The sequence below is a fragment of the Camelus dromedarius genome, chromosome 9 (genome assembly GCF_036321535.1).
Source record: "Camelus dromedarius isolate mCamDro1 chromosome 9, mCamDro1.pat, whole genome shotgun sequence".
Taxonomy (NCBI): domain Eukaryota; kingdom Metazoa; phylum Chordata; class Mammalia; order Artiodactyla; family Camelidae; genus Camelus; species Camelus dromedarius.
Genome location: NC_087444.1, coordinates 33,413,972 through 33,558,150, shown reverse-complemented (window position 1 = coordinate 33,558,150; position 144,179 = coordinate 33,413,972). Strand labels below are relative to the sequence as shown.

The 144,179-nt window shown below is 33.8% G+C and overlaps 1 protein-coding gene and 2 long non-coding RNA genes across 3 annotated transcripts in view; all 3 read left to right on the top strand.

Moving 5' to 3' along the window:
• The first annotated feature begins 55,681 nt into the window (after window positions 1–55,681).
• Window positions 55,682–57,861, top strand: LOC135322026 (uncharacterized). Its single transcript, XR_010382272.1, has 3 exons — window positions 55,682–55,716; window positions 56,131–56,198; window positions 57,314–57,861. It is a non-coding gene; the product is annotated as an uncharacterized LOC135322026 (long non-coding RNA).
• Window positions 57,862–84,143: 26,282 nt separating this feature from the next.
• LOC116154841 (uncharacterized) lies at window positions 84,144–141,234 on the top strand. Its single transcript, XR_004138881.2, has 4 exons — window positions 84,144–84,334; window positions 86,393–86,502; window positions 131,769–131,899; window positions 141,006–141,234. It is a non-coding gene; the product is annotated as an uncharacterized LOC116154841 (long non-coding RNA).
• Window positions 141,235–142,979: 1,745 nt separating this feature from the next.
• The window catches only part of PMFBP1 (polyamine modulated factor 1 binding protein 1), a 172,282-nt gene continuing 171,082 nt past the window's right edge, over window positions 142,980–144,179 (top strand). The window contains exon 1 of the mRNA XM_031458165.2: window positions 142,980–143,028. The gene's annotated coding sequence lies outside the window, so the exon portion shown is untranslated. The remainder of the gene's footprint in view (window positions 143,029–144,179) is intronic.

Here is a 144,179-nt window from a genome sequence, read left to right as displayed (position 1 = left end):
ACTGATAATAATCATTCATTTAATCAGTCACTTGACACATTTATTACACACTGCTCTCTGCTAGACACTGTGCTAGGAGCTATGTGAAGAATAAAGAGATTTATAAGTGAATTCCTGGACAAGCAACCTTGTATTAACTTGAAAACTTTCCTTCTTCTGAACATCCAGAAATGGTAGCTAAAATGCAACAAATATCCTTTTGAGTGTTAATAGCTGTGCGTGTCAGAAAAAATCCTCAAGATCTAAAAATGGAGAGAGTTTAAAAATTAGAGTGGCAAGGATGAGTAGTAACATGGGTTGCCCTGGAAATGGGATTGGGGGAATGTCCTAGCCCAAGGATATAACTTTAATAGCCAGTCAAGACTAGGAACCCTAGGAGTTTTATCAAAGACAAGAATTTATTTTTTTCAAAAAAATCTACTCTCTTGAATAGGCTGATCACAAGGTAGATTTTTTTCCTTAACCTGGGCTGCATGTCTAAGTGGGTAAAAAAACTTCCCTGAGAATTTCCAACCAATAGACATACCACTTTTTACGTTCAGTGTTTAAATTTACACTCCTTACATCCCATGTGTTGACAAATCAGCATAAAAGTAGTAACTGAACATGAATACTCCCAAAGTGCCTTACAAGAAACTGAGATAAAAGCTATTCTAGAAGGAAACACCCTCAACCCAGGCTACACTGTATTTCCTCAGAAAATGCACTACTCAGCATGGGCTCATTTTCACTTTCCAAAAGTTATAAAATATGCCAGGATACAGCCAATATGAATGAGTCAGTAGACCCAGTGTACACTAGGATTATCCTCTATTAATTTCAGATTATTGAATAGAGAATATAAATAGAAAATTATAAAATATTTTCAACAAAATACCAAGACATAAAAATAGAACATCTGAAAAAAAAAAATTGGTCAGTGAAGAGAGAATTGACAACCAGAGGATAGATCTGAGAAAATTACCATGAAGTCAGTACAGAATTATAGAGATAGAAACTATGAAGTGGAGTTTCATAGACATGGCATGTAAAATGAGAAGTTCCAACATATGTATAATAGGAGTTCCAGATAGAGACCATGAAAGAAGGAAGGAGAGATAATATTTGATGAAGTATATTTTCCCGACAGTTTTGTTAGCACTTAAGTTTCTGAAATAAAGACTTTTTAACTTTTAATATCTGGAATAGTTTCTCTTTTTCTGACTGACCTATGAGTGATACATAATCTCACCTAAGACATTATTTAAGAATGAGAGCGTGATAAATAAAATTTCAAAACAAACAAGTGGAAGAATTTATTTATTTATAGACATTCTGAAAAAATTACTGAAGAATACTTCAGCAGTAGGATCCTCAAAGGAAGAATGACATTCTGAATTGAAAAAAGTCAATCTCAAAAGATCATATAAGGTGTGATTCTATTCATACAACATCTTGAAAATTACAGAATTGTAGTGAAGGAGAGCATATTCATGATTACCAGGAGTTAAAGATGATGGTGGGGGAGGAGCAGAGAGGATTGGGTGACTATAAAGGAGTAGCAAGAGAGACCTTTGTGATGCTGGAACATTCTGTATCTTGATTGTGGTAGTAGTTACATGAATCTACATTATGTGATAAAATGATATAGAACTATACATCAACGTACCAACTTAAATCTGTTCTTGCTATTTGCCACAGTTATGTAAAATGTAACCTTTGGAGGATACTGGATATAGAGTACATGGGCCTTTCCTGTATTAAATCTGAAATTTCTTTTGAATATATAATTATCAAAATAAAGATTTTTTTAAAAGGAAAAATAAAAGTGGAAACTGGAACACTGAACAATAACACCATGTAAGAAGGAGGAAGCTTTTCCCTTAAGAGTTAAATTCCTTTTATTATTTGAGAGAAAGATACATTGATTGATTTTAGGTTTTAAGTCAGTTTTCTGTAGTAAAAGCTTATATCTATTAAAAATTTAAAACTATAATATGTGATTTACAAACCAGTAGAAAGAAAGGGAAAGGGGCAAAGTAAAGAAACTCTTAGGAGATGAATTTTACTTCTGGCAGTGTGGTTAACTACTACACCAACTTCCCACTACAAACAATTTAAAATGCTAAATGGAAATTTTTTTAAAAACTTAATTCTATCCATGAGCTGGTAAGAAAGTAAGGGAAATTTAAGCCTAAATCAAAATGAAAAAGAACCTAAGTCAAGTAAGCAAAACACTGTGGCCAGCTTTCACCTGGAAGACATTTGCTAAATTGGGTTGAATCTTTTGTTTTATGAGTGCCCAAGGTATAAGGAACAACAGGAATTGAAATCCAGGAACTGGCCAAATAAATATCTTAAAGCTGGGACCCCAAAGGGAAAAAGAAGGGAACAAAATGATTAGAATTAAAAGTTAAGTTTCCTCTGATCTTCAGAAATAAGGATTGGATATTTAGATCTTTAATTAAGTTTGGGCTGTGAAAAAGCAGGTATGTATGCAGAAATGTAATATGGAATTATTTAAAGATAATGGCAAGCTATATATATATATTTTTTTTTAATTTTAAAGGACTATACATTTCACGTAGGCTTTAAAGGAAAACTATAAAGACAAGTAAGACAAGTTACAAGTTTCAACTCACTAGAAAGATACATTTATAAATGCATGTAAAAGAGGATCTAAAAATAAATAAAGCAACAATTGACAGAACTGTAGGAGAAACAGAAAATTCACCAGCTTACTTTGAAGTGAACACATATCTCTCAATTTTTGCAAGATTTATCTTATATTATTAAATTGATTACTACGATTAACCACACATTAAAATCAAGAGCTAGATATATTTTACATGTTTTATATTCTTTTTATTCCCTCAACATTTACTATAATTTTTAATTAAAAAAATTTGTCAACAAAAGGCAGAAAAAGATAAGGAAGTTCTAAGAAAGAGCAAAATAAAAATATTAAGCCCAAAATAAGATGATAGAAATATATTCAAATATTAATTTCCAGAAATGTAAAATATACTAATCTTATCAGATTAGAAAATGACGTTGTCAAGTTTTTTAAAATTTACCTGCATTTTACTTACGAGAACTTGCTTGACACATGAGGACACAGATGTTAGAAGTAAAAAAAAAAAAAAAAAAGTATGAAGCAAACACTAATTAAAAAGGAAGCCAATATATTGATATCAGAGCCAATGTTTTATTAGAGAAAAGCAAACTACTACAAATTATAAAATGAAAAACTCCAAAGAAAGTATATAAGAAAAATTTGTATGCACCTATTAACTATATACAGCAAAAACTGGCAGAATGATAAGAGTAAAATGACAAATCTGCAGTTATAATGGGAGATTTAATACCCTTCTCCAGATAATTGCTCAAGCATACAGATTATTAGTAAGGCTAGAAAAGATTTGAACAAAACAATTAACAGTGTGATCTAATGGATAGATTAGCCCAATGATTCCAATCAATGATTCCAATAGTTAATGAATATATTTTTCAAATAAATGTGTGATATTTATAACAACTTAACTCTACATATGCACAAAGCAAGTCTTAACAAAAGGTTTAAAAACTCAGTATCACACTAACTGTACTCTCTCACCAACAGAATTAGAAACCAAAAACAAAGATCATCCCAAACATTCCTTAGTCTTGGAAATTTAAAAACACAGTTCTAAACTCATGAGTCAGAAATAAAAATTGCAGAAGAATTTTGAAAATATTTAGAATAGCACAATAAAAAAAAAAAAATATATATATATATATATATATATATATATATATATATATATGTATATACTATTTCAAAGCTTGTGAGATAAAGCTAAGGACATACTTAGAGGAAAAGTTATAATTAAATATTCAACTTGAGAAAGAGAGTAAACCAAGAGAAAAAAAAAAGGAAGTAAATAAAGAGAAGTTGAGGAATTAGAAAATAAAGATAGAATTAAATGTGTTTTCTTTGAAGAGAACAATAGAGAAACGTGAAATGAAACTGATCAAGAAAAGAAGAAAGCCACAAATAATTAGGAGTGTAAAGGGAGTCATATCTAAAGGTACATTCATATTTAAAAAAATAAGGGAATAGAAAAAAAGGGTAAGAAGGGTTGTTGGTCAAGATGGCTGAGTGGTAGGACAACTAGCTCACTACAGTGAAACCACAACTGAACGCTAAACAACCATCGAAAAAAAGACTGGAACCTAGCAAAAGGTCTTCAGCAACTGGAAACATAAAGAGGGAACCACAGCAGGATGGTAGGAGGGGCATGATCGTGATTTAATTGGGCCCCTTACCCCCTAGGTAGGCAACCCACAAGCTGAAGAATATTTAAGTTGCAGAGGCCCTCCCACAAGAGTGAGAGTTCTAAGCCCCATGTCAAGTTCCCCAGCCCGGGTTCTTGTATTGGGAGGAGGAGGAGACCCACAGGACATCTGGTTTTGAAGGCCAGTGGGGCTTGGCTCCAGGAGCCCCATGGGACTGGGTGAAATGGAGACTTCATTCCTTAGGGAGCATACACGAAACTTGCATGCACCAGGTCCAAGGGCAGAGGTAGTGATTTCATAGGAACCTGACTAGCAGGGCTAGTCCAGCCTGCTAGTTTTGGAGGGTCTCCTGGGGACGTAGGGCACAGCTGTGGCCCACTCTGGGGTCATAAAAGCTGGTGGTGGACATTCTGGAACTGTTCATCTGGAACTGAGCTTTCCTGGAGGCTGACATCTTGATTGGATCATTAGCACCAGAACCCAGCCCCACCCAACAACCTGTAGGGAAGCCTCAGGCCAAACAGCATACAGAGTGGAAACACAGCCCCTAATCAGCAGACTTCCTAAGCCACAAAGGCCTCTAGACATGGCCCTCCCACCAGAGGTCCAGGACCAAGCTTCACCCAGCAGTGGGCAGGCACCAGCTCCTCCTACCAGGAACCTGCATAAGCCTCTAGTCCAGCCTCATCTACCAGGGGCAGATACTAGAAATAAGAAAACAACAATCCTAAAGCCTGTGGAAGGAATCCACAAACACAGGCCAGACTCTACACTGGGACTGGCTGGACTCTGACCCTTGGGTGACAAGAAAGGAGTGCCCTGCTGGGATGCAAAGGACATCTCTCACAGAGGGCCACCTCTCTAAGGTTGAGAAATGTAACTAACTTACCTAAAAAAAAAATAGAAAGATAGACAATATGAGGTGGCAAAGGAATATCTCCCAGGCACAAGATAAAATCCCAGAAGAAGAAATAAGTGATGAGGAGATAGGCAATTTGTCTGAGTAAGAGTTTAAAGTAATGATGGCCAAGATGTTCAGAGAACTCAAGAGGAGTACAGATGCACAGAGCGAAGTTTTTAGCAAAGAGTTGGAAAATATAAAGAATACCCAAACAGAGTTGAAGAATATAATCACTGAAATGAGTAACACACTAGAAGGAACCAAGAGTAGACTAAATGAGGCAGAAGACGAATCAGTGAGCTAGAAGACAGATTAGTGGAAATCACTACTGCAGAACAGAAAAAAGAAAAAAAGAATGAAAAGAAATGAGGATAATTTAAGAGAACTCTGGGACAGCATGAAGTGCACTAAGATTCGTGTTACAGGGGTCCCAGAAAGAGAAGAGAGAGAGAAAGAACCTGAGAAAATTTTTGGAGAGATAATCACCAAAAACTTCCCTAACTTGAAACAGTCACCCAAGTCCAGGAAGCACAGAGAGTACCACACAGGATCAACCCAAAGAGGAACACACCAAGGCACATAATCATCAAATTGACAAAAATTAAGGATAAAGAGAAATATTAAAATTAGCAAGAGAAAAGCAATAAGTAACATACAAGGGAACTCCCATAAGGTTATCACCTCACTTTCTGGCAGAAACTCTACAGGCCAGAAGGGAGTGACATGACATATTTAAAGTGATGAAAGAGGAGAACTTACAACCCAGAATATTCTATCCAGCAAGGCTCTCATTCAAATTTGAGGGAGAAATCAAAAGCTTCACAGATAAACAAAAGCTAAAAGATGTCAGCACCACCAAACCAGCTTTACAAGAAATGTTAAAGGACCTTCTGTAGTCATCAAACCATAAGAAAAGAGAACAAAAAGAAGGGGTGGGAGAGAGAAGAAGAACCACAAAAGATTGCTTTGGCTGTTTGGGGTCTTTTGTGGTTCCTTATAAATTTTGGAATTTATTATTCTAGTTCTGTGAGGAATGTCATGAGTATTTTGACAGGGGTTGTATTGGATCTGTGGATTGCTTTGGGTAGTGTGGCCATTTTTATAGTGTTGATTCTTCCAATCCACGATTCCACAAGAAATCTTTCCATTTCTTTATGTCATTTCAGTTTTCAGAGTATAGGTAACCTCCTTGGTTAAGTTTATGTCTAGGTATTTAGTTGTTTTTGATGTAATATTAAATTTTGGTTTTTGAAGTGAAAAAAAAGTGAATGAAGGTCCACAAATGGCAAAATATGCCATTTTCTTATGGGTGAGTTGTATTCCAGTACATATATATATGCTGCATTGTTTTTATCCATTCATCTATTGATGTGCACTTAGGATGCTTCCATATCTTGGCAATTGTAAATAATGTTGCTGTTAATAGCAGAGTGTATGTATCTTTTTAAATTAATTCTTAATTTGTGGTTGGCTTTACTCCTTTGATAACTATGTAAGTTTAAAAAGCTAAAGCTCTAAATGTTCTTAGAAACAATGAACAGTACATATATGTAAATTTTAAGATAATGTGCAGTAAAAAAAAAAAAAAACAAGGAAATGAGCTATCAAGCCATGAAAGACACAGAAGAAACTTAAAAGACATTAAATGAAAGAAGCCAATCTGAAAAGATTACATACTGTATGATTCTAACCAAATGGCACTCTGGAAAAGGTAAAGCTACAGAAACAATAAAAAGATCATGGTTTCCAGGCATTTGGGGAGAGGAAGGAAGGGAGAAATGAATAGATGGAGCACAAGGGATTTTTAAGGCAATGAAATTATTCTCTATGATACTGTAGTGGTGGGTACATGTCATTATGCAATTGTCAAAACCCATAGAATGTACAACATCAAGAGTGAACCCTAATGTAATCTATGGACTTTGGTTGATAATAATGTGTCCACGTTTGTTCATCGATTGTACCAAATATGCCACACAGATGAAGGATGCTGAGGATAGGAGAGTATATATGTGTAGGTGGGGAGGGCTATGTGCAAACTCTCTATATTTTCTGCTCAGTTCTCCTGTCAACCTGAAACTGCTCTAAATATTAAAGTCTATTAATATAAAAAAAAGTTAAAAAAGAAAAAAAAGACTAAAAAGAGTAAGAAGGACTTTTCTCCCTTAGATATTTCTGAAAAATCAATCTCAGGAGAACATGCAATAAAGACTGTATTGGAGATACCTTTTCAAGAAAAAGGTCTATGCAAAGAGGGACAGAGGAAATAAGAGGATGAAATCTGAGGAGTGACTGTTAAAATAGTCTTAAAAATTTAGGAAAATAACAGCTTCTGCCATTAAAAGTCCTGGACAAAACACAAAGTACAATTCTGCATTATTACATATTATAATTGTGATTATAAATCATGTTTAATACATGCTATGTGAGTGTATATGCAGTATTCAATAATAATTCTATAACTTAAAAAAAAAATAAGGAAATACAACTGTGGGTCAAGAATTACCTAGCTCTGTTCCTCTGGAAATCTGTTCTTTCTGTTCCCTTAGAGTTACAAATAATAATCACAGATGACTTTTGGGATGTGAGCTATATTTACACCAAGCACCATTGCTTTTGTTAAAAATGACACTTGATGAGTAAATCACATTGGCCTGGGACGGCCATATGTAAGCTATTAACACCTGACAGGAAATCATAGCTTTAAACTTAGCTCTGAGTGTAGTGACCTTTAGCTGTAAAATTATTAAAGGAAAGATCAAGACTCCTTTATCTACCCAGTGTGACTTTGTTCCCTCAGATTTGAGATTAGTTCCTTTTTTGACTTGGTGGCCTGTTGTGATGACTAGTCCTGCTTAAGAAAAATACCTGACATTGCCCTGTCAGTATCCAGGTCTTTATTCTGCTAAAAGAATTTATGCAAAAATGGCCTATAATAGTTATATGACTATAATTGTAAATTAAGCTTGGGAAACATCCTTAGTGGCCACAAATTACTTTATGCCAATAAATTTGAAAACATAGCTGAAATGGACAATTTCCCAGTTAGTAAAGTTAAACTTTTAAAAAGTGACTCAAGAGCAATTAGAGAACACAAATAGAACTGTGATTCTATAAGAAATTATAGCTGTAACTTTTTAAGAAATTGAGCTTTTTTGATTTCTGGAAGATATGATAAACAGTGACAATACAATGCAGAGACTGGGAAATCATTTTAATAATATGTAATAAGAGCAAAATATTCATACAGTGTGGTGGTGCAAATCCACTTCTAGGTAGTACTCTAAACGATACTCTCATAAACACACAAACATGTACAGGAGCGTTTGTTACATCATTGTAAGAGTGAATAGTTGGAAACAAACTGTTCATCAAAAAGAGAATAAATTAATCTCCTATGATCAATTAATGTAAAAGAGTATTATATAGCCAGTTAATGAATGAACTAGAGCTGATTGCATCAACATGACCAAATATGGTAAGCAATGCAGAGCACAGTAAGCCAAAATGTAATGTATACATTGGGATGTCATTAATATAAAGTTTTAAAATGTAGAGAAAGTGCTATAAGTAATAAAAGTATAAAAATATGCATAGGCATTTAGGATGATGGTTACCTCTACTAGGAGAAGGGATGGGAAGGAGAAAACTGCACAGAGCTCTTCAGTTTTATCTTTAATTTCCTCAGCTCGGTGCTGGTTAAATTTATCTTAACTTTTTGGGGAAGCATTAAGTATTTTATTAAAGATATATAAGATGCAATGCCAGTTTTAACGTACTTACACTACAAGAAGGGCTACAAGATTATAACAAATATTAAAAGGCATTGCATAATCACAAGAATAGTAAAAAGAGCAGGTATTATAAGATTTTAGGTAAAAAGCAATGCCTTCTCTGTTAGGGTGATAAGGGAAAGTTTCATGGAGAGGGAGGCATTTGATCTGGGTAAAATTCTGATAGACCTGTTTTTAGGGTTCTAGTTTGTCCTTTTCCCTTTATTATATATTTAGTGAAATCCCTGTGGCATTTCTGCAGCAAGACAATTGACAAAGCGTGGGGTGTGTTTTAAAATAGGGCAAGTACATTAATTCGAGAGGGTTAATGGATTTGTGAAGTAAGTAGTGGACAATAAGGACATACAGGTAGTTAAGGGCAAGATTGTGATAGGTCTTGAATGTCTGATATAGAAATTTAGACCTTATTCTTTAGGTCATTGTTTTTCAAATTTTTGTTTGTAATCACGATTCACAGGGTACATTTACATTGTGACTCAAAAATACTTGACTGGGAAAAAAATTTAACACAAGATTATGTACCCTTTGAAAATGTAGTTCTTAGGAAATGGAAAGCCATTGAATGCCTTCAAATAGTAATGTGAAATGCAAAAAATAAAAAAACAAACACATGTCTGACCGTAGTCTGCAGTCTGTTTTAAAGTGAAAAGATATTCAGTATAGACAGATCAGATAAGAGGCTGTTGCATTAGGCTAGACATAACAGCCTTGTTCAGTTGAAAAACAGTAGAGAGAATTATAAAGAAAGAATTAGTAGAACTTGTGACTTTTGGAGTCCTGAAAGAGCTGTTACTACCAAGTGTTAGAACCTTTAACAAATATGGAAGAATATGACATATGATCTTTGTCCTGAGGTGTTCACATTCTCATGACACATTGTAAACGTACAGATTGTGACCCACATTTGACATTGGTGGTCTGACTTTATGGTAAAGAAAATGCAAATAATTCAAGAAAAGTACTGAAACCATTAGGTCATTTACTATAGTACTTGGAGTTCTAATATGAAACTAATGCTGGAAACAAGTAATTTGGGAATTAGTGACATTATGGATACTGAAAACTAGCAAGGTTAAATAGACCAGTTAGACACTTGGTTATTGATTAAGTAAGGGCAAATAAAGCAGTAAGTATAAACTGGATGGGAACTGGGTTATGGTGTTTAAAAAAGCCTGGACTTCAGAGTGAAATACAGAAATAAAAGATGGTGAAGCATTCTTCTAATTCAATATGAAAATAAAAGCTTAGAACAGAATTTCTGAAAGAAGAGAATGATTCAGGTGTTATTACAGAGCTGTGTCTGAAGCAGTTTGCAGAGGCGACATTTTATAACAGCATGCTGATGATTTTGTTTCTTAATACTACAGAAAGAGGAGAATAAAAAGGAAAAAGGGATATTACCTTAACAACAAAGCTGTCTCACTTATAAGAAATATAATAAAACACTTTGTCAAAAGGGAAACTACAATTTTAAATTGACTTAATGTTTATTTTGGGATACACTGGCATCTTTAAGATAATGCTTCTAGGATGGTTTTGGGGTTTTTTTCCTTGTACTTATTACTTTCTACACCCCCCACCCCCACCCCCAGCAAGCAGATCACTTTTTTAAATTAAATTTTTAATTTTGAGATTATTGTGGATTTACATGCAGTTGCAGAAATAATATAATGAGATCCCATCTACCCTTTATTCAGTTTCTCCCAACGGTTTTATCTTACAAAACTATAGTACCATATCACAACCAGGATGTTGACATTGATATAGCCAAGATGCAGAACATTTCCATCACCACAAGGATTTTTCATGCTGCCTTTTATAGCTACACCTACTTCCCTCCTGTCTCAAGCCCTCATTAACCCCTGGCAACAACTAATCTGTTCTCCACTTCTATAATTTTGTCGTATCAAGAATGTTGTATAAGTGGAATATACAGTATATAATCTTTTAGGATTGGCTTTTTCTTCATTCAGCATAATTCTTTGGAGATTCATCCAGGTTTTTTGTGTGTTTTAGTAGTCCTTTCTGTTTTATTGCTGAGTGTATTCATTGGTGTGGATGTTCCACAGTTAAACTCTCTACCCTTTGAAGAACATCAGGGTTGTTTTGTTTTGAGCTATTTCTGAATAAAGCTGCTTGTATTAATTTCCTGTGGCTACCATAACAAATTACCACAAACTTGGGCTTAAAACAATAAAAATTTATTCTTTCACATTTCTCTGAGGCCCAGAGTCTGAAATCTGTAAGGACTCTACTCCCTCTGAGGGTCCTGGGGGAGAATCCATTCTTTGCCTCTTAACAGTTTGGCTGGCTTCCTGAGCTTGTAGCTATATCACTTCAGTTCCTGCCTCTGTCTTCACATCGCCTCCCTCTCTCCTCTCTGTCAAATATCCCTTTTGTATTTCTTATAAGGACACTTGGGTTTGGATTTTGGGTCCTCCTGGATAATCTAGAATGATCTCTTCATATCAAGATCCTTTATTATATCTGCAAAAACCCTTTTTTCCAAATAAGTTAATGTTCATATTTTCCAGGAATTAGGACTGAACATAACATTTTGGGAGCCATCATTCAACCCACACAGTACTCTAGACATTCAGGTACCCGTTTTTGTTTGAAAGTCAGTCTTTGTTTATTTCTCTGTGATAAATGCCCTGGAATGCAATTGCTGGGTTGTGTGGTAATTGCATATTCAGGGATTTTGGTTTTGGGGTTTTGGTTTGTTTTTTTTTTTAATAGAAAATATCAGACTATTTTCCAGAGTTGCTCTATCATTTTACATTACTACCAACAATGTATGATCAATTCATTTTCTCTGCATCCTGACCAGCACTATGTTAAATAAGATCAATGAGAGCAGACATCTTTCTCTTGTTCCCAGTCTTAGAAGGAAAACATTCTATGACCATCAAGTATAATACTATCTCTAGCTTTTTTTTTCAATAGATGCTCTTTATCAAGTTGAGAAGATCCCCATCTATTGTTGTCATTCTAAACATTTGGTCATGTGTGGATGTTAAATTATGTCAAGTGCTTTTTTTTTTTTTTTTTTTGCATCAGTTGATATGATCATGTGATTTAGTCTTTGAATTTTGAATATTTATTTAACCAGCCTTCTACCCCTGTAATAAACTCCATTTAGTCATAGTATATAACTTTTTGTATATTGCTTAATTGTATTTGCTTATCTTTTGTTAAGCATGTTTAGAACTATATTAATAAGGGATATTGGTCTTTAGTTCCCTCCCTCTTCCTTCCTTCTTTCTTTCCTCCCTTCCTTCCTTCCTTTCTTCCCTTCCTCCCTTCCTCCTTTCCTTCCTGCTCCTTCCCTCCCTCTCTCCCTCTATTGTCTTTGTCTGGTTTTGGTATCAGGGTATGCTAGTTTCATAAAATAAGACAGAAAATGTTCATTCTTCTGTTTTCCAGAATAGATTGTGTGGAGTTGGTGTTAATTCCTCCTTAAACTTTTGGTAGAATTCTCCAGGGAAACTTTCTGGGCCTGGGGAATTCTTCTTTGGTAGTTTTTAAATTATAAATTCAATTTATTTAATACTTATAGGGCTATTCAAGTTATCTATTTCATATTGAGTGAGTTGAGTAGTTTAAGTGTTTTGGGGAATTAGTTCATTTCATCTCAGTTGTCAAATTTATATGTGTAGAGTTATCTTTAGTGTTCCTTCATTATCCTTTTGATATTTGAAGGGGCTGAAGTGGTATTCTTTGTTTCATTCCTGATAGTGATAATTACTAGAAGTTTGTCACTTTTATTGGTGTTTTCAAAAAACAGTTTGTTTCATTGATTTTTCTCTATAGTTTATCTGTTATAAATTTCATTGGTTTCCTATCTATTCTTTATTGTTTCCTTCCTTCAGCTTGTTTTGGCTTTATTGTGAGCTTCTCTTTGTAGGTGCCTGAGGTTGAGCTTAGATTACTGATTTGAGGCTTTTCTTTCCTTCTGGTGTATATAGTTAGTAGTATAAATTTATTGCATTCCATTTTCTGCACCAAAAACTATATCTATATATGTATAATTTTTAAACTTCCATTTACAACAATAAAAAACATAAAATATATATACAGGAGTAAATCTACAGAAGGAGGTACAAAATCTTTACAGTCAGTGATAAGCCTTATTAAAACTATGAATAAAAGGTTAGAAAACTATTTCATTAATAGGAAGGCTAAATATCATATGATAGTTTCTCCCAAACTAGCCCTAATCTTTGCATTGTGAGTCAAATACTATGCAGCCTTAAGGAATGATAAATGTTTATCATAGATGCTATTTCATACTCATCAGATTGATAAAGAAATAAGGTTAAAATATTTATAATCACAGGTATAGAGAAATAACCTCAAAAACTACAGGTGGTAGCAATAAATAGGCACAGTCACTTTGAGGAGCAGTCTGGCAATATCTAGAAAACTTGAAGATGCTTTTATGTACCTTTGTGAAACTGATATATGTCCTCAAAGTTCAAATTAATGTTCACTATATTAATTATGTTAATAATAATGAAAAATTGGGAAAACCTAATTGTCCATCAATAAGAGAATGGGTAAATAAATTTGGAAATATTCAGTGGCACACATATAGCACTTAAAATATATGAACTAGAGCTACATGTATCATTAGGACTCAAACTCCACTACAATGTTGAGCATAAAAATATTGCAGAATATGCACAGCATGGTACAAACCTCTAAAACATGAAAAGTATCCTTGAGAATGATGGACGTCAGATTCAGGGTGCAGTTTACATCTAGGGAGGCAAGAAGAGAGGGAATTGAGGTGAGGAAGTGCTCCCCATAAGACTTACACTGTAACTGGTATGTTCTATTTTTCAAAAAAAAAAAAAAGCTAACCACATATGGAAACGTTTAATTTAACAAGACTAGATGTTGGCTATACAGATATTTAATGCTGTTGTTCTTTTCACTTCTTTGTATGCTTGAAATATTCGAGAGTTTTTTTTAAAAAAAGTAAATAATATTTTGCTAATGGACCCAGGAACCATATACAACTTATATGCAGAATAGAAATCCCAAAAGAAAGAAGAGGACTAAAATTTATCACAGGCTGCTGTGAAAGAGAGTGATAAAGTCAGTATATGTAAAGTTAATCAGTTTGTGTCTGTGTAGCTAGCTAATAAATGTTGAATTTAAACCTCTGAACTTGAGGTGTGGGTACCTGTGGAGACCACAGACTGAGCTTCACATGACAACTATTATCTTTTTGTTCTTCATCTGTCTTTATCTATGATCCAATCTCTCTCCTCTCTCTTCCCTAGATGTGATGCTAATCTAATGTTTTTTCCTTTCTTCTGTTAATGAGAAGCAGGAAACATTTCTTTATTTCAGTTGATCTCTTTTCTAAGTTAAAGGGCAGCCAACACATGAGAGACTTGCAAACCAAGTCTCTATGCCTATAAAAATCCTCAAAGAGGCTTTTTTGGTTTTTTGAGGGTTTTTTTTTTTTCACCCAAAAAGTAGGAGGTAACATTTTGAGGATCCTCCTGTAGAAGCCAGTTCTCTTTTCCCTTTTATCTCCAGCCTTCCTCACATAGAAGGCTCTCTTTGTTGAAGTTTACTATCAGAAAAGGTATGTGTGTCAAGTGTTCGTGATCTATTGAAAGAGCTTCAAATTTGATAATATGTAAGTCTTAAACATACACACGAAAAATTTTTTGTTGATTCCTATAGGAGAGGATCAGACCCATTTAATGCAATATATTACATAGAATGTGTTTCTGTGAGGATTCTATCTGATTCATCTTATAGTGGAAAGACTTTGTTAATATATGTCATGGTTTTCTAAGCCAGTACAATAAGGTAATAGGACAAAATTTCAATCAGCAATCGTTTTTAGTTAAGCCCTATAGACTCTTATTATCACCAATAGACAAATCTATGTTATTTATGTTAGGTGGTGATAATTGTTATAGAGAAAACTAAATCAAGGTAAAGGAGACAGAGAATGCCCAGGGCTGGGAGATTGCTCTTTTATAATGGGTGATCAGGAATAATACAGACATAAGTTAGAGAGGGAGTCTTACGACTCTGAGGAAAGTATATTTCAGCTAGAGGGAGCAACAGTAAAAAAGCAAGAAAAGTGTACTTGCCCCATTGCAGGAACAACAAGAAGACCAATGGAAGCTGGAATGAAGGAGATGAAGAATAGTAGGAAATGAGGTCAGAGGAGTGGGGGTGAGGGCTAGTCAGACCAAGGAGGGCCTAGTAAGTCAAGGTAAGGACTTCGGCTTTGACTTTGAATGAGACAGGAAGCCGCTGAAGGATTCTGATCAAAGAAGGGACCTTCGTTTTTATGTTTTAAATGGATCACTTTGGCTGAGGAGAAAAGAAGATGCCTATAAGTAATTCTTCCTTTGTAATTTGGGGGAATTTAAAAGTAATAATAATAGTTAATATTTATGTCCTAATAAATATTAACTACACTATATTTTTAAAATATTCATGTATTTAATCCTTATCACAGCACTATGAAATAGGTTATAATTATTTCCCATTTTCCTAAAGAAGAAAGTTAAACACAAAGAGGTTCAGTAAATCATGAAAGGGCACACAGCCACTAAATGACATAGCTTGGATTCCAACCCAGGCATTCTGACTTCATTGCTTCCACTCTTAATTAACAAAATTGCTATCTTATACTTCAGGATGGTATTATGAGGAATGTGTGGGTGTGTATATCTTAAAAATGTTAAAAATCAACCAAGTACATAAAACCAATGAAGTAATGGAAAGAGTAAGATTGTAATAGAGATAAATTCTTTAGTTTTAGGAATAGAGGATAGCACTTGTGGTAGATCATTGACTTGAAGGGAAAAACGGCTTGAAAGAAATATATATAGTGTATTAAAAGAATTAGTTAAAAGAAGGAAGAACATTTCTGTAAGTATTTAGTTGAGAAGGTTAACTTAAAGGATAGGAAAGGATTAAAATCTAAGTAGCAATATTTAGACCAGATGAGAATTGCTTGCTCCTGGATAAAATTAAATTTGGATAAGATCAGCAAGTATTATTTTAAAAAAAACAACAAAACCATAAAACTAAAGAACTAAAAGTTTTTCTTATCTTTATATAGAATACTGATCCTCTGACATGCCACAGTATGTCCTGAAAGTACTTATTCTGTTATCCTTTACCTATTTGCTAGATTGAGCTGGGTTTCAAGATCAGTTTCATTTGAAAGAAATATGTTTCTAGTGGTGGTGTCAGATACTTTTTATCCTGTGCGGTATTTAAACTGAGTCATCCAGTTTGAGACTATTGTGTCACATTTTCCACCTTTCATTCTCCTCAAGAGGCAGGAGTCAGAAGAAACACAAGTGATGAACATTAGTGGCAGAATGTGTGGTTAGAAGAATCAATAAACCACAGGATGCTTCAGATTTTGAAACAAACAAACAAAAAAAGAGATGAGGCCACTATATGGAGTCCACAGAAAGAATGATTGTCTAAAGCTGGTACTCAGAGTGCAAGAACCCAGCCCATAATGAAAGCTTCCATATCCTATTATAATTCCTTTTACATAGACATTCTGAGAGAACCCATAACCTTGACTGTGTTTGAATGTTTTACAGAATTATTGTTTTACAAAATAACACTGCAGTTTAGTAAAGAAATTAACACATACTGTGTAGTGTTAAATTGTAATTGCTATAATGTTAAACAGTTTTGCATGCAGATTAAAGAAAGCCTCCATGTTCAGATTCTAAAACTTTAAACCAGTTCACTCTAGTCTCTCCTGTTCCTTGTGATGACATAAAGCATCACAACCTCAAAAAAGCTGTTTAGGATTTGTATTTTGAATTTTTATTAAAATTCTTTCTTGCCCCTAGCCTTATTTTTTAAGTTCATTGTCCCTTCTTTCATATTAAACTGTATAACTCAGGCTGGTAAACTTTTATTGCCAGCTCTTTAATTGATCCTTTAGTTGAAAAGATATAGGTTATACTCTGTGAATTCTAGATTAGCCAAACAAAATAGAAAACTAGGAAAACCCTAACAATGCTACCAGTTTTAACATGTCCCTTGTCCTAATTTCTTCAAGTCTAGCTTCTATCCACTTAATCGAGTGGTGTTAGCTTAGATAGAGGCTTCATAATAGAAGTTAGCTTTTAGAAATAAATTTTAAAAGCAGAGGACTTTCTCATTATTTAGGAATGAAACAAAATATGACTGATAGTAAACAGCAAGAATCGGGATGAACTAGTTTTAAAAGACAGTTTTCAGGACTGAACAGAAGAGGGATGTCGATGGGGGCAAATTAAAGGAGGTCTTTCAATATGAAAACAGCAAGTATACTGTTCCTTGTATGTATTTAAAATGAGCAGGCCTTCAGCTTGCCTATGCAAAACTGACATTTACAGAGCACCTACTATGACACCCAACAGTACTTTACTTGTCTTAGCTTACTTAATCCTCATAACAACTGTATGAAGTCATTACCATTTTCTTCTAGTTTATAGAGGAGTAACTGAGGGACCGAGATGTAAGTAACCTGACCAAAGTTATATGCCTTGTGAGGGTGGTGCCAGGTTTCAAACTCAGTCTAGCGCCAGAGCCTGTGCCCTTTACCACTATACTAAATCAGTTTGAGATAACAACCCTGTACTTCGACATTATACAACAAATTTAAAAGTAGTTTTTGCACAAGTCTTAATTTGTTTTGTATCAGAGATGAGGATAGTTTAAAGGTAGAGATGTACCAAGATATAGGACGTACCAAGCAAGTAATAGAAGCTTTCTGAGTTGGGACTCATGGTATAGTGTCATATATGGTTGAGAAAGAGAAGGGAGTTTCATTTCACACATTAAAATTTTTTCCTAATCTTTATACCTATTTTGTAATGATAAAAACTATAGAAGCTGTTTTCTATTAAAAGGTTTCTTTTTTTTTTTTTTTTTTTTGGAGAATACCACATAGAATGGAAAGATGTGCACAGATGAAATTAGTAAGAAATAGTAACTATGGAGTCTTCTACTATAAAGAAAATGTGAGAATGAACACACTGAAGATTATCTAATCTTCAATGAAATTTAAATGTTAGTAAATGATTGTATGTTTTGGTGTGACTATGAGTATTTTTGTACCTTCTTTGTGCTTTTCTTTATTTCCAATTTTTCTTTCATTAATTTGTTTTCCCCACTATAATAGAAGTCATTTTTTAAAAGCTTCATGAATTTGGGTGAAGAAATTTAAGTAAAGATGATTCCATAATTAATTTGTAATTTTTTAAAAAGACTGATTTTGCTTACAGCATTTTAAATCTTTGAGGGCAGAGAATATAAGTTCTACTTCTTATAATTTCCCACAATACCTTTTCTTGCAAATAGCATCAACCTCGTATGTAATCATTGGCAAAAAAATCCTTACTGTGGATGCTTGAATTCACCAGAGGGAATAGTAAAATAAAATTTAGAAAATTTAGATGAATTTTCAAAAACTTGTATAGTAGAAGCAAATATTAAGGAATAGTGAGTCATGAAACTTAGGAAACTTACAACAGAGTAATTAAAACTCAAAAGTATCAGAGCTGCCTATGCCATAATCAAGTACAGCAGCTTGTACTTTTCTAAAAATAGCTCTTGTGATTTCACCGGAGACTTTTTAAAAGTATAAAAAGGTGATATTAAAATCAAACAAAATTGCCACAAGAAAAGAAAATTACAAAGTGATCTTTCACATGAACATAGATGTAAAAAGTCTAAACAAATGCCAGCAAATTGAATCCATAAATATAGAGATTATTATAAATTATGACCAAGTGGAGTTTATTCCAGGAATGCATGGGTGGTTTAACATTTCAAAATCAATCAATGTAATTCACCATATTAACAGAAAAAAAAAAAGGGAATCACATGATCATCTATGTAGGTTTTTAAAAAAAATTTGATAAACTTTAATGACCATTCATAATAAAACCTAGGAATAGAAAGGAACTTCCTTAACCTGATTAAGAGGATCTATAAAAATCCACAGCAGAATTCAAAACAAGGCAAAGATGCCCATTATCATCATTTCTATACAGCGTTTGTACTGGAGATCCTAGCTAGTACAATAAGGCAAGAAAATGAAATCAAATTCATAAACATTGGAAAGCAAGAAATAAAACTGTCATTATTCACAAATGATGTACTAATACATGTGAAAAATCCAAATGAATTTACAATCTCCACTTCTTTGGGATAGGCCATATTTCTTAAACAGAACACAGAGTGCTAACAAAGAAAAAAAGAATTCCTTGAAATACATCAAAAGTAAGAACTTCTCTTCATCAAAAGACATCCTTAAAATAATTTTTAAAAACATACAACTTAGAAGATATTTATAAAAGATGACCTGACAAAAGACTTGTAAACATAATATAAAAATAACTCCTACAAATTAATAAGGAAAAGTCAGATAGCCCAACAGAAAAATAGCCAAAGACGTAAATAGATGTTTCACAAAAGAGAAGACCTAAATGGAAATAAACATATGATAAAGTGCTCTTAACCTTATTAGACATAAGGGAAATTCATATTAAAAGAAAAGAAAAGCTAAAATACCAAAAATTGGCAAGAAAAAGAGCAATTGGAATTCTCATGCACTACTGGTAGGAGTGTAAATTGGTAAAAAGCACTACAGAAAATTATTTAGCAACAACTAACAAAGCTGAACATATATGTGCCCTGTACCCAGCAGTTCTACTCCTAGGTATGGGTATGTTCACAAAATACATGTTCTAGAATGTTTATAGTATATATTTATAATGGCTCAATACCAGAAATAGCCCAAATGTCCTTCAAAAGTAAAATGGGTAAATACATTGTGGTATAGTCACACAACGGAACACTTGACAGCAAAGGTTGGCAAACTTTTTGTGAAGAACCCAATAGTAAATATTCTAGATTATATACCGTAAGAGTTTCTATCCCAACTATTCAACTCTATCGTTGTCTCATGAAAGCAGTCACAAATAACACTTAAAAAGAAACTATGATTATTTTTTAAAAACTGTTCATTGACACTGAAATTTGAATTTCATATAATTTTCATGTCATTAGTATTATCTTTCTTTTTTTTTTTCTTAACCACTTAAAAATGTAAAAATCTTCTTTAGCTCACTTATCATACCAAAACAGGCAACAGGCCAACTTTGGCTCACTGGTCATAGTTTGCTGACCCCAGCTCTGCAGCAATAAGAATGAAGCAATACATTATATACATCAATGCGAATTAATCACATCAATTTTGAGTGAAAAATCTAGACACAAAATAGTACTTACTGGATGATCCCATTTAAATAAAGTTCAAAAATAAGCACAGTTAATCTATGACACTAGAAATCGAGGTAGAGACTGCCCTTGGTGTAGTTGGTAGTGACTGCACGAGAGGGCTTCCAGGACACTAGTAAAACATTCTACTTCTTGGTCTGGATGCTAGATACAAAAGTATGTGTGGTGAAGAAAATTTACAGTTTAGTCTTTTGATTCGTGCACTTTTCAATATGAATGTTACTTGAATTAAAACTTTATTAAGAAGCTATTAGTTATGTGGAATTGGAAAAGGGAAAAAGGTTTATACAACAGTAGTTCTCTATCAGGAAAAAAAATTAAAGGCACAATAGTCAATGGTAGATGTTTTTTTAAGGGTCATTGAAAAGGTATAAAAATTGTATTACTGACAGCCAAAATTCCAAAACAAAAGACGGCCTGTGAAAATGAAATGAAATATTAGAAAATAGCTGAAGTTTTTGACTCCTCTTCAAACAGCCTGTTTTAAAGGTTGTTTGTCTGTTTCTTAAGTAAAATGATATAGATAGACTTTATTGCTGAGGAAATCTCCAAAAGGAAAAAAATTAGAGAATCATTCGACATTTCATTAAACCCCTAGCCTTTTCGAACATCTCTGAATATGGACTGATTAGTTCCCTTCAGATGTCTTTGGATCCTGCTAGCACTGTGTAGTTAAAACTAGGTCATACTAAGCCCCAACTGTGCAGCCTTGAGGAAATATAGCCCTTTCATTTTATGCTATAGACCTGAAATTTAATTTTCATTTTTATATTCAAAAAATAAAAAATATTTTATCCAAAAAGACATTATATATTTATGTTTGTAGTGATTTAAATTCCCATGGATTGATTCCATTGCTGCAGTGTTATCTGAGAGATTTAAGAACTTGTTTGGGGGGTTTGCTGCAGCAGTCAAGAGGCAGCTTTAGCTACTGGATTCCATGAAATTCTAGAATAATTTTTTAAAACTAAGAATGTATAGAGGCTTAAGCAAGCTGTTACATACTTAGAAACCCATAAAAGAATCTTTACTTATTGTCTGTTTGCCACTGAGGTTTGGAATAGATAAATGCAGGGTTTTTTTGTTTTTTGTTTTTTTGTTTAAACTAGAATACCATACTTGCTGAGCTCTCTTTTTATAGCTCCTTGGAGTATTTGCATAATGTTTACTTATTTTCCATTGCTTTTGCAATTCACCTTCCATGCAGGGTTACTGAGAATTTGGGTTTTGGGGTTTTTTTTTTTACCAAATTCCTTTTGTTTAAAACCTGCTTTATGTATATATATTTTGTTCTCTTGAATTGTCATCTTTCTTTATAGACCAGCACATACAAACCATTCCAGCCTGATTTCTAGAATTTTTTATAGTTAGAAAAACCTTGCTGCCTATGGCTGTGATACCTGGTATTATTTATGGGTTTTCATAAAAATGAGGGGGTGAAAAGAAAAAATACAGTACTCTCTGGCCTTTCTCTACCTTCTCCTCCTTCTCTATACCCCCTCTCCACAGAGGAGTTTAATTTTAAATGATAAATGTGGAAATTAGAGACCATCGAGAAAATCCAATTTGGTGAGGAGTTTTAAAAATCCCATAATAAACGCAGAGTGAAATGTATGATTTAATGCAGGGCGCCAATGGCTGCTATTATGGGCTATTAGCAAATCGGGGCTGAGAGTGAATCTTTATCACTTGGTGAGTGCGGGTTGGTCCTGCCTTTCCCTCTGCTATTGATTTGTAGCCGCTTGTCATAATGACACCGGGAAGCAATGAATGGAAGATGTGCTTTTGATAGGATTCAGGGGGGTCTTAGAGGAGGGAGAGAAAATTCAGCAAGTTTTCTATTTCTTCTGCCTGATTAGATTTTTTCTTCTTTTAAGAGCTTTCACATTCCAATAAAAATGCTAAATCAGCTCTGTACCAGAATTGTTAGTGTGTAAATAGCTAGTCACATTTAAAGGAGGAAAAGATATAGAAATACCAACCGTACTATGCAATGTTAGATGAATTTGGCTTTATAGAAATGGAGTTGTGTGCATGTGTGTGAACACATGAATAGTGTGAAGGAGTGTCAAGGCATAATGCTACAAGTACACTTACTAAATAAGGGTACATCTATATTTTTGTAAGGATGTGATGGTTTGCATTCAAAATATGGTAGAAAGTGGTCTGGCTTTATATGAATGTCCATGTTATGAAAAAGATACATTCTGTGTATGTGTGTGTGTGTTGTGTCTTTAAAGGACACATAGAAAGAGGTATACTTATACTGATGATTAAGAAAATTAAACCTAAATCTAACTGGTCATTGTAAAGCTTTATTCAAAATTTTCAGCATAGGAAAAACACATTGTTTAAGAACAAAGGCACTCATAGGGTGATCCATGGGGGGAAAAAGATTTTTCTATAGAAAATCTACATGAAATTTTTTTGTAATAAATATTCTTTAGAATAAATAAAATAGGGTAAAATTTTCTTTAGCCGTGGTTATGTGGAAATTGTTGGTTATAGCCTCAGTATATTTCATTCTACACTTTCATGAGGAAACAATTGTTTTCCTTCCAGATTGTTTTATTCCAAGATAATGCAAGTCCCTGTCTTTACAATGCAGGAGTGCATGAGTGCAGGCAGTGTGATATTAAAGCAATGGATGTGGCAAATGCAAGCATGGAGGGAGGAGTGCATTCAGTGAACATGTTAGATCATTCTGTTAGTTATATCATGTAATAATACCCATCTTCTCAACTGTTTTATTTCTCAGACAGGTCTAGATGAGACTTTTAGTACAAAGAACATAAGTATTACTCCTATAGTAAGTAGAAACCACTGTTAGATACTCGTTAAATGTTATGCTTATAAGGTATCCCTTTATCTTTACTAGTTGAGGAAGAAAAAACATCAAAATATACTGTTGCACTTAAACAGGAACCAGGTATGGAAAATAAATACCATCTGGATCATAAAAGAAGATAGGCATCACCAGGTTTTCTAGTCTGTTGAAGTATATCATGAAAAAATTAAATAGGCCTAGTTCTAGAATTTAGTGTCAGGGAACCAAAAAGTAGCTTTGAAAAAAATCAGAACTATTAATATAAATGTATTTATCACATCTGTGAAGTGAAAAGGACTGTGTTCTACTCTACATATTAATTTCACTAAATCTGCGTGTGTGTGTGTGTGTGTGTGTGATTTAAAACCAGTAGTAAATGATATAGCCCAAGAACAGGCAGGCAATTTATGTGAGTTAGAATTTTGTCCTATATAGGGACTACTTCCTGTTAGCCATACCACCTACCTGAAAGAACATTATGAGAACTTGCATCTTTTCAAAATTTGAGAACAATCCCCTTTAACAGAAAAGGTTTCACAGGCTTTGTAAACAGTTGCCAGAGTTCATACACTCCCATTCCTCATTTAAGGACTATGTCTAAACTGTGATAAATTAGAATGTTGCCATTTATTATGTATCATTTATTAAAAACTAATTAGGGACAGAGAGAGGCATTTCTCCATTTTCAATCGGGGTTTTATTTTATTGTATGTAGTAAGTGATTATTGTTTGGTCTATATATGCCTGTTTCATAGTACAATGAATTACCTGCATTAAAGTAGTAATACCATATGATCACGTAGCTTTTGTTCTTATATAAAAGCATAATTAATCATTCCAAGAACACAATGAGGTTTCCATATTTTATATATGCTAAGTGATTTCTACTGTTATCCAACCAAAAGTAATAGAGTTGAAAATAGAAGCGTGAATTTTTTTTTTTTACTCTAAGGTTCTATAAAATATGTGTAAGATATCTCCTTCTGTAAATTGGGATAAATATATATTTTTATAACTTGGAATTTTTCCTGAAATATCTTACTGTTATTTGCTAGGAAATCTATGGAAAATTATAATAAAATTCATTTGTTGGTTTAGTATGTCAGTGGTAATTTCCTTTCCTCTTTCAAAGTGAAAGGGTGAACATTTCCCTACTATTGAACATTTTGTCTGTTTGGAGCTTAACATAAGTATATAAACTATCAATAGTTTTTCTGATTGAGTTTAATTTAACTTGAGTAAATATATAAAATGAGATTATAGTTTGTTTACAAAGCACTTTCACATATACTAACTGCTAATATCATTGTTATGGTTGCTTTTATTATAGTTGAACAACAGAGATGAGTAGTAGAAGAAAAACAGCCAAGTATTTACACATATAAATATCATGAGAGAAGGGAGAAAACTCAAGACAAGAATTAACTCATTGTTTTGTGTAAATAGAAGACTTCAAATAAGGCAAATAAGGTAGAAGGGGGATTAGAAATTCCTGGACTTAAAAAATATTAACTAATATAAGATAATAAAAAAACAGTGCATTGAAGAAATGATTAAGATAAATGGAAATGAAGATGTTGAGCAGAATTTCATCTAACATTTAATACGTCTATTATCTTCTTAAGTTTTTCGGGGTACCAAAAGAGCAAGATCTTTTCCAAAAGTGTTCACAGTGCAGTAAAATTTCTACTAGAAATCTGTAGATTATCAGACTAATTCTCCCATTATCAACCCTCCTGTGTGGTTTCTGGCAAGAGTTACTGCTTCGTTTGATGGAGAAGCTACAACCCAGTGGTGATCACTGACTTTGTCAAGGTCAATGGTGAATCAGGGAGAGAAACAGATCCCAGAGTTTTTACTCCAAGTGTTGTGGCCCTTTTATACCCATTTCTCTGTCTACTGTTGTCATTGATTTGCTAGAGCTCTTGTTCTAATTGGACACTGTTCAAGGATTTAGATATGGCTATGTTTCAAGAATATTTCATCTCTAAACATTGTCCTATTCTGGATACATTATGATATGTTACCTTTTATTTGTACCACTTATATTTTTGGATTGGCATTATTTAACATTTTTTATTGAGGTATGGTTGACTTTCAATTTTATATAAATTTCAGGTGTACGACATAGTGATTCAAAATTTTTAAAGATTATATGTTTAACATATTTTGTTTAATCACTTTGCATGCATTGTGCACATTTAAACTTATTTAATGTGCACAGTGCAAAATAACATACCCCCCAAAAACACTAAACAAAATTAAAAATGAAACAAAATTAATAGATCTGTGAATTCTGATTTTTCCTTCTGAGTTCTTTGTTTCCTCATTTACCAGAACAGTTTCAGAGATCTTATATTTACCCGTGAACTGGGCCAGGTGTCTGATTGATCCTCACTTTAATTATTAAACAGAATGACAGTAATACATAGACAAGCATACATATGCAGACATGCCACACACACACACACACACACACACACACACACACACACATACACACAGTAGCTTAACCTGCTTATTAGCCCTTTTTAAGTATTCAGCTTTTCCTCATCTTCCTCATGCTTTGGCCTTAATTCATTGTGCATAGGTGGGGAAACATTACACCCAAGGTAAAGTGGTAGTTGATGGAGTTATTATTAGTCTCATGGTTCAGATTCCTTGGTGTGTATTAGATGATGAAAATAATGATTTCATTCACTCCTTTATGTTTCTTTGTGCTAGTGTCAAAACTGTTTAAAGGAATATATTGCCATTATTTTATACTGCCTTTTTGGATTATCACGTTTTCTTTTTCCTGGAATTTAAAGATACTCACCTTATAGTCAGGTAATTTGCTTTTATGTGTTCTCCCTTTTGGATTTTGATGAAGCATGAACAAAATTTTTTACTACAAGTCACCAGAAGTAAAAAGTTCAACATAAATAAAATTTTTTTTTTAATGTAGGCTACCACTAACCTAAGTAGATAAGTTTCCAGAGATTGAAAGGTCAAGAGAAGCAATTATTGTCACTATTAACTTTTTTTCTGAGAAAACAAACTCCTCTCTTTATAGGTACTTGAAGCACACTGAAATTTTTGCATATTATTTTTTAAAGCTAATCCTTCAACAAAAAGCATGTTACCTTAAAAATAGATGTACCTAATTTCATAGAAGTTTTTTTAAAACCTCTCACACTTTAATAGATTGCTTACTTAGCAGGCATGACAAGCCATAAAACTGTTCTAAAGCATCACTTCTCTTTCTTTCTTGGCCAAAGTTCCAAAGAAAACCTTAGGTCCAGTATCAGCAGAACAATTGGTGAAAAAAAAATATGAGCACATTGCATTTACAAGACAGCACTAGAGGGCGCTCATCAGCAGGTTGCACGAAAAAAGGTATTACTGGTTTCAGAGCCTGACTTGGTCATGGAGGTTTGAGGAGCTGGTGTAGGGGGTAAGGGAAGATGTCATTTAAACTTTTATAAGTGCTACTCTTCCCAGAAGACTAGAAAATTGCAATTAATGCCAGTAATAAAATATGTACTATGTTTCTTAAAAAACATTCTTAAAATTTTCCATGAAGCATTCATTTCTTAGAAATTGATCATCTTAATTCATCCAAATGTCTCATCTTTTTTAAAGGGAACACTTATTATTTTTTTAAATTAAGTGTTGTAGGGTGTTCCCCCATCTTTCTGTTCATGTCAATATTCTTTCCTATAGTAGATAAATAGGAAAAAAATTTTGGTACTTCATTTCTGGAATAGGAAATGCATTTATTTCTCCTCTTAATTTAAAAAAAGCTGAAATTAACCTAAAGTACAGTCTTTATCTTCTCTGATAAACCTTTTTCCTTTCTTTTCCTCCACTATAGATGAAAACATTTTCCTTTTTTTCCTTTGGAGTTTGCCTTGAAGCAACTTCTTTGCATACTATTCTAATCATTATTCTTATTATTTTATCCTAGTCCATGAAAGGGATGTGACCTCTGAATCAGACATTTTTTCTCTTAAAGTCCTTTGCTCTTCCCTTCTCTCTTTTCTTTATCTTACATTTTCATTTTCCCTTTCTTAATACACCATGCTATAAGGCTGCAGGAAGAGAGCAGTCTATCTAAAGATTATTAACTCAGTTTCTCTAACAAGAATTCTGAATCTTTGTAGGTGATTGATTGGCATTTAAATATCTATCTATAGATAGTAGAGATATAGTTGACAGATCACCAGTGTCCAATGGTTATAGCTGGGAGGCAGCAAAGCATAGCAGTTAAGAGATTGGGCTTTAGAGTTAGCTTACTTGAGTTCCTACTGGCTATGTGAGTGTGAGAAAATTATTTAACATCTGTAAGCCTTAGTTTCCCTATCTGTAAACATAGGAATAATAATAATAACTCAAAGTTGAGTTTGAGGACTGGCATGTGTGTGTATGTATATATATACACACATATATATGCATTCATTGATCACACAATAAGCACTAAGAAATTATTTGCAATTAGTTATTATTTGGATTGGCTGTGATCTCTAGTTATTAATATTGCCCTACTTGTTTAATTTTTATGCAATGTTTGTTATATAGTCTTAAAAATTATTTACTTGATTTTTATTAACTTTGAAGCAATAATAACAAAACAGTGTGAAACAGAGATAGCATTGCCTTGACTCTTAAAAGGCTTTGGGAGTAAAAATCAGGACCAGGAACAGGGTGGGGATAGCAAGGGTCCTGTGTAGCAAAATATCAGGAAAGGGCCGCTGACTCTCAAGTGCCAACCCTGTACTTGCATGATCCTGAGACTGAGTGCCTCCTTAAATTTTGAACCCTAGATATTTGTCTTGCCTCTCTCCAGTCCTGGCCCTGATAAGAACCTCAGTTTTCACTTTGGCTTTTGCCTTAAGTTAGTTCATGGAATCACTGATTACCACAAAAGATAGCTTACATATGGCTCAGTCTGTATGCAGGGTCATGGCATAGAGAAGTTTAAATAACCTTGTCTAAGTCCTTCCAATCTATGGACTGATTTGAAGAATCAAAATGTTTTTTTGTTGTTCAGATGAGTATTTTAACTCATAATAATGAAATATCTTAAATATATTGAATATTTAAATATGATATAATAACCCCTTTTATTTTTGTCAGGTGTATTATGACCTAAAACTCCAACTTTAGTCATTAAATCCTTTTGGGAATTAAATTTATCTCTGACTCAGCAGGTTTTAGGGTATTCTACTAAGGTTACCAATCATCCTTACTGCACACAAGTGATTTCATCTGCAAATGACTAAAGAAATAAAAATCACCAGCATTATCTTCAGAAGGTGGAATTACATGCAGGTTTAGACTGTAAATGGCTACATTTCAGTTTAGTAAAGTGACAATGCTAATGTTTGTTTTGGTCATTGTTGAGAGATATACGTCTATAAGGGAAGAAAGATCACTTTTTTTGTGTGTTCTCATGCCAGACTGAAAGTTTATATCTGATCAGAAAACCAGCATTTCTATTCTTCAGAGACATTGTGTCCTCCAAATTCCACTCAGTTCCAAAGCATTCTTTATGCTAATAGTGGAAAAACTTATTCTGTTCATTACTTTCATTTTAAAATCTAACTCATTAAAGTTTGCCTAATTTGACCCCATTCTCAGACTTTCTGGGGACATCATCATATCAACAATTGCAAACATAAAAGCACAAGTGTAAAAAAGACTATAAGCATAAAACAAGTTATCCTGATAAAAAGATAATACCCAAGGCTTAGAAGCCTTTCTTAGATCCTCTAAGCTTTCCTTCTTCTCTGGCTGTGGTCCTTGTTGAGTCTAGTAAACTGAGTTAGATTTTCGTACGACTCTCAAAAATGAAGTCTATTGACATGATGACTTTTTAGGAAATATTCCTTCCTGTGTCAAACTGAAACCAGTTCTAAACAGAGTTACTGTTGGATGACATATTATTGAAGATGATGTTTTTCATACTTATATAACAAAACAATTTAAGGTAACTGAGCAGATTAGTTTCTATGTCACTGGACAAACGAGTAAACTCATTTGATATTCCTGAAATCTTTGTTCTCATGGTTTGTATCAGAGTAAAGCTGTCATCATTTGTTCCTACATTATTACTATGAATATACAATATTTACTTTCTATATAAGTCTTCAAAAGATGTTGACTGGTACAGTTGTTGCTGTTTCTATGAGGGAGGTTTAGTATAAGAAAAAATAGTCTAATAAAATGGTTGGGAGATCACCCCTAAGTTTGAACTCTGGCTCCTGAAGTTAAATTACTTCCCAAAGCCTTAGCTTCTTCACATGAAACTTGAGAATAATGATAGTACTCACCCCATAAGGTGATTATGATAGTCAGTTAAGATGATACATTAAAATGCTGATTTGTATTTGACATCAGAAGGCTCATGAGAATTTGATATACTAAATGTGTTCTTTTCTCCAAAAGGTGTTAAAATTAATTGGTTTTTTAATTTTTACTTTAAATAATTGGAGAATATTTTCCTAGGAGATCTCATCCATACCCAGGCTTCAGTTGTCTGCCTTTAATTCTTTTTTTTTTCTTTTGCCTTTGATTTTTAAATTTATATCTCTAGTCCTTCTACTTGACAGTTCTAAACATAGCCCCAAATCAACATGTCCAGAACCAAACTCATGATCTTCAAAACACCCCTTAAAAATAAAAACAATAATCTGTTCTTTTGTTTTGCATTCTTTACCTTTCATAAATGACTTTATTATCAATTGAATTGCAGAAATATAAGAATTATTTTTGTACTTCCTCCTCATGCCCAATTCATCAAGTTCAGTTAATTTTACTTGACAAATATCTTTTAAATTCAACCACTTCTGTCTATATCGACTGCTACCACCTTAAGTCAGGTTACTTTCATCTTTCACCTGGCCTATTGTAGGACTTCCTGTTTTTCCCACATTCATTTTTACTTCTGACAATCACTTCTCCATATCGCAGCCAAGATGATCCTTTTGAAAAACATAAATCTGATTATTTCTCTCCCATTTATAAAACTCAAGGCTTCCCATTTCTCCTAAAATGAAGACTTGACATCCCTAACGTGGCATTCCAAGCCAAGTATGTTCTGGACTTTGCCTGACTCTCCAACTTACATCAAATTCTTCCCTTCACTTTCTATTTCAGTCACATTCCTATTAAATAGGATTTTGCACAATTATTTCTTTCTCTCTGGAATTATTTTTTTTCTCTTGTCTCTCTTCTTCCCTGGATAACTCCTACTCATCCTTCAGATCGTACCTTACTTAGCTTTGAATTCCTCAAGGAAATCTTCCCATACTCTCCCCACCAAACAGAATTAGTTCTCTCTTCTTTATGCTTTTATAGATCCCCATAATGTTCTTTAAACCATTTATGCAATTTTTGACAATATACTTATATAACTATTTGATTAAAGTCTGTAAACTATGGGAATGGGCTCTATGTCTATTCTTGCTCACAATCAAATCACCCGTACCTACAAAGCTGGCTAGAATATAATAAATAGTGTCACATGAGAGAGAGAAAATAATCTCATTTGGTAAAAGAATGGCAGTATTCTATATCTTTAGATATCAAGAAACCTTAGAATGCATTTAATCATATATTTGTCTTCTAGATTAGGAAGCAACATCCTGAGATATACCTTCCTTTGATAGAAATTTTAGCTTGCAAAATGCTTCTTATATTTTAATTTAATAAACCATTTGGAGTCATTGAAATTACTCCGTGTTCCATATGGCTTCAGTAGCTAGTAATATATTTATTATCTATTCTGCAATTGCTCAATGTCTCCATTGCATCCCAAATTAATTACATATATAAATATTTTTTAACTCAGTCTCTACTGTTCTACACACAATGTCCAGGATTTGATAAAAAAAAAATTACAGGACACACAAACTCAAGGGAAAACAATTTCAAGAAAGAAAGCTGTTAACAGAACTAGACTCTGAGATAATATGGATGTTGGAAAATTTAGACAGGGACTATAAAATAACTGATTAATAAGGGTGGATGTAGAAAGGGTGGATGATATGCATAAACATGTAGGAAATTTCAGGAGAAATGAAAACTATTTTTAAAAAGTTTCAAAAGATAAGCTAGGAAAAAAATATCACAGATGAAGAATTCCTTTGATGGCTTATCAACAGATAGTACATACCTAAGGAAACAGTCAGTGAACCTGAAGGTAAATCACAAGAAATTATCCGGAGTGAAAAACAGAGAGGAACAAAAATGGAGGTGAAAAAATACTGAGCAGGGTACCCAGGAACTGTGGAATAATATCAAACAGTCCAATTTATGTGTAATTGGAGTTCCAAAAAGAGGAAAGAGAGAACTAGAGAGAAGAAAAATTTGAACATATAAAGTTGAGTATTTTTCCAAAAATAAGTAGACAAAATAACACAAATTCAAGAGGACTTCAAGTAGGATAAAACACAGACACATGCCTCTGGGGGCATCATATTCAAACTGTTAAAGAAAACAAAGATAAAATCTTAAAGGCAGCCAGAGGGGAAAAGAATATTATAGAGAAACAGAGATCAAAATGACAGCAGACTTCTCATCAGAAATAGTACAAACTGGAAGAAAATGTACTAGTATTTTTAAAGTACTGAAATAAAGAAACTATCAATCCAGAATTCGATACCTAGGAAAATTAAGGAGAGATGAAGACGTTTCAGTAAACAAAAGCTGAGAAAAACTTTGCCAGCCGACCTGTGCTGACAGGAAAATTAGAGGAAGTTGTTTAGGTAGAGGCAGTATGACAACAATTGGAAATTTGGGTCTACACAAAGAAATAAAAAACACTAAACATGGGGGAAATGTTGGTAAGTATAAATAAACTTTAATATCACTGCATACAATTGACTATGTAAAGCATGGCTCATCAAATTATAGTCCATGGGCCACATTTGATCATGACCTGTTTCTGTGCAGCCTGTGAGTGAAGAAATTTTTTTTAACCCCTTAAAAGTGTCGTAAAAATAAATAAAAATAATATATGACAAAAACCATATGTGACTCCAAAAGTCTAAAATATTTACTGTCTGATCTTTTTAAAATAAGTTTGCCATTCCCTATTCTAGAAATTGTAGCAATATATTATAGCATCTAAATATATGTAGAAGTAGATCATATATAACAACAGCACAAAGGATGGAGAAGATGAACTGGAAATACACAGGTATAAGTTTCTAACACTGTAGATGAAGTGATATAACGTTATTTGAAGAAAGACTATACAAAGTATGCACATTACAAACGTTAGATCAACCACTACATTTTTAAACAGAGGCATGAATATTAAGCCAGTAGTGGAAATAAAATGGAATCATAAATTAATACTTAGTTAAGCCAATAGAAAACAGTGTAAATAGGCGTGAGGGCATAGCAGGGAGGGGAGAAAGAAGGGGCAAAGAGACAACTGCAAAATGGTAGATGCAAACTAATCTTATTCATAGAAAATTGTCTAAGTAGAAAACCCCCCTAAAATCTGCAAAACTGAAGTCAGCAAGTTCATAGGCTACAAGGTCAATATATAAGTACCAATTATATTTCTGTTTCTCTGTAGTAGCAATGAAAATTTGGACATTGAAATTTTAAAAATACCATCTACAATAGCATTAAAAGTATGAAATAAGAGGGATAAATTCAATAAAACATGTGTAAGATGTTACACTGATATTTATAAGACACTGCTGAATGATATTAAAGAAGACCAAACTAAGTATGGAGATATACCATATTTATTGACTGGAATATTCAATATTGTTAAGATGTCAAATCTCCCCAAATTTACCTATAGATTTGGTGCAGTTCCAGTAAGAATTCTAGTAAGCTTTTTGAACATAAAAATTAATAAAATTACATGCAAAGTAAGGAAACAGAAGGGGAACAGAGTTGAAGAGCTTACATCAGTTGATTTCAAGACTTACTACAAAGCTGTAGTAATCAAGACTGTGATATTTGCATACAATTGTATCTACAGGCCAATGGAACAGAATAGAGTACAGAAAGAGTCCCATATATGTGTAGTCAATTGATATTTGATAAAGATGCCAGGTTGATTCAAATGGGGAAAGGATGACCTTTCAACAAATGATGCTGAACTAGTCAGGCATCCACATGCAAAGGAAAGGAAGAAACGGAGGGAAGGAAGAAAAACCATGAACCTTGACGCGTATCCTATACCCATACAAAAATTTTCTCAAAATGGATTAAGAGCTAATTTAAAAAGTTTTAGAGGAATATGTAGAAGAAAATCTTTGTGACCTTGTATTAGGCAAAGATTTCCTTAAAAGCAAACAAAGACATTAACCATCAAAGAAAATTTGGTGAATTGGATTTTATCAAAATGTAGAAAATCTTGCTCTTTAAAGTGTTAAAAGAAAATGAAAAGAAAAGCTACACAGAAAATCTTTTCAAAATACATAGCTGATAAAGAACTTTTAACCACAGCATATAAAACCTTACAACTCAATAATAAAAAGACAGCACCCACAAATTTTTTAATGGGAAAAAGATTTGGACAGATACATTGTCAAAGTAGGTACTCAGATGGCAAATAACCATAGGAAAAAATGTTCAACATCATTAGTCCTTAGGGAAATGTCAATTAAAACCTACAATGATATATCACTACTACATCTAATAAAATGTCTGAAAAAAAATTCAAACTATGACTGCTGAAAGGATGTAGTATGTCTAGAATTGCCATACTTTGCTGATGGCAAGGCAAAATGGTACATCTATTTTGGAAAATAATTTTCAGTTACAAAGTTAAATATACAGTTTAACAGATGACCTGGAAATCCAGATTTCCAGGTCATCTATTATTTTCAGTATTTACACAAAAGATGGGAAAACCTGGAAAAGGCAAAAATAGAGGCACAGAAATCAGATCAACAGAGTAAGAAACCATGCTGCATAATCTCTGTCTAATAAACTTGAGTACTGCTTTCCAACTCTGACTTCTAAGATTCAGTGTTACCACGTCAAGTGTTATAAAAGTATCACATGTAGTTTTTTGCTTTTGTAGTTTTATTAAATCTGTATCATGATTGGAGATATTGTTGTCAGGCAGTGAACTGCTATTTCCAGCCCCCAGAATGGTGTAGTTTCTCTTTTAGGAATGTGTATCCCTGAACCACTATAACAAGTAGCGACTATTACATCTAGTTAGGTAACAGGAGTTTCTATCACATTTAAATTTTTTATTAGCTAAAATTAATTATATTTATAATACACTAATAGATACTATTTATTGTGCACCTCTGTGTTTTAAGTGATTTTTAATTTTTCTATATCTTTGCTGCCTTTCTATCTACTTGTTCTATCTATATATGCAGAAAAGAGTGTGGAAATCATCAATTTGTACTTGTTGATTTGTCTGTTTCTCTTTTCAGGTTTATCAATTTTCCCATCCCTTATTTTGAGGTTTTTTTAAATCATGTACATATATTTTTAGAATTTATATGCCTTTTTGATGAATTTACCCTTTTATCAATATGAAATGCACTTCTTTGTCTCTGATAATATTCTTTATCCTGTTGTTATTTTCCCTGATGATTAATACAGCCATGCTAGTTTTCTCATGATTAGTATGTGAGTGTTATATATTTTTCCATCCTTTCACTTTTAACTTGTATCTTTGTATTTAAATTTGGTTTGTTGTAGACAGCATATATTTAGGTTTTGCTTTTTTATTCATTCTGACAAACACTGACTTTTAATTGTTTAACCATTTACATTTAATTTTGTGTTATATTTAATTGAATTTACATTATCAATATAGGTGATTTCAATAAACTATCATAATATATTTTTCTCTCTTTCATCTTCTTTTTTGCACTTTTTTCCTGTCTTATTTTGAATTACTTTAATATTTCTGCTTTCTCTCCTCTCTTCTCTCATTAGCCAAAACTATATGTTTAATTTTTTTAGTTGTTGCTCTAGGGTTGCAGTACACATTTTAACTTTTTACAATCTACTGTGAAATAATAGGCTACCGCTTCCTGTATAATAGAACTATTTTACTTGTTTACAATAGTATACTTGTTTCCTCTTCCTAACCTTTGTTCTGCTTTTACCAAACATTTTACTCCTACTTCGTTACAAACTGCAGAATACAATGATACTAGTTTTGCTTTGAGCTAGGAGGCAGCATAGATTTTCTACAAAGGTCCAGATAGTAAATATTTTTAGTTGGCAAACTATATCATTTAAAATGCTCAACTCAGCCATCAACCATATAAAATATGTAAAAGAATGAGTTTGGCTGTTTTGCAGTGAAACTTTATTTTCCAAAACAGAGATGCATTTGACTCTTGGGCCATAGTTTGCTAACTACTGCTGTAAATAGTTAATTGTCTTTTAAAGAGGGGAAAAAATAAGAAAAAAAACACATTTTAAACTATTTCTTGTACATTCCATTTTTTTCCTTGTAGATTCACATTTCCATCTGCTATTATTTCTCTTCTCCAAAACAGCTAGATTTAACTTTTTTTTTTTTTTTCAGTTTAGGTCTTCTGGAAATGACATTCCTTAGCTTTTATTTATTTGCAAATGTCTTTATTTTACTTTCATATTTAAAGGCTTTTTTTGCTGGACATAGAATTATAAATTTACAAGGTTCCCCCCAGCACATTAAAGATACCCCATTTTTTTTTATAGCTTCATTGGTTTTGAAGAGAAATCAGAAATTGTTACTGTCTTTATTTGCTTGTCTGTAATGTGTCTTCCTTCTCCTCTAGCCACTTTAAAGATTTTCTTATTGCATGTTTTCAACAATACAATTATGTTTTGCCTTGTTTTGATTTTCCTTGGGTTTATTTTACTTTGGTTTATTGAGCGTCTAGAATCTGTGGCTTTACACTTTTCCAGCCAATATTCCTACAAACATGTTTTTATGCCCCTCTTCCTTCTCCAGGACCTCCAATTTCACATATGTTATTAGATCAATTGATATTGTCCCACATGTCAATAAAGCTCTATTCATTTTTTCTCATTTCTTTTTTCTCTTGTACCTCAGTTTGGATAGTTTCTACTGCTGTGTCTTCAGTCACTTTGCTTTTACACCTTACACCTGTCTAGTGAATTTTTCATTTTGAATATTGTGTTTTTCAACTCTAGAATTTCCATTTGATTCTTTTTTATATCTTCCATTTCTCTCCTCAGTATGTTCATTTTTTTTAAGTCTTTGCACACATTAATAATAGCTTCTTTAAGTTTCATGTATTGCTAGCACCTCTGTTGTTTCCAGATACTCTTCTACAGATTGATTTTTCTTCAGGTACTGAGTCACATTTTCCTGCTTTGCATGTCTATTTTTTTTAATAGGATAAGTATTACACTATTGATTCTGAATTTTATTGCCTTCAGTTCAAGTGTGTTGAACATGTGTTATAAGGCAGCTAAATTACTTATGGATCAGTTTGATACTTTTGAGCCTTACTTGTAAAAATTTGTTTTGGTTAGTGTAAAATAGCCTTTACTCAAAAGTTAAGTTTAGCCCACTACTAGCTAACGCATGATCCTTTTGAGAGGCATTGCTTAATGCCCTACATGGTCCTCAGGTCTCTCCATGCTATTGGTCAGAATTTGGATATTTTCCAATCTGTGTGAGCTCTGAGAATTACTGAACTTACAGTTTCTTGGTAGTTCTTTTCCTGGCCCTGAGCATTTTCACCCTACACATATGCAGCTTAGTATTTGGACAAAGGCTGTAGGGCAAAACATGCCAGAGTCCCCTGGGAATCTTCAATATCTTTTAGGAATCTGTAACTTTAAAAGTACAGTCAGCCTTCTGTATCCACTGATGCAGAATCCGTGGGTACAGAGGGCTGACTGTACTATGCCATTTTATATAAAGGACTTGAGCATTTGTGGATACTGAGGGATGACTTTACTGTTTTATAACACCAGGGCTCATGAGTTCAAAAGTATTTTAATTGTACTAAGATGTATTAGCCTTTCTACTCTCATTCACTTCATAGTATACAGTGGAGTTTTCCAGAGGCTACATGACATGTGATATTGAAACAAATCAAACTCAGAAGCAGGTATGAAATTCCGTATGTTTTAACCAAAAAATAAAGAGAACTATCAAAAAAGGTGAAACATTGCTACTATTCTTACTATTATTTTTTATTTTCATAAAATCAATTTTTCATTAAAATTTGTTATATATGGCATTTATATTTAAATGAATTGATAAATAAATATTAAAAAGAATTTAGAAACTTGTCAGTTTTAATTTCTAATACACTAAATACTGATAAATATAATTCGCATAAATAAAATCTCTTTGACGCCCTCAATTTTTAAGAGTATACAGCATTTCTGAGGCCAAAATGTTTGAGAACCACTACTCTAGGGAGTCATGAGGCAGCTTTCTGAATTTCTTTCTCATTGCATCTCCCTCATTTTGGGTGTAATTTCCAGGTACTTTGCTTTTCCTGAACTTCTGTTTCTGTTTCCTCAACTGCATGAACTGCCATGCTCTGCTTGGCTCCATCTACCTGGGCTATGATCTGGGAAGTACCTCCAGACAGAAAGCTGGGGTGATTGTGGGGCTTGCCTTGTTTATTTCCTTCTCTCATGGATCATGATCCTATGCTGCTTTTGCCCACTGTCTAAAATAAGATGTTTCATATATTTTGTCCAGTTTTCCCACAATCAACAACCTTCTGTCTAGAGGCACTTTGCAGACCACAGCCTAGGGAGGAAGAACCATCTAATTTAATTTTCACAAGAACATTCTAAGTGGGAATCGTAAGTGTTCCCATTTTAGTAGAAAAGAAACTGAAGTTTTAGGAAGGCAGATTATGGTTAAGCCAGAATCTGAGCACTGACAGTCTAATTTCAGAGACAAATTCTATACTACAGTCTTCCATTGAATAAACTAATATGTAGTGAGTATACTACAATGTCTTCCACTGAATAAACTAATATGTATTGAGTGTATACTATACACTAAGCACAGTCTACACACCAGAGAACACAGCAGTAAGCAAAAATAGACAAAATTTCTGCCCTTGTGTAGTTGATATTCTAGTAAGGAGAGATGAAAAATAAATTAGATGAGTAAATCCTATTTTTGTTAGGTAAGTATTCTAGAGAAAAAGAAAGCAATAAAGGAGGAAATGAATGATTCTGAGATGAGGAGTGTTGTCAATGTAAAATAGGGTATCAAGGAAAGTCTTCATTTAGAAGGTGACATTGAAGGAGGTGAAGAGTAAATGATGAGAATAAATAGAATAACTAGAATACCAGGAGGTGAGGCATGGCATATGCATAGGCTATGAGAAAGGAGTGTACCTGGCAAGGTTGAGGAGACCAGAATTCAGGAGTAAAGTATGCAAGAGAGAGAGAGAGCAAGCGAGCAGTGTGATGGGTGAGATCTTTGAGGTAGTGGAGGACCTGATTGTACAGAGTCCTGTAAAATCTTTGTTATTCACTCAGAATGAGATGAGAAGTTTTTAAGCAGAGGAGTGACATGAACAGATTTATTTCTATGGCCATTATGCTAAAAAAAATACACTGTAGGATGGCAACAGTGGAAACAGAGAGACCAGTTAGGCGGCTATTGCAATAATCCAGGGAAACCTGGAGAGCAATGGAGACAATGAAAAGTGGCTTGTTTTTTCTTGATAAGGATAATAGTGACAATAATAATTATCTGTATGACAGTTACATTACTTGTGTTGTCATTTGTCTTAAACTCCTTAATTATACTTTCCTGATCATACATCATCTATCAATTATTAAGATAGTTTTTGAAATCCTTTTTATCAGATATTACTTCTCTCTCTTAATATTTTACAAATTTGGTGTACTTAAAAATAAATGGACACACACACATACACACACACTGGTTCATTACACAGTCATCCACAAACACTTAATAACGTGCTAGTGCTCACTTCATATATAGGCCATTTGGGCTGATCCACTCACCCCATGAAACCTATTGTTCATTGTTTGCAAACATTGCCTGAGGATCCATCTTTCTCTGAGGATTAACGCTTAAAATACAGCTTGTCCCTTCTTACCATGTGTACATGGGAATTATCCGCCTTAAAGCTATAGCTTTCTCTGAGACCCTACTGGGAATGAGACAGCTCCCTCTGTTTCAGTTTACAGAGAGAAACCTGACATTGGTAGTCATTCTTCTGAAACAATAGCTTTATCCTAATATATAATTTTTCCTAGGGACCAACAAGCAAGTACAGCCTTGCCTTAAATAGCAAAATGAGGAAAACAAATAGAAAACAAAAAAAAAACTATGGTCTTAAGTTGTCTATGAAATTTGGCTTATCTCGTTGTTAACGGTTGGCTTTGAGAGCTTATAATAACAACCCCTACAATTACAGCTTTAGTTGGTGCTTTTTATTTTCACAGAAGTGAATTTGTCTTTATCAGATTGAGTTGAAAACCCTTAAGACACAAGAAATGGGTTCTTCAACTTACTAACTTAATGGCTTCATTAACACATCTTGTTTCATAGTGGATCTTTATACCTTGGGTCCAAAATGGTAAAAGAGCTGGTTTTCAATCCTGTTACTCTTCTTGGGTTTATTTTTTAAGACTACACACGGAGAAATATTAGTTGCCCTTGTGATTAGGGAGTGTGGAAATAGAGAAACTGAGTCCTAATAAATTCCTTCAGGATAGTACCAGACAGCAAGAGCTTTTAGCTCTTATTTTCTGCAATACATGTTTAACTTAAAAGACTATTTGTAGAGATCTTAGCATCATGGTTTATTACTGTTTGAGTCACACCGCCCCTAATCTTTGACCCTGAGTTTTTTAAAAAGCTGTTATATTTTGCCTTGTTAAATTTTACATTGATTAAATGGACTTAATCATACTTTTCTCTCATTGAAAATTGAGGAAGACTACAATTAACACTTATAACAACATACAATTGCCATACAGAAAATATCCCAGGATTCTTACTCCTGGTAATGGAAGGATTGAAGCATGCACTGTGGCGCTCTGTTACCAATCAAGAAAACATTCCAGTTTCCCTTTAATAATATATTATGAATCTTACATCCATTTATTTGTTTTGATTCTTTAAAACGTATGTATTGTTTTCTTGAAGTAACAATTTCTGAAACTTTGTTATATCACATAATCTTGTTTCATTTCATTTTAATGTGTGTTCTAGGTTTACTGCTTTCAAATTTCAAGGGATGCCCCTAATTCTAGGATAAATTGCTAAATCAGTTTTCATCCTGTTAGAACCTTTATTTTTCTCAGCTTTCCAGACCGAGACATCCTAGTCATTTCAAGTTTGTCTCCCCATTCCCTAAACCCATTGACTTTTAGTAACCATAATGATGTGGTTTTAAGGTTCCAGATCTATGCATAGAATATTGAGCATGAATGCACTGTGGTTTCATGTTAAGAAGGTGCTTTGTGAATTCATTCTCATGTAGTATGCCTTTTCAATGCTAGTATTTTATTATTAATTACTTTTTTGGCTGCTGGGACAAAAGGAGCCAAACTCTTCAAGGAACACTTAGTAACCACTTAAGAAGAAAAGTACTAATTAACATAATGGATCATTTTTTGGTCTCTAAAGGTTGAATCACCTTAGTTAGTTAATGTTTTTCTCAGTTTTGTTTCTGACATTCATTTTTTGTCTCCTCAGCCTGTAGATCCAGTTCTGACAGAAGTTAACTTTGAATTACTACATTTTAACTTTAACAAATTGAGCTAATTATCTAGATGCATTTAAAATAGCATTATAACTACATATACACTCATTCATACCTTGTATCCACAAGGTAAATTGAATTTCCTTGGTATCTCCCATCTTAGGAAAATACTAGAAGTGAAAATTTCAGGGCACAGTGGCTTTTGTTGTTTTATAGAGTGATTTGCCTTAATTTATAGATATCTTTATTTCTACTTGAAAGGTAAAGTTATTTCCAACTATTAACCGAACATTGATTTTAGTTATGTTCAGTTACAATACCAACTAAGTGTTCATTTTAGTCTCTATATCATTCTTTTTTTAATTATATTCACAGTGCTGAATTTTGAGATAGAAATGTAGCTGTTTTTCTTTATTGATGAAAATAGGGGGAATGAGGGAACTTACACACCAAAAATAGTTGAGTTATTCTTTCTCATGAGGAAGCCTCTGAATCATGCTCTACAAAGAAAGCATCTAATGTAATTCAGTAGATTTTCTGTCTGTAATATAATTTCATAGAAATTCAGGTATTACTATACTTATTTTTAAAATGGTGACAAGATTACAGGCAGGGGCATCAGTGGTTCACTTTTTACAAACTACCTAGTGCTTTAGCTTGTGTATAGGCACAAAGAATTTGATCCATAATTTTATTTGACTCAAAATGTGTCTGCTGTCCAGTTTGCATACAAGTGGAATTTTAAGCTCAGTTATGTAGAAACTGAATGATTGTTTAAATTTGAAGGCAGTGTATATAAAAAAATTCCAAATTAGTGTATCCAGAACATATAGACACTTATGACTTTCACAAAGTCAGGAAGAGATGACTTCCTCTGGCATTTAAAATTATGAACACCTTTAGGTCTTGACCAGTCATTCTCATAAAGGATGAAAAATAATTCATCCTCCCAGCTAGTTAGTGCATGAAAGAACACCATATCATCAATTTATCCAAGAAAGAGCCAGCATTTCATTAATAACATCCTATTATCTCAAACTCTAGAATGACTTTGGATAGGCAGATAAAATTCTCCATTTTTCTCAAATATACATAGACCGAAGTTTTATCTGCTTAAAGCTTTTTTCTCTCTTCCCAAAACCATCATCCACCTGGATTGAAATATAATTTTACGAAAGAAAGAAATCACAATTTCTAACTGGAGGAATAACTTTATGAACAGAAAAATCTCAGAATTCTAATTTTAAAAAGGGATTAGAATGTAGATATAGAAAACAAACTAGTAGTTACCAGTAGGGAGAGAGAAGAGAGGAGGGGAAGGTTGGAATAGGAGATTAAGAGGTAAAAAATTATTATGTATAAAATAAATAAACTACAAAGATACGTTGTATAACACAGGGTATGTAGCCAATGTAAACTATAACTATACATGGAGTATAATCATTAAAATATTTGAATCACTATGTCATACACCTGAAACTTATATGATATTGTAAATCAACTACCTCAATTAAAAAAGGGGATTAGGAAAAGAAGGCAATGCTCTGTAAAGAATATTGATCTGGGAGATAGGAGGCCAAAGTTTTACTCCTAATTTTATTATTAGCTAGCTGTGTGAATTTGGTTGGATCACTTAACCGCTTTACAACTCAGTTACCACCACTCTAAGGGAATTAGATTAAGTGATCTTATCTCTCATGTATATAATTCTGTAACAAAGGGAGAGATATCTTTCTCTGAAATTCTATAGGCTTATTTATCTAGTAAGAAAAAAGTCAGAAGAAAATGAGGTGAGTTATGAGTCATGTGAGGTGAGTTATGAGTCATGTGAGGTGAGTTATCGTGATCTAAAATCTATTAATTTGGAACTGAGCATCCATAAAGCCCTTGCCCAGGAGTTCTGTAGTCCTTCGCAGCCTTTTCCCCCATGTTAGATGGTGACGGAAAGATCAAAGCATAAGTGTACATTTTGTTCACTGAAGGTCTTTAGCATACACAGCAGCTTAAGTTGGTGTGACATTTGCTGCCTACCATATCCTATCTTGCTAGTCTGAAATTCATAGCTAACTTAGGGATTTTTATAAAGCATTTGCACTTTCCATTCTTTATCAATCACTGACAGACTCATTGTTTTATAATGTACTTCACAGCAAGCTGTTTGCGACTCATCGCCTTTCTTGCTTTATAGTCTATAAATATTTAATTCTTTAATAAACTGCTTATATGTAATATAAAATGACTGATGCTATTCTCTCTTCCCTTTTTTAATAGTGCTACTATTTGCAAAACAATTCTTATTTTTTTCTAAATAGCAATATGTTTCATAAATGTTTGACTTTCCTTTTTATAAGTAGCAATTTATTCCAGGAGGTTAGTAGAATGACAGGCAGGAAAACAGCCCCTTGCTCCTGGGAGTACAACATAAGTCTTCCTTCACCCTTACCCCTACCAAGCTGTAAATTGATGAGGTAAAGAAGATGGACTTTGGAATTGTGGCAGAGAGCAATCACCTGTCTCTCTACAGGCCCAGTGTGCAAAACAGCCTTTAAATTTGTAGACTAAATGTATGCTTACACTGAGCAAATGTGGTTCCCTCTTTGCTCTGACATCCTTTGTCTAGGGGAATCATAAAAGATAGTCAGTGATAATATACCAACACGTTAGTTTCCCTGTCTTCTTTATAACTGTTTATTGTAATTTTGAATGTTGGCTGATTTGCTTTCTGTGCCATGAAATGATTTTCAATATTTAATGACTCATTTTTAAAATTGGGTAAGTCAGGCATTTATTGAGTGTTTATTGTGTGCCCTGCACAGCTGTTAGCATGTTTTCAAGCAAGTTACTATTACTTTTGTACAATATTTCAGGATAATTTATGAACTCTTAAAAACCATGAACTGCCTTGGGGGAGAGCAGGGAGGATGAACCAGGAAGTCCCAGAACAAATGTTTCTTCAGTGCCTGCCACTAATCAGGTACATGTATTATCCCATGGCACTAACTCAGCTCTGCATTTCTTTAATACATTGCCTTTCACTTAGAACACATTCTAAATTTTCTACTAGAACCCAGTATATTTGATCTGGGAAAAGCATGAGGAGAATGGGAATAGAACATTTGTTTATAAGTTTAAAATAACTTGATTTATATGCTGCTTCTACCATGTATTAGCTGTTACTTTAGACTTACTGCCTAGCCTTTCTTATCTGTAATATGGGAATTATAAAAATTATATAGTTTATGTAAATACCTGTGTAATGGACCCTCAAATAATGTTAATTCTCTAATTGTTCCATTCTATTTAAAGAAGAACATCAAGACAAAATCAAAATGAATTAATGTTGTTAATGCAGTGGTGGTATTAATTTTATGTAAGTAGGAAATATAATTTCACTTGTTTATATAATAATAGTGATGGGTTACTTTAAGCAATAAACACTTTAAACTGAGGCTCCTTGTTTAACTGACACTGCACATTTTTAAAAAGACTTATTAGGGTCTTTTTACTCTGGAGCAGAGAGGTTTTTTAATGCAAAACACTATGGGTCAAGCTTTTATCCTTGTTGTTATAATCCATATGTTAGGTCTAAGTGAGCTAATTTGCTTATACAAGTGAAGTTATTCCAGCCTCATGTTAGATGGTGATGGAAAGATCAAAGTGTAAGTGTACATTTTGTTCACTGAAGGCCTTTAGCATACACAGCAGCTTGTGTATGCCCCCCACCCCATTTTATATGATCATACCCCTTATTTCATAGGTATCATTCCATTTTCTTATTTCATTAAACATTCACATCACAAATGTGCTTCCATTTTATTCTTCCTAAAACAAAATTGCCTGTGATGCCCTCAGTATAACTTTCTACCCTATTTAAGCATCATAAATTTGAAACTGCATAGGTGAAATCTCCCAGTGAGTTCCATTTCCCCTGGTTTGTACTGTCTAAATTGCTTCTGAAACACACTTTTACTTCTACCTCTCTTCCTGACTTGATCTATTATATTTGACCAGTCATTATCTCATATCTAATTATTTCCTTTGCATATTAAGTTATATTGAAATGTTATGTAGGTCAGTGAAAAAGAATAGACAATTTTAATAATAATAGTAACATTATTATTATTACTATTATTGAGTTCCTATTCTTTACTAGGTATTGCATATGAAAAAAATTTTCCCTCCATCTTATTCTGTGAGGTCAGAATTTCCAATTCACAGATGAGGAAAATGAAGCGTATGTGGGTTAAGTAGCTTGCTTAAGGTCACATAGCTAGTAAGTAAATAAAACTAGGGTTCCAACATAGGTGTTATTGACTTCAAGGCCTGTGATTTGAGATATTGCCTTTTGAGAAGCTGAGTAAAAAAAAAAAGTGCTCTTTTTATATTGCAAAAATGATAGGCATAGGTTCTTTTTCTGTTTTAAAAATGCCAGTTTGTAGAAAAATAGTATTAGTTCATGTTCGTATGATGCCTTTCTTTTAAAAGACACAGTGCATGTGAAAGTGCTTTGCACATTGTGAAGTCCTAGATAAATGTAAGGTGTAATTATAATAATAGTAATGAATTCAAAGCCCTTTTATTGTAACCTTGTCGATTGTTATGGCAATTTTATCCCAAATAGAGGTATATCTTGTTCTGTATAATAAAAGGTTTTCTGAAAAATTATAATTTTTAAATTTTTAAAAACATAATACTATTTTAAATGTACAAAAGAGCCTATGATTTCTGGATAAAGCCTATAACAAAGTAAAGAATTAGTTTGCAATGTGACTAATTCTCTAATTATCTGTTTTGAATCTTAAATTTTTTAGCATTAAAATTTTTAAAGGAAAGTATTCTTCAGTAGTGTTAACTGACACCTATAATCTCTTGAAATAATTTACAAAAAGATACCGTGAGAAGGCTGCTTATTGTTGAGGTCAGGAACCATTGTAAGAGCTATACATTATGGAATCCCTATGTTTCTGTTAAGTCCAAAACTTGAACTATTATCCCTACATGTTGATGTCCACTAAAATATGGACAACCAGATATATTTCATTAGAAAAATATTTAAGTACCCACCTATAAATCAGTTCATATATTTCATGTATGCAGTGAACATATTACTGTGCAATACTCAGATCTGAAAAATATTATAAGGCCATATATTTTTGCATTACCTCTCATTCATTTTCAGACACCATAACATCTGATTTTCTCTCTTAAATTGATATTTTTCTTCTTTTTTCCCTAAAAAGCCAATAGAAACTTAAATCGCCCCTAGTAATTAATTCTTAGTATAGGACATCATTCACTTCATAAAACTAAATTCCTTATGCTGCATTTATTATGTTTATTAACCTTCTGATTATTTCTGCTTCATGCAAAGTTACAAAATACATGCATTATGTATGTGTCTATCTGCACACATAAAGAAGCATATAAGAGCATTATGATAATGAGTTAAAAGTCATGTTGTTAATCCCTAAGTTGGCCATTTGGTTGCAGTTTCTTCAATAATCATAAACTGCATTCCTGACTCTAGATATAGCACTCATTATTGACTGTAATGTCAACAGAAGGCAGAATTTGAGTGGAAACATGGTAGAAAGCATCTGGGTAAGCATAAAAATAGGGATCTGAAGTAACTCCTTAGGGTGGATATTCTAACGATTTGCTTGGCCAAATAAAGAATGGCCAAACATAGCAATCCTGATTCAGATGCTAAAAAATATATATAAACTCATGATATAATGATCATATGGAGTTAGCTATTCAAATGCATGCTCAAAGTTTCATGCTACTAAAAGTAAAATTTCTGATACCTTTGTGGTTTGCCTTTCAAATAATTTGCATCCTCAGTAGATGGAAGAAATGATAGGAAAACTAATTATATGAACTAATTTTGCTCGACAAGTGAGAACTTCTCAGAGAGGTAGAAAACAATTAGAACCATGGAAGAAAACAGTCATTTCATATTAGAGCTTAAAATGGCCAGGAATGGTGAATATTGGATATAATCAGATGTATGCCCTATAGCTACCTGTCCAGTAAGTTAGACCATTAAATTAAAATTAATTAAAGTTTAATAAAATCAAAGATTCAGCTTCTCAACTGTACTAGCCAGTAGCTATCCTAATGGACATAACATTTTCATTATTGCAGAAAGTACTTTGGACAGTGTTATCCTAGATTTCAGAAAGGCAGATTTTTTAAATGTTCAGATTAAGGATAAATAAAACTTTATGCATTATCTCTAAAAAGTTAGCTCAAGAAAAATAAGGAATCCCTTTGAAATAACACTAAAATGATACCTAACATATATCATATTGCTTTGTAACTGGCTTATTGCCCATATTGCAAACTAGTCTTTAAGGCAGGAGAGTGTCTGTCTTTTTTCATTGTGTCTGGTACATAGTAAGTATTTTGGTAGGAACTTTAATTTAAGGGTAAAATAAAGAAATTGTCTGGCAAAACAAGGGAGGAGGATAAAGAATGAAGAGCAGTATGATTTCACAAGGATCTGTTTGAGGTAAGATATAAATAGGGACATATAAGGGAGAGAATTTTGGAGTTGCTTCTAGGGAAAAGTAAAAGAGAGAGACTTGCTGCAGGATTTTTATCTTCTGTTAAGAAATTGCTATAAGAGAGACTAGGAAAGATAGAAGGAGAAAGAGAGATTGGATTATTCTTTAAATTCTTTTTCTCTACCTTCACTGTCAATAAGAATGAATTTCAGATAAGAAAAAAATAAGAATAACATTTGTTAGTGGGGATTATAGCCCAAGATCAAGTAAAAAGATTAAAAGAGAACTATAATTGTTGGAATTCAACTCTCATATCCAAGATATATTACTTTCAAAGATACTATGAGAATTTGCAGTTGAGTTTGAGGAACTACAGATGTTTTTGATAAAACATGCAGATTGGGAGAGGTGCCAAAAGCCTGAATAAGAGGGGAAAATGTTTCCAATTTTCTAGAAATATTAATTGTTGATTTTAATATCAGTTTTTTAAAAGTTATTTTTGTAAGCACCTGGAAAAGGGAGCTTTCATTGCTAGGAATAAATACAGATTCACAAAGAACAGATATCCTCGTTTCCTTATTTGATGGCATTATTTCCAAGAAATTCTATAATCAGAGTTTATCTCACACTTTCAGTTTTCCTTGCCTAGAGTAAGAGGCTAAGAAGCAGAGCAGAAAGCTGCTGAAAGCCACATGAGGCTTTCAGCATCCTCACAGTGCCAGGAAGACAAAAATTAGAGTTCAGGATCTGTCAAGGAAATGGGACCTAGGAGATGAAGTGAACCACATGTAATCTGAGCCTCACAAAGGACTACAATCCAGCTTTAGATTAATTTATTCCCTTATTGAATTGAGGTCGTCTGCCCTTGTTCTGTCCTACTGCCTCCCAGATAATAGGGTACATTTTTTTCAGAGGACAATATCACCATTCAGAGCCTCTAAAGTTTTTACACACAATATCTGACATCCATTCTGTACTTTCCAGGAATATCAAGAAACAGGACCAAAAGAGAAGGGAAAACAAGTGGACAGTAGAAACAGACACACAGTGAACCATATATTGGCGTTAACTGAAATAACTCTTTAACTCCATAATAATATTTTGAAAAACAAAAGAACTGCAACTCACAAAAAAGAATTAAATAAATATTGTAGAACTGAAAATACAATAACTGAAATTAAGGCATCTATAAATAAGTTTAACAGCATTTTGGAAACAGATGAAAAGAGGATTATTATATAATAAATCATTAAAAAATATTCAAGCCAAAGCATGAAGAAATAAAAGGATAGAAAATAAACAACATAAAATGCATATGATACATAATGATGATGTCTAACATATGTGTAATTGGAATCCTAAAAAGAGAAGAGAGATTGTAATAAAAGTAATATTCCAACTGATAACAAATAACAATTTCCAAAAGGGAGGAACGATATCAAGCCACAGATATCTCAAGCAGGATAAATAACAAATAAAAGCACATCTAGGCATATCAATATAACTGCTGAAAATGAAAACTGAGGAGAAAATCTTAAATGAAGGTAAAGAAAGACACTATTTCATAGAAGCAACAACAAAACTGACAGCTGACTTCTCAGCAAAAGTGATGGAGGCCAAAAGCCAATGGAATGACATCTTTAAAATACTGAAAGAAAATAATTGCCAATCTAGAATTTTATACCAAGTGAAAATACCCTTCAAAGCAAGATGAAATAAATTGATAGAGAAACAATAACTGACAGAACAGCAACAGCAGACTTGACCTAAAAAAATCTGATAGAGTTCCTGAGATAAAAGAAAAGCAATCCCAGACGAAACATGGAAATGGTGGAAGGAACAGAGAGCAATGCATAAGGCATGTATGTTGGTAAGTGTCTGAATGACACTTAACTGCACAATTTAAAAAATGAAAATATCTTGTAAGGTTTAAAATATATGGACAATAAAATGCATGTTAACAATAACATGAAAGATGGGAGAGGGTAAACAAAATAAGAACAACCTAAAGTTCTAGTATCATTTGAGAAGTGGTAAAAGTACTAATTTGTAATAAATAGATTGTAAGAAGTCAGAGATACATGTTGTCATACTTAGGGTAACACTTAACAGTAAAATAATATATTGTTAATAAGCTAATACAGAAGAAAGTATAATAACAAAAATACTTGATTAATCTTAAAGAATGCAAAAAAGAAATTAAAGAACAAATTAAGTACAATAGGAAACAATAAGATAATATGCATGTAATTTGAAACATATAAGTAATTACATTAAATATAAATTAACCCAATTCTCTAGTTAAAAGATAAAATTGGCATATTGGATAAAAGATAAAATCTAACTAAAAAACAGAAAGTTGCAAGTAACAAGATACAAAATAATCCAACTATACCAAAATATAACTAGAACAACTATATTAACATTGGACAAAGTAGATTTTAAAGCAAGAGATAAAGATGTATATGGCATAATTATTAAAGGGCCAATCCAACACAGTATAATTTCTTACTTTGTGTGCACTTAATAATATAGCCACAAAATATATAAATCAAAAATTGACAAAACAAAAAAAATATGTACACAAATTTATATCATGGTGCAAGACTTTAACATACCTCTCTTGTGGTAACCAATCAGACAAGTACACAAGCAGACAAAAAAATCAGTAAGACTATAGGTGAACTAAACAAGATAATTATCCAACGTAACTTAATTATATGTAGAACATTGCACCTGACAGTGGCAGGATTCATTCTTTTCAAGTGGACATTTATCAAAAATTGACCATAAAAGAAGTTTCAAAACTAGTCAAAAGATTTTAATCACCCAAAGTAGATTTTGACCGCAGAAATCTGGAAGGCACTAACGAGAAGCTAAAACTCAGTAACACTAAGATAACTAAAAAGTTTGTGACTCCCCAAAGGTGTAGAATTTAAGCCATCTGCTTCTAAAAACCTATACATCAAAGAAGAAATTAGCAATATTTTGAATCAATTGAAAATGAATATACTACATATGAAAACCTGGGGGATATATCTAAAGCTATGTTTAGAGGATAATGTGAAGCCTTTAAATGAATGTTTAAAAAGAAAAAGGCTTAAAATCATTGATATAAATACCTCATCAAGAGGTTAGAAATAGAATATAAAAGGAAAAGTCAAAGAAAATAAAAGGAAGACAATAATAAAGGCAGAAATTAACTAGCTAGAAATCAACTGTACAATAGAGGAAACCAGCAACAGCAGAGTACTCATTTTTCTCAAGTGCCTGTAGCATTTCAAAAAAAATAGGCTGTATGTTGGGCCATAAAGCAAATTTTCAGTTGAAATTATACAGAATATATTACCTGAATTCAGTGGTATTAAATTAGAAATTCATAGTAACAAGATACCTAGAAAATAACTGAATGTTTGGAAATTAAACAACACATTTCTAAATAATAAATGTGTCCAAGAAGAAATCACAAGAGAAATTTTTAAAATTTCAAATAAATGATAACGAATACACATCTTATGAAAGTATGTGGGGTACAATTAAAGCAGTCCTTAGAGGGAGATGTATAGATATACACATCAATGTTAGAAAAGAAGAAAAGTGTAAAAGTAATTATCTAAGACTCAACCTTGTGAATCAAGAAAAAGGGAAGCAAACCAAACCCAAAGTAAGCAAAATAAAGGAAGTTATAAAATTAAAATTAAAAATCAAAAGAAAATCAACAGATAGAAGTTGATTCTTTGAAAATAAAATTGTTTCTTAAAAGACTGATGAAGAAAAAAAGAAAACACACATCACCAATATCACAAATGAAAAGAAGGGGACATTACTAAAATTTTGACAGACAAAAAATAGGATAACAACAAGATGAACAACTTTGTTCCAATCAATTTGATAACTAAGATGAAACGGACAAATTCCGTGAAGAACACAGCTTACCAAAACTGACATAAGAAATTGAAAATCTGAATAGTCCTAGATCATTTTCTTAAAATATTGAATTTATAACTGAAAAATCACCCACAATTTTTAGACCTCTAGCTTCACTGGTGTATTCTATCCAACATTTAGGGACAAAACAATAACAATGTTAAACACAAACTATTTCAGAGTATAAAAGCAGGGGACACTCCAACTCATTCCAATAAAGCCAGGAAGACCCTGTTAACAATACCAAAGTCACTTCAAGAAAATAAAATTATAGACCAGTATCTCTCATGAACATGGATTCAGAAACCCTTAATAAGCTATTAGCAGGTAAAATATTGTAATATATAAAAAGATAAATACATCATGAGCAAGTGAAGTTTTCTTAGGATTTCAAGGTTGGTTTTACATATGAAAATCCGTCATTGTAATTCTCCATGATAACAACTTTGAGCTGTTATTTATTTCAATAGAGGCAGAAAAGACATTTGGCAAAATTAAACAACCATTCATGATTTAAAAAAAATTTTTTTAGCAACTGGAAATAGAAGGAAACCTCTTCCATTTAATAATGGGCATCTTTCGTAATGATGAAAGACTAAGTTCTTTCTCTCCTAAATTCAGAAACAAGACAATAATGTCTCCTAAGATTAAAAGCAAGACAAGAATATTCACTTTCATCACTCACCACTTCTGTTCCAAGTTGTTCTAGATGTCCTCACCAATGAAATAAGGAGAGTTAAAGACAAAAATTAATGGACATCTTAAGCCACCTATTCATAAATGAAATCTTAAGTCTTAAGTCTAAAGCCATCTATTCACAAATGAAATCATTACCCTTGCAGAAAATTATAAGGAATCCTTTTAAAAACTACCATTTGTGTGAAAAAATGGAAGGGAAAAATATATTATCTTATTAATATTTAGGTTTGGTATATTAATATCTGGAAGGATAAATAAGAAACCAGTAATGCATTACCAGTTTGGAGGTGACGTTAGAAACTCATTGCTAGAAGAGAAGCAGGAAGAAGACTTTTTGCTTTCAATTATTTTTTTAAATTATTGATGCTTGAAAACAATTAATGTATTACCTATTCAAAAATATCTTTTCTTTAAAAAGGACTGAAACTTGGCATTGCCCTGTCAATGAGGTAAATAATGAACACCTCTCAATTGCCATAATCCCTCCACAACAAACATGATAGAACTCTCTTATTAGTAAGACTGTAGATATTAAGCATCATGATCATCGTTTCAGAATTACATATGCATTTTTAAAAGAACACTTTCATGGCTATTTTATAAACTGCATTAATATAAGCTGTAGTTTGGCTTTTGGTTATTGATAATTCACAATCTATCTACCATGGATACATATTTAATGCTTTCTCATAACCCTGCATTGTTATTTAGTAGTAGCAGTAAAGACTGGCAGTTATTTCCTTTTCCTTATTTTTCTCAAACACTAACTAATACACTGAAGTAATAATAATAATAATAATAATAATAATAATAATAATAATAATAGTATAGCAATAATAAAATCTAACATTACTAGTGCTTATTATGTGCAAATACTGTGCTAAATTCTATACACACATTGTTTCAATATTTAATAGCTATAATTCTGTCAATAGAGATGAAACAGAAGAAGTTACAAGCCTGATTCAGATTCAGAATAAATAGTCATTCTCCACATTAATTCACTGTATTCTGTAGTTTGGTATACTGTACCAATTGAGAATCATGTAACAGTTGAGGGGGGTGTGTGTGCATTGTAAAGGATACTCATAAATGGAAGTTTTGGAGATTAATAGGTGAGGAGTGACAGAATTTAGAACATGCTTACATGCCCTTATATAAATAGAGACCAGTTCCAGGTTAACGTTATGCCATCAAGTTGAAATCTGTGCTGGGACACAAACCAGAGCAAAACTATCTTTGTCTTTAGGTAGTTTAAACAGAGGTATAAAATTGTTTTAACTTGAATTATTAAAGTAATTTGAACTATGTCCACCTGACTAAGGGAAGTAATGAAATCTTTTTCCCTGACTGCTGCTTCTTGCTTTGTTTTTCTCTAAGAATCCTTTGAGGCCATTAGTAATATTCTGAATATTTTATCAGTTCTGAATCCACCCAGTAGGTTCATCTCTAGTCAACATAAACATGCACTAATCCACACTATAATTTCAACATTCTGAAAACGTTAGAAAACCACGATAATCTTTACCCTGAGAATTATCCAGCACAAGCATTATCAGGCCTGCTTAAGCACCCGGACGATTCCATCAGCTCTTTAGCAACGTATACTGTGATAGCACCAAGAATTCCCTCTGTCGCAAATACCTGGACCAGGAGGCACTCTACTGCATCCCCAACAAGTAGCTGTGCTTTTGGCTTCCGAGCTGTAGACAGCTGCGGGGGGCAGGCACCAAGTTGCTGCTGCTTTCCTCAGCCTCAGACCTAGAAGGGCCTGTCTCAGTGCTCATCTTGATAAACCCTGATAGCTCCCTGTAACAGGAGACCCCATCTGAGACTAATGAAGAAGCAAAGATGGTTTCTGAAAACCTTCTGTACTACAAAATATTATGCTTTGGCTCTGAATAGCCTCCTCTTCGTATATTGTCTTCTCCCCTCCCTTCCATATCCATTCCCTTGTTTAGTTCCAGTTGCCATTAGAAATGTTATTTGGGCAGCAAATTTCACAGATTGGATCCATCTCGATGCTGCCATGCAAAGAAAATACATCTGTCTGACTTCGTTTAAAATAAGAAAAAAAAAATGAAATAGCAAAATGCTGTAGTCGCTCTGAGCTATTTCCTAATGAACCAGTTTGTCCCATGAGCTGTAGTGAGGAGCTTCTTCTCCACGGTGAGAACTCTTTATGCATATTAATATTATGCATGTTTTCCATGTGACTCCTTGTGACTTGCTCTCACCCCATCCTTTGAATTCATTTAAATAAAAATAATTTATGTGGACATTCCTTCAGTCAGGATTTTCTCTCCCTCTTTCTTAAAGACATCCGTAATATTTCGTTGATGCTTTGCATCCAAACCGAGTAGTTATGCTTTTGCATATCATTAGAGCTTTATAAAGAACAACAGCGACATCTGCATGTGCTGCAGCGCCAAGGAGATCGGAAAAATACCAAAAACAAACTGTATTGGCTTGGAGGCTGTCTGGCTCTGTGCCTCCCCAGCAGCCCCTGACACCACCATGGATAGGAGTAATTGTACAGTGTAATCACATCACGCCTCATCTGAATATTCATAGCAGAGACAAAGCTTTGGAGGATAAGGGAGGAGTAGGGATAATTTAAATATAAAACAGCATCTCATTTCCAAATCAAGTTGTGCTAGTTAGACTGTGCATCAGAATTCAATATTAACCAACATTGTTTTACAGTTTGGAAATTGGAAGCGAAGAAGATGGAGGAGAGAAGAGATTTGATAAAGAAAGGGTGACATTATATTCTCATTCTTGACTGAGGAAAAACAAAACAAGACAACAACAGCAACAAAATAAAAATACTTAAAGTGATATTTGAAGAGTCACCAACAGTGGCTAACCAGCTGCTGTTTTACCAGGAATGAAATAGCCTATTGAGGGAGCTTTAAAAGCTCCCAATTAATATGTTGTGCATGTATTAGATCTACAAAGAACTCACTGTATTCCTTCTCTCCCCACAAATCCCCCCAATACACACATATTCCCTAACCACCACCTTTCTTTCCTGTCGGGTGCAGGGGGAAAAGATCAGAGCTACAGAATAATTGACTAATCGCTTCAAAAGTGACAACATCCCTCTTCAAAAAGAAAGTACAAAAACAAACACATACAAAAAGGTGACTGTTCATTAATGAAGAGATAAATTACCGATGGCTTCTTCATTCTCTTTAGTTCATTACCCCCCAAAAGAAACAAATATAATCCACATGTTAATATTTCTTATCTTCGTTTTCTTTTGTTTTAATATGATGCTCTTTATTATTTTTTTTAAGTGTTGGTATTTGTAGGAGCCTCTGCCACTGCATTCCCCAAAGAGCTACTAGTTTCAACCCACTGGAGTTTATATTCCTTTAATTGTCTAGTGCAGGAACATTTCTGCTGTTTTTAAAAATATACCGCTCTGCAGGAATTAGAAGAATCCAAGGTTGTATCCAACTTCAAAGGTTTCCAAGTCATAATGATTTTAGCAAAAGTAGAAGACAGATCATGGAACAAGTCCCTGTTTGAAGATAAGCATCATAGGGACCTTTTTTCTTCCCTCTCTCTCGCCAACTTTGTACTTCTCCTGGCTCTGAATGCCCCTCGCTAACACGGTTTAATGATATGCAAATGAAATATGCATAAAACCATTCTACTGTATGATGATTAAACACTGGAGACATTAACAGCGGAGGCTTCAGTCTTTGTAATAATCCTTCCCGACCATCCACTTTGATTGCGGAGTTATGGAAACCCATTGCAGTTGGCAGAGAGTGAAAGAGAGAGAAGGAAGGAAAGACGCAGGGACACATCACCCATCTCGGTGCTTCTCCCACTCCAGGAGAGGTTCCCCCCCTTTGTACTGCATTCCTATTGCTGTCTTTTGTAATCCATCCTTGCAGTCGCACCAGAGCGATTAACGGAAAAAACCTCTTTTCTCTTAATGTTTCAAAGCTCATTAGCCAAACGATTATTCCTCATTAACAGCGAAAGCTCATTCATTAAAAGGAAGAATATGCCCAAAAGATGCCAGCGTGGTTAATCCTGAGTCCCGAACTAGGCTGTAAATCCCATACTACTTGTATATTCCATGCGAAAGGGACACGCGCCAATCCACATTTTTTTAAAAAAAGAAAACAGTTTGTGTGTTTTGTAAAATCCACAAGAGCAGCAATTAATATTCCCATTGAATGACTTTATTTATTTATTTTTTTTTGTCTCTCCCTTTTGTTTCCAGCGCCTGCCCCTGGCTCAGCGCCCGGTGCCAACAGAACACCTTTCAGGATCCACAGCAACGCAGACAACGTAAGTACCAGCCGTTTCCTGAAACCCTTTTTTCAGATTTTTTTTTTTAAACAGCCACCTAAAACATAGAGAGAGAGAAGCCTCTTTCCCCTTCTTCTCCCCTGCGTTATGCCACCAAGGTTTCCTAAGTAGCACCTTCCAAATCTCTCTGCCTTCAAGTTTGTGCATGTCTGTGTGGCATCCCTCCTCCTCCTTCACTCCCATAGTGGATCTTGTAAAAGGGCTTCAGATCGGCCCCATTCATCTCCCTGGTGATAGCAGTGAATGTAGATAAATCTCTGACTGCCTGCTTGCTGCTGGAGTATGATTTTTATTTAGTCTTCTGTGTATACCTGGGTCAAAAAGTGGGATGTATGCACACACGTACATGCATATACTCACATTTCCCTCTTTCTCCTTCTCTGTCTTCCTCTCCTTTTTCTCACACAGGTATACATCCCACATACATGTGTATATGCATAAACATATACACCTATATACATACCCATACCTACAACACAAAAATACATACATATCTTAACATTTAATTTGCCTGAAAGATAAGTGTATTTATATACACATACAAGTGTCTATATGAAGTTGGTAAGTTCCTATCTTTTAATTTATACCCATCTATATCTCCATTTGAATATTCCCTCTGTCCTCCCAGCAGAAGCTGTGTGCAATTGCAATCCAGGATTGTAGAAGCGGTATTCTTTCCTTATGATTTCTGTTCGTAGACCTTTCTACTCCCTTCTCTGCCTTCTTCCGAGCTGTAGAATTGGCATCTTTCCCTGAGGTTTTCCGAATGGCAAGTGGCACCGGCTGTGGCATGCATTCATGCCGCTTCCTATGGCATTTCTCTTCCGATGTCTGCTTTTTCTTTGTTTGTTGTTGACTAGGCTGAATGGTGTTTTTTTTTTTTTAAGTTAATTATAAACGAAGTTGAATAGCAAACAAGCCAACAGCTTGCCCCCCCCCCCCCAAAAGCCCGACACAAGTGCCTTCTGCTGCAACAGATGCCCAGATCACCCCTGGCATGGGCAAACGGGCGCACGATTTTGGTGGTTGTTCATTTTTTCTGTTTGTTGCTGTATTTGTTGTTTGTGTTCCTCGTTTCTTTTTGATTTTTCAAGGAGTCCAGGATCCCGGCCTCAGCTTGGAACGGAACAGTGTCATGGCGGAGACGACGGCCTTTGTCTTGCTGGGTGTGAAAGCATCCGCTGTGCTGGCTCCAATGCGGCAGAATCAAGTTTAGAGGAAAAAAGTGATTAAAGTCAGCTTTGTGCCTCTTTGGTGTGGAAGACCCCCAAACCCCAAGTAGCCAGATCCCTGGGTCCGAGGAAGGGCTCATGGTTGGAGCAGCCTAGGCTGTAATCCTGGCACTTGCGCCTTCGGTTGCTGCTTGCTGTTCGCTCCTGGGGGTCTGGATAATCTCCCTTGGCTTTACCGCACTGTCTGGCCCGCATACAGGGCCCCCGTAACATATACCCGCTGCTGCTATCACACGAAACTGTGGCGTTGCCCCTGAATGGATGGCACTGTGCCAACTCTTCTGCCATCCGCCCTTGCAGCTTTTTTCTTTCCTCCCTCCCTCCCCTTCTCCTCCTCCTCCTCCCGTCGACTTGACGTTAATTAACACACGGGTTAATTGATTTTAAAAGCCGAAGAATTACAGTTAACTTTTCCCACAGGGTACAGACGCCAGCCGCTTGGCACACTCTGCCTTTCGCACTGGTGCAGGGGGGCAGGGAAAGCCCGCAGCAAAACCAGCAACTGCTGAGGGACGTTGCCTGCTTATTGGAGTAGAGCGGATAGAAGTCGACGTGGTGCTGCCTCACTCTTACAGTATATACAGCCGGTCTATATTTTGTTAAGTAATCAAAGCACGGCGCTGCCTTTTCCTTTTGTCTTTCAAAACAGGAAAACCTGTTAGAAGTTCTTGTTGGGGAGTGGGGGGAATCCTTCCCCCAGACCGTTTATCTTATCTATAATATAATTTTATCCGATAATAAGAAAATACCTGATGCTTTTTTTTTTTTAAGTTATACAGTGGAAGGGGATATCCCCTCATTATCACCGGCAAAGGAGAAGATTTTTTTTTTAAGGAAAAAGTTCTGTTAAGTTCCTTTCTTTATATCAGTGTTTTGTTTTGTTGCTATTCCTCTGGACTCAGATGAGTTATTTACGGTGAAGAATTTCACTAAGAAAGTAGGTACATGGTAATTAAAAAGAAAATTCACATGAAAGCTCTTTACTTTTTTGTTTGTATGTGTATATTTTTGCTTTCTGTCCCCTTCACCCCAATCCCCTGTTGCAAATGAAAGCAATTGATATTCTAGTTGGGAAAAAGACAGGCAAAGCTGGAAACTTGGTGCTTTCACCTTTTCATGCTTTCATTTTATTTCATTTTGTTTTTTAAAAGCATGCAGCAAGTGAAGCGACAAGAGGAATCCATTATGCAAATCGTGTCACTTTGCATAATGTCTCATGACTGGAATATGCAAATGAGCTGTATAATTTATGAGTGCCAGTGTCTGTCTAAAAGTGTTTCACAGAATTTACAAAGTGAGCCTAAGAGATGTGGGGAAGGCAGCTCTTCCAAGTCCATTACCAGGAAATCTCTGTATATTTTCCTATAAGAGCTCCCTAGTAATAAATGCTATTTAAAAGAAATTATGGTTCCAAATATTCACGAAAGATGAGGATTTTCCTCTCACTCCCTTCACCCAAATTCTTTGCCTAAAAACTTGGAAGAAACTGTTAGACTCTAAAGCATTAATTTTTAGATTCAGTTTGGACAAGAAAACTTATTTGAGTCAAACTTGCTCTTTGTGTATGGATTTCCCTTTCTACAACAAGGAATGTCTTGGAAAAACAGATACCTTATCCACTGGTCTGGATCTATGAAGGCAGAAAAATGGGATTTGTCATTTTGGTTGGTTTTGTATGTACCCTGCTGTGTAAACATTTTGTAAATTATAGTCCCTTGTATATATTAGATATGTAATATAGAAGACTGATGCATTCAGTATTCTTCTGCAGGTATAATTCTGCTTCAGAAAAGTCTTCAAAATAGAAATTTCATTCAATAAAAACCACATTTTACTTAAGTGAGCTTAGTTGGTCACTCCATGTCTCATTTTGGTACCTTTTTTGAAAAAGAAGATGATTCTGTACCTTTTGAGAAGTCATAACATCTTTGATAATCTGACCTAATCTGGCTTTGTATTTTTCAGTTCAGTCATAATAAGGTCTGTGAAAGAGAGATACAAGGTGCCATGAATATGTACACGAGGAGGACCTGAACTTTGGAGAGTATGTCAGAAACGGCTTCCTGAGGACAGTGAATTTAAGATCAGTTCTGAAAGTTGAAGAGAAATTAGACAAAAAGAGGGAGAAAGTATTCTCCATGAAGAAAATATGTTCAATAACTCCTGAGGCAAGAAAAGATCGTGGTTGCTTGGAAGAACTAAAATCAGTGTGGCCAGAGAATAGATAATGGGTCATTGGATCTCAGAACAGATCAGGAGGTAATCATGTGAAGAGGTAACATTCATTATTTACATTTATTTGCTGGTGCTTGTTCTCTTAAATCATTATTAATTTTATGTATATGTACATCATTAAGATCATACTGAGCACTACTTACTATTACTTTTACTTTTACTGTACTACTTACTATTACTTTTTTATAAAATAATTTTTGATTTTTCAAAATCAGCTCATGCATTGAACCATCAGATTTCTGAATCCAACCCTGTGTGACATATTCTTTCTTTTCATGAAGTTTTATTTTTTAAAGTTAATAGCATTTAAGAAAATAAAAATAAGAACACTCCACCCAACAAGAGCAAAATACAATTTTCTTCAAGTATACTTGGAACATTGACAAAGATAGACCACTTTCTGATTCATAAAAAAAATTAAATGAAGCCAGGCAATATGTATTTTCTGACCACAAACAATCTGAACTAAAAATCAACACAAAAAGATATCTGGAAAAACCCAAATTTTTCAAAATTAAGCATATTTCTAATTAACACATGGGTCACAGAGACAATCATAGGGAAATTAGAAAAATTTTTAATTGAATGACAATGACAATGGAAACACATGGCAAAATTTGTAAGACGCTGCTAAGGAAGTGCTTACAGAGAAATAAGATTTAATGCATTACTTTAGAAACCAAGAAAGTTTTGAATCAATAATCTAAGTGTCTTAAGAAAATAAATTAAACCCAAAACAAGAAGGAAGGAAACAATAAAGATAAGAACATAAACCAATGAAATTGAAAATAGTAGGGAAAATCAATATACCCAAAAGCTGGTTCTTTAAAAAGATTACAAAGATTGATAAACATCTAGCCAGACTGAACAAGAAAAAAAGTAAGAAGACACAAATTATCAAGACCAAGGATGAATGAGGGAACATCACTAGCAATCTGGCAGATGGTAAATGAATAATATGAAATAAATAAATAAAAACATTGTAAATAAATTCGATAACCTAACTTAAATGGAAAAATTCCTTAAAAGACAATATCAGAATTAAAGAATAAATAACTTGAATAGTTTTAGGTCTATTAAAGAAATTGAATTTGTAGTTAAAATACCTTCCCATAAAAAAAGCACTCAGCCCAGATGGCTTTATTGGCAGGTTCTTCCAACATTTAAGGAAGAAATCATGTCAGTCCTAAACAACCTCTTATAGGAAATAGAAAAGGAAGGAATACTTTCCAACTCATTTTTTGGGGCCGCATAACTCTGATGCCAAAACCAGACAAATGCAAGAGCAAAGATATACAGACTAATAACTCTCATAAACATAAGCACAAAAATCTTTAACAAAATATTGGCAAATTAAGTTGAATAATATGCAAAAAGAAGGTAAGACCAAGTCAGTTTTATTCCAAAAGTGAAAGATTGTTTAAATATTCTAAGATCAATTTTATTAATCCAGTCACTAGGTTTTTAAATCACCAATTTAGTGATTGTAGAAAAAATGAGCCACAGTAATCAAAACTGTGATAATGAGATAAGAATAGAATTAAAGATTAATGAAACAGAATAGAGAGCCCAGAAATAGACACACCATTTTTGGATAAAGGGTCAAAAATAATCCAGAGGAGAGAGAATAATTTTTTCAGTACATGGTACTGGAACCAAATAAATAAATACCTTTTCCCATACTTCATTATATATAAATGTTAATATTAAGTGGATATTAAAACAAAATAAAAATCTAACTGTAGAAGTTAGATAAAAATCTAACTGTAAGAGTTCTTGAAACTGTAAAAGTTTTATGTAAAATAAAATCTTTGTGACCTTGAGCTAGACAACATATTGTATAGAGAGAAAAGAAAAATGAACCATAAGTGAAAAAGATAAGTTGGACTTTGGCAAAATTGAATGTTTTACTATTTGAATGACAGTGTAATTTGAGTAAGTGAAAAAATAAGCTGCAGACTGGGACAAAATATTTGCAACCCTTAATGAGATAAATTAATCTAAATCAAGCCAAAAATGACACAGAAGATATTAGTAGATGAAGACATTAAAACAACTATCACAACTGAATTCCGTGTATTCAAGAGCTTAGAAATCAGGAACATATTAGATGGGGATATGAAAGGTTAAAAAATAATACTCTAATTGAAATTGTAGAGATTAAAACTGCCATGTCTGAAATAAAGAATATCATGTCAGGAGGGATTGACAGATTAGATATCTCAGAAGAAAAGACTAGTTGGCTTTAAAACATATAAACTATCCAAAATGACACACAGAAAGAAAAGTAACACAATACTAATGAGCAGAGCGACAGTGAATTATGAGACAACTTCATGTGGCCTAATATATGTGTAATTGGAGTCCTTGATGGGCAGATAGAAGGGGGACAGAAAATATATTCAAAGTAGCTGAAAATTTTCCAAATTTGTTGAAAACTTTGTCAGCAGCTCTAACCATCCCAGCCAACCCCAAGCACAAGAAACATGAAGAAAACTATACTAAGGCACATCATAATTAAATTGCTTTAAAGTACTGTTAAGAATTTATAGAATATGCTTGGGAGTAAATCTCGAGCCCACTGGATCAAGGAAGTGGAATATAAAGCTATTTAATTTGGGTATTTTTTTCTATGATTCTGACTTAATGTCCTGATAAGGGTCCTTGGAATCAGTTTTTAATACATTGATGGTGTGGTTGCTGAAAAAAGTGATAGCCTACATTAAGTAGAGATATGATAAATGGTGATAGAATTATTCAGGAAGTAATAAAAAACCTCAGAGAAGTAGGTATCTTGGAGTGGACATTTTATATAAGACCAAACCCCTGCTTACTATGTACCCTGGAAGGATTTGGAAGATGCTTCATGTACCAGCATCACTGAGTAACTTAGTAGTGACTATTGTTTGCAGGTGGGAACTTTGAAGGTGATGGTGTTGCAGAGATGAAATCCCTTCTATAAATATGGATGATATGATGCAGGAATACCAGATATCAGGTGGCAAAACTTAATTATCAGGAAAGTGGTGATAATAAGTACTACAATAGTCAGCAAGTCTGGAATACAATCAGGGGGTACCAGACCCATAGAAATTTATGGAGGTGATTCATGAAACTTGATGTTATTAGAGGCAATATAGATGAGCAGCCACTAAAGGCATTATTTATATATATATATACACATTCAAAAGAGATCAAGACTGGATGAAAGTTGAAGTCAGCCACTTCAATGGAACATCATAATCCCTTGCTTAGTTTCCAGGTGCTGCCACTGTCTGTTGGCATTAAGTCTTTCTTCTCCCTTAGCAGGCTCCACCATTCCCACAGTGGGGCCATGCTGAGATTTAACACTAGTACTGCTCTGGTGCCCAGGAGGTAAAGTGAAGTCAGGTTCTGAGAAAGGAAACCATTATAAGCCACTTGCTTCATTTGAAGCCTCTGCATGGTCATCAACAAGATGGAGTTTCTATCCCCTAACAAATGCAAGTGGTCCCTTGCACAGGCCCAAAGGATTGAGGGTAAGCTAAGTGTTCAAAATTCATAACTGCATCGATCCTAATATCCCCATCGCAAGGCTAAGGGTTCCTACTTCTCTATCAGGGCTCTGACTTTATCATGGAAGGTTGGGACGAGAATTCAGCCTTCTCTTTAGCTTTGCCACTCATAATTAAGTCACATTCCTAATCACAAATCATCTTGGCCCTTTGATTTTTATTTTTCTTTAAATTTGTGCTTAATTGACCTAAGTCTGTCATTCTCTTTTTTTTTTTTCAGTAAATCAGTGGTGCTGAGCAATAATCACCCATTTCCACAGTCCTAATACCTAACTCTCTTCATCGTTGGTCTGAAATGCCAGAGAAAGCACACAGGCTGGTACATTTTTTTCCACCTGTATCACATCCCTATTCACCACAAGTGAAAGCCTTAACATTTGCACTACTGCAGACTGCCAGACTCTAGGACCTCTGCTAGACTATGTTTCTAATTATCAGTCCTGGTAGCAACTGTCCTAGGTAGGGTACCCTAAAGGCAGAGCCTTTATTGGGCAGAGCCTCAATAGCATCTTCAACAATAGCCAAATAGCCAGTAATCATATGAAAGTGTGTTTATGCTCATTAGTTAGGAAAATGGGAATTAAAACCCCATGAGATAATATATATTCCATATGTATTCAGAAAAAAAGTATATTCTACAGTTGTTAAGTGTAACATTCTAATAGGTCAAGTTGATAGTTGTTCACATCTACATCTTTTCTGATTTGCAGTATGTTTGTTCCATCAGTCACCAAGGAAGAGGTGATAAAATCTCCAATTACGAGTGAATACTTTTTATTTATTTATTTCAGTCATTTTTGTTTTATGTACTTTAAGTTTTGCTATTAGATTCATACACATTTAGGACTGTAGAGCATTCCTAGTGAATTGGACCTTTTATCATTATGAAAATGTTTTTCTTTGTCTCTGGCAATACACCTTGTTTTGCAGGTTATGTGATACTCATTGACTAATGATGTTTTCATAACATACCTTGTTTCACTAAAGTATAGTTTTTAGTACTGCATAGATAGATGGTATATTTATTTGGAGAAGCAGGTAACTGGAGAACCTAAAAATCAAAGCATTGGTTTTCTTTGGGTGAGAGTGAGGATGGTGAGCAGAGAAGATGTTATTGGGACATAGCACTTGGGTTATTTTTCTGTCACTAGCAATATTCTGTTCTTTTGACCTGCCTAGTGGTAACACAGGTGTCTGTTTTTTAACAATTAACTAAGCATATAATTATATTTAATGCACTTTTACATATTTTATAGTTCACAGTGAAAAAATTCAAAAGCAAAGGGAATGATCATTATGTATACAAAGAATATTTACAAAACATCACATGCTTTGTCACAAAGGAAATCTCAATAAATGTCAAAAAGTGATATCATTCAGATTTTGTTTTCTCAGCAATACACATATTCAAAATCAACCATAAAAAGTAATTTTTAAAACCCCATGTAAATAGAATATATAATACAAGTAATGGATTATAAGCCATAGTATTAAATAAATATCCATGAAGCTACACTGACATTTAAAAAATTAAATAAATTGGAGCAAAAGGATAGTTCTTCCTTTTAGCAAAATCTTAATAAGTAACATAGAAAGAATAAGAATAGAAAATCACTATGGCAAATACTACAGAAATAATTATTGCAGGCAATAATCATCATGGATGCTATTGCTGAATGGAAGTATGACAAGGAGACTGGTTTTCCTTTACTTGCTTATTTTAACCCATCTCAAAATATCTTCCCTTCAAGATACGCATTAAAGGCAAAAAGAAAAATAATAACTTTACTGTGGGAAATCCTGGCAGACACCACCTTAACTAAGTTTTCGGAGTTATGAACCAGTATTGGAACATTTTGACTTCGGGTACCTCCCAATATGATGCACTCCAATTCTATTCTCTTGGGTTTAGCATCACCTTGGCAAAAATGCATAATCTCAGTCTGATTATAAGAAAACTTCAGACAATGTCAAATTGATGGATGTTATATAAAATTACTAACTGGTATTCTTCAAAAGTATCAAGATTATGGGAAAACAAAGAAGGGCTGAGAAACTGTCACAGATTGGTGGGGACTTAAGAGACGTTGTGACTTAAGGTAACCTCTTCTTCCTATACAGACACTTCAATAAAGGATTTGTCCTTGCATTAAAACCGTGGTAACTACCTTTCATGTCTAATAGGAGATTCTCTGTAAAATATACTAAGGGCTTCTCACATTCAGAAGTGCCTCTCAACACTGACAAAGACTGCTTTCTTTAACTATTGCTGCCTGTTCATGGACCATAAGTCCTTATGGCATGCCTTTTCTACTAATTAGAGGTGGTAGTCAGCCAGCTCATTGAAGAGGAAGTTCTGCTGGAGAAACAGATGACACAGAGCTACAAGAATCCATGATAACCACTCATCACAAGCAACTTAGTTCTTCATTTATAAACTATAACACACACAAGGATCACCATAATATGAGGTAAATCATCAGAATAAATATAAAAGAATAAAACAAGAAAAAGAATTATTGACCCAGAGAAAATATAGATGATGCAAGAAACACAAACTTTTAAAACTATAGTTCGAATCTTTAGATTCACTGAAAGATAAACTTTCATGCAAAGGAGCAATCAGAGCAGGAAATAATTTTTTTAATTTTTAAAACTTTTTATACAATTTTAAAGGTAACTTTCCATTTACAGTTTTTACAAAATATTGGCTACATTTCTTGTGTTGACAGTACATCCTTGAGCCTACCTTACACCCAATAGTTTGTATCTCCCACTTCTCCACCCCTATATTACCCCTCACCTCCTACTGGTAACCAGTAGTTTGTTCTATCTGTGAGTCTACTTTTTTGTTATATTCACTAGTGTATTGTGTTTTTTAGATTCCACATGTAAGTGATATCATACAGTATTGTCTTTCTCTGTCTGACTTATTTCACTAAGGATAATATTCTTTAGGTCCATCCACATTGCTGTAAATGGAAGAATTTCATTTTTGTGTGTGTGTGGCTAAATAATACTCCATTGTATATATGTACCTCATTATCTTTATCCATTCATCTGTTGATGGACTCTTGGGTTGCTTCCATATCTTTACTGCTATAAATAGTGCTTCTGTGAACATTGGGATGCATGAATCTTTTCGAATTAATGCTTTCATTTTTTCTGGATATATACCCAGGAGTGCAATTACTGGGTTATATGGTAATCCTATTTTTTTTTTAATAACCTCCATACTGTTTTCTGTAGTGGCTGCACCAATTTACAGTGCACAAGGGTTTCCTTTTCTCCAAATCCTCTCCAACATTTATGATGTGTGGTCTTTTTAACAGGTATGAGGTAATATCTCATCTTGGTTTTGATTTGCATTTCCCTGATTATTAGCAGGGCTGAACATCTTTTCACGTGCCTGTTGGCAATTTTAGAAAAATGCCTATTCATGTCTTGTGCAAAAAAAAAATTCAGGTTTTTTTTGTTTTTTTTTTGTTTTTTTTTGCTATTGAGTTGTATGAGGTGTTTATATATTTTGGATTTTAAGCCCTTATTGGTCCTATCATTTGCAAATATTCTCTCCCATTCAGTCAGTTGTCTTTTTATTTTGTTGATGGTTTCCTTTGCAGTGCCAAAGCTTTTAAGTTTAATTAGGTCCCATTTGTTTATTTTTGCTTTTATTTCTTTTGCCTTAGGACACAGATACAAAAAAATATTGCTATGATTTATGTTAAGGAATGTTCTGTCTATGGTCTCTTTTAGGAGTTTTATGATTTCAGATGTTACATTTAAGTCTTCAATCCATTTTGAGTTTATTTTTGTATATGGTAATAGGAAGTGTTCTAATCCCATTATTTTATATGTAGCCATCCACTTTTCCTAGCACCATATATTGAAGAGAATGTCTTTTCTCCATTGTATATTGTTGCCTCTTTGCCATAGATTAATTGACCTTAGGTGCATGGGTTTATTTCTGGGCTCTCTATTCTGTTCCACAGGTCTATGTGTCTGTTTTTGTGCCAGTACCATGCTGTGTTGATTATTGTAGATTTGTAGCATAGTTTGAAGCCTGGAAGGGTGATACCTCCAGCTTTGTTCTTTTTTTTCAAGATTGCTTTGGCAATTCAGGGTCTTTTGTGGTTCTGTGTGAATTTTAGAATTATTTGTTCTAGGTCTCTGAAAAATGTCATGAGTATTTTGGTAGATATTGCATTAAACCTGTATATTGCTTTGAGTAGTATGCCCATTTCAACACTACTAATTCTTCCAATCCAATAACATGGGATATCTTTTGATTTCTTTGTATTATTTTCAGTTTCATTCATCAGTATTTTAGTTTTCAGAGTGTAGTTCTTTCACTTCCTTGGTTAAGTTTTTTCCTAGGTATTTTATTCAATTTTAAATGGAATTTTTTTTTTTTTACTTTCTTCTTCTGATTTTTTTTTTTGATAGTTTATTCTTAGTATCACAAGTCACATCTTTCCTCAGAGCGTGCTGGCAACGGTCACCTTGGTAGAGGGTAGAGCTTAAGATAGAGGGGCTAGAGCTGGAGCCAGGTGTAAAGTAGGACTTCCCCTCTGTTCCATGCCATCACTGCCGTATCAAGGGTGGGGTCTGATCCCAAGTTGTTGGAACAGAAGCCTTGAGGGTTGGACCCAAACTGGCTCTGTTCCCTTTAAGTGTGTTTTGCCATCTCCCTACACCAGGGTCCTTGCCCCAGAGGAGGGAAGTGCCAAAGCAAGGGGGCCCATTGTGGGCTCTCAGTTCATGTTGGCCACAGACAGAAGTCTGAGGTGCTGCCTGTCCAGGCACTCATGGCTCCACTCAGATGCAGTCTCAGATGCAAGTCCCCTTTAAATTGTTTTCTACCTCTGATTTACTGTTCCTGTTTTTAGTCCACTCATCCTTCTTCCTTATTTGTCTCCTGCCTTTCAAAGCTGTTTTCAGTGCACCTCACTCTTGTTTCTCTTCCTTTTCATTATCCTTCTTAGGTAGTTGTATTTCTTGTTGTTACTTACTCTTTGAAATCTTAGGTTAAATTTGAAATTCAACTAGAAATCTTTAAGTTCTAATGACTAATTTTCTTAGCAGATGCTTTTCAGTAAAAATTAAGGGTTGTGGGGAAGCCTGTAATCTGAAGCACCCATCATTCTGAGACTGAGGAGAAACAATTAAGATTAATAGAGTGGAACCCTCTTAACTAATACTACTGCGGACCTGTAATTGATCAGTTAACCAAAGAAGTTGGATGTAGCTGGGACTAATAAAACTGTTAATACTGAAGCATTTTACTTCATTGGAAACATAAATTGTATTCATTCACCAGTCCTTAAATGTAAAACTGCCAAGGTCTTTTCTTTGAGTGTAGGTTATTGAATGGTGTTGTTAATGCTTTTACCAAAATCACACACTTAGTGCATGAGATGTGATTTCTTATTTTGATTTCTTTGGTGATAGTAAAGGCATTTGAAGCAATTTGAATACAGAATACTTATAGATATTTACAAGTTTTCTTACCGTCTTTTCCAGTGCCTCATCCACAGCTAATTCAAGTCAATTTTCAGTGACCTCTTTATTGAGTCATTTTAGAGCATTCAGCTTCAGTTTGTTGTTGTCGTTGCTTATATAGGCTACAGTTTTGTTTTTGTGCTCATATTTTATCAGCTTATATACAGGAAACTAGATTATGTAATAAAAGCAACAAGTACAATAGGCATAAACAGTACTAGAAACAAATACAAGATTTTTCATAAGCTTCTGCTTAACTGGAGGAAGAAGTACCTGGCCATACTAGAGGACAGCTTATTAGCCGTGAACCTTCAGCAGTGTGAATATCAGCCAATGTTTTATAGAGAGAATGAAGAGTGCAGGGCAATATGGTGAATTAGCTAAGTGGAGGTTAGTTAATACAATTTCTATTACACATTGGGATTAAGGAAGATCAGCAGTTGAACTAGCACATTGGCAGAACCAGGTGACAAGTAAGGGCAAGGGAAAGTTTACGGGCTTATGTTTGCTTGGCTATTAATACCCAAGTTTTTCTCAGGGGTGTATTTCACTTTCAGTCATTTTTTATTATTATTAAGATGTTGGCATGCAAACCCACTCTAATCTACCAATTTCTATTTGCATTGTTGGAACATGGTTTGGGTTAAGACTGAATTTAGCCATCCAAAATTGCCTTTTTTGTATGCTGAACTGTGAATAATAGTATGTCCCTTGCCTAAAACTAAGTAATACTTTATCCTCCGTTTATAAAATAAATAACATTTACCTGAAACAGATCTTAAATCCATTTGTACTTCCAAAGTATTTTGAGAACTCTGGCAACAAAACGTAAACTAAGGAATAAATTTACACTGATTTTTCTTATACAGTAAATCACTTTTAACTTCTTCCTTCATTCAGTGGTTGTGGGATACTGCAGTAAAATGCTGAGATCACTTCAGTGTGTTCCCCCAATGCCTGGCTTCCTGGCCCTGCACACTGCCTAAGGGTTCAATAAGTAGGTTAATTCTTCCTTCAGGGTTGGCCTGAGGGTTAAAGTTCCTGATGAGACAAGTAGAAATTGCATGTAGGAAGAAGTTGGGTGGATTAAGTGTATATGAATGCTGGGGGACAAAAACCATTCATGTGTAGCTGAGGTCACAACATGCTCTTTATTCTGTTTCATATACTTTTTCTGTTTCTGTTTTCATGTTGATTTGTTGTTTTTGGCTTATTTTACAGCTGTATTACAGCCAAGCTCTTTCAACATCTGATAAATGATTGCTATGAAAACATCTTCCAGTATTTAATGCAGTTGTTTTAGTAGAAATTTTACTTTCTGTTCCTTTTTGCCTTTTTTTTAAAATTCTAAACCTGTTTCCTATTTTACCTCTTTATGAATAAGATGAATTAAAGAAAGGAAAATCATAATAGCATGGAAAGGTTTAGTTTTACTTGATTAATTTTTTTCTATGACATCTCTAATAGTAATGGTAAAGATGATCTCCGTATATACTGATATTTTATATACTTTATTATTGGCCATTTTCCCCATTTTAATAGACTATTCATTTTACCACAGGGGATAAGAGCCAGATTCCCTGAATTTAAGCAACTCACCCAAAGTCTTGTATCTAGTAAATAGCAGAATAAGAGTTAATAGCTTAGAAATAGATCATAGATTCAAACTCAGGTCTATCTGGCTCCCAAGCCAGTGCTTTTTCCTCCTTGCCAATATTTCACAGTCTAGGAATCTGTAAAGGTTAGGGTATCTCCACGTGTCATCTCTTGACAAGTTTTTTTATTCTTCCAACAATTTACTGAGTGCTTATTACGTGTTAGACGCTATTCTAGGCACCTGAGGTACATTATGAGAGAAAGAAAATGTTGTTCGCCTAATAAGCTTACATTCGTATGGGAATGGGGGATATAGACAATAAACAAGACATAATGTAAGTAAATGTTAGAAGGTGATAATTGCTATAAAAAAGAACATTCACTGTCAGTTTTACATTGTGCTTTTATTGTATTGATTATAAATATTTAATATAATGATATCATAAATAATCGTAATGACCTGTAACAAAGTACTGACTTGCAATTTCAGAGCAATTATTTATATTTGTGTTTTCTCTCACATTCTGGCTAGTGAATGCAGAAAAAAATGTCATGGTATAATCTAAAAATGGAGGAGTCATACTGGCTCAAAGATGATTGATTCATAACAGCATGGAAGTACAGATGCCATGAACTCTAAAGACATACATTGCAGCAGTTGGTTCTATATTGAATTTGAAACTGCCGTTGTATCACACAGACTGTATCTTTTTAATGTACCTCCTTAAAATAATTCTATGGTGTTTAAAACCCTGTTCCAAATCCTGTTAATCAGATTATTTAGTTCAGACTTAAATGACAAGAATATTTAAACATATCTTCAAGTAAAATATAGCCTTGCAACATTAACTATGACACCTTATTAAAATAGGCACTCAAAGATTATGACCAGGTGTTGATTAAGTATAAATCTGATCACAGTGTACTGTCAAGCAAAGCCTTTAAATTGTTAAAAAAAAAAAAAAAAAACTAAGGTTTAACTTGCATATCATTATTTTTTTTTAACTTACGTATTAAAGTACAGAAATCTTAGTACACAGCTTAGTGAACATTAAGGACATACTATACAGCATACTTCTGTAAAGAGGCAATGTCCGTATTAGAAATGTTAAAATTTTAAAATACAGAAACACATTATAGAATCAGACCTGAAGAAACATCACCTTGTATTATTTGTTTTTCTGATACAATTATGTCTTTTTTTTTTTTGAGTTATAGTTTACAATGTTGTGTCAATTTCCAGAATAGAGCACAATTTTTCAATTATACACGAACATACATATATTCATTGTCACATTCTTTTTCACTGTGAGCTACCACAAGATCTTGTATATGTTTCCCTGTACTATACAGTATAATCTTGTTTATCTATTCTACATATGCCTGTCAGTATCTACAAATTTTGAGCTCCCAGTCTGTCCCTTCCCACCCTCTCCTCCCTGGCAACCACAAGTTTGTATTCTATCTCTATGAGTCTGTTTCTGTTTTGTATTTATGTTCTTTTTTTTTTTTTTTATTAGATTCCACATATGGTATTTTCTTTCTCTTTCTGGCTTACTTCACTTAGAATGACATTCTCCAGGAGCATCCATGTTGCTGCAAATGGCGTTATGTTGTCATTTTTATGGCTGAATAGTATTCCATTGTATAAATATGCCACATCTTCTTTATCCAGTCATCTGTCAGTGGGCATTTAGGCTGTTTCCATGTCTTGGCTATTGTAAATAGTGCTGCTATGAACACTGGGGTGCAGATGTCTTTTTGAAGTAGGGTTCCTTCTGGATATATGCCCAGGAGCGGGATTCCTGGGTCATATGGTAAGTCTATTCCTAGTCTTTTGAGGAATCTCCATACTGTTTTCCACAGTGGCTACACCAAACTGCATTCCCACCAGCAGTGTAGGAGGGTTCCCTTTTCTCCTGTCCAGCATTTGTCATTTGTGGACTTTTAAATGATGGCCATTCTGACAGGTATGAGGTGATACCTCATTGTAGTTTTGATTTGCATTTCTCTGATAATTAGTGATATTGAACATTTTTTCATGTGCCTATTGGTCATTTGTATTTCTTCCTTGGAGAATTCCTTGTTTAGGTCTTCTGCCCATTTTTGGATTGGGTTGTTTGTTTTTTTCTTATTAAGTTGTATGAGCTGCTTATATATTCCGGAGATCAAGCCTGTCGGTTTCATCTTTTGCAAAAATTTTCTCCCATTCTGTAGGTTGTCGTTTTGTTTTACTTATGGTTTCCTTTGCTTTGCAGAAGCTTGTAAGTTTAATTAGGTCCCATTTGTTTATTCTTGCTTTTATTCTTGGGTTGACTGCCCTAGGAGAACATTTTTGAGATGTATGTGAGATAACGTTTTGCCTATGTTTTCTTCTACGAGGTTTAGTGTATCTTGTCTTATGTTTAAGTCGTTGATCCATTTTGAGTTTATTTTTGTGTATGGTGTAAGGGACTGTTCTAGCTTCATTGTTTTACATGCTGCTGTCCAGTTTTCCCAACACCATTTGCTGAAGAGACTGTATTTATTCCATTTTATGTTCTTGCCTCCTTTGTTGAAGATTAGTTGACCAAAAGTTTGTGGGTTCATTCCTGGGCTCTCTATTCTGTTCCATTGGTCCATATGTCTGTTTTTGTACCAATACCATGCTGTTTTGATTATTGTAGCTCTATAGTATTATCTGAAATCTGGGAAGGTTATTCCTCCAGCCTCTTTCTTTTTCTTCAGTAATGCTTTGGCATTTCTAGGTCTTTTGTGGTTCCATATAAATTTTATTATGATTTGTTCTAGTTCTGTGAAATATGTCCTGGGCAATTTGATAGGGACATCACCTTATATTAAATCCAGCATTAGCAATTTAGTTTTAGTAAAACAAAATAGTTTATCATTCAATTATCTTTATATATTATTGGTTTTCACTATTTTTAATTTGTAAATTTGTTTTACCTTATAGTTATAGGCACTTAAGAAATGCATTATATTACCTAATTTATGTGTTTATGTTTGTACATACTTAAGTAATATAGCATTGAGATTCTGTGAGATTTCATTTTTAAAGGAAAGGTTTATATATTTCTGACATTTGAGAAACACTGCTCTATGCAGTGTTGTCTCCTTCTAAATAAAAATTTATTTCATAAATAGTTTATTTGAGCACCTTTAGTGCACCATCCACAACTCTTGTTTAATTGCCAGTTTACCATCTAGTAGAGTATTAGCTTCTATAGGAAATATAATCTGTATCCATTTAGTTCCTATTTACAATGTTCTCAGCAAGTAGTGGTCTTTCAGGTTGGTGATAAAATTCAAACAATTGTCATTTCAAAAATTCCATTTTGTTTGGGAAATTTTTTACATATATTTATTCTTATGTATAGGTCTTTATTATAGGAATGTCAATCATTCTGTCCCTTACTATGTTTTCATGATAACATTCTTACAATTCTAAATTCCTGAATTTTTGAATTTAGATTTAAGAAACTGGATTGAGTAGAATTAATTTTTAGGCATAAATTTTATCCAATAAGTAATCCAGGTTTCCCAGGCCAATTTGGGGAAAGATTTGGGGAGATGAATTGGAGCACCTGTTCACATCATGGCAATGAAAACAGCTTTACATTCAATATTAAGCATCCCTATTATGTAAAATGTATTTGCCACTATAATTAAAGCCACTGAATTGTATGCTTTAAGTGGGTAAAATGGGTGAATATAATCTGAATTATACCTCAATGAAGTTGTTGTTTAAAAAATATTAGAGCATTGGTGCAGCCTGTTTCCATTCATGATCATTTACTTTGTGATACTATTTTCATATATAGTACATTTGTATACATTTACTCATAATTCAGTGTTACTGTATTTCAATCAAATAGTCATAGTCTGTTAAAGATTAAGAAAAGAAAAAAATATACTCCTTTATATTTACCCAAATATTTACTATTTCTTGTTATATATCTAAGTTTCCATCCAAGTTTCCTCAGTCTGAAAAATTTCCTTTGGAATTTCTTGTAATACAGCTCTGCTGATAACAGGTTCTCTCAATTTTTGTCTTTCTAAAATGTATTTATTTTGCTTTCAATTTTAAGGTAACTTTTTTGGATATAGAATCTGAATTTGACAGTTCCCACTCCCCCAGCACTTTAAAGATGTTGTCCCATTCTCTCCTGCTCTCCACTGTTTCTAATGAGAAGTCAGTTGTCATTTGTATCACTTTTCCCTTATTTGTAATGGGACTTTTTCCCACTGGCTGCTTTTCTCTTTATCTATGTTTTCAGCCAAGTAATAAGAATGTGCCTAAGTGTGGTTTCCTTTGTTTTTATATTAATTGGGATTCATTGATCTTCTTGGATCTGTAAGTTTATGTTTTTTCATCAGCTTTGGAAAAATTTGGCCATTATTTCCACAAATATTTTTTTCTGCCCAATTTTCTCTATTCTCTCTGAGAATGCAATTAGATATAACAACTCATTTAAATATGGTCCCACAGGTCACTGAGTCTTTGTTCTATTTATTCAATATCTTTTCTTTCTCATCTTCAGATTTAATATTTTCTATTGATCTGTCTTCATGTTCACTGTTTCCTTTATTTGGCTCACCTACTATGTCTAACCTACTGTCATTCCCATCCAGTAAGTTTTTCATTTCAGACATTACATGTTTTATTTCTATAATTTTTATTTGGTTCTTTTTTTTGAAAGTATGTATTTTTCTACTGAAATTCTCCAATTGTTCATTTTGACCACACTTTTCTTTAATTCCTTGAACATATTTATATTAGCTGTTTAAAAAAAACCTTGTTTTCAAATTCTAACATCTAGGTTATTTTAGGATTGGTTATTGTTGACTATTTTCTTAAATATGGGCCACATTTTTCTGTTTCTTCACATATTTAGTAATTTTTTATTTTACCCTTGTGGAGACTATAGATAGCTTCATCTATATACTGTTCATTTTTTCTAGCAAGCAATTCAACTAGCTGAGCTCAAACTCCAAACTCTCCCCTGAGCTAAAATTGTCACTTGTTTCTTTCATCCATCCAACTGTTGCTTTCTGCCAGGCCTTCTGCACATAGCTTTCCAGTGTATCAAGAGAATACTATTGTTCAAATAACTGGTCCTTAACTTTCAATTCATATTTGAGTATGAGGTACTAAAAAGATCATTGAAAGCTCTCTGCATGAATGTAGATTGTTATCTGTTGGTGTCAGTGTTAGACAAAATAACTGGTCATTTTATTTTGGACCTCCATATGTCAGTATTTCTAAACATTTTATCTTATTTTTTTTTCAGAGAGGATTTTTCTAAGCTCCTCTCTTAAGAATATGAGCTTGGCTTATTGCATTCCTGGAGCCAACTTTGGGAAATAAGCTAGTATTGTCACCATTTAATACACAGAGTTGAAATAATTCTCCTGTTTTCAAATTGAAGATCAGTCTTCATTCCAATCTGGTTTTCCAGTTCAAAGTCTCACTGGTTGTGCTTCTTCAAAGAGTAAATCTCTAGTCTTCTCCATGGACAAAGGAGAGACAATTTGCTCACCTATATGATTGGCAAAGGCTATATGTAGGTCTACCTCCTTCTAATATAGACTTTTACCCAGTACTCACTGTTTCCTGCCTTAGCTATACCCCTACATTCAGACGTATTTAGGACCTATGGTTTATGTGTCTTTATGAGTCTCCATTGTATTAATTGACTTGTTTCTGTACTGCTTCCCCCTCCTGGCCTATGGTTTTGCCTTCAGACATTTGTTGAGTATGTTTTGCCTTATCCATCTGCTTCCTGGCTTCTAAAATTTTTATGTTGTTTTCTCCTTTCCTGTTATCTTTGGCCTGTGGGTTTATTCCTTTTCGATCATTCTACTGTCATTTTAGTGGAGTTTTCAAAGGGAGAAGTGTAAGTTTCTATGTTCAAGCCACTATTTTTAACTGTAAATTGGTCTTCTGTATTTATTGCTTGGGACTATTATATCTATCTAATCCACTTGTCACTATTCTTATTCTAATTCATTTTGATATTTACCTTACCCTTATTTCTTCTAGTTCTGTTTCAAATTTCTAGTGGACAAAGACCCAGAATCAAAAAATCTTAATTCATTTTGGAAAGGGAACTCCCTTACTAGGCATATATAATTCTCCTTGGTTTACTATAGAATTTCTTGTCATTAGTCAGCTATATGGCACAATAAAAGTTTTATACTGTCATCCCCCAACAAGTGATCAATTTTGACAATACCCAAATGAGAGTACCTTTGTGAGAATCCAGGAATCCACAAGGAAAGTTCCAGCACACTGTTAGAACAAAAAATCCAAGAATAGTTGCACTGAAGAGAGTAAGAACAGTTTCCCTTTATCTGTATCACCTAACTCTCAAGACAACACAGCTCAGTGCCAAGAGACATCCCGTTGGCCACTAATTTCTTCCACAAAACAAATCTTAACAAATTTAGGAAGATTATTAGATTACAAAACAAACCTTAACAAATTTAAGAAGATTGAAATCATACCAAGTATCTTTTTTGCCCACAATAGTATGAAACTAGAAATGAATAACAGGAGGAAAGCTGGAAAATTTATAAACATGTGGAAATAAACAACACTCTTATAAACAATCAGTGAGTAGCAAAATAAGAAAGGAAAATGGAGAAATTACAACAAACAAAATAGAAATACAGAATATCATACGAGAATATTATGAAAAACTATATGGAACCAAACTGGATAACCTAGAGGAGATGGACAAGTTTCTGAAACATACTGTCCTCCAAAACTGAATCAAGAAGAATCTGAACACTTGAACAATCCGATCACTAGAAAGGAAATAGAAATAGCAATTAAAAACCTCCCTACAAATAAAAGTCCAGGACCGGACGGCTTCACCGGGGAATTCTACCAAACATACAAAGAAGAACACATACCAGTCCTTCTCAGACTCTTCCAGATGATTGAAAAGGAGGGAATACTCCCAAACTCATTCTATGAAGCCACCATCACCCTGATACCAAAACCAGGCAAAGACACTACAAAAAAAGAGAATTATAGGCCAATATCACTGATGAACATAGACGCCAAAATCCTCACCAAAATTTTAGCAAATAGAATCCAACAACACATAAAAAAGATTATACATCATGACCAAGTGGGGTTCATCCCAGGGACACAAGGCTGGTTCAACATACGCAAATCAATCAATGTAATACATCACATCAACAAGAGAAAGGACAAAAACCACATGATCATCTCGATGCAGAAAAAGCATTTGATAAAATTCAACACCCATTTATGATAAAAACTCTCGCCAAAGTGGGTATAGAGGGAACATATCTCAACATAATAAAAGCTATATATGACAAACCTACAGCCAGCATAGTACTCAACGGTGAAAAACTCAAAAGCTTCCCACTAAAATCTGGGACAAGACAAGGATGCCCACTATCACCACTCCTATTCAACATAGTCCTGGAAGTCCTAGCCACAGCAGTCAGGCAAGAGAAAGAAATAAAAGGGATCCAAATTGGAAAAGAAGAGGTAAAAGTGTCATTATATGCTGATGACATGTTACTATATATAGAAAACCCTAAAAGGTCCACACAAAAGCTACTAGAGCTGATTGAAGAATTCAGCAAGGTAGCAGGTTACAAAATTAACGTTCAAAAATCAGTTGCATTTCTTTACCCTAACGATAAGTCAACAGAAAAAGAAAGTAAAGAAACAATCCCCTTTAAAATAGCACCCAGTAATAAAATATCTAGGAATAAATCTAACCAAGGATGTGAAAGAATTATACACAGAAAAGTATAAACCATTGATGAAGGAAATTAAAGAAGACTTTAAAAAAATGGAAAGATATTCCATGCTCTTGGATTGGAAGAATCAATATTGTTAAAATGGTCAAACTGCCCAAGGCAATCTACAGATTTAATGCAATCCCTATTCAATTACCCAGGACATATTTCACAGAACTAGAAAAAATCATAATAAAATTTATATGGAACCATCAAAGACCTAGAATTGCCAAAGCATTACTGAAGAGAAAGAAAGAGGCTGGAGGAATAACTCTCCCAGACTTCAGACAATACTATAGAGCTACAGTCATCAAGACAGCATGGTATTGGTACAAAAACAGACATATGGACCAATGGAATAGAATAGAGAGCCCAGAAATGAACCCACAAACTTTTGGTCAACTCATCTTTGACAAAGGAGGCAAGAATATACAATGGAATAAAGACAGTCTCTTCAGCAAATGGTGTTGGGAAAACTGGACAGCAGCATGTAAAACAATGAAGCTAGAACACTCCCTTACACCATATACAAAAATCAACTCAAAATGGATTAAAGACTTAAACATAAGACAAGATACAATAAACCTCCTAGAGGAAAACATAGGCAAAACATTATCTGACATACATTTCAAAAATTTTCTCCTAGAAGAAATAAAAGCAAGAATAAACAAATGGGACCTAATGAAACTTACAAGCTTCTGCACAGCAAAGGAAACCAGAAGTAAAACAAGAAGAAAACCTACGGAATGGGAGAAAATTTTTGCAAGTGAAACCGACAAAGGCTTGATCTCCAGAATATATAAGCAGCTCATACGACTCAATAAGAAAAAAATAAACAACCCAATCCAAAAATGGGCAGAAGACCTAAACAAGCAATTCTCCAAGGAAGACATACAAATGATCAAAAAGCACATGAAAAAATGCTCAATATCACTAATTATCAGAGAAATGCAAATCAAAACTACAATGAGGTATATCACCTCACACCAGTCAGTATGGCCGTCATTCAAAAATCCACAAATGACAAATGCTGGAGAGGCTGTGGAGAAAGGGGAACCCTCCTACACTGCTGGTGGGAATGCAGTTTGGTGCAGCCACTATGGAAAACAGTGTGGAGATTCCTCAAAAGACTAGGGATAGACTTACCATATGACCCAGGAATCCCACTCCTGGGCTTGTATCCAGAAGGAAATCTACTTCAGGATGACACCTGCACCCCAATGTTCCTAGCAGCACTATTTACAACAGCCAAAACATGGAAACAGCCTAAATGTCCATCAACAGGTGACTGGATAAAGAAGAAGTGGTATATTTATACAATGGAATACTACTCAGCCATAAAAACCGACAACATAATGCCACTTGCAGCAACATGGATGCTCCTGGAGAATGTCATTCTAAGTGAAGTAAGCCAGAAAGAGATAGAAAAATACCATATGAGATCGCTTATATGTGGAATCTAAAAAACAAAAACAAAGCGTAAATACGGGACAGAAATAGACTCACAGACAGAGAATACAGACTTGTGGTTACCAGGGGGGTGGAGGGTGAGAAGGAATAGACTGGGATTTCAAAATTGTAGAATAAATAAACAAGATTATACTGTATAGCACAGGGAAATATACACAAAATGTTATGATAACTCACAGAGAAAAAAATGTGACAATGAGTGTGTATATGTCCATGAATGACTGAAAAGTTGTGCTGAACACTGGAATTTGACACAACATTGTAAAATGATTATAAATCAATAAAAAATGTTTAAAAAAAAAGTTAAAAAAATAAACAATCAGTGAGTGAAAGAAGAAATCAAAATGGAAATTAAAATATCTTGAAACAAATGAAAATAGAAATACAACATACTAAAGCTAATGGGATACAGCAAGCCAGTTCAAAGAGGCAGATTTATAGCAATAAATACCTACATGAAAAAAAAAAGAAATCTCTCAGAAAAAACTTCAACTTTACACCTAAAGGAACTAGAGAAAGGAAAAAAACAGCTGATCCCAAAGTTAGCAGAAGGAAGGAGATAACAGAGATCAGAGCAGAAATAAATGAAATAAAGAATAGAAAAACAACAGAAAGTATCAATGAAACTAAGAATTGATTTTTAAAAGATAAAATAGACAAACCTCTAGCTAGACTAAGAAAAAAGAAAGCTCAAATAAATGAAGTTAGAAATGAAAAAGGAGACATTAAAATGATACTACATAAATGCAAAGTATCATAAGAAACCACTAAGAACAATGATAAGTCAACAAACTAGATAACCTCGAAGAAAAGGATAAATTTCTAGAAACCTACAACCTTCCAAGACTAAAACTTGAAGAAATAGAAAATGTAAACAGACTGATTACTAATAAGGAGATTGAATTAGTAATCAAAAACATTCCCAAAAAAGAAAAGCCCAGGACCAGATGGCTTCACTAGTGAATTCTACCAAACATTTTAAAGAAGGACTAATGGCAATCCTTCTCAAACTCTAAAAAAATTGAAGAGGAGGGAACACTTCCAAACTGATTTTATGAAGCCAGTTTTACTCTAATACTAAAGCCAAACAAGGACACCACAAGAAAAGAAAATTAAAAGCCTGTATCCCTGATGAAAATAGGTGCAGAAATCCTCAACAAAATACTGGCAGACCAAATTCAAAAGCCCATTAAAATAATCATACACCTTGATCAAATGGGATTTATCTTTGGAATGCAAGGATGCTTCCACATACACAAACCAATAAATGTGATACAGCACTTAACAGAATGAAGAAGAAAAGTCATGATCATCTCAGTAGATGCAGAAAAAAACATTTTTAAAAACTCAGCATTCTTTCATGATAAAAACTCAAAAAATTAACTGTAGAAGGAATGTACTTCAACATAATAAAGGCCATCTACAACACTATACCCCAAAGTGAAAAGCTGAGAGTTTCCCTGTAATATCAGGAACAAGGTAAGGATGCCACTCTTGCTTCTTCTAATCAATGTAGTAGTGGAAGTCCTAGCCAGGGCAATTAGGTTAGAGGAATAAATAAGTCATCCAAATTGTAAAAGAGGAAGTAAAATTGTCTCTGTGGATTAAATGATCTTAGAAATAGAAGACCCTAAATACTCCAACAAAAATCTGTTAAAGCTAATAAACAAAGTCAGTAATGTTGCAGGATAGAAGATCAGCATACAAAAATTAGTTGTGTTTCTATACACTAACAATAAGCTGTCTAAAAAATGAATAAGAAAACAATCCCTTGTAAAATAGCGTCAAAAAGAATAAAACACTTAGGAATAAATTTAAGGAGGAGAAAGACCTGTACAGTGAAAATTATAAGCCATTGATAAATGAAATTGAAGACACCACAAATAAAAGAAAAAATAACTATGTACATGGATTGGAAGAATTAATCTTGTTAGGATGTCCATACTACCCATTGAATCTACAGTGTCAGTGCAATCCCTATCAGAATTCCAATGACATTTTTCATAGAAGTATAAAAAACAGTCCTAAAGTTTGTATGGAACCACAGAAGATTCCAAATAGCCAAAAAAAAATCAAAGAAATGAGACTCAAGTACAAGGCTGGAGTCATCACACTTCCTGATTTTAAATTATTTTACAAAGCTGTGGTAATTTTTAAGGTATGCTACTGGCTTAAAAACAGACACATGAATCAATGGGACAGAATAGAGAATCCAGAAATAAACCCACACGTATACAGTTAACTAATTTCTGATAATGATGCTAAGAATACACAAGAGGAAAGCACAGTCTCTCTAATAAATGGTGTTAGGAAAATGAGATATCCCCATGCAAAAGGATGAAATTGGGCCCTTGTCTTACACCATACACAGAAATTAACTGGAAATGGATTAAAGACTTAAACATAAGTCTTGAAAATCTAAAACAGGGAAAAGGCTCCTTGACACCGGTGTTGACAGTTTTTTTGATAACACCAAGTAACACCAAAAGCATAGGCAACAAACGCAGAAATAAACAAATGGGACTACATCAAACTAAAAAGCTTCTTCACAGCCAAGGAACTAATTAACAAAAGGAAAAGGCAACCTACAAATTTGGAGAAAATATTTGCATATGTCTGATAAGGGGTTAATATCTAAAATATATAAGGAACTCATACAACTCAATAGCAAACAAATAACCTGATTAAATAATGAGCAAAGAGCCTAAAGAATTTTCCAAAGGAGACATACAAGTGGGCAATAGTTACAAGAAAAAGTGCTCGACATCACTAATTATCAAGGAAATGCAAATCAAAATCACAATGAGATATCACCTCACAGCCTGTTAGAATGACTGTTACCAAAAAGGAAGACAGAAATATTGATAAGGATGTGGAGAAAAGGGAACACTTGTACTCTGTTGATGGGAATGTAAATTCATACAGACATATGGAAAACAGTATGGAGGTTCCTCAAAAAATTAAAAATAGAACTTACATATGATCCGGCAATCCCACAATCCCACTTCTGTATGTGTATATATATATCTCCAAAGGCAACAAAATCAGTATCTTTTAAAGATATCTACACTCCTATTTCATTGCAGTATTATTCACGATAGCCAATATACGGGAACAACTTGTGTCTTTTGGCAAGATGAATGAATAAAGAAAACACACATACACACGAATATTATTCAGCCATACAAAAGGAAATTCTCCTTGTTACAACATGAAAGATATTAAGTGAAATAAGCAAGTCAGAGAAAGACAGATACTTTTTGTCTGACTTATATGTGGAATCTACAAAAAAAAAAAAAAGTTGAACTCATTGAAACAAAGAATAAAGAATAAAATGGTGATTGCCAGGGACTGAAGAGTGGCAGAAATGGGGAAATGTTGGTCAAGGGGTACAAACTTTTACTTAGAAGATAAATAAGTTCTGGGGATCTAATGTATAGCATGGTTACTATAGTTAATAATACTATATTGTATACTTGAAATATGCAAGAGAGTAGATGTTAAGCAGTCTCACCACAATAAAAAAATATGTGAGGTGATGGATGTGTTAATTAATTTGGTTATGGTAATTATTTCACAGTGTACATTTATATCAAATCATCATGTACACTTAAATATATACATTTTTATCTGTCAGTATACCTCAGTAAAGCTAGAAAAAATACTTTGTTATTTGTAATGAAGTGTGGAATTGCAGGTGCAAAGAATGGTAGGAGATTTGGTAAAATATGGTGAAGTGCCATGGGACCAAGTAGTTAATGGTCTTTAAAGCTCAACAGGAATAGATTTGTTAATAATGCTATCTTCAAATATAGCTTCAGAGACTACTATTAAACTAGAAAAGGAGGGGGTTTTAGTCTGAGATTTTACACAAAGCTTCTTTTAATCGACACACACTTTTCTCCAGCATATTTCCACATAGATATAAATAGTCAGAACTAATGAAAGGCTAGAAAAGCAAGTATTTGGTTCTTCCAGCCCTTTTACTGGAGACGGGTAAAGGATGTTGAGATTAGGGATTTGGTGAACCAAACAACACTGTCTCTACATGTACCTATCATAGTGGAGACTGCAAAGAAGAGAAGAAATTGATTGTTTGGTCCCTAACACTAGCTGGGTATATTTGTAACAAGGCGAGATTTTCCCTTAAAAGCATTGTTACTTATCCTAGAACAGAAAATAGGAGTGATCTTTGAAAATAAGAGGGGATATGTCTTTTCTTCTTGAAGCACATGTGCAAAAACCAACAGAAGAGAGAGTTCTATTAGTCACAGTAGTAGCTGAATCTAGAAATCTCTTCAAATTTATCTACCCTGGTACTATAGGCAGCTTTAGAGAAAATATTTGTGTCTATATTTGTGTACTGGCCTCAAAGATCTAGGCCTAGTCTATTAGCATATGAAGTCCTGGCTACGAGCCAAAATCACAGAAGCAAGGTGAGAAAGTGCAGCTGAGCTCTTTCCACACACTGAGAGTATTCACAGGCTCATAAGCTAGGCAGGCTTGCAGTGGGCGGAGTGGCCAGGTTTTCAGCAGAGCCATGTCCAGTTTATTGTGGCTCATCCAGTACTGGTCAAGGAGTATGGCACCAGAATATTTTTATAGTTAATAGCAAAGGCTGTGTTGGGATTGCTGAGCTGTCTTTGTTTCAACAGGCATTTCTTGTGCCGGTGACATTGGTAACAGCTGAAAAGAATTCATCTCCTTGGTTGACTAAGCAGAGGATGGTTACCAGAACTGACCTGTAAGTCTGAATAAGCTTCCCTAGAGGTCCTGTAGTTTTTAACAAAGCAAGCATTCTGAGGAGAGAAGAAAGGGATAGAGGCATTTAATTTGAAAATGAAAAGGAATATGACATTATTTTGTTCTCTACTCTAATGACTGGACGTGTATGTACACATATAATAAACATGTATGTTCTGAAAAGTATGTACTGAAAATCACTTGATACAGTAATACTGTGTCAACAACTGCATATTAAAAAATCCAAGTAAAGAGCACAGATATGGAATAAAGGCATATTTTATCCCTTTGCAGTCAGTACAGGAAAGATTCCTTAAGTTAAATTCTGAATTAGATTTTGAAGAGGATGAAGCCTATGAATCTCTAAAGGTGAAAGAGGCCAGTGGTATAGTTAAATTCTAGGCTACCAAGCCAAAAAAAAACAATCCAGAATTTCCCTTTTTTGACTGCAGGACAAATGATCATCTGCAGAAGTTTCTTCCTTTCATTTGATGATGTCCCACTCTCATCACAGTAATGAAGGCGTTCTTTTGGCAGTATTATACCTATAGCAGATCTGAAAGTATGGAAGGCAAAAGAACTCAAATTTGTTAGCAAACATAGTAGAGCAGCTGAAGTGGAATACTTTTTATGGAAGTAAAGTTGTGATTAATAAAATCGTAGTTCCAATGATGAGTTTTGAGTGATGGACTTACTAATTAAGATTTTATAAAATAAAGAGTAGGATGTCACTGTGGATACTTGGGCTGAACAATACATAATATTATACAAATATTCTCAAAGTTTGGTTGGTGAGGGAAAAGTTAAATGATGAAGAGAATTCCTAATAAGCTATTGTAATGATCCACACATGAGAGAGTTTAGGTCAGAGCCGGGAAGGGGCAACATGGGGAACTGGGGGTGGGGGTGTGGTGGGTCTATGATGTTGATGGAAAAGTGAATCTCAAAGTTATTGCAAAAGAAGGATTAGCAGAATTTGTCATTGTAGGTCAAAATTGTACTAGGGGGGAAAAAGGAAAATGATACCAAGATTATGAGCCTGGAAACACTGAAGGGTTTGTTGATAATTATGAGAAAATTTGTAAAGATAGGTCTTTGGAGGAGATGGACTTGTTTTTCAATATGTTTCAGGAGTTGTGACTTTTTTAATTAAAATGCTCTGTGGGCAGTGGTATATAGGGAACTAGGAAGAAGGTAAGTGTATTTGTAGATGAGTATATCGTAGCCCAAACTTGGTAATATCCGAAACCATAAGACTCATCTAGAACCTTCACAAGGGGAGTATCAGGAGTGAAAAATTTGGAACTTAACCTTGGGAAATTCCCAGAGTTATAGGAAATGAACTAGTGACAGACACATCAGAGAGAGTTGGAAGGAATTGTTTAATCTCCAAATTCTCATATAATCCATGATGCCATGAATTCATCTCTAAAAATCTTCAAAAGTGGACTTCTAGTCTGCTGTTAAGAACCTGAAGACAGTATTTCATTTAAGCCAAAGCAAGAGAGAGAGAGAGAGAGTGGAGAAATAATAATTTTGATAGTTTATATTTTATGATATTACTGGATCATACAGGCCTTGCCCAACCAGTATCTTTACTTCTTCGATAACTCAGTGAAATGACTATTACTGTCCCCTTTGTACCGATGAGAAACTGAAGGAAGGGCTACTTATATAAATTTCTTTAAAAATGAAAACAGAGTGAGAAAAAACCCACTGGATTTGGATAAAGAAGTCATTTGAGAGAACATTGAGTTTCCCAAATTATTACATTGTGATTGGGAAAAATTATTTCCACATAGATCTTTTAAAGGTGGAACTTCTGTTCTCTTAAAAATTATTGATGATGCTGGAAAACTTTCTTTAGTTTGTCATGGAACAGTCCCTTGTAATGTAGAGCAGTAATAAGTAAATCAAGGTGTCTTCTCTTTAAATGTATGGGTCCATTGGTAAATAAACTATCAATATTTCATTAAAAATAAATATCTGTTTACCTAGAGAGAGTTCTTTTTTTTTTTTTTTTTTTGGCTTATAAACAACAGAAATTTATTTCTCACAGTTCTGGAGGCTGGAGTCTGAGATCAAGGTGCCACCATGGTCAAGTTCTGGTGAAGGCCCTCTTCTGGGTTATAGACCGTGGACTTCCAACTGAATCTTCAGAGGAGAAAGGTGAAGCAAGTTCATTTTGATATGACTTTACACTTGTATGCCTGCTCTTCTTGAGGAACTTCTCTGTTTTTCCACAAACTACTGATTTAAACTATAGATAGGGACTGTTTATAGAAAATGTCAGAGAATTTATAAATATAATAGGGAAAATTTATAAATATAATAGGGAAAATGCAACTATCCTCATTTATTGTAGCTTCAAAGAAGCACATGGTAACCCTTAACCCCTCCTTTTCCTACTTGTAAACCCTCCTTAACATTGTCTTCAATTCACTGAACTTCTTTCCCTCTCCACAGTACTTTTCTGCTCTCTCTCTCTCTCTCTTAGCCTCCCTCTCTCTCTCTCCCCTTCTCCCCTTCTCATTCATTTAAACCTTCCCCAGGGCAGGTTTTCCTAACAATTAAAAAGGAATAGCTACTCAATCACCCCAATATGTGGCCACAAGCAGCTTTCAAAGTCGGAGAATGGGGTGTGTGACCTGAGAGAGGTTTATTTTCTAAGTTAAACACAGCTTTTTACATACCTAACAGTTAAAAATATTTCCCTGTTGTATGCGCTGATATGTTTATCTATATGCATATTCATTTATTTCTTTTGTGGTATATTTAATCTAAATTTCAAAATATATTTGTGAACTCCTGGATAGTCATACCATTCAGTACTAGCTTACCCCCAAATTAGTTGCAATCTTTCTACATTCTTAAAATCTGCCTTCTTGATGTCCTATATGTTTCCCGTTAGTTAAGTGACTCTTGAAAGCTACTCCTAACTTTGGGAATATAAAATACTCCCATATATCCTTTTTCCAGATTTGCCAGTTGTTTCATTTTCTATACCCCAAAGGCTCTAGATCCATGGATCCCAAACTATTCACCGAGGCACCCCTGGGCATTGCAGTCAACTCACAGGTGCGCTGCAGGATTTTTGAATTTTTGAGAGAAACACAGCGACATCTGTTGGGTATGACCTGAATTACCACTATTAAAGTGTTGAGACTTTTCTAGCCTAGGAGATTAATGGAAAAAACTACTGAAATTCCTAGGGCCCCATAAACTGAGAAAGTTTGGGAATCTCTGTTCTAGGCATTCAGTTTTCTTTTACATTAAATTAGCATTATAGTTATTTTTGTACACAGTTGATCAAAACAACTTAAATATATTACTCAAATTTTGATAAATAATTATTAAACAAAAAAAATCATTTTTATTAAAACTCATCTGCATGGGAAATTTTACCCCCAATTAATTCGTGTGTCTGTATATGAGTTTTGCTGACTTGATTGAATCAATTTTTATTTATACTGTTGTTTTGCTGATATAAGCCTTGGTAAAACTTGTTTACATAAGTAAATAGATGGGAATAGGAAGATATTTATTATAATAGTGTCACTATCTTTGAATTTCTTTTGAGTTATATGCCAAATATATAAGCAAAGAATTGGAAAACTACCATACTTATAGAAAGATTTGTTGTCTAAACCTGTGTTGACCAGTAGGCATTAGCCACATGTGGCCATTGAAATTTCAATTAACTAAAATTAAATGAAATTTCAATATCAGTTCCTAGATTGTACTAACTATACTTCATGTGCTCAAAAGCCATGTATAGCTAGCGGCTACTGTATTGGACAATGCAGATGTCTAGACCAGCACTATCCAAAAGAACATTTCCATCACTGTAGAAATTTCTGTTGGGCAGTGCTGGTTCAGACATTAAAGTCAACCTCTTTCTCGACACACCAATATTTTAAATAATTTCTGGTTTTGGTACCCCAGAGGTTTTTCCACCCCATGGTAAATGCAGCATAGTTGTTTATTTTAATATATGTTTTATCATACTATTTTTTTTACTAATTTGTCTCTTTTTTAGTGCTTACTGAATGTTTATTATACATCAGTACCTGTGTATACATTACATACATCATATTTAATCTTAAAATAGTTTTTAAATTGAAGTATAGTTGACTTACAATATTATATCAGTTTCAGTTAATTAGTTTCTACAACATAATGATCAAAATTTTTAGAGATTACACACCATACAAAGTTATTACAATATTATTGACTATGTTCCCTGTGTTGTACATTACATCTTGTGACTTACCTACTTTATAACTGGTACTTTGTACCTCTTAATCCCTTTCACCTGTTTTCCCCATTCCCCAGCCTCTTCCCAACTTAAGCCACCACCAGTTTGTTCTCTGTATTTGTGAGTCTATTTGTTTGTTTGCTTTGTTTTGTAGATTCCACATATAAGTGAAAACATCCAGTATTTTTCTCTATCTGACTTATTTCACTTAGCATAATATCCTCCAGGTCCATCTATGTTGTCACAAATGGCAAGATTTCACTTATTTTCATGTCTGAGTAATATTCCTTTGCATGTATATACCAATTTTCTTTATCTGTCAGTAGACATTTGGGTCACTTCCGTATCTTGGCTATTGTGAATACTGCTGCAGCAAATGTTGAATGCATATATCTTTTTTAATTGGTGCTTTTGTTTTCTTCAGTAAAATACCCAGGAATAGAATTGCTAAAGTATATGGGCATTCTATTTTTAACTTTTTGAGAAACCTCCATACTATTTTCCATAACAGCTATACCAATTTAAGTTCCCACCAACAGTGCACAAAGGTTTCCTTTTTCCCACATTCACATCAACACTTATCATTTCTTACCTTCTTGATTATAGCCATTCTGACAGATATGAGGTGATATCTCATGGTTTTCATTTACATTTCCCTGCTGATTAGTGATGTTGAGCATCTTCTCGTGTCTGTAGGCATCTGTAAGTCTTCTTTGGAAAGATATCTGTTTGGTTCCTCTGCCCATTATTTAATTGAATTTTTTATATTGAGTTGTAGGAGTACTTTTATATTTTATATGTTAACCCCTTATCACATGTATCATTTTCAAATAAACATCTTCTTCCATTTGGTAGGCTTCCTTTTCATTTTGTTGATGCTTTCCTTCACTGTGCAAAAGCTTTTAAGTTTGATTTTGTCTCATTTGTTTGTTTTTGCTTTTGCTTCCCTTGACTGAGACATATGTAGAAAAATATTGCTAAGACTGATGTCAAAGAGTATACTGCTTATGTTTTCTCCTAGGAGTTTTATGGTTTCAGGTCTTAACATTTAAGTCTTTCATCCATTTTGAGTTTATTTTTGTATATAGTGTGAGAAAATGGTCTAATTTCATTTTTCACATGTAGCTGTCCAGTTTTCCCAACACCACTTGTTAAAGAGAATGACTTTTCCCCCATTGCACATTCTTGCCTCTTTTGTCATAAATTAATTGACCATATGTGTGTGAGTTTACTTCTGGGCTCTCTATTCTGTTCCATTGATCTATGTTTCTGTTTTTTAAATTTCTGATGAGTCCTCAGCAAATCATATCAGGAAGCTTGTTTGCCCTAATATTGGAGATGATAAGTTGGATCACTTGGCTAAGGTGTTATCTGCTAGATCTCTCCACTATGTAAGTACAGCTTTTCTGTTTGTAATTAATAAATAGTTTATGGGTAGATACTTTGAGACTAAGTAAACATCCTATTCCTCACCAAACTTTCACCTATTAGTTTTAGCAGCTGTAAATGATTATCTAACTCTACCATTCCTTTTCTATTTATTAGTTGACATTTTACTGTAAGGACAATCTTTCCCCTATCTCTTTTGTTTGTCTGTTTGTATCAATATTGTTATGGGTTGCGTGTTTCTGCTCCCTCACCCCAAATTTGCCTGTTGACATCCTAATTCCCAATAGGATGGTATTTGGAGGTGAGGCTTTTGAGAAGTAATTAGGTTATAAGAGTGAAACCCCCCATGATGAGATTATTGAGTATCTTCATAAGACAAGGAAGAAAGCTAGACTATGCTCTCAGCATGTGAGGATACAAGGAGAACATAAACATCCAAAAAACAGGAAGCAAGCAAGTTTTTATCACCCACTAGATCTGCCAGCACCTTGATATCAGACTTCACAGCCTCCAGAACTGTGAAAATTAAATATTTGTTGTTTTAGCCACCTAGTCTGTGATAATTTATTGTAGCAGCATGAACTGAATTAAGACAAATATGGATTCATGAACACATTGTATTCTATAGGTTATAATCCATTACTCTTGTTATTTATTTTGATACAGTGTTCCCAGATTTGTCAAGTAGGAGCTCTTTTAAATACTCCTGTGTCTTTTTGATATTTTCCCACAATCCTATGAGAACTTCCTCACTTGCTAGAGCAAAATATTCCAGGCTTATCTCAAACTACTCCAGTCTAAAATTAGCCTTTCCCCATGGGGCCTAATTACTTTAGTGGACAGTAGAATTTGGAAATCAAGATCTGTATACTAAGTGTGCTCATTGGTACTGGTGTATCGTTGCATCTAGGCTATCTCAGCTGACAGAGCTAGGAAATATATTTTAATATTTCTAAAACACATATATTTTATTTACAAACATATATATACCTATATCTGTATTTTTCTAAGTATCAAAAAATACGTTTATCCTGATACTTCTAATTCCAATTCAATATCATATATTATATTATAGTCTTCCACCTTTCCATATTTGTTAACTCCCTTCTTTAACAGTGAGAAATCTGGCTTCGATTGTCCTCAATATGTTTACTCATTTGCTTTAGCCTAGAATTCACAGAAGCTAGCTTCAAATTGCTAACTCATATTACTGCAAATAGCAAGCCCACTAACTGGAATTTAATATTTTATAGTTCTTTTTTGTCTAAAATGTATGTACAGTGAAATATGCATGTCTTAAGAGTATAGTGTGATGAGTTTTTCACTTGATAATTTTAACTTTTAGATTTATACCTATAAATCAATCTATCTTCTAGAATTTATAATTGCTATCTATAGAAAGACATCTGAAATCATTTACTCCACTGTTGCCTGAAGTAGAGACCTAATTTTGTCATTTTATACAAGTGTTGATTTAGACATACCCGTATCTAATATATTCTTTTTTTTTTTTTTAATGTTTGTTTTTGCTTGTCATTTCTTCTTCCACCACATACTTTTTTTCTGGCATCATTTTTCTTCTTCCTGAAAATATAAACACATTTGTAATACATACATGTATAAACCTATATATATATTTATATATCTATATATATATCTCTGAACAATTAATTCTTCAATAGGGGCAGTTGCTCATAAATTCTCAATTTTTGCCTAAAATGTCTTTATTTTAGCCTTATCCTTTGAAGATAATTCCCTCAGAATAAAATTTTAGGTTACAAATTATTTTCTCTCAGTAATTTAACTATATTCTATCCCTGATTTCTCGTTTCCATTGTTGCAGAGAAGTCAGGTATCAGTGTTGTTTCTTTCATGGTAAATTGTCATTCTCTTTATTCTTGAGATCTCTTCATATTCAGTGCTTTGCAGATTCACTCTGGTGAAGTATATATGTGTATTTCTTTATATTGATTCTTTTCAGGATCACTATACTTCCTGATTCTGAAGATTCATGTATTCCAACATTTCTGGAAAGTTCTCAGTAATTATCTCTTAGAATATCTTTCTTATCTTCTTTATTATTATAGTTAAAGCTATGAATAGATGGTTATTAGACCTGCTCATTCTCCTCATACCATAATTTTTTTTTTTTTTGTATTTTCCGTCTGTGCTTTATTCTGGATAATTTCTTTAATTTTATTTTCTAGTTCACTAATTCTCTCTTCATCTGTGTCAAATCTGATGTTTCACTTGTCCAGTGCATTTTAAGTTTTAATTATTTTTTCCATAAACAATCCAGTTGAATCTCTTCCAAAAACTCTGTTTGGTCATATTTTGTATTCTTTTATATCTGGCTTATATTTCTATTCCCTTCTTTATTTTTTGCAAATATTAAGCATACTTATTTTATATTCAAAATTGCATAATTCCAGTATTTGAAATACAATATTTCTTCATCAGATTTCTCTCTTTGTTATTTATGTTGGATCTTGCTCATAGTATCTTGTCTCTTCATGGGTTTTGTGATTTTCCTTTTTCTTTTCCATCATGAGATCATAATCTGGGACTTTTTCTAAGCAAATTATTTGAGGCCAGGGTTGAGGATGCATTTTCCTAGAATGGATTTACATTTTCTCCTCCTGGGTGCCTACAAAGAAGTATCAACCAAGAATTACTTTAATTGGTCAGCTTGGTTATTTTTCAACCCATTTAAATCCCAATACCCACATGACACCCTGCCTGTGGTTATAATTAGGGTGCTCATACATTCTGGTTTGCTCAAAACATTTCCAGTTAAAATGTCTGTTGTCTTAATGTAATTATTAAGAGTACCTTCTTCCACTCTTAGAAGAGTCCCTGTTTGGATTGTAAAGTATATGTTGCCCTATTAAGATTACTAAGAGAAGGGAGTTTTTGTCCCTTCCAATCATAGCCAAGACTGATCAGAGGTTTTATTATTTTTCCTTTGCAAGGAAGAATTTCTAGTTCACTCTTTCATTGAGTATCTCCCAAAATTCTGACTTAAAGTTGGGGTTTCCATCCCAACTTCTCAAATAAAAAGCTCTAGGTTTCTTGGAGTTGGCAGATGCCCTCAGGGCAGCTGCTGGCTTTAGCATGTTTACCTCTCTGGATTCATACTTCAGCTTAGTTCTTTGCCTCTAAGGATGCGTCTTACTTTATTGTGAGCTCAGCTGTGTATTTTAAAGGATGTTGTAAATCTTTTATCCAGAATATTTAGTTGTTCGGTTGTGGGAAGTCTTTTCCCCCTATGACAAAATCCCTAGGCTCATCATAAATACTGACTTAACTGCATGTAGTATTGGAAGAGCCAATTTTCTTGTGTTGATGTAGCCCAGAAATTTCAAAAAGCAAATTTTCTACTTGAGAGCTCTAACTTGTCTGATTTTGTTGAAAATAGGACATTTTTACTTGAAGGAAAAAATGTCAAAATTTTTTCTTTTAATGTTTTACATTCTACAGATACAAAGTAAGAGTATAAAATCACTTTTTTTCCTAAAAATGTGAATAAACAAGTGCTAGCATGGAGATAAAAGATACTATTGTTATAGGCATTTTATAAAAGAAGAAAATGAGGCACAGAGAGGCTAATTAACTTACCCATGTCCCACTATTACTAAGTAATGGAGCTGATATTGGAACCCACAGCCAGCCTGTCTGTAATACTCAAGGCTTAGCTACTACCTCTTATGCTCCTAGGCATAATTATATGCATTTTTCTATCTCATCATCATAAACTGAATGCTCAAGGGGAAAATACTGTTACATTGAAACCTATTATAGTTTTCCTAGTATTTGGGGTGTTGATAAATATCCAAAATGCACTCAGGATATAAAGGATACAAAAGGATAGAAAAAATAAAAATAATTCCAATCTTGTTATAGGTTATAGATTACCAATCTATAAAAAGACTGGGGAAACACCAACCTTTTAAACCTAAATCATAAATGCTACCCACTTCTCCATCCCTTTTCTTGTTCTGTTCTATCTCCCTGGAAGGCTGTTTCCTCTTTGTCTATCTGAAAATCTCTTGCTTATCTTTTTAATGTAGCTCAAATATTTTCTCCATTTAAAAAAAAAAAAACTCCCATGAATCCCATCCTCCCCCTAGGCTTGCTCAGACAGAATTAATGATTCAGTCATCTGTGCTTTTATAGCATTTTACATACATTTTTAATAACACTTATTAATTGTGTTATGCTAAACCATATTAAATCATCATTTTTATAGGTCAAGAATGGTTGTACTCAATGTTTCTTGAATGAACAAATAAATGAGTGATACATACTTGAGAGGCTGTGGCATGCCTGAGTGTTTAAGTCATTCAGTGATTTCCCAGGAAAAGACACCGATTACCAACATAAACTTTCTTTTTTTTTTCTTTTTCTGAGGGGGTGGGTTTCAACATAAACTTTCAATGTAAACATATGTAAAACATAAATAAAAATCTTAATTAAAAAAATGATTGAATGTCAGCTGTTATCATATGGCTTAATATAAATTTATTGTGTATATGTATACCCCACTAGATTGGGGGTAGAGACCAATATCAGGATAAATAAAAAGACTACCAAATAATACTTAAAGTAAATTAGACCTATTACCTCTCTCTTTGACTGGTACTAGTTTTTTTTTTTAATTGCATATCTTTGTTAATTACAAATGGCAAAATTTTTATTAGTAGTAAACATCACTTTCTCTGTCTGAATCCTCACTTGCAATTATAATTATAGCATATGCATAGAGAGACTTTAAATATGGTAAATACTCCCTGAATAAAAAAAATACCACTCTTGATTTACAGCCAAGTTTTGCCATATTTAATTTTAAGTGGCTTTTATTTACTAAGTAGCATTTGTTTTGATAGTCTGTTTTAGTTAACATTTATGTAGCTGTATTTTAAATGAAAAATAACATGTATTTTCCTATACAAGTTTTTCTCATTTTAGCTAATGAAAACTTTGCCAATTAGGCAGTAGGAAAGTATCTGTCGATAGTTAATGCTAATAGAGACATCAGCCCATTCTCTCCACTATTAATCTGTGACTAATGGAAGGCCCATTTCTTAAGTACACACAGAAGAAAGAATAGAAAAAATACTGGCTATGACACCAAATGAATTGCCTTCCTCCCACACTACTATGCCCTTGTAACCTAGGGCATGTAGAGCAGGCTGGCAGCCATTGCATTACAGATTTTAAAGTGCTGGAATCTCTTCGTCCTGTAGCAGGTTGCCTGATGGATTGGTGAGTAATGTACTTGAAGAGTGCATTACTGAGCTCTAGACTAATGGCCACCTCTTGCCCATGGCCTTTATGGTAGATCATTCATTGTGCTGCCTCATCAGCTTCCTGCCAGTCTGTATCTGGCATAAGCACTGGCTGTTGCAAAGCTGATTAATCCTCTAGGAAGGAGTCCAACTGCAAATCTTAGTGTGGATTATAGAAAAGTGGGAATGTTCTGGTGCTATGGGGACAACACAACTTAACTTTTATTTAAGAATCCTCATTTTAGAAGATGATATTATATCACCAATAAGTATATTACTGGATATGGCAAATTATATAAAAATTTAAGGAATTTCCAATAAAATAAATGCAATGATTGGTAATTTCCAGGTTTTAAGTTTTACAAGAGTAAAAAAATCTTACAGGGGATCTCTACAATGTAAACTTGCTAGTGTATCAGTCATCTAAGGAGACATCATACACAACATAACTGTATATTGCATTTTTATTTAGCTTTTCTCTCTCTCACATGTTTTGCTGATTTCAGAATTTTTTTAAAAAGGTGAAAGTTCTGTAATTTCCCCCTATAAAGTAATGTAGACTTTCCTCTGAAAGGATAATAATAATACTATAAAGAGTAGTATAACTATAAAATTACTATAAAGAGTCACAAATGGAATTTGATGGCAGAATTTTATTCAGTAGAAATGTATGGCATAACATTTGCTTTTGATTTAGTACAGAAAATTATTTTGATTTTTTTAATAGAAAAAAAATCCTTCACTTATAATTTGTCAAAGTAGAGGTCTGCACAAATTATAGGTTTGCTATATTGTTTTTAATTATAATTAACACATTAAAGAAATAATACATCAAATATCTTAGGTCTTTTGGTGATTTAATAAGCACAAGTTTATCATATTTCTTCAAATAAAATTTCCTGAAATTGAGTGTGTAAAATAAGACAAAAGAAATAAAAGCAAATAATAGAAGATCACATGTGACTCAGGACTAAGTACAGACTATAATTCTAGGAGAATTTGGAGGAGAAGGAAGTCAATGATGACTGGAGGAAAAGAAACATCATGGAGGAGCTGACTTTTAAAGACTAGAATTTGGGAAGGGTAGACATTCCTGGTCAGCAAAATAGCATGAGCAAAAACACAGAAATATTAAAGAAGTATTAAATAAATGTTAATGGACTAAAAAGACGAAAAGCCTGACCAGAGCAGAGGATTTGGGTTTGGAAGTAGTAGAGAATAACCACAGGCTGAGGGGATTTCTGAATCTGACAATAGATCACATAGTAACGGTCCTGCTATAATCATCTGGAAATGCTAATTAAAATAGAATACATTTCCTTTGGAATATACAGTTTACTTTTCAGAAAAATGATAAAAATATACAGAGTTCATAGATAAGCTAGAAACTTCTACCCAGAGTGATAAACACGTGAATTGAGCCTGTGGTTGCCCCAGGAAGTTGGATCTGGTGTGAGATGGAGGTTGTTGGTCTTGGAAATCTAGAAGCTTGAGTAAACTGAACATGAAGCTGTGAGCCTACATAAGCTGAGGAGTTAGAACTAAGACATCACTTGCTTCACACTTCCCTCTTGTCAAGCTAGGACCCTTAAATCCTTAAATAATACATCATTTTTCAAAGGATAATTAAATGGAAAATATACCCACTACACAGGGAAATGACAAGGAAGCTTGTCAGCCTTGGGCTGGACTGAGTGTAGAAAAAGATATTTTTAAGTTGAGAATAACAACAATGATCTGCCATATATGAGTTTGGGGGATACATTATTAATAATACTACCTGTACGATCTGGTAATTCCCAAAGCCAGAAATTAACATTTGCCATGGAACAGTAAAAATCCCTGGAAAGAACTAACACAAAACTCTTTGGAAGTATATTTTACAGATAAACATCATTGAGGATTAGCTCTCTATTCAATATATAATGCCAAAAGAAACTATCTATAACAAGTGGCGGTCATTAAACATAGTAAATAGCAAGGTTAAGCTCCCCTCAGAACAGATGAAAAGCATTAGTCTTCAGATTCAGGTAGCATAAGAAAACCAGAGTTTTATAACCCATTCCAAGATACTCTGCACTGAAACTTCAGGATACCAAAGACAAAGAAAATTTTAAGAAATTAGAAAAATTTTTAAAAATCACTGAAAAAGAATAATAGTATCTACAGTAGATTTCTCAACAGCAACAACAGAAAATAGAGGGCAATGGTGTAATAATGTCTTAATGCTGCAAGGAAAAAACCTATTAATCTATAATTCTATGCCCTTGTAAATTTTTATTTAAGAGTAAGAATTTTAAAGATGACATTTCAGACAAATGAAAACTTGGAGTTTATCATTTACATTCCTTCACTGGGAAAAAGTTAAAGAATATTCTTCAGGAGGAAGGAAGTTGAGCCCAGAAACAAAGTGGGGAAGGGAAGAAGCAATGCCAGATAAAGAAAATGACAAACATACAGGTAAATCTAAATAGTCACCAATTATATGAGATAATAATAAAAATAATATATATAAGATAAAAAAGATAATAAAAATAAATGTATTTTGAGAGGTACAAAAAGGAACTAAAATACTAAAAAGTAATAACATGAAAAAAGGAGTTCAGTCCTTTTATTTGTAAAGAGAGAGTGATTAGTTACATACTCTATTAATTCAAATGTATGTGTTCAAAAGATGAGAAGATGAGCAAACAAGTGAAAGGTATGGATTGGAAATAAATAAGTAGCAAATGATACGACTTTTCACATAGAAATGCCAAGCAAGTCTAACAAATTTTTAAAGCTGGTAAGAGAGTACAGATTACTGGATACACATTTAATAAGCAAAATGTCAATCACATTTCTATACATCAGCAATAAATCATTACAAAATATAATTTTAGAAAAATGTTTATTTACAATAACAGAAATTATACCTTGGAATAAAACTAAAATATATTTAAAGACATTTCAAGGAGATTATTAAAAAACCTTATTGAAAAAACAATTTTTAAAAGTCTTAAATAATGAATACATATACATCATGTTTGTATATTGGAAAGGCTTAATATTGTAAAGATATAAATTCTCCACAAATTGGCCTGTAAATTCAATGCAATTCATATAAAAACCCAAATTATGGAAGTTGACAAATGCTGTAGTAATTTTTAATACCCTGTAAGGTAAGTACTCTCTCATAATTTTTTGCTTTCAGTTATTTCAGAGCTATTCTTGCAAGTTTGTTTTTATATATGAAATTTAGTATCAGTAATAGCTTGATACAGCAAAATAGCTTGCTGATACTTTTTTATTGTAATTGTGTTTAGTTTATAAATCAACTTAGGGAAAACTGACATCTCTATAATGTTGAGTTGGGTGTTCAAGAACAAGTGATGTCTTTCCATTGATAAAATTTTCTTTTCTTTTTAATGTTTTTAACATTTTTCCCTAAAAATTTTACACATTTATTATTAAACTTATTTATAGGTGCTTATATATATATTCTTTATTTACATTGTAAATAGGGAGTTTCTACTATTATGACCTCTACATATTATTTATACATATAAAGGGCTTATGATTTTTATATGTTAATTTTAAATCTTGCTATCCTACTGAATTATTGTTTCAGTTAGTTTTACATTTGTTTTTCTGAGATTGTCCAAATATGATATCCTATCATTTCCAAATAGAGATAATTTTACTTCTTTATCTATTCCCTTGCCTCTGATTGATTTTTCTTATCTAACTGCATTGGTTAATATCTCTAGTACAGTAATGAATAGTAGTGAAAATAGCAGCCGTCTTACTTTGTTCCTGATCTTACTAAAAATGTCTCTAGTGTTTCCCCATTACATGATTCTGACTTTAAGGTCTGTAAATTTTATCATGGTTGCAAAATATTCCACAGTTCCTGTTTTCTTAGGCATTTTTATCATGAACTTGCTTTGAATTTTGTCAAAGACTTTGTCAGCATATATATGACCTTTTTCCTTAGATTTATTAATATGGTATATGATATTAATGGGTTTTAAAGTATTTAACCAACCTTGCATTCCTGGAATAAATCTCACTTGGTCATAGTGTATTATTTTCTTAATCTGGTTAATATGGTGTTGAATTCTGTTTGTTAATATTTAGTTTAGAATTTTTGAATCAGTATTTAGGATATGGATACAAGACTATAGTTCTCTTTCTCTTTCTTTGTATTGTTTTTTCTCTAAATTTAAATATCAAAGTTATATTTCCTTCATAAGAGGAATTAGGAAATTTTCCTTCCTTTCAGAACTGTCTGATAATTTACAGAGCACAGTGAACATCTTGGTCTTGGAAAGACTGGTAGAATTCCTATAGGAAACAACTCGGCCTGGTGCTTTTTTTATGAAGTGGTTTCTTAATAACATACACTATTTCTTCTAGGAAACTTGGTCTCTTTAAAAGTTCTAACTACTAGAATTAATTTTGGTAATATATGTCTAAGCAATTATTCATTTCATCTAGGTTTTAAAATTTATTTGTATTGAGACCTGCAAAATTGTCTCATGAGCTTTTACTTTAATTTCTTCTGTTTTAATTTTTTTTACTCTTCTCATTTATTATATTGTATATCTGTGCTTTCTTTTTTGTGATAAGTTTAGTTAGTGATTTTCTCAGTATTATTTTTTCCAAAAACAGAATTTTGATTCATTAAGTATACTATTTTTATGTTCAATTCTTCATTAATAATAAACATATTCATCACTGCAAGAGTTTATTTCTGCCCCTTTATAGTTCCCTCATTCTTCCTCTTTTCATCCTGAGGCAATTACTGATTTTTTTTCTGTAACTATAGATTAATTTCAATTTTCTAGAATTTTATATAAATGGAGTAATGCAGTATATTCTTTTTTGTCTGGCTTTTTTCACTCAACATCATTATTTTGAGATCTATTGATGTTTCATATATCAATAATTCATAAATTTTTACTCCCAAGTGATATTCTATTTCATATACTACACTTTGTGTATCTATTCACTTAATGGTGGACTTTTGAATTATTTCAAATTTTGGCTATTACAAATAAAGCTGCTATGAATATTTGTATGCAATTCATTATACAAACACATGCTTTTATTTCTCTTAATAAATACCAACTTATATACAAAATGAAATGAAATATGCTTTCATTTCTCTTGGAGAATCATATGGTAGGTGTATGTTTAACTTTTGAAAAAACATCCAGACTCTTTCGAAGTCATTACAGTCTGCATTTCTACCAGCAATGTCTGATTGTTCCAGTTCCTCAACATCTCATCAATGCTTGGTCTTTTTAATTTTAGATATCTAATAGATATATAGTGATATTTCATTATTCTCTAATAGACATATAGTGATATTTCATTATTCTTTTAAAAAACAACTTCACTGGAATGTATTTTACATATCATAAAATTCACCCATTTCAAATGTACAATTCAGTGATTTTTAATAGATTTGAGTAGTGCAATAATTACCATAAATCAGTTTTAGAACACTTTCATCCTCCTAATAAGATCCCTCATGTTCATTTACTCTTAACCCCTGTTTCCATTTCCAGCCACAATGAATAATCTCCTTTCTGTGCCTATAAATTTTTCTTTTCTTTATATTTCATATAAATAGAATTATACAATGTGTTGCTATGTACCTTGTTTCTTTCACTTAGCATAATGTTTTTGAGGTTCATCCTGTCATAGCATGTGTCAATAGTCTGTTCCCTTTTATTGATAAATAGCAATCAGTTGTATAGATACACTACATTTTGTCTATCCTTTCACAGGTTGGTGGAAATTTAGGTTATTTTCCATTTTGGCCAATTATGAATTATGCTGATATGAATAACCATATGCAAATCTTTGTGTGATTTTTTTTTTCCTTTTAGGTAGAAACCTAGGAGTGCAATTGATGAATTGTATGGTAACTTTGTGTTTAACTTTTAAAAAATTGTCAAACTATTTTTCAAAATGGCTGCACCCTTTTACATTCCCAGCAGTAGTCTATGAGGGTTCCCATTTCTCCACATTCTTTTCACCAATTATTATTGTCTATCTTATTTATTAAAGCCTACCTTATTTATGATAACCATTCTAGCTGTTGTGAAATAGCATTTTATTGTGGTTGTTATTTATATTTCCCTAATGACTAATAATTTGAGCATCTTTTCATGTGCTGTATCTTCTTTGATGAAATATCTGTTCAAATATTTTGAACATAACAAAATTTGCTTTTTTGTTTATTACTGACTTTTCAAGTGTTTTTATATAATCTATATTAAAGTTTTATCTAATAAATGATTCCCAAATTTTTTTCTCCCAATCTATGGATTTTCTTTTTTAAAAAAGTCTCAGAAAAGCAGACCTTCTTATTTTGATAACATCCACTTAATCAGTTTTTGATTTTATGGTTCATGATTTTTGTGTCATACTGAGAAATCTTTGCCTTGCCCAACATATAAAGAATTTTTTTCTCCTATGATTTCTTACAGAACTTTTTAAGTTCTAGAGTTTACATTTAGGTCTATAATATATTTTAAGTTACTTTTTGTGGATTGTGCAAGATATGAATCACAGTTCATGTGTTTGCATGTGCATATCTAGTTCTAGGATCATTTGTCAAAGAAGACAATATTTTTCCATCAGATTGTATTTACACCTTTGTTGATAATCAATAGTCCATTTATATGTGAGCTCTCTACTACATATCTCTATTATATTTCCTAAAATATAGTAATCCATTGATCTATTTGTCCTTATTGACAATACTACACCATCTTGATTACTATAGGTTTAATATGTGTCTTGAAAACTGGCAGTTTTAGTCTTCCAAATTTGTCCTTTTTTGAAGTTATTTAGCAATTTGAGGTCCTTTGCATTTCTGTATGAATTTAAGACTTGTCAATTTCTACCAAGAAAAAAACAAAAGCCTCCTGGGATTTTGAGTGGGATTGCATTGATTCTATTGATAAATTGACATGTTAACGACATTGAATCTTCTGATTCATAAACATGCTATAGCTCTCATTTATTTAGGCCTTCTTTAAACTCTCAGCAATGTTTTATAGTTTTCATTGCACAAGTCTTATACATCTTTTGTCAGATTTATTCCTAAGTATTTCATGTTTTCAATGCTATTGTAGATACTTTTTATCTTTAAGTTCAAATTCTGATTGTTGCTTGTACTTAGATGTGTAATTGATATTTGTATATTGATTTTACATCCTGCAACATTACTTAACTCATTTATTCTAACATCTTTGCCTTTTAATTGGAACATTTATCCTATTTATACTTAATGTTAATATTGATTGGTTGAGTTTATGTTTACCATACTTCTATTTGTTTTCTATTTGTTCCATCTGTTCTTTCTTCCTTTCATCCTCCATTTCTAAAATCTTTTGGATTAAGAATGTTTAGGTATACTGTTTTATCTTTTCTGCTGGTTTTTAAACTATATGACTTCTTTTTTTTCCCTCATTGGTTACACTATGGACTACAATATACATTCTTAACTTATTACAATCTCTCTTGAATTATTATTATACTCATTCATATATAAATTAAGAACCATCAACATTATAATTCCATCTGTCATCTTCCGTACTTTGAGCTAGTTTTATCATATATCTTACCATTGCATACTTTATAAACTTTACACTAAAATATTGCTATTTTTGCTTTAACCACCAATTGTCTGTTAAAAGAATTAGAAAAATATTATTTTATATTTATATACTTTTTTTTTATTATTTCTACTGTTTTTCATTCCTCCCTATAATTTGAAGTTTCTGTTTAGTATCATTTTATTTTGACCTGATGAACTTTCTTTAGTATTTTTTATAGTGTAGGTTTGGTATCGACAGATTGCCTCAGAGTTTTCTTTAATCTGAAAATGTATTTATTTTGCCCCCAATTTAAAAGATATTTTCACTGGCTGTAGAATTCTAGATTGATAATTTTCTTTTTTCAGCATTTTAAAAATATCATTTCATTTTTCCTGGTTTCTATTGTTTTTTATGAAAAGTCAGCCATAATTCTTACCATTGTTTCCTTTCTTGAACTTCAATTACATATGTATTAGACTGCTTGATAGTGTTCATGAATCACTGATATTCCATTCAGTTTTTTAAAATCTTTTTTTCTTTTCTCCATTAGAATTCCCTTTCTGTTCATGAGTTCTGCCCATCTTGGTGTCTAAATGTTTGAACATGTTTACATTAGTTTTAAAGTCCTGGTCTTCTGATTACGCTATCTGAAGCATCTATGGATCTACTTCTTTTTTTTTTCTCTTGATCATGCATCATATTTTCTTGATTCTTTACATGTCTCATGATATTTTCTTACATGCCAGGCATTGTGCATAGAAGGATAGACACTGCAGTATATTTTGTTTTGTTTCGTTTAGGTTTTTCCCCAAAAAGGTGAACTCTTTCTATGCATCTAAGGTGAATAAGTGATAATTCAAACTTTGTAAGAAGTCAAGTCAATCTGTGACTGAGCTACAGCTTTAATAAAGATTAATTTCATCTTGGATAGTTCAGTGCTCAATCTCCTAGGCTGCCTCCACTGAGAAACTAATTTTATCTTTTCAGTATTGTGTTTAGAGGGGTTTGGCCTACAGTTTCAGCTAATTTCCATTCATCTTTGTATTTAGCTACACTAAGGTTCTAGGCCCCAGACATCTCAAGAATATAAAAGATTATTCAAATTCTTTATTATTTTAAGCCCTGCCTTCACTATTGCTCCTTCAGCAAAATTTGGGGTAGAGGAAGAATTATTATCTCAAATAAGCTAGTGAAGTGTATGGGGCTTCTCCAGACTCCAGTATGCCCCCATCAGCCTTCAATATTGCTAATAGCTTGATTGATTTCCTCTTGACCCCACAAAATCTCTCCATTTTTCACAGACTTTTCTTTGGCTGCTTACCTTTGAAGGGTTTTTTTTGTTTGTTTGTTTTTTTGGTTTTTTTTGCTGTTGTTGTCACTTACATTTGAAATAAGTTCAAGAGTATCTTGCATCCACCACTATTTAACAGTCTCTTACATTAGTATTATTTTAATTTTATCTGCTTTTTTTCTCCCTTGTTACAATGGGGCAAAGCATAACGGATTTTATGATTTAGGAAATTTCCCTAGCAGTTTTATGGCCCCTGGACTAAAGTGGTAAGTGAGTGGAGACAGTGAAACTTGTTATAAAGTAGTTGTTATAGTGTGGGGTAAAAATAAGAACCTTAATCAAATCTGTTATGAATGAATGTAGAAGAGTAAGCCTCTAAGAAGTCAGGGTCTATACCTATGGCTGTGTGGAAATGCACTAGAATAGAAACTGTTAATGGGAAATAAAATTACAAGATTGTCTAGGGCCAGTGTATAAATCTAACAGAGAATTTTTTTTAATTCAGCAAACCTTGAGGATTTTTGAGGAGGATTTTAGAGATTAAAGTAGTCTTTTAAAAATATTAGTCTAAAATGGCAAAGAACAGATTAGAGAGGAAAATAAATTTAAGAAAGGGAAAGTCAGATGGAAAGAATGTTGGCGTAATACACAGGACTTTCTAAAGCTCTAAACTAGAGTGATAGCAGGAATGAAGATGGAAAAATAATAATAACAAGCAAGAATAGTCTTAGTAAGTTTATTCCTTTCCATATTATGAAGGAGTACATCATTACCATTCAAAGGATTAATTTAAATCTGTGTCATATTTCATCATATTCAGAGTTACTAGGCACTTCTAGCATTTGGTCCTTCTTGCTAAGTGATTACTCAATGTGCAATAGGATAATAAAAGGAAAATAAACCAATTTAAATGATTAAAAGCTTGATAGCATCTGGCTACAGTTAGAATCCAAGCTAATAAATAATGCCTCATAAATTTTTAAAAGTGTTTCCTATTAAAAATACTTTAAATGAGAACAGAATTATGGTTTCAATAATGCAAAAGAATAGTTCAATTAAATATACAATTATAAAAGATAAAGCATTCTAATCCTGATTTTCAACTATCATGAGAATGTTTTTCTAGATATGGTCAACAGTTCTAAAAACCTTCCTTTATCCCACTATAACCCTCCAGCTACCACTCCATTTCTCTGCTCTTCTTTCTGAGAAAACTCATCAGTAAAGTTTTCTGTAGTTACTCAGTTTTTTTCACCACCATCCCCTATTTTGTTTGTAAGTCACTTCAGTCAAGTTTTTGTCCTTACCACTCCACTGAAACTCTTTTGTCAAAGTGACCAATGACTTCCATCTGCCACATCAAATAACCAATTCTAAGTTCTTATTTCACTGTTAGTGGCATTTTATACAGTTGATTACTCCTTCCTTTCTCAAATGTCTTTTTGTTGTTTTTGTTTTTGGTGGTATTTTCTGGGTTCTTCTATAACACTGGTTACTCTTTTTCAGTCTCACTTTATGCCTCCTTTTCCTCTTTCTGACTCCTGTTTTCTGGAATGTCTCAAAGCCATCTTTGGGGCTTTTCTCTGTCTAAGCTCACTCCTGTGATGATCTCATTCAGTTACATGGCTTGAAATGATATTTATGAGTTCATAATTACAAAATGTTTACTCTCTTAATTTCAGATCTCTTCTATGAGCCCCGCATTATTTACTCTTGAATATTTAGTGGTCATTTCACACTTAACCTGGCCAGTATGAAGCTTTTAATTTCAACTTTAGTCTGTTCCCACTTCAGTCAGCTGGCACTCAGTTAAAGACATCATCATTCACTTCCTCATCCAATTCTTCAACAAGTTATATATAGAGATAGATAGATAGATAGATAGATAGATAGATAGATAGATAGATAGATAGATAGATAGATAATCTCTTCAAAATACATCCTGAATCCCTCCACCTCTCACCACCTCCACTGCTATCACCTTAAGTTTAAGACACCATAGTAATTTCTTGTTTAGACTTCTGACGTAACCTTCTATCTGGTTTCCTTGCTTTCATTCTGCCTTCCTATTTCTACCCTTGAGTTTACTCTTTACAAAACAGTAGGACTTATCTTAAAGCATAAATATATGACCTTAGATTTTTTCCATAATGGTTAGGATAAAATTAAGACTCCTTATCATGGCCTTTAAGAATCTATTTTCCCGGTCACTGCTTATTTGTCCTACTACTCTGTCACTCCACTCTAGCCACATCAGCTGTATTTAATTTTTTTTAATATGCCAACTTGTTCTGGTCTCAAGGCTTTTACATTCTGTCTGGAACACTAGTTCCCAAGATCTTTAGAGGGCTTGCTCTTTTACATCATTAATGTCCCAGCTTGAATGTCAATTCTGTAACAGATCACCTTGTTTCAAATAATTCCACTTAACACTCGCTATTCTTTTAAGTGGCTAAATTTTCCTTCATAACACTTATAGCTACCTGAAGTTATATTTTTAATTGTCTGTTTACTTTCTGTGTTTTACTCCTCCAGTAGAAAATAAGTTCTGCCAATGAAGGAATCTTGTACTACTCACTATTATGTCTCCTGTGCCTAGAACAATACCCAGCACACAGTGAGTAATGAATAAAAGAGTCTGAACATTTTCAGGACTTAGGTTAGGTGTCTGACCAAATCAGAAATAGTTACTTGACTTGTCTTCTAATGCTGACCTGGGCCATATTAAACCAAAGAGGTGTCTAAAAATGAAAGGTTCTAGTATAAACTAATTCCTGTAATCTGTTTCATACCAGGGAGCTTTTCCAATGCTTGTTATAGTTGGATGCAGAAATTCTCAGTGATCCCTGCTAATCAGCTGATTTGCCTTTTTCTATGAATAGTTATAGCTATTAGTTTCTCCTGCTCAATCTCCACCTAACTTCCCTTACAAGAGCTTGCTTTTAGACCAAGAATTTTCTTTCCTTGCTTTGCTATCTCCTTGCTTGGCTTTTCTTTCTTTAACAAGCACAACAGCATGCTGCTGCATCTTCAAAGAGTAAATTAATTCCATCCGCAAAAGGGTCAAGTGCTAGAAAGTGCATAGCCATGCAGTTTGCATGGCAGGATACAGAAGATATGATGCTAATAAGATTCTAAGATGAGAACAGCAGACTGTCTCTGGGGATTCAGATGAAGGGGTCTGTAAATTTTAAAAGAAATGGTCTCCGAAAACTAATGATGTCTGCTTTCCAATTCATTAATAATGTGGAGTGGGGAGATGGGAGTGAGATCCAGGCCATGCTTTGAAATATCAAAATGTAACAAGGAAGGAAACAGTAAGAGCGATCTCAATGGGGTCATAAAGCTGGGAGAAGGAGGCAAACTGTAAGAAGATGTGGTGGTGCTGGATGGAGGGGAGGGAATCAATCCACCCCATGTGTGTATATTTATGTGCATATAGTACCTTTATCTATACCCAAGTAGATAAAAAGTTCTTCTGGTAGGAAAAAAAAAACACTGCAACATTGATAAGGCTTTTGCAATTTTCATATTTAAGGTGACTCAGAGAGAATATTTCAAGTATTGTAAAAACACGTCTAAGCTGTCTGCCTTCCCATATTTACAAACCCTGCCCTTCACCTCTTTACATTGCATACAATGAACTGAGTAACAAGAACCTCAGCCTTGTTTGTAGTTAATAGTGGAAGAAAAAAAACCCTCAGGCAAAACCTAATGAACCAGGAGCAATTCTGAGCTCTCCTCTGTAATATCTGCCGAGGCAGTGTCTTTCCAAGGGCTGCCTGGACATATCGTGTGACCTTGCTGCTTTACATCATTAAAATTTCCCATTACTGGAATGGTGTTTGCATGGAGGGGCCGTTGTGCAGATATTATGGCTGAGTCTCTCCCTGCTGCATTCGGAGTTTGTGCTAATAGAAAATGCCTCTCTGCTTGAACAGTTCCCTCGAGCTGGGAGGTGTACAGCAGCAGGAGAGTTTAGCTTTGACTTTTATTTTGACAAAGCTATTACATTTTGCAGATTGAGGTTATGGTCTTTTCTCCTATCTCTGTATTTTATCTGCATGATATTTTCTGATCTCCCTTTTAAACCCCCATTAGTTACGATTGAGGCTCCGAGGTGGCAGCCTGCCTTGGAGCTGTGATATTGTCAGCTTTTCTTACAGGCCACTAAATAGACTGACTAATTCAGTGGTGTTCAGCCATGTGTAACCTTTCCAAGGGGGCTAGCTTCAGAAAGGAGATACATATGTGCCAGACAGACACTTGTGTGTTTGTGTGTATGTGTGTGTGTATGTGTACTGCAACCCCAAGGGACCAACAATCTTAAAAGTGAAAGTGCAGCCTCATTCTCCAGGGCCAGAGGTTCTTTTGGCCACATCTTCCTCCTGAGCTTCCTTCTTCCACAGGTGGCCGGCTGCTCCATTAAGCTGTGGAGGATGACATTTCCCAGCCCCAGGCCCACCCTCAGTCTGTTTTACTACCCTCCTAAGAAGCTGCTGTCCTGGCTATTCTGTTCCAAACTTTGTATCACCCAGTCATACTGTGACATGTTCATGCAACTCTAATCTTATGCTTTTAGCAGAAAGTTTCACAATAATGAATGGTTTTTGCCTAGAGGGGGTGGAAATATTTCATAGTACTAGTTATACAGCCATAAACTGTTTAGAGCCAACTGAAAGGGTGAGATTCCTTGGCTAGCCCTCCCAAATCTCTAAGCAAACTATAGCCAACTGAGAGATTTTAAACCCAAAGTTAGGGCTCTAATTTCTAAAGCAAGATAGCATGACCATTTCTTTCTCCATGGCTTTTCTATTTTAAGTAAGAACAGTAAATTTTTCCTAATAAATGCTTCTAAAGCTTAGTATGTGCCTAAAACACTTCACTTTGTCCATCTTCTCTTGAAAGCGTGGGACATGGCGGTCTAGAGTGGGGAGTGTTACGGGGAGCGGGTTGTAGAGGTGAAGAATTCATTTCCCCGGGATATCTCATTAGCGATGCAGTGCCTGTTTTCCACTGAGGTTTCTGCTCCTCGGCTTTGTTTTCAGCTGAGTAACCGAGCCTGAAAGCCTTCTGGTGACTCACAAAAGGTCACACTGAGAGTCAGGGGCACGGACCAGAGCACGCTGCCTACCTGTGATTGATGTGTATTAAAGCTGTCTTGAGCCACTCGTAAACACAGCAAGAATCCTGTTCTCTTTTCATCAGTGCTCTTGACCAAGATTTGATTTACTGTTTTGAAATCAGCTGCTCCTTCAGTCTTCTACAATAGTTTCTTTAATAGCTTGTCATAACAGTTGATGACAATTTGGAAAAGTTCACATATTCAATATATTTCTTAAAATGACTTTGCACTATTCCATGTACCAAGGCTTTATAAACAGTCTAATTGTTCCGAGTGTTCGCTGACCTAAAGGAAAGTGTTGATGAATCAGACCCTCCTTTTCTATCTATGAGGGTATTGAGATGTGTATTCAGTATCATAGCAAACCACTGCTGAAAATTGGTTCCACGTCCCTGAGGCTACTCACCTCAGAAGGTGAAACAGCAGAAGTACCTGCTAGAGAAGACCGATCAGCTTGGCTATTTCTTGATGATATTCTTTTCAAGGGATTGAAATTGGATCCGAGTGTTATAAGTGACAGTACAGTTCTTGTTCTGGTAAAGAATACTAATAATCATTTGGACACATTGAATTTGTCATTTTGATGCACATGGCCATATGATAATGAAGTTTAAGACTGGCATGAATCTGACTGAGAGATTAGGTTATAATCTCAGGAGAAATGTGTGCACAGCATATATAAGACAACTGAACACAGCAATAATTTTTTTTAATCTATTTATGATCAGTTTGTTGCCTTTTGATGGCCTGGGCAAGTTGAACTGCTCCCAGTAATCACTTCCACAGTTGTGTCCAGGAGTGCCTGCTGAGGTGATCTTCAGAATATCTCACAACCAATTTGGCAGGTACAGGAACCATTTAAAATGGATTCCCAGTCACACAGAATAGATGTCAGTGCCACTGTACCAGAACATCCAACTGAATATTAGCTCTGCTCCTGATTCCTTTCCACATATACAAATTCTACCTATCCTTCAAGGCTTGGCTCAAGTTTCACTTCCATACAGTGAAGCCTTTCACATTCCATACAGCCCTGTTTCTTATTTTTGAATTCCTAAAATATTTACAGCCTGTGCCTCCCAATTATCCCTATGGCATTTTCTATCTTCTGTTGTTACCCTACTTTTTTGCATTCCCAGCAGCACAGTGTTGTAAACATATAGTTCAAAAATATTTTTAAACATAGAATATTCTGGTGAAAATACCCAGAGATGATGTTTGAAAGTGCTGCATTTGGTGTAGTCCTGATTTGAATTTCCTCTGTGGACTTGAACTTGGTGTCCAAGTATCCTATTTTGTTTTGGAAGAGCCACCTGAAAAAATTACATTTCAGCAAAGAACTGTAGCAGCAAGACACTGTTACTAGTGCCTCTTCCACTGTAAGTTCTGTTTTCTCGTGTACTCTGCCCATTGTCCAGATGCTGAGACAATTTGTTCTATTCTCTTTAATTTGGAGAATTGTGGGTGCAATCTGCTATGGCAATGAAGAATTCAGTTTTCACAAGAATCTATGGAAAGGTGTGTACAGAATAGCTGATTCAATATGTATTAGATCATAGTTTAAGATGTGAGTGGCATATGTTATTCCTCGACAGAACAGAAAAAAATTACATATTCAGATAAATTTATAGAAAGTCCCCAAGTATTTGTCTTCTTGTTGAAAGTTTAGTTTGATTATTTGAAGCTAGGAACATTTTTTCCCACATAAATGATATCAAAGGAGTCAAAATTTCAAGCTTGCCCTACAGTGAATCATTATTAAAACCTCCAGCAAAGAAAGGAGCCAAGACTCTGCCAAGAGGGTTTTGGGAAAGAAAAGTGGAGATAGATTCTCTGAGAAAGACTGTGAAGGCAGCACCTCCAAGGCACTGGGAATGTCCCAGGTGATAGCTAATGCTTTTCTTTTGTAAAGCTAGAGTAGTGTGTAAGGGTCATAAAACAAGTATGAATAAGTGGGAAATTACAGGTGCTTCCTGAAAGCAACTAGGATAAGCCATGAAAGATAGTAAAATAAACATCAGAGCACAATTAGAATTAGTTCTAGTCCTAGTTCTGCTGCAACTTCTCTGGTTGACCCTAAGCATGTCACTGTACCTCTCTGGGCCTATTTCTTCATCTACAAAATGAAGGGCTTCTCTATACAAGGCTTCTTTCAACTAGATCAAACCATGACAATTATCTTTTCTATAATGTCGTCTCTACCTAAATCCTTGTTCTGCCCTCTTCATGCTGCCTCTGTGTCTTCTTCTATTTATTTCATTCTGCTGAATCCAGTCACTCCTTCCACTCAGCCTACTTCCTCCTACCTTCCCCACAGGCTAGCCATAATAAAATAGAGACAGGAAAATACTTAAACACCTACTGGTTATCATAGACCATATTTTATTTGTTACAAATATGTTCATGCTTATTCTCTCTCTTAATCTGCTTAAATCTGAAACCTCCTTGGGAACAAAGACCATACCTTCTTTTTTTTTTTTTAATGGTTTTGTTTATTTCTATAATATAGAAACACTTGATGGATTTGGAAAACATTTAATAAGACAATGATGTTGATATGTTAAATTAAAAAAATAGTATTCCCCAAATAATTTTTTAAGTTTATTTGCAAAGCAAAAGAAACAGTGATGCCCTGTTAAAATCATTTAGGTCAAAACAGTGAGGCACTTGGGAAAAACAATTGGGATTTCAGGGGTAGGAAAATAAAAATAAGCTAGTTGGCTTGCTCACATTAGATGTCTGTATGGCGTTCTCACAGATGAAAGGCCTGTCTTACCAGTTGGGACACATCAATTGGAATTTTGATTCATTTCCAAAATATTGTATTTGACAGTTACGAAGGGGCATGAGGAAACTTTGTTGGGGGTGGAAGGGTGGTGGAAATATTTGATAACTTGATTCTTGTAGCAGCTGCACAACTATATTTGTTTGCTAAAATTCATAGAGCTGTACACCTAAAAAAGTGAATTCTATTAAATATAAATTATGCTTTAATAAACCTGACAAAAAGATTATAAAAGATATCTGCATCTATGCTAAAACAAAGATAATCAAGTGGTTTGTAGAACTTTTATTGACTTATTTTAAACTTACAAGAGAAAGTATAAGAAAATATAAGAAATAATATTTTTAAAATTAGATAAATTAACTAGGAAAAGTAGTATATCTTTTTCTATTCTTTTAATGTTTCTGAAAGCATGCAAAATATTGCTACTTGTGCATACATTTGTCATTAACTCTGGGCTCATTCTACTGGATACAATTGGTACAAACCAATGCTTTCATGACACTGCCAGTTAAAGCTACCTGTAACTATTAATTTGGTTTGAGTTATATGATTTCATAGTGAGTTGAGAAGCCACACTGTATGCCAATGTATATATGTGATTATCCTCCCGACAGAATTATAGATAGCATTATTGATTCAAGTTGATTGCCTAGACTTTCTGTCACTGCTTACTTGAATCTGATTGTTGTAGCTGAAGTTTTGGTACTTTTGTCAGATAAGAGTACTGGTGGCATCACCCAATATTTAGATGAATATTTTCAAAGCTCAGTTTTTTTCATATAGGTCCCTAAAGGATTATAGAACAACTTCCAAGCTTGCGCTTTCGTGAGTAACTGATGTTCTTAACTTCTCTGCCATTGTATGTGGGAAAGATTGCAAGTAATGTGCTAATCTATCTTCCAGATCTGTGTTTTCTTCCATCGTAATAGGGTTATAGCAAACCACATGGCTAGTCACATTTACCAGCCTCCCTCACGGTTAGTATGATTAAATGAATAACTTCTCACCAATGATATGTGAGTGGGCATGATGTATACAGCTTCCAAGGTGGGGCTTTTAAGAAAGCAGTTGTACCTTCTCTGGGCTCTCTTTTTCCTTCTATTAGTTAGAAAGAAAGAGAGTTGTTGTGTTACTCTGTTTTAGTGAGCATCAAAAAAAAATCTTTACCACTATGCCCCTAAAAGATTTTCTCCTACATTTGGAAGACATGGCCATATCTAGCTGTAAGACTATTTGGGAAATTGGGTATCTAGCTATTTCAGCCTCTATAGTTGGAAGTAGGAAAGGGATAAGGGAGTTAGGAATGGATAGGCAATAAACAGTATCTCCAATAATGACTTAAATAAACAATGCAACAAATTAGAAGAAAAAAACAAAACTAACCCAATATGGATGGATAAAAGATTAAAAAGTTAAAAAGCAGAAAATAATAAAGTAAGCAAAAAGCCTGGAAGGACTACTTAATAAAACCACTACCTGGTCTTTTGAAAATCCAACATAATTTTACAATCTCTGGCAATTCTGAACCAGAAAAAATAGAGGAGAGATGAATTAATCACAGAAGATAGATAAGATAAATATAGATATGGAAAGTGTGAAAGACAGGTAGGTATGAATTAATGCCAGTACACTTAAAATCTAAATTAAAAGGTTGATTTTTCTAGAAAAAAATAACAAAAATTGGCTCAGCCAAAGATAGAATAGTGTCATAGAAAAAAATTTGAATGCAAAGATATATCCTTTAATAAAGAAACCCAGACCATATGGTATTATGGGTAAGTTATATTAAAACTTAAAGAGATAATTCTGAAGTTAAAAATTTTTTTCCAATAACATAAAAAGATGGAAAGCTTCCCAACTAACTCTATATGGTTAACATAATCTTGATAATAAATCCATACAAATAATAATAAATAACAACAGTATAAGCCAATTTAATCTAGGAACATATGTTTAAATCCTAAGTAAATGAAACTTTACACTACTTTAAAAGAAAACTATATGTTTCTAACAGATACAAGATTCAAGTTTTTGACTGATTAAAATTTATGTCTGGAATGCAAGGATAGTTTAACATTAGGAAACCTATTAATTAAATGCATTACATTATTAGATTGAAGTAGAAAACCATATGATCACATTAAAAGATGCCAAAGAACATTTTAACACCTACTCCTAATTAAAAGCAATTTTTAAAATCCTTTAGCAAGCTAAGAATGGGAAAAAAATCAGCTTAATCCAATAAAAGTCTATTTCAGAAATCTATAATAAACATTGTAATTAAAGGTGTTTGGCAGAGATGGCTAGCTTTACTCTATTACCAATTCCAGTCTTCTTCTTTGGTAATATAACCCTAATTTTTAGTCAGCTTCATGGTTGCCTGGAATAAAAACCACATTTCTCAGTTTCCCTGGCCACTAGGTATAGCCATGTGACAGATTGGCCAAGTCTAACCAATGGATATAAATAAATAAATAAAATAAAATCAATCAATCAATCATGAGTAACTTTAAGGAACTGTCCTTGTCAGCGAGGATGAATTTAAAAAGCCCACAGTATCACATTACAAAAGGCTACACATGCTCTGATACCAACTATTTAAAAAACCCACAAGATAATAAATATAACTTACAGCTGCAAATAAAAATCATAAAAATATTTAAAATGCGCTAAAGAGTGAAATACACCAATATCAGAGTTAATGGGAATAAAAAAGTTTGGTGCTTTAGCTATATTTGTAATATTTTATTTCCTTAAAATTAAGAAGAACAAAAGGAAAAGAATCCTGAACCAAGTATGGCAAAGAAACAGCTATTAAACTTGAGTAATTTTAAATGACTCAGCTATTAAATTAAGGTTGTATTATTTCATGTTCTTTTCTTTTTTCATAAAATATTGCATAATTAAAAATTTTTTGTTGTATAAAATAAAGACTTGAAACAAAAGGAAGTCAAAATAAAACAGCAGGGGTGAATGTAGAAAGGAGGAGGAGAAGTCCCAGCCCTATTGCTTTGTTCTTCTCAGATTCCAGGATGATTGAACATGTATAAGCCCCAGGGCTTAGCCTAATTGTCTCCTCCCCGGGTAAATAAATGTCCCAAAGCAAAGGCTAAAGGTAGTCTCTTTGATTTGTCATATCCTAGAGATTGTTCTGATGAGGGAATCAATTCAGATGGTCTATTGTTAGCAATAGGTTATTAAAAGACTACAATCGGTGTAAAGCTACCCTTATACCTTTATTTACTGCAGGGTTTTGTGGGTTTTTTGGGTTTGGGGTGGGTGGTGCTGAATTTATTTAATAAAATTAAATCAAGATAGTAGAAAATAAAATGTAATACAGCCTCTTCATAAATAGTAACACAAACCAGTAAAAGCCTAAAAATAAACCTAACAAGAAATATGCAAGACCTATGTGGAACAAAACTGTAAAAATGTACCAAAAATTTTGAAAGAAAATCTAAACAAATGGAAAGATCTATTCTCTAAATGAGAACACTCAATAATTTACCAATATTAATTCTCTTCAAATTAATCTATATATTTAAATGAAACTTCAATAAAAAGGACCTTGATAAGCTAATAATTCTAAGATTAATCTGAAATAGAATCTCCAGGAATATTTTTTTCAAGGACAGTGAGGAAAAGTGATCCATATCAGATATCTAAATAAAGTATAAGGCTTTAATAATTGAAACAGTGTGGTATTGATAGGAAAATAGAATAATATAACAGAATAGACAGTCCAGAAACAGATTAATATATATGAAATTTTTAATAAAATTTTAATATAATAAATTTTGTATTTCAAATCAGAAAAGGGAGAAAAATAATATATATGCATGTATTATATGTATGATTATACCTTAACTGTGACATTCACAGATATAAATCCCAGATGGATTAAAGAGCTAAATATAAGAAACAACAAATTTGTAAGACTTATCAAAAGAGAATATAGGAAAATATTTATTATCTATTTTATGGTGGATAGGATCTCCTTAAACTAAAAGCAATATCAAGAAGTCATAAATAAAATACAGAAGTTGAATTTCATGAAGATTAAGACAAACTGGGATAACTTATTTGCAACATATATAAGTGAAAAAGGGTTAATAAATAATCAGAATATATAAAGAGATCCTAATAATCAATAAGAAAAAATTCAATCAAAAGTTAGGAAAAGATAAATATAGAATAATAACTAAAGTGACCAACATACATGTGAAAAGATTCTCCATCTCAATAGTAACCAGGCGGAATGCAATTTGAAAAAAAGAGAGTGAGATTTACCAGTCGATTGGCCAACACTTCAAAGATAAATGTTTCTTAGTATTAGAAAGAGCCTGAGGAGGTGGATGCTTTTGTATGTTTATTACCTTTCTCTTCTGCTTTCCCCTTCTACTTTTTGTTTGTTTGTTTGTTTGCTATAGCTTAAAAACTAAAATTTATTTCAGGCTTAAGAAGAATAGATAAAATTGAGATACATTTGAGGCCCAGCCCTGCACACAAAAATGGATAATAGGCTCATTCTGGCTCTTGCAGCCCGGTTAAGTTGAAGGTTCCTTCTGCAGGTAAACACCATGATGCTTTGCTTGCCTTTAACTCACATTCTTCATTGTTGTGCTATAATATTCCTATGTTGAGTATCAATCAGTACCCAGAAAGGAAGCAGTCTAAGGATAAAAGGTAATCCAGTCTCCAGCTGACAAAGCCATTCTAATAGAGCACAGCATATATCCTAACATAAAGTGAATAATGAATTTGTGATACTGAATCAAGAAATTCCTTCCATGCTTCATCTTTTGGAGCAATGTGTCTAAAATAGGAGCATGTGGGTTCCCAGGCATGAAGGATTTTTGTTGGTATAAAAGGTGGTTTTCAAGCAAAGATCCAGTGCTCATTCCAGTCCTTCCATACTGGCCTCTTTGCTTTTCTTAGTACACACCAGCTATCTGTCCATTTCAGTTATTTTCACCTGCTGTTACCTCTACCTTGATCCTCTTTCCTCAGATATCTGTGTGATTCGCTCCAGTACTTCCTTCAAGCTTTTCTCAGAAATTACCTTTTTAGCAAGGCACCTGTACCACCTAACTTAAATATGCAACCTGACTCTGTCACTCCTGATACCTCTTGACCTGCTCTATTTTCCTCTACATGTTAGATAGTGGGTGGGTATGTAGGTAGACAGGTAGATAGATAGGTAAGTAGGTGGGTAAGTAAGTAGCCACCACATAAATCTTTTTTGAATGAATGAAAAAATACTGCCATTGGAAACAGTATAAATTGATACAAATTTTCAGGACATTTTGCATTGAATTAAATACTAAAATAAAATGTGGGTACTCTCTGACCCAACGGTTCCACTACTACATATCTGTTCTTAATAAATACATTTGTGCACAAAGGAACATACACAAGGATGAGCAAGTATGCTCAGTGCAACATTGTTTTTAATAATAAAAAAGAAACAACATAAATAGCCACTAGTTGGGAACAGGTGAAATAAAATATCTTTTATTTATGAAACAGTACTATGGAGCTGTTATAAAGAACAAGATGGGTCTGTATTTTACCTATATGGAAAGATATCAGTGTTATGATGTTAAGTGGAAAACAGTTATAGAAAAATATCTAAAATATAATCTTATTTATGGAAAAACAAGTGTGTGTGGATATATCAATATAAAGCTATAGATAAACACAAGTGCATATTAAACATATATAAATCTAAATTTAAGATGTAAAGGATGCACACCAAATTGTTGATAATTTATTAACTTCTCTCTGTGGAGAGGAGGGGTTTGGGTGTGGGAGAGCTGGTACAGAAATATATCCTATATATTTCCATACTGTTTTAGTCTTTTACAATGAGAATATATTCATGTATTACATTTTTAATTAAAAAATAGAATGTCTCCAAGGTTATCCTCTTTCAATGTCAGTCTCAGTCATTTGTATCCTGAAATGCTCTCTTGGGTGGCAGTGAATGAGATGAAGTAATGGCCAGTGTGCTGGGAATTGCGTTTAGAGGAGCATTGTGCTAGGGAACATTAGTCAGCCACGTATGCCCCCATAGAAAAAAAAAGGTTGAGAACTGTGTTCAGGCCCCATTGTTTCATTTCCTCCAGCAGCATCTAGAAACAAAAGAAGCTTAGTGCTTCCTTTACTGTGGTCACAATGTGTCAAAAGTGCAGGAGAGGGGTTTTTTTTGTTTTTTTTTGTTTTTTGTTTTTTGTTTTTTTTGCAGTTTAGACACATTTCGTACCTACAGAATAGTTCTTTGTTCTGTATTATGAGTAATTTTTAAAAAATGCTTCCTTGCTAACATCAAACACAGTGAAATAAATTGCAGGGCTCAGAGTGTGTAAATGAATATGCTGGCAGTCCCTTATTTAACTCTCATGTGTGGACCAGAAAATATAATATGTAGCACTCTGACTCACCTTTGCAGAAATTTTAAAATGTTTCCTTATGTGACTTTATTCTCAGTTATTGTGTTGGTTCTTTCCAACTTATACACAAGTGTGTGTGTGCTAACACACACGCATGAACGCACGCACGTATGCAGGCATACACACTCACACAGCCAGAACTGCCTGTCTGAATCCCAAGCTTTTTTCTGCATGAGCATTGCTTGACCTTGCGTCTTTTCACCATCAACATCCTTTTAATGACCACCCAGGGTTACAACTCACTGACCCACGGGCCGGTGACAACCTTATGGGGCAGCTCTGTTTAAATCAGATCCCCTTCTCTTCCTCCTTTTCTCCTTCATTTGACAGGATAGAATTGAGTTGATAAGATGTGAGGAGGAAATTGATTTCCATTTAGATATATTAATAATTAGAGAAATAACAAAAATAATGATAATGATGGCTAATATTATTGAGCACTTGCTATTTGCCAAGCAGTATTCTTGGCCCTTATGGGTCTCATTTAATCTTCACAACAACTCTACAATCCAGATACTATCATTATTATCACTATGCCCATTTTATAAATGAGGGAAATAAGGTGTAGAGAGAGATCAAATAACTTGTTGGACGGTCACATAGCTAGTAAGTGACTATCTCTGTATCTCCACACATACGGAGTTATTTTTCCATAAATAAGATTATACTTTAGATAGTTTTCCTTGACTTGCTTTTTTCCATTGGGATATCTTTCCATATGTGTACATTCAGACGTATCTTGTTCTTTATAATAGTTGCATCATATTATGTTGTATAAATATACCATATTTTACTTAACTTCTGGACATATCTCTCTACTACCATCTCCCTCATGAAACTAGGCTTAACAACCTGGGGTGTATCTTTCCATGACTTTTTGCTTATTTATAGCAATATAAAGGGATGCATATACTTACATAAGGGTCTTATTTGTTTGTGTGTGTGTATGTGTATGTGTTGTTTACATTTATCAGAATTCTTTTCCCAAGAATTCCTTTCCCTGTGTGGTTTTGAGCTAAACTTAGCCATGTAGAAATTTCCATAGTTATGAAAGGCAAAAATGAAGCAGCAGGAATGATTAGATTGGGAAGATTGGTACAGGGTCAGATACTGTAGCAGTTGTATACATTTTTGTGGATCTACTGGCTTACCTTTTGGCATCAGGTAGCAGCTGAACCCACGGATTCTCCAGCTCCCACAGGATCTCCTCCTTCAGCTTCTCTTACTCTTAAGTCAGCTGTGTGTGCCACTCCATGACCAAGGGCATCACTCTCCAGCAAGCCACCCACATCACCGAAGTTGGAGGTTTAAAGGAATTGAAAGCCACTTGGGTTTCAGTTTATCCTCCTAGGTTCAGTTTATTCTTGAAATGGCATGCCACTTCATTCCTATCTTTCCCTTCCAACTGCTTGCCTGGAAGGCTTCAGGCCCAACACTGGTTGCAGAATCAAGTCACATATAAACTGTTTAACCAGCGCCAATCTTGACCTTGCATGAGGTCAAATACCTGTGATAAATTCCTTATTCTATAGGATGGCTAGAATTCTACTTCTCCAATCAAACCCTGACTAATATGTGTCAGTTTTTTATCTAAACACAATCAAATTATACATGTTGATATTTTACTTGCTTTCTTCACTGATAGGTCATAGAGATTCTTACACCTTGTTACATCTTTCCCCCACATCCATACATTTCTCCATATATATTTACACATAATTGCACTAAAATATAAACATTTTTATTCTGAAATTTGTCCTGAAATATGACTCTATGATATTGTTCTAGAAATCATACATTTTAAGTTTGCTTAATGATTTATTTTTTATTTTTGTCTCTTTCTTCTCCCCAACTTCTTCCTTATGTCCCACATCCACCCACTAGACAACTTGCATTAACAACCTTGTGTATCCTTCTGAATTTTTCTTCATGCTCGTAGATCAATAGATGAACTGGTACAAACACTATTGCTTAGGTAAAGTATACTTCCTCCACCAAATTGAGCTACAGATTTTTCATATTTTAAATTCTCATATGTATTGTGATTTATTCCTGGATTTTCTCTTCTGTCAACTTATCTATTTTTTCTCATGCTGACACCATGTCGATTTAGTTACAAAAGCTCTACAACATGTTCTTATATATGGTAAAGAACCACCATACACATACACTGTTCTTTCTAGATTATTCTAGGATGTTTATTCTTACATATGAATTTTAAAATAATAGGAACTATTTTTTAAAATCTGTTAGGATCTAATTGGAAGTATAATTTCTTTCATATTAATTTGGAAGAATTATCACTTTATCATCTTTTTTCCTACCCAAGAACATGCAATGTCTTTCCAGTTGCGTAAATCTTGTTTTATATCCTTCAATAAGATGTTATTGTTTTCTTCGTATAATGCTATGCCTTTCTGGTAATTTTATTCCTAATTATTTTATACTTTCTGTCAGTGTTGTGAACAAACTGCTATTATTTTTCCATTTTTATTCCTAGGTCTCTTGCTAAAATACAGAAAACATTTATTTTTAACCTTTAAAATAGATTTTAAAGCCCCCTTAATAGATTATTTTATTAAGTCTGTCAGACAGAACTTAGAGAAGCAAATCAACTAGCATCATGAAAAGGGGTTTAATTATAGGAACAAGAACTTACATAATTGTGGGAGATGTTAGGGAATAAAGATCCAAAAGGGGAAGATGGAGAATTGGAGAAAAGTCACTACTCAGCCTTCTTAAATGTGTGTTAATGAAAATCTGGAAAGCTAGATGCACCCAGATGCCAGAGAGGGAACATGAAAGGGAAGTGAGCAAAGTTCCTGGAAGGCTGCACCTCTGTACAGCTTCCACTTCTGAGGTCTTGTTGGTGGGCCTGGGGCTACTTGTGGTCAGCAGATCTAGCAGCCAGGAGGTAGAGTTGAACATGAAGTAGGGGAAACAATGACAAACCAGAATCCACTGGGCACCTCTGCCTCTGTTCTTCATCATATATGACTCAAAAGAACTTCAGAGATAGTGGTTACTATTCCACTTCCACCTCCTAAGTCTCACGTGACTTCCAATTTTGTCCAACTCTTACACAAAACCACAAAGGGAAGGGCTTCTGAAAAATATAGTCCCATTTGTAATCTCGTTAATATTAGAAGAATCCAGTATTAGTGGTTTCTTTCCCAGTGCCTATGCGTAGTATTTACTTTTCCTGACTCCTACAGACACTAGAATTTCCAAGGCAATGTTAAAATAATAATTACTATCAATGGACCTTCCTGAAAGTTCCTAATTTTAGTTGAAATGGTTTTAGAGTTCTCTTATTTTAGAATGACATTTTCTATTGGTTTCTGAAAAATCACCTTTATCATACTTAAGCAGATTCCGTTTACTACTGGCTTTCAAATTGTATTAAAAGTCTTCTCAACCTCTATGTAATAATATAGTAATTTTGTTTTTCTTTTAATTTTTTTTTGATTTGGTGATGTAGTGAATTATGTTGATAGATTTCCTGATATTAAAGTACTCTTTTACTCCTGAAATAAACCCTTCTTGGTCATAGGGCATTATTATTGCAATGCACTGCTGGATTCCATTTGTTACTCTCTTATAACTTTTGCATATGTATTAAAAAATGAGATTACCCTTTTTAGATTCATCTATGTGAACTGTGGAGTATTTTTCTGGGACACTTCACAATGAAGACAATAATTTGAATAGATGATCTGAGGCATTTATAGGTGACCAGCAGGATAGGGAAAGAGGAGGAGATTCAATGTTCATGCTCACGAAAGCTTTCCCATTGGTTGACCTCTGGGTCCTGAGATAAATTACTCACTGCACAACTGATAAGCAGTCTCTCATGTCTTTCTCTTTAGCATGTTTATTATTTCATTACATACTCATTAATGGAAAAGACCATCTGCTATGATGTTTTCATATAACAGATTTAATTTGTCTTTCATTTGGTGCTGAGAAGATTGAGGAAGGCATTCAATGTAAAATGCTCTTCTAACTATTTTCTCTAAATTTAGTAGGAAATAAGCACTATTTTCTTGTCATCCCTTCAATAAAATTAATATTTATAGAATGTTAAAAACATAATTTTGATTCCACAAAAACATCATTAGGAATCCAAGTTTTTTCATATATGACAACCACAGTGATTTCAGTAAGTTTGTATCAAGTTTATTCCATGAGTCTTATGTTGTCCTCTATCCAATCTGCTACTTCCCATGTCCTCTAAATATGTAGATTTCCCACTTGAACTATTAAAAGAAAGCAGGGATCTGTGTACATTTATAATTTGTACAGTCTGTTTGATATGAGGGAAAAGGGAAAGGTTGCCTTAGTTTTTCTTTCTTGCCTTTGTATAAAGAACAAGTAGATACAGGCTTGTGGGGTGAATGCCAGGCTCATGCTGGAAGGGCTCAGAAACAGAGCGAGGACTTTTAGGGGTCAAATAATCCATAAAGGCAAATTGGTCTGCACCTGCCTCAAGCTGCGGTGTTAATATTAGCAGACAGGATGCTGTAGAAATGTGAGGGAGAGAGCTATAAAAAGTGATATTTAAATTGCTGTGGGAAGCTTGAATTTGAGCCCTTTTCCATTATTCCAGAATCATTACTAACATGAGGGAAGCAGAGAGACCCAAACCCAATGAAACGCCGTAGGAAGCTCCAGAACACATGAAAATCCCAGCTGGTGAATAAAATCTATCACGTTGACAAGACAGTGTGAGTGAAAATCTTTTAAACATGCATCAGCTGCAGGGGCTGGATGTTGAGAAATACAGGATTATGGTGATGCTGGGGAAAACAGAGTCACTCATGCTCACCCCTCTACGAGGAGCCTGCCTATGCTATATTGAGTCACACACCATTAGGGTGATAAGGCAAGCTCAGCTGCCTGAGACACGTCTTTCCTATAATGTATATATATCAAAAAACATGGCAAAGATGTTATGGCTCAGCTCCCTGAATTGAGTAATCTCTAAAATGAAGATTCGATACTAAATTGTTCTAGTGCTTTATTTTTAGAGTTATAACAAATCTAAGTGCTAAATTCCTTTAAATATATTGTCCTTCATACCAAGATGGCAATACCATAAGGATAATAACTGAGGTAGAATATTTAACCAATATTTATTGATCACCTACTGTGTGCAAAACTACAAAGATAAATGAGACGTGATCCTGGACTTCCAGGAGTAAAAGTTCACATTCTCATGAGGGAAACAGACATCCATAAATAACTTTAACGCCAAGCCGACTGTAACAAGAATAATAATAGAGTAGAATTCTATCAGTGTGTGTGGGGAGTGAAGGGAGAGGAAGGATGAATAAAGATGATAGTTTATATAACATTCCAGTGTAGTCTATAGGCGTTCTCATCCGGACTGCATTATTAACAAGTTGCTTGACCCTCAGCTGGTCTCTGGGTTTTCATTTCTCATCTGTAAAGTGAAGGGTTATTTTATAATGATCTCTTAAGTCCCCTTTCAGAACAAAGTCTTTTTAATTTTATTATCCTATTCACATAGCAAAATGGAAAGAGTAAAACTGTTCTCCAAAAAAAGCTCAAAACAATATTTTGCTGTAAAGTAGTTGGTAGCAGAGCATCTCACATTTACTTTTACTGCATGAGTCTTCTTCCTGTACACACTGCATCAACTCTGGAAAGTCAAAAAGGAACTTCTCTCAAAGTAGCATATTAGACTCTGGGGTAATAAATGTCAAAATTTAGAAAAGCGCAAACTATAATATCACAATCACTTATATTCCACATTAAGAAAAATAAAATATTAATCATAAAGCTGAAATCTCTATAACTACCATCCCTCTGTCCAGTTTTCTTCCATAACCACCATCCCTCTGGTCCAGAGGCAACTGCTGCAATTTGCTTTAAATCTGTGCTTCAGATACATTTGTCATATCTCAACATATGTTTACATGCACTAATCCATGAGCTATACTTAAATTATCTGGTATGTTTTAAAACGTTATATATATATATATATATATATATATATAATATACCCTATTATTTTACCTATTTTACTATTCAATATTGGTTTTTGTACCTCCCTATTTGATAGTTTATTCTTTTGTATTGCAACATAATATTCCATCAAATAATTTCCCCTGTTTATGGATTTTTCAATTATTTTCAAATGTGTGATATTACAGTCAGTGATGTAATGAGCATACATGCACATGTCTCCATCTACAAATATATGAAAGTTTCTCTCAGACATATATCCTGAAATGGAATAACCTGTTATAGGGGTGTGTATTTCCAAATTTTATTAGGTAAAGTGGTTGTACCAATTTATACTCCCACCAGAGATGCATGAAGTCCCCACATTTTTTTACCAACATTTGATGTTGTCTGACATTTAAATTTCTGACAGTGTGGATGAAAATGGTATTGCGTTATTGTTTAACTAGTGAAAGCATTTTTTGGAGTGTCTTTATTAGCCAAGCAGATTTACTCTTCTGTGAGCTGCTGCTCCACTCCCTTTGCCATTCTTCTACTGGTATCTTGTTTTTTCCCCATTCATTGATATTTAGGAGCTATATACCTATGCTTGTATCTGTACCTATTTCTATATACATACTCTAGTACGAAGCCTTTATCTTTATGTAGGGTGGAAATATCTTCTAGTCTGTCACAGATCTAGTAACTTCAGAATTTTTTTGTTGTATCAAAGTTTTGATTTTCAAATTTTATGGTTTAACCTTATTTTAAAAGCCTTCCTTACCTTGAAGTGACTCTAGTAGTTTGAGTTTTTTGTCTCTTTAGGTCTTTAATCCTTCTAGAAAATATTTTGTGTGGGTGTTGAGGTTAATAATCTACTTTTTATTCCATATGGATAGGCAGTTGTCCAAAATCATTTATTGAATAATCTGTTCTTTCACTAAAAGATTTATGAAGTCACTTCCTCCAAGTACCACATTCCCATAAATGCTTGAGTCTGTCTGTAGGAGCTTTATACTGATCTTTTGATCTAGCTGACTCTTAATTACATATATCTAATTCCTTAGGTGATTAATGATATTTAGTAAAAGGAAACTAGTTTAATGAATATGTCTAATTCTAAAATCTCACTCTAAGAATTTTCCTCCACTCTGCCCTTCTGGTTATCCAAAGTGTCCTGGGGGCTACTATGGAAAGAAGTCCTCATAAAGTAGGCAAATGATGACAGAAAAAAGATTATAACACAGGTAGAGCATGGGCCCACTCCAGCGTGGCTGTGTGGCTGGTCAGCAAGTTAAGGCTGGAGACTAGACAATTTGAAGACAAGATTCTGATCTAAGGGAGTTCTGGCAGTCTCACTGTGCCACTGTGGGGTCTTTGGCCTTTCCCTGGCAGCTCCTGGGAAGTGGCAGACCCTCAAACCATTCTCCTGTTTAAGGGTCTTTGGGATGGCTTCTCTTTTGTCCTCTGTTTTGGTTTCCACTGCTTTCTTGCTGTATCACTCTTTTATCCTCTCTCCAAAAGTTCTCTTCTCTTCTTTTCTTTCACAATAGTCCTTGACAAACAGTTAGAAACACAGTCAGCAATAGAGCCTTGAACAACCAAATGTCTGCAACAATACAACTAGTTTCTCCTTCCTTGAGGATAAGAAAGAACTTTCCAAGAACAAAACTGCCTAATCTCCATTTCCTGGGGAGGAGAGATGACATTTTAATCCTTATCTATAGGATGGTCTAAGTAACTTCTAATTCAGGAAAAAAAATCTTTTAAAGACCAAAACAAAACAAAACTGAAACCCAACAACCAAATCATCTTCATATAAAAAAACAGGTTGAAAATTCATTTTATGCTCCAGGTGGTTTAGAAAATTTTCAAGAATAGGATGTTTGTTCTGTTGGATCTTCTAACCTGGAAGCTAATATGGAAAAAACCACTTAATCCTTTCAAGAGAAATTCCTACTCCACTTTTTTTTAAATTTTTTTTATTGAGTTATAGTCAGTTTACAATGTAGTGTCAATTTCCAGTGTAGAGCACAATTTTTCAGTTATACATGATTGTACATCTCTTCATTGTTGCATTCTTTTTCACTGTGAGCTACCACAAGATCTTGTATATGTTTCCCTGTGCTATACAGTATAATCTTATTTATCTATTCTACATATACCTGTCAGTATCTATAAATTTTGAACTCCCAGTCTGTCCCTTCCCACCCTCCTTCCCACTGGCAACCACAAGTTTGTATTCAATGTCTGTGAGTCTATTTCTGTTTTGTGTTTATGTTCTTTTTTTTTTTAGATTCCACATATGAGCGATCTCATATGGTATTTTTCTTTCTCTTTCTGGCTTACTTCACTCAGAATGACGTTCTCCAGGGACATCCATGTTGCTGCAAATGGCGTTATGTTGTCAATTTTTATGGCTGAATAGTATTCCATCGTATAAATATACCACATCTTTATCCAGTCATCTGTCGATGGACATATAGGCTGTTTCCACGTCTTGGCTATTGTAAATAGTGCTGCAGTGCTGTAAATAGTGCAGGTGTCTTTTTGAAGTAGGGTTCCTTCTGGATATATGCCCAGGAGCAGGATTCCTGGGTCATATGGTAAGTCTATTCCTAGTCTTTTGAGGAACCTCCATACTGTTTTCCACAGTGCCTGCACTAAACTGCATTCTCCACTTTTATCTCTTACCCAAATCCTTTCAAACTCTTGGAGCCCACTTTCCTGAAAGGGAAAGTATTGCAATTGACTTGCTTTCCATACAACAGTGCACTTCCTTGGATCACTTCCAAGAAAGTTATTCCTAACTGTGTTGCAAGATGGAATAGGGAAGTTAAAGGTGGAATGCCTAATGACAACTGCCGAATGACTGTGAAGATCTGTGTCCCTGAACAAGTACTAGTGCATTAGATTCAACCCCATGCAACATCCAGGGTATAGATGAAAGTGTTTACTCCTGCTCCCATAGTGGTAAAGAGCTAGGCATCAAGGCTGTAGTGTACTTTGGACTTATTGAAATAACAATCACAATTAAAAAATTAAAGTACTATTATTAATTTCCCAATTTGCTTTACTTAATGTATGCTTTATTAAAGTATGCTCATTTACTTTGTCTCTGTGAATTACCGATGTTACAGTACTACATGAAGATGTTGATTTACCAACACTGGATTTTTCTTCACTAATTACAAGATTACAAAATAATATTTTTTTTCCTGTACTTGGGAAATATTTTTAATTGAGAACTGAGAATGGTATATTCTGAATAAATTTTTCGTAACTGGGCACCAAATTTGCCATACTCAGATATGCTTTGTTATTTATAAAAATAGGTATAAATAATAAACATTTGCTCTTACTTATTTGAGTCTATTTATATTTAACAAGATTTTCTTTTAAAAATCACTAATGACAAAATCAAAGGCATTTGAGTTAAAAAAACATTCCCACCTCTCTCCTTCCAGAGTTCTCTTACTCAGCACAGTGGTGCTTTTCTATGTTTTCCTGGTGTCTACTTTAAAATAAGCATGATGGAAAATGTAAGAGCTTGCTGTCTGATGGAAAATTTTCTTCTTGATAAATGTGTTCCCATTGTTCTAGAATTAGGGCATTTCAGAACTTTCTTTCATTCACCATTTCCTATACTACTCTTGAATCTACCCTATCTTCCATCTTCTCTTTATCCTTATTATCTTAATTAGCTTTCTAGAAAACTTCTGAGAAGTGACTTGAACTCAACAGAATATACATGTGCATAAAAAATCATTCTAAAGGATTAGAGAAAAGGCATTTTAAGACCTCTGGATAGGTTTTCAAAATATACTTTTTTCTGTTTGTTTTTCGTTTTACCTTTTTCCATGTCTGATTTCTAGCCTAAAGTCAGATTTGTTCATTCATTCAAAACATATAATGAATTCTTGTTCATTACACTTTGCTAAGCATTGTGGGAGACATTAAATGAACAAGTTGCATTCCCTACCTTTGCAGAACTTTCCACTTATCGAGCAGGTAAAACATATTCTAGCTTCCATTATCTGTATAATAATGACCTAAGAGAAGCACAAACCAAAGAAGTATTTTAAAAATTCTAACTGGGGAAACAAGGGAAAGTGTAATTTAAGCTGGGTATTGGGGAATTTCAAAAAGCAGGAATGATAGAGGAAGAAATGGAATGAGCTTAGATTTTGGCAGGATGGAAATGAGAGTGTTCAGGGAACAAACAATAGGGCATTTTGGAGGATAGAATTTGGCAGAGCAATAAAGGTTTAGGCTGTTGGGTAGAAGTCCCTTGAACTCTTGTATTTAATTTGGAGCCAGATGTAAATCCACAGAAATTCTAGGTGGGGAATAACAGGTTGGAACTCCGTTTTTGGGTAATTGATTGGTGGGGATGCAGTAACTGGTATGGAAGGTATTTGGGAAGCTTCTTAGGGGACTTTATTCTGTGTTTGAGATAATGAGGGTTAGACAAATGGTAGCATAAGAACAAGGTAGAGAGAGGAGACAAGACCAAATGGAAACCTGTGCCAAGGTAGTGGAAGTAATAAAGCATAATCCAGTTGCCTGATGGGTGAAAATCCTGGCTTTTAGTTGCAATATTTGAGTTATGAGTTTTCCCAGGGTCTGCTTTGAACAATGTGTGGTAGAATACATAGTAGCCATCTCACTGTCTTCTAGAAATTTTTCTTCATGATAAAAGTGAGGGGTGTTAACATATTTTCAATAAAATTTCAATAAAATTAGGCACATTGGAGTGATTCGGAGAGAAACTTGGATCAAGAACTGCTTTGAATCCTAATCTAGAACAAGACATTATAACTTGTCTGAGTCTCTGTTTTCTTGTGCATAAAATAAGATTAATAATACATACTTTATAAGTTCTTTGCAAGGGTTCAAGGTCTAATGACATATAAAGTATCAACACAATATGAGGCATATAGTAAGTGCTCAGTAAGTGTTAATACCCCTTTCCTTTCCCTGGTTACTATTTCCAATCCATGGCAAGACTGATTTGTGAGAGAATAACTTAGACTTGTACATATATTCTCTGAGTATATTTAAATGGATTGACCTCTTTTACTTTCTTTATTTTCACTTCATACTTCATCAGTTATTTTTACAAAGTATTATTTGGATGAATTAGAAAGGATACTTTAATTTAACATTTTTTTAATTCCAAATAAAAAATTTAAAGCTGATATGTGTAAAATAAATGTAAGTATGATCAAATTTTGAAAAGAAAGTACTGTACCTCAATACTTTTTATACAATTAGCCCAGTTCTTAAAATTCTAGAGTAGCTCAAATTTTGTAAATTTCATTCTCAATTTCATTCTCATATTGATTTATATTATAATTTCACATTTATTTAATCAGTCTTCTATTGACATTGGTCCTTAGTACATGAGTTTCGGTTTAACCTTCCTGTTAATTATTAATATTCTGTATAAACAAATTTGAATGTATTGGAAAATTAAAGAAAGTCTGCTGAGCATTTTTTATAATATATCAAATTATTTTGTAACTTTTATGATGAAATTTATATGTTGTATAAGGTTTACCCATAAGAATTTAAAATTAAAATACACAAAGCAACATGAAGGAAAATAATTTTAATGCAAGAATCGTGTAACCAGGAAAACAAAAATTAACATGAGTGGGCAGAGATTTTATTACCCAAAGATCCTCTGTGAAATAATTATTCAAGGAATAATTATTCAAGATACAATAGATAACACAGACCAAAAAAAGAGGTAAAAATACAGGTTTGAATAAACCTGACCCAGTAGAATTCTCGAGATGATAGCTTTGTGGCAACTAGTCCAGACTGAAGCAAAAAAGGCCAGAGATGCCCCCTCAAAATGGAACAGATTGATCAACTGACATATTTGACTCATTTGGGAGGAGAATTACAGCTTTGTCCAAATTTGAGGGAAGAATAAATTATTGAGAAATAAGCAGATGAAAAATCATATGATTAGTGACTCTAGGGAAAACAAAAAGTTGTAGAGGCAAGAAAATACAGCCATAGTATACTATATGACTCAGATGTAAAGAATATTCCCATAGTCATAAAAAAATACAAGCACTGAATAATGTTTTACTGAGAAATTGTTGTATACCATTTTGGGAGGATGGGTGAAGGGGGAGTATAAGGGTGTATGTGTGCATGCACAGCATGTAGGGGAAGTGTAACAGACCTAAATCCTCCTCTTCCATTCTATGAAGTCAGAATGATGCCTAAAATAGAAAAAAATTAGGATGTTGCAAATACCACCATGTGTTACTTGGAAGTGTGGAGACAAATACCAGAAGAAACAGCTAAAATATTTGAAAGTACTTAATTTTGAGGAGTGGAACTTGGAGGTAAAGAGAGATGGAACAGAGGGGAAGGCTGCAGTTTTTTATCATAACTAATAGAATGTTTTGATTTTTAAAAACATCTACTTAAAAAATATTGATAAGAATATTAATTAATTAATTAAAATCACATTGAATTTAACAAAGCAATTGACTAGTGATATCTAATTGGCATAGAAAGTTATATGTAATCAAATTAATTGAAGATCAATGATTAAAAAAGGACTTAGTACAAAAAAATGTAGTGAGGAGATATGCATAAAGCAGCAGGCTTTATCCAACTTGACACACCCATGATATTTTTCTATTATGCCAAATATTTTTTAAATGTCTTCTTGCTGTGATTTTAAAGTTACATAAGTTGTTAGTGAAATGCTAATGCCAGTTAATATATTTTGATTGTCATTTTAACTTCTCTTAGTTTCTTGTAAAATTGGAATAATGATTGCCTTTCTCATAAAATTTTTGTGAGAATTAAGTAAGAGGATTCATGTGCAATCTTTCACTCTGGCATTCAGAAAGGGCTTGATGAATATTTCCTATTATTGTTTAATAATAGTAAATAGCATTAATATTATTAGACTATCTTCAATATAAAGTATTTTTATATTTTCAACAAACAAAAATGATCTCTTGAATTTATGTCAAGTTACTTTGGACAATGCTACAATTGTTTACTTCATTTGCAGTTACAAATATTGACTAGCATAATGTGATCATTATGGGTGATGTTGACACCAAAGTAGTAATTTTGGGTGTTTTTGATGGTAGGTATTGATCTAATCATGTGACCAACACTGATAATAACCTATCATTATCATGAGTACTGGATGGATATTTTAACCTGTAGTTAATTATGAACCAATAATTTCTGCTTCCCTTTATGTGTGGCATCTCTTTTCTGTGCTTTCTAGGTTCTATAAAGAAGGCAAAGATTTTGAAGACCCTTATAGACATTCACAGTGCATCTTCCTAAAAGGATTTGGAGACTCTTCAACAACCAAAGGAAAAACACCAATGAGAATCAGGATGCAATTCCAGACAGGTACCATTTCTTATTCAAAATGTGTCAAGGTGAGGTGCCTATATACGTTCAGATCTGTGCCAGCAGTCATGAAGACAGAGAAACTGGAGGGAAGAAACACAACAGTTTTAGTGAGTACTAAGTGTTGTCACATAGGCCATAATATTTAATCTTGATAATTCTGTAAGGTAAGTTTTGTTAGGCCCAATAAATGGCAGAAATACAGGTCAAATCTAGGTTCAGAGTTGGTACTCTTTCCACCATACATACTGCCTCCCATAAAAATACACCAATAAGTGCCTTCCTAGAGGATGTTGTTGCTATATGACCTATTTTGTTAGACCTGTCAGATTTTCATCTACATGCATGTTATTTCCCACCAAAATAAACACAATTTACAGAGAACTGAGTCTATGTGATTTTGCTCACTCTATATTAGGAATCAGCAAACTTTTTCTGTAGAAGGACAGATAGTCAGTATTTTAAGCTTTAAGTCTCTGTTGTAACCACCCACTTCTGACAGCCATGGACAATATGTAAATAAATGGGTGGGCATGGCTACGTTCCATAAAACTTTATTTACAAAAACCAACAGCCAGATTTGGCCCATAGGCAAGTTTGGCCAGTCTTTGCTCTATACTAAAGGTAGTCATTTTTTACATAATTCAGTCTATATAGTTTCAGGGTGTCAGAGTCTGTCTCCTGTAATTCTCAAAATCTCCTTAGTTCTGTATCCTGCAGTGATTCTCCAGTGTCCCTCACCATGGAAGCCCTCATGTTTTATTACAATTCATTCTTAGAGAGAAGGGTATGAGACAAGGACCCAAGCCTGTGCCCATTACAGTGAAATTTGTGTCATTAGAAGAATATTTATAAAGGACCTTAGAGGAGTCAGAGTTGGTACCCCACTGGCAGCATCAGAGCTGGCCCCATGGTAGGAAATCTCATACAGATAGCGGACTCTAATTTCAGAGCATAAGAACCTGGCCTCCTGTGGATGTCTCCATTAGAACTATTGATTATGTAGTAGAACAGAATGAGATCGACAGCGCTTGAGCCACCAGTACCTAAATTCTGTGTAAGAAATTTTGTGTCAGTTAACTACACTAATAGACCTGCATGCTAGCGTATGTCTTGGTTTTGAACTCCGCACAACTCTACCAAATTATTCACATTGGCTTGATTTCCCCACTCTTCCTCCTTTTTCAGCACTTCTTTGTTTTATATGTATGCACAGTTGCTTTAGAGATATTTTGCTGTTTCTGAACTTGGCTTGATTGGGAGGAGTAGGCAGGTTGTGGTTGGAATCTTAATAACCTATCAAAACAGAGCATTTAAATCCTGTTCATGTTATTTTCTTTCCTCCTCGTGGAACACAGATAGCCAGAAAGACAAATAGGAGAGGCCCCTTGGTATTTTTTTCTTGTTTGTGTGATCCTAAGGGTTTTGATGAACTGGCCTTTGCAAGTTTCATTGAGGCTGTTCAAGCCAGCTTCAGCTGGATGTGACTTGCTTAATGATTTGGCATGGATCCAAGCCACTGGAAATCAAAACAAAAAGAAAAAAAAACACCTCAAATCAGATCAGCATACATCATAACAAAATAATCATTCAGCATCTTATCTGGTTACTTATTATACATTGTGCAGTGATAGAAATGGAAATAATTTACTCTGGCCACTCTGTATTATTGTTAAACCATTTACGTGCTATGAAAGGATTTGTAAACTATCGAGACTCAAGGGTTCCCTAACTGCATTCTCCTGAGGAATTCTCCACCACCATCCCTGGTTCTATTTCATATTAAACATTTTCTTAGAATGTGCTTCATTATCCATACTCAAATTCAGCCTTTTCTAGACAGATGACCATCAAGAAATACGGTAATATAAAATAAAGCCAATTCTGACATTTTTATGATGTGTGATATATAACACGATATATTAAGCTCTTTGTAATAACTTTCAATTTTTGAAATAGCTGATTCTTTGGGGGCCATTTAATACATAATTCCATAGATTTTAGTAGTATCAGGTATCTTTCAAGTATCATTTTAATTGAGCTCTGGGGGTTTTTGTCCCCATCAACTGTGAATCAAATAGGAATCTGTCAAATCCTACTGTGTGACAAAATCATAGGCCAAGGAAAAATTGGTTCACAAGTCATACCTGAAGACAAAATTCAATCCCTGCCTTCAAGGAGTAAATGGTTAAACAGAGAGAGAGAGAAAGTATATTAAAAAACTACAAAGTAAAAAGTTATAAGTTTAGTAAGAGGCAAAATGTCATAGGAGTTGGAGAGAGAGAATGGATAATAATAATAATTATTATAGCAGCTACATTTACTGAGCTATATTTACTCACTATGTGCTAAGCACTCTTTTATAAACTTACATGTATTTTTTTTTTAACTTTGAGCTACAGTCCATTGTACACATGAGAGAAAGAGGCCCAAAGAAGTTTAACAACTTGGGCAAGGTTTACAGCTATTAGATGGTAGACCTGCATTCAATAAGCAAGACAATGAAATGATGAAAGTGCGTCCCAATTCTAGAAAGATTGGATCAGGAGAGATTTAAACAGAAATTCTAGTTTATGGATTATTGAAATAATCCATGAGAATTTAGAGGCTGGACCAGAGCAATGGCAATGGGAACAACATGGGGTGATGGATGAAGGAGGGTGGGATTTCTGAGATTTTTGGAAGAATCACCAAATGGGGATTTGGCAACTAATTTGACAATATGGGGTATAGGAAAAGTGAGTCAAGGATGACTATCGTTTTGAGCTCCATTGAGTAGAAGTGGGGAGGGCATATTTTAGGAGATTAGCCAGCTTCATGGGGCACCCAGAATACACTGTAGACATCTCTCTATTCCCAGCCCTCATCACGTTGATCTGTATCTATTTCTTTATGGGTATCTCTCCTCTATTAATTTTGAGCTCCTTATGGCTCAACAGTGCTCCAGACATAGTTAAGTCTTCCATTAACATTCCTTTGGAAAAAGCTTTAAACATAATATAGATATCCTCACTCAGTAGCCAAATATAAGTGTTTAATAGGCAGCTGGAAATAAAATGGACATTTTAGAATAGTATCAGAACTATAGAAGTAGATTTTGACTATCAGAAGGAAACAACCTTTGAAATCCTGAGAACACGTTAATACTTTGAATGACGATACGAAAGAGACAGCAAACTGAGTAGAAATGAGGGTTAAAGAAAACAGTACGGGGCAAGAGGAAAAAAAGGAATCAAGATAAGATTCAAAAAGTGAGGTCTTTATTTAAAGGAATGGCTGATCAGTGATGTCAAATGCTAAAGATTGAGAAAGTTCCTGATGGTCTGTAAGAATACAGAGGAAATTTATGTTTTCTTATTGCTCATTTTATACTTGCTATTGTGGAATGTTATATTTGAAGAGGTAGTACAGATGCTATAGTAATTAGAAGGCTTATTAGGCACTGGATTTTTGTTCCCTTTTAATGAATGTATGTATACTCCTCAGGGGAAAGGAAAACATTTAATAGATAATCAATTCAGATGAACAATAATTAATACACTAAAGTGAGCTCATCATAAGCTATCCCATTTCAAACCACCCTCATTTAATCACCCAATGTGGAATAACCATTAACTTAAACTTACTTGAAATTTACCATTGTAACTTTCATACTAACCGCTATATTACAATGCCAGATAGTCTCCATTAAAGATCTCTGTTTCTAATCTCTTACCATTTCCTGTTCTGAAGTATTTTGTTTTGGAGAAATTAGGCAGCATGACTATTTAGCTGTCTTTTGTTTGCATTTGAAATATTTTAAATGTGCTTATTACCCAGCCCTCCTTAATGTATTGAATTATAAAAACTGACTCCAAATATCCATGTATATGTTATCTTGAAAATCCAATTGTTTAATTGCTGTTCTTTTCAAACAATCACAAAATACCTCATCTCCTTAGAGAACTGTGAATTCAGACCATTATTAGCATTATAAGTATATCATTCTTATAATGTATCATAAGAATAAACAATAGAGGGCTTTATTAGGTAAGATATGACATATCTACCCAGCTATGTCTTATAACATAATTGATACATTATATGAAATGATCCCTATCCATGCATCCTGGAGTATACATTTCTCCTAAAATTCAGAATAGAAGCTAGAATAATTATCTTTTTTAAAAAAACTATTCTGCATTATAATTAGAATAATACATTAATAACTATTGACAGAAAAATTTTAAACTCAATAGATGGACTAGAATCTAGGTTACACACAGCAAAGAAATAATTAGTGATGTAGAGGGCAGTGGTCAGAAATTCATAAAAATTCAAGGAAATAACATTTAGTTAAGATTTAGAGGATATATTAAGAGGATCCACCACATCTAGAAATAGATCCACAGGAAATAAATAGAAGGAGAGAAGAAAAAAGCTATATTTGAAGACGTGATAACTTGCAAAATTCCATAATTTAAACATCCATAGTCTTCAATTTAAATGTGCCTTGAATAGAGAGTAAGATAAATAAATAAGATCATATCAAGTCACATTATAATGGATATGTAGAACATAAAAGATAAAGAAGAATCTTAAAAGCTACCATAGAGAAAAGATAGATATCGTTACAAAGGAATTTAGACTGCCAGCAATCTTCTCAACAGAAATAATAAATGCCAGAATATAATGATGTTGGGGAGAAATAATCAATTTAGAATTTTATACTCAGCTTTTTAACATTCAAAAAGGAGAGCAAAACTACAGATGTTCACTACAAAACCAGAAAAGGATATAAGAATATAAAAAATAAAGTTAACTCAGAAGGAGGCATGGGACATACAAAATACAGCAAGCATTAAAGTTGATAAATATGTTATTAATGGACAATTATAGAAAGGCTTAGTAATTTTTATCCTTTCAAAAGTTTCCTTTTCAAAAGCATAGACAATAATAACAAAATGGTGGATGGTCTTGTTTAATGGGTAATTAAAGTACACAAAGATCTGTCATAAGCAAGAGGAAGAGAAACATATCTAATAACTTGATATTTTAGATATTAAGAAAATTTATTTATAAATTAATTAATAATTTATAGTTTTCAAACCTAAAATGAAAAAAAGGAGAATAAGGAAAAATTTATCAATATTGTATGTTGATAAAAAAGAGAGAAAAGCAAAGTAAATATGAAATACAAAATAACTATTTAGAAATGAGGTCAGATATATCAGTTAACACAATAAATATGTAGCAAGTTTATTGAACATATTGGATTTAATAAAATGCAATTTTAAAAAGTCTTGTTTTCCTCCCTCTAATCCATTTCAACTTCTTCTGTCTGATCTATTTTCTCCCATACAGATCCCATAGCTTTTTGTCACTTTCAGATATTAATAGACATGCTTTGTTTTCAGGTAGTAAAAAGTCTAATTCACTCTAAATACAAACTTCAATCTCTCATTCAGTTTAAAGCTTCTATTCTTTCCCTATCCCTTCTGCAGCTCAGATCTAACCAAGACATGGGAACTTGAGGTGGGGAAGTAGTCTCACCCTTGTTCTTTTATGATTCCCCCCTGTTCTTGTTCCCCTTCCTTTTGTCTGGGCTACCTTAACTTCTCCATGGTTGGAGTGGAAAGATGTGGGGAAAGTTAACAGGGAATTCTATTATATTTGTCATATGCCTGTAGCATGGGAAATGTCTGAAGGCTGGCTGGCTGGCTGTCATGGAGTGCAAAACAGATAGAAAACAATTAAAAATGGAAATAGAAAGTATTTGATCTATCAATTCTTACTTTAAATGCAAATGGATTAAACTCCCCAAATCAAAAGATATAGAGTGGCTGAATGGATTAAAAACAAGATCCAGTGATGTGTATCTACAAGAGACTCACTTTAGATATGAAGACACACATATTCTGAAAAAGAAGGAATAGAAAAATGTGTTGCATGAAAATGCTAACCAAAAGAGAGCAGGGATGACTATACTTATATCAGACAAAATTGACTTTAAGTAAAAAACTGTCACTAGAGACAAAGAAGATCATTATATAATGATAAAAAGATCAATTCAATGGAAATATATAACATTTGCAAATATATATGCATCCAACATCAGAGAACCCAAATATACAAAACACTGACAGATCTGAAGGGAGAAGTTGGAAGCAACACAACAGCAGGAGACTTCAATGCCTTACTTTCAATAATGGATAGAACATGCAGGCAGAAAAATCAACAAGGAAAAAAGCTGATTTGAATAATACTATATGTTAAAGGACCTAACAGACATACACAGAACATCTCACCCAACAGCAGCACGTTACACATTCTTCTCAAGCACATGTGGAACATTCTCCAGGATAGACCATATGTTAGGTCACAAAACAAGTCTTAACAAGTTTAAAAAGACTGAAATCATACCATGTATCTTCTCAGACCACAGTGGAATGAAACTAGAAATCAATAACAGAAATAAAACAGGAAAATTCACAAATGTGTAAAGTAAACATCAACACTCTTGAACAATTGTTGGGTAAAACAGGAAATTAGAAGGGAATTTTTAAAATATTTTTGAGACAAAAGAACATACTACTTAGCAAAACTTATGGGACATAGCAAAAGCAGTACTAAGAGGGAAGTTTATAGCAATAAATACCCATATTTAAAAAGAAAAAAACATCTCAGTTAAACAACCTAACTTGCAACTTAAGGAACTAGGGGAAAGAGGCAGACTAAATCCAAAATTAGCAGTAGAAGATTAGTGTGGAGATAGATGAAACAGAGAATAGGAAAAACAATAGAAAAAATAGATGAAACAAAGAGAGTTTCTTTAAAAAGACAAACAAAATCAACAAATCCTTAGCTAGACAAAGGCAAAAAACTAAAAAATTCAAATAAATAAAATGAGAAATGAAAGAGGAGGCATTACAGTGAATGATATAGAAAAAGGATCATATAAAGAACTGTTATAGTTTGACACAACATTGTAAAATGACTATAGTTCAATAAAAAATGTTAAAAAAAAAAGTTGCATGCCAACAAATTGAATAAACTATAAGACATGAATAAATTCCTAGAGCTATACAACCTACAAAGACTGAATCAAGAAGAAATAGAAAGCCTGGACAGACCAATAACAAATAAAGAGATTTAATCAGTAATCAAAAAACCTTCCAAAAAAGAAAAGCTCAGAACTAGGTGGCTTCATAGGTGAATTCCACCAAACATTCAAAGAAGAACTAATACTAACCCTTCTTAAACTCTTCCAAAAATTAGAATAAGAAGGAACACTCCAAAACTTATTTTATGAAGCCAGCATCACCTTGATTCCAAAGCCAGACAAAGAAAACAGAAGAAAAGAAAACTATAGGCCAGTATCTCTGATGAACATAGATGCAAAAATCCTCAACAAAATACTAGCAAAATGAGTTTAACAACATATTAAAAGGACTATACGCCACAATCAAGTGGAATTTATCCCTGGTTGCAAAGATGGCTCAACATACAAAAATCAATTAATGTAATATACTGCCTTAACAGAATGAATGACAAAACTCCATGATCATCTCAGTAGATGCAGAAAAATCATTTGACAAAATTCAGCATCCTCTCATGATAAAAACTCTCAACAAAATAGGCATAGGGAGAACATGCCTCAATATAATAAAGTCTATATATAAAAAATCCACAGCTAGCATCATAATCAATGGGGAAAATTGAAAGCTTTTTCTTTAAAATCCAGAAGAAGGCAAAGGTGCCCACTCCTACCATTGCATGCTACATAGTACTGGAAGTCCTAGCCAGAGCAATTAGTCAAGAAAAAAGAAATAAAAGGAATATAAATCAGAAGGGAAGTAAAATTATCTGTTTTTGGCTGACATAATCATATAGAGAGAAAATCCTAAAGACTGCACCAAAAGATTGTTAAAACCAATTAATCAATTCAGTAAAGTTGCAGCATACAAAATCAACATGCAAAACTCAGTGTTGTTACTACATTCCAATAATAAACTATCCAAAAGGGAAAATAAGAAAACAATCTCATTCACATTAGCAACAAAAAGAATAAAATACTTAGAAATTAACTTAACCAACAAGGTGAAAGTCTTGTACACTGAAAATTGTAAAATATTCATGAAAAAAATTTCAAAAGACATAAATAAGTGGAAAGACATCTCATGTTCATAGATTAGAAGAATTAATATTGTTAAAATGATCAGACTACCCAAAGCAATCTACAGATTCAATGCAATCCCTATAAAGATCACAATGATTTTTTACAGAAGAAAAGATTCTAAAATTCATATGGAATCACAAAAATTCTACATGAAGCATGAATACATGAAGCAATCTTAAGAAAGAACAAAGCTAGAGGCATCACACTACCTGACTTCAAATTATATTGCAAATCTATAGTAATTAAAACAGTATGTCATTGGCATAAAAGCAAATATATAGACCAGTGGAACAGAATAGAAATAAATGCATGTATTTATGGTCAACTGATCTTTAATAAGAGTGCCAAGAAAACAATGCAGAAAAGATAGTCTCTTCAACAAATGGTGTTGAGAAAATTGGATATCTGCATGCAAGAAGTGAAACTAGTCCCCCTACTTCACACCCATACACAAAAATCAACTCAAAATAGATTAAAGACTTAAATGTAAGAAACCATAAGACTCCCAAAAATATTTATATAGGGAAAGGGCTTCTTGACATTGGTCTTCGTGATTTTTTTCTAATATGATACCAAAAGCCTGGGCAACAAAAGCAAAAGTAGACAACTGAGATTACATCAAACAAGAAGCTTCTGCATAGCAAAGGAAACCAGCAACAAAATGAAAAGGCAATATATGGAGTGGGGAAAAATATTTGCAGGGTAGTGGTCATCAGTGGAGACGGGGGAGGAGATAAATGAGATCATGGAAGGGTACACAGAAGGCCTCAACAGTATCTGTAATGTATTATTTATGTAAAAGAAAATGGATGGATCTCAATGGATAAAATGTTAAGATTTGTTACAGTTGAATGCTGAATGGGCTACAATTTCCCTCTGATTTCCTTGAGAAGTTATTTTTCCATAAACAACCTTCACTTTCAGCTACACCCCTTTGTTCTCCCTCAGAAGAAGAGAAAGTTACCTGATTGGTGTGCCTGGAGAACTGGGCATTCCCAACTTAGCACCCCTCTCTACCTCGCTAAGATCTTACTGTCTGCAGAGAACCTGTGCGCTGGTCTGCTGTTGGCTACAAGGTAAGTGTAATGTTGGAAACCGGGGAAAACTGCATTCAGGTGGTGAGAGGTGCCTAAGCCACTTATAACTCCAAACCCAAGCCGTGTTTTCCAAACTTACTAGTAAGGAGCTGCTATTTAGAGCCCTGTTTGCCTCTTCGTCTCTTTTATTTGGCTTTTAGAATTTGGAAGGGAAAATGTGTTGTGCACACCTAGGCCATATTCTCCAATATAGACTTTATTGATTGGATAGCACATTTTATTTCCATTTGCCCGACTTGTTTGTCTCTCTCAATTGAGTCAGAACTTGGGTAAAGAGGATGAGGGATGTAATTTATTGGTCCTCTCAAACCTCAACAGTAAGTTCAAAGATGTTTATTTTATTACTCATATTTTTCATAATGAACAAATTTTTGAAAGCATGTATATCAAAGTTCTAAATAATTGTGGAGATATATATTTATGTGTATACACACACTCACTAATACACACACATCTCTTGAAAGTTCACTTTTTCAAAATAAATTTCTCACAGTTATTGAAAATCAAGTTATAATAGTGAATGAATTGGGAAGACTTGGCTGAAAAAGTACCATATTCAAAGCAGAGTCAGAAATTCCCTGCTGAAGAAATAAACAGCTTCTGTTTTTCTGCCCACATGAATCAAATAAATAAAAATAACACTCTAGAAACAAAGGCATCCATGTTTTGAGCCAGTAAAGAATATCTTTGTATAATTTCTACTGGAAAAACATAAAGGAAATGGAGAATGGGTTTTATAGGTGAATTTTTTAGTTTTTTTACACAGCAGAATTACAGAGTGTAAGAAATAAGTAAAATAGGTATCAAAAATGATGCATGGTCAATATAACATTATTCTTGTTAAATTCACCAAAATCATAATTCCTTCAGGTTTCCTAACTCCTTTCCTTCAATTCTCCTACTTTGTTGTTTTCATTTGGACCACATTTCTATATTTTTAGGACAAGGGCTTGATCTACAGAAAAATAACTTGGCTGAAATTAGAAGGTTTAGTCAAAGCTTTTCTAGACAGCATGAACTATCAGCAAACCCCGAACTGGGCAAAATGAAATGCCATTCAAATGGAAACAGCTAGAGCTTGCAGATTTCCCAACAAAGAACATGATTCCAACACTTACTCCACATCACCTCTTCACTACATGCTTTTTTTCAGCATTACATGTAAATGAAATTTAGGTTGTTGGCAGAAAGGGGATTATGAGGGATGGGGGCTGAATAGGGAAGAGTCACACAACATTGCTTCCTGGTTGCTGCACAGAATGCAAGAGATTATTTTTCAATGACAGTATACAGAGACAATTTGAATTTGTGAAAGTACTGCTCTCTGGTGCCTTTGGGGGGGGGGGGGTGACGGTTTATAGTTCCTAGAAATTGGCTCATACTTCAGCCTGTAGACACGTCCCAGTGTGTCATTTTTAACCACTATGAGAGAAACAAAATGTGTTCCTGACTTTGGAAAGGAGGTCAGAGAAGTAAGAGCATATGTCAGACAGACCTCTACATCTAGATGAAAAAATGAGCATAAACTGGTGTCTTTCCCAGCAGGCTGGTGTGTTGTGTCATTTCTCAGCACTGTGGATTTATTAATTATGATTCATGGATAGGCATTCTCTAGATTAAAAATGCTGAAATATGATCAATTAAAATGTCCCAATTACATTGCTTCTAGAATAGGCTACTTTCAAATAGCTTCCCAAATTTTATAGCCAGCAATTAGAAATACAAGAATGTAAGAGATACCAGATTATTTCAATGGTAAACCCACTAATTCTTCTTTCAGAGTTGAATTTAGAAGAATAAATCCACATTCTTCCACCTGGACTGTAATGTCTGAATGCTCATTAAAATCAAAAAGAATATTTACTCCTAAAAAGGTAAGATATTATGTTTTTTATGGATTTTTTTCTTAAATGAACTTAAACTCACATTTGCTTACTTCTTAAATACATTTCACACTTACAATCTTTATTGGGGATAGGAGGAAACAGGGATTTATCTAAAAATAATGTAATGAATGGACTCGGTAGAAAAGTATGCACAGGGTTGAAGGAAGAAAGGAGGAATGTTGAGACTAGTTACAGTTGAAGCCATTACCACCCACCGCAGAGGCTCAAGGAACAAAATGAGGAAGTGAGTTTAACAGAGCCCCTTGAGCGCTGAGCATAGAAGCATTGTTAGATGGGAGCTTTAGCCGTCAATGACTTATCCCTGCCAGAATGCCAGAACAATGGCAAACAAAAAAGGAGTAGGAGGAATAAATACTCGGATCTCCTCATGCCCTTCCACCTCCTTCCGATGCCTCCATTGCACAAGTAAGTCCAGATGATGCCATCAAAAGAGGTCACCTTCTCAGACACAGAGATACAGAAGAGCAAAGTATGGCTCTGAGAGTAACCAGAATAACTAGCACACCATCCTTGGACACGTTCATCTATCCATATATTCACGTCTTCGTTCATGCCAGCAATTATCTCTATTACCTATATGAACAGCATAAATGTAAATCTCATTTCTCATTCATTCTAAACACCACACTTCAGCCACACAGTACATGATCCCAGCATCATACATTTTGTCCTCGACCTCCCCATCCAATGTCACTCCTGCTAACAATTTTGAACTTTATTCTCTAGGTAATAGTATTACAAAGTCTTTAAAGAGATTTAGGGTTGTTTGTTTGGGAAAATGAATCTGGAAACAGTTGAAAATGGACTTGATTTGAAAGACATTAGTGGCAGAGAGTATAGCTGACACTCAGGCAAAAGAGATGACGAATTTTTCACTAAAGTCAGGTCACACAGGATGGATGCATTCAGGAGTTCCTGTTGAAATAGAGCCTCTAGAATTTGGTGACAGATTTGGAATGAGAGAGGGAGAACAAGAATTGAGAATGAAGCTTATTTTCTAATTTTGGAGGCTAGGTCAACTGCTGTACCATTCAGCAAGATAAAATAAATATTGAAGAACAGATTTTGGTGAGAGAAGATAATGAATTTAGCCATAGACATGTTAAATTTGAGATGCC